The sequence below is a fragment of the Cavia porcellus genome, unplaced genomic scaffold (assembly GCF_034190915.1).
Source record: "Cavia porcellus strain 051 isolate PalLab524CR breed Dunkin Hartley unplaced genomic scaffold, mCavPor4.1 scaffold_5, whole genome shotgun sequence".
Taxonomy (NCBI): Eukaryota; Metazoa; Chordata; class Mammalia; order Rodentia; family Caviidae; genus Cavia; species Cavia porcellus.
Genome location: NW_026947488.1, coordinates 79817771 through 79961949, shown reverse-complemented (window position 1 = coordinate 79961949; position 144179 = coordinate 79817771). Strand labels below are relative to the sequence as shown.

Genomic DNA, 144179 nt, shown 5'->3' with positions numbered 1-144179 from the left:
CAGAATTACCTCATCTATTATGAATGTGAAGGAATGACTGGCCAGAGATCAGATTGCCCAGGAGCACATTTGTTGATCAGTACAGCTAGGCTACCATCCGCTGAGTCTTACTCTGAAGCTATCTCCCACAGTAGCATTACTGCAATTGAGTAATAAATTTACAGCATATCATCAACATATTATAGTACAATGTTATCCTATTGGTGTCTGCAAAGTACTAGTGTAGGATAAATGCCATTTCATATCAAAGAGTCCAGGTATGAACTCTTCTCCATAAAGATCATAATGCACATTATTATATTAAGGCTCAAAGACTTTTTGCTTTCAAGAAATATTTTAACCATTATTTTTAAAAATGTGTATGTATGTGTGTACATTATAATACTTTATGAACTCTTAATACTATCTAAGTTGGAGAAACTACAACACTCAGGTTATCCTACAAATATCAAATTACGTTTATCACTCTCTCCCACTTATCAGCATGCTACATGCATTGATACATAATAGTTTACAAGGAAACTCAAAGTGAGAAAAACATGAAAATTTATTTTTAAACAATGACAGTATAATTTTTCAAATAATATGTCAATATATTTAGGTGATACACTTCTAAAATTAAAGAAATAAGTCTAATGGTTCATTTAGAAGATGATAGTAAGTATAATATTTCTTGGTATTTCCAGACCTTGGGACTATAGTGCTGCTTCATATCAGACTGCTCTAACCTGAGAATTACTGCTTTGAACTAGCTATTCCAGTGAGGAGAAAGACTCCAAGCAGGAAATCTTTAATTATTCTGAGTTACACAAAGACAAACTAGTTTCTTCAGTGCAAAATTCTGCACTCTAAAAGGAAGGGATTTTGTGGAGAATTCCTGAAACTTATTTGACAAGAGAGCCTTTGTATCAAAGAGCATCTCAGGGTCTTAGAATTTCCTGGAAGTCACTTTGAGAATTGCTAACCCAGACTAACAAAAGCAAGTTCTTATGTTATCTTTTAGCATTGTTTTTGTTTGGCTGCATTCATTTTGTCCAACCTTATTTCTCACCGTTCTCCTCAGTAAATCCTGCATTAAAATTATGTTGGGACTCAGGAAATAACAGCCCAAAATATGATGCCATAATAGGCTGAGTACTTTGAACTAAAGAACAGGAGAACTGAGGTCCCTTTGACTGCATTTTGTCCTCCTGACTCTTAACTCCTTACCCTTTCTTGAAGGAAGTTATGAAAGCAGAATGCCTCTTCTCTAAAGTGAAATATCGGATTTAAGTCCCTTTTTCCCTGAAGCAAGCTGCAAAACCTAAAAGTATTACCCTTACCTTCCCCAACATGTCTTTCCAGGAACTACCTATGGAAAGAATCTTGCCCTAGGCTGGACACTGTAGCTGGTAAAAAGCCTTGGAGGCAGAACCAAGGGGCTCCATCTTCCCCACCCCTAGGAATTTACTTGTGGCACGAAATGAATACCAGTGGGCTACCTGTGCATCACTAATGCCCCTTAGGCTCCACCCCAAACCTAAGCTACATGTATGCCCCCACTTTACGTGTCTATCAGAGACATTGCCAGACCCGGAGAGAATGTCAGCCCCCGGGGACTATGCCAGACCCCAGAAGGTCGGAGGGTCTCTCCCTGCATTCTTAAAATAAAGGTCATTTATATTTCATATTGCTTTCCAATTCTATCAGATGGTGCCACGTGACTTGGATCGGCAGGGAAGTGACTTCCAGAATTCCCATTCCGAGTCCCCTGCTGATTCACAAATTGGACTGCATCCTGGATTAATTCCTCACTCCTCAACACTTGGGAGCTGCTAAACTTGTCACTGCTGGTTTGCAAACAACACTGGTCTAATTCATTTACCACAGGTGAGCAACCCCCGGAGATTACTTGGGCCACTGGGCCAGGCCCCACGAGGGTTTTCTCCACCTTCTGGGATCCACGTGATGCTCTCACATCCTTAGACAGCCCAAGGTAGAGTCTTCCTCCATGGGCCGAGCCCCACACTGGAAAACTCTGACGTCCTTTAGAATTTTTTAAGCTCTCACAGGCAGAGCCATTACTGAAATCCACAAGAACTCATGCCTCTGGTGACTGTACTGTCCCCAGGCACCACAGTCCATTGCCTCACCTGACCATGACTCTGTGGGCCAGGCCCCACACCAGATTGGGGGCCACTTCCTGTCCCCACCAAAAAAAACCCACGCCTATTTATAGCTTATCACACTGATGACAAGCTTACAAAACTATCTTTAAGCCTTTAAGAATGTATCCTTCTTCCCCTTTCTTTCCTCCCTGCTTCCCCTCCCCCTCACCGTGTGCTGACCCATTCCCCACCGAGATGGGGGAGGGGCGCCCAAACAGTGTTGGGAGGTATATGCAGGCTGTTCTGGGCTCTCACGCCACACCCCAGCTCCGTGCGCCCTTCCTGCCCTGCCATTGCTGCGTGCCCACCACCCAGCGCACTCTGCTTATACCACTCCCACCCTGCGCACATTTCCAGAGCAGTTCCGGCTCTGCCCCATGCACTGCATGCCCTAGCGCTCGCCCTGCCCACTCTATGTGTGCTGCCCCCACCCTGAGCGCACCCCACCCACCCCCTAAGTTCCATCCCCACCCTAGGCACTGCACATCTCCCAAACAACCCCAGCCCCCACCCACCAAGTGCAAGCGCTGCTCTGAGCACAAACACAGATGACTGGCAGCTCGGCGGCTCAGAGATGCTATTTCTTGGTCCACACCAGCCTTTTTTACATTCTCAAACCATTTAATCAAGGTTTATTTAGGTTAAATAAACTGTGTTAAAAAGACAATAGAAAAGACTTTGGCTGATAAACAGGGAAGTGGCCACCTGGTAATTTTACCAGCCTTGTTTACCAATTAAAGCCTTTAATAATCTCCATAGCCTTATATGAGCTACTTCAACTAAAGTTCATATGACTCAGATAATTCATTGTTGCTGATCTGATAGTGTATTTGTGCTTTCAAATATAAAATTACGATTGTTTCTGCTGCCTTTTTCCTGTGTTACAGCCATGGAAAATGTTTTCTTTCAGATCCAGACATATGCTTAGAGATGTTTCACAAATTTCTTCAGCGTTCAAATGTTAAAATGCTCATGGTTAATAGCCATTTAATGTTTTAATTTTAAGCTTACTGCCTGTATTATACTGCACTGTTATCAATCTTCTAAAAATGCTCATGGTTGATATTAAGCTTACCACTTATATTGTACTGTACTGTTACCAATCTCCTAAATGTTTAACAACTAAAATTAAGAGGTAATTATAAATTCCTGTTGCTGTAAACCACTAGTACATTCTATGTTAAGCTTACTGCCTGTATTATACTGTACTGTTACCAACTTCCTAAATGTTTAGCAACTAAAATTAAGAGATAATTATAAATTCCTTTAGCTGAAAATCACTAGATGTTAAATGACACCATAGCTGATTTCTCTCCTAAATAAAAAGGAAAAATTAATAAAACAGGCCACCCTCCAAAAATCAGATGGCATTAGACATTTTACTAACATAAAGAGATACTTATATATGACATAAATGACATGTCAGTTCCTAAAATTTCCTGGACCTTGTCCTCCTTATGGGAAGCCATTACTAAAATTGTAAATACCCTGTTGATTGTATTTGACTCCTGCATACTTAATTAAATTTTACAGATACCTTCTACTGTAGACCAGATCCCAAAACAAATAGGCAAAACTTGACCCTCAAACCCCATAGAGACCTCCTTAATATGGCTTTTCATGTTTTTAACAAGAGATAACAGTGACACTTGGAGTTCTGAGACAGGTAAACTGACACAACGTGGAACTGTCTGCCCCCCCCCCATGGACCATGCCTCAAATACACCAGAAGGACATTGGGGAAGAGAGTGCCCCATCCTTGCATTCCTTTGAGAACTTACCCCAGGGCTACTGGACTGTCCTAGCCACTAGAGAGTGGGTAAGTTATCCTAACTTCTAGCCCTCCCAGGAAATGCCAACACTGCCAGATTCATTGCTGATGGATCAACTTAAACTTGCTGCTGAAGACTGACGGAGCTCAGGGCCAACAACAGCCCCTTTTTAAGGTGTCTGTCTCGGAATCCTAAGTCCCACTGAAAGTCTCAGGTAAGACATTCTCTATACTTGTGGACATGAAGGCCATATATAGAGAGTTCTTCCTGAGTTTTCAGGCGCTATATTAAGTCCTCAGTCTCTATAGGGGGTATTGATGGTCAACCTATGCCATTTACAAACATGGTCTATTTCATGCAGGTTCCAGACTGCTTCTTCCCAATCCACCCAGTGGTGCCAATCTTCCCTCCACCACTCACTCTACAGTCCTAAATCTTAAAAATGCTTTTTATTCCCTTGTGTTTATACAGACTGACTCAGACAGTGAGGCTTCAACAGCTTACACCTGTTATCACTAGTAAACCTGTCCTCAGTATATAAGACCACCCCCTTCCTTTCCTATTCACCGATTTCTCAGACACAACCCTGGTCAAGATAAATTTTGTCTTCTCACTTTGTTTATACTTTTTCAGGATACATAAAAGCCCTTCCCACACTAAAGTCCTGTTATAGCAAATCATCCCAAGGACTAAAACCAAGTTAAGTTGATCCATACCTGGTCTTCTTGGCAACTTCAACAGTGGTCAAAGTTGCTAGACTGCCATCCTGGTTTCACATCACTCAGGCTAAGTGGTGCCCTTCCAGCCCTAGATCGAACCATCCTTTTGCCCACTCATCTCCATCTCAAAGCCTCACAGCCACAACTCTCAGGCTGTCATGTTTTGCTATCCAATTTGGTTCCTAATTTCTTATCCTTTTTTACAGCAGGACTCTCAACTCTCAGTCTTTCCTAAAGACTCCCACATCATGCATACCAGAGACAAGCCTTACCTACCTACCCTCTTAACTTTTACCCTTTCAGATGGAGAAGTAATCACCTCTCATAACTTCACTCCTCCTAACCCCACATTTTTTTTTTCAGAATTCTACCTTACTGCAGCAATGATTCTACCTCAACATGGTCCTGATAAAATGTCATATCTAAATCAAAGGCACCTTTCCTTCTACCTCACCTGGGTTCTTAAATATGACAGTGCCATGCCTCCTTATAACATCTTGTCTCTTTGTTTTTCCAGTCTAACATATGTACATTCATCAGTGATAAAGTTGTCCTGGCTAAAACACCTGGCACCAGCTTCTACATGGGCATCAACCATCATCCTGTCAAAACTCCTAGACCCCAGTACAGTGCCCCCTTCCAGCAGGAATCAGTAAAAGAAAGAAATCTCCACCCTTTTTCCTAATAATCAAAAGATGGGAATGAAAGAATCTTGCCCTAGGCCAGACACTGTAGCTGGTAAAAAGCCTTGGAGGCAGAACCAAGGGACTCCATCTTCCCCGCCCCTAGGAATTTACCTGTGGCATGAAATGAATACCAATGGGCTACCTGTGCATCACTAATGCCCCTTAGGCTCCACCCCAAACCTAAGCTACATGTATGCCCCCACTCCATGTGTCCATTGGAGAGATTGCCAGACCCCAGAGAGAATGCCAGCCCCCGGGGACTATGCTGGACCCCAGAGGGTCGGGGGGGATCTTTCCCCATATTCTTAAAATAAAGGTCATTTATATTTCATACTTCTTTCCAATTCTATCACCTCTGAAGGAAATCTTTGGCCTATCATGTGAAATAGGATGTAAGACTAATTCTAGAGAAGTTCTGCTCCTGTCCCCAGATGGAAGGCTTACTACACAGAGAAGCAAGAGGAATCTGAACAAACAGGTTTTGCTGGATTCATCTTCATTTTGTTACATTAGATAATGTCAATTTTTGTCTGATCACATTTCTACACTGTTGTCCATTCTTCATTGAGTTTAAAAGTTTTAAAGATGGACTGTTTCCTCTAGGTTTTGAGGGAATCCTCATTCTGAAGGATCCTGTGCCATATAAAACTTTGATCAAATAAATTTGTTTCGTTTTTCTCTTTTTCATCTACCTTTTTCAATAGAAGTGCAAGCAGTGACTTTTTGGAAGATACAGAGAAACATCAAACCTTCCTGATTCTATATCTTCCTCCTTGTATTGCCTCAAATACTCTATGCTGTATAGCTTAGTGGTTGATTCATTCACAAAATGTTTAGTAAAAGCACTTATTATGTTATGCACTACAAATCACAATTCCTGTCTTCAAATGAGAAAGACAGGAAGACAGAATTAGTGCACAATGATGCGAGTTGTTCTAATAGAAGGTGGTGGTGGTTAGAATAAAAGGCATGGGTGTACATCTATCCCAGACTTAAACTGTGAACACATGAGGCATGATCTAAAACTATAGTGAATGCATGAATTTTTAAAAATACATTTCAGTAAAAGGAATATGGCCATAAATCCCCCTGAAAAGACTCCTCAATTTTTGAATATTCTTATTCCATTTTTCTTGCATTTTCTGACTTGTTCTGGGATTCTTTCATGAATGTCTTTAATTTCACTTTTGTGGCTGCTTTGATGCCCTGAATTAATTCAAAACACTTTTCATGATCATTTGACTTTGAGGGAGAGCCAGAAGTTTCAAAGTGCCAGGTCTAGTGAATAAATTAGATAAAGACATACTACATTGTTTTTACCAGACCTCCTTTTCATAGGAAGGTAGCTGGCAATGCTATTCACCATGATTTTTAGCACACCTCATAAAGATACACATGAAAGAAGATTTCCAAAACTGCTTCAGAAAGAGATAAAAACAATAGGCTAAGAGTGCTTCAAGCAAGAGGGAATCTTTTGAGTGGAATTAATGGCAATGTAGCTTTTACTGTAACAACTTTTTTAAATGTAAATTTTCACCATAGATTTCAATAATATGTCCTAGAACTAAGGAAGGAGGAATTGAAAGAGATATTGCCTAAGAGTCAAACCTCACTGATGCTGGATACTTTCAATACAAATAATCTGGGTAGCTACACAAGAGAGAAAGTGGAACCATCAAAGCAGAGTAAACATGTGACTAAAGAAAAAGGGAGATTCAGAGCTTGGATAGGGGAGAATAAGGAAGGAAGCAAAACCCCTGCCTTTGAACCATTTGGAGCACAGATCCTGGAGAGACAAGATGGAAGCAAAGTCCCCACGTGTAACCAGTGGGTGCAGGGGTGGGGGTAAGGAGAACAGCCCCTACTCTCCATGAACACCCAGCTGATTCTGAGGTACAGTATTGGTTGATTGATTTAGCAAGGCTAAAGCCAAGCAACTATTTGGAGGACAACAATATGCAATGTAGTGACTGTAGTGGATTTCCTCTTGCTTTATCGCTGTTTCAATTTCTTTTGTTGCTCTGTTTTATTCCCTTTAAAGTTAATGAGAAATAAACTGAAGGAGTTAGTGGAATCCAAAATCTACAGTAGATATCCTGAAGGTGAAAAGGGAGGAAATGTCTAAAAAAAGGAAGGTGGTAGCTACTGTAAATTTCCTACTACCTTGCTTTGAAGTCCTGTGTCATTTTCATTGTTTGGTTTGGTTTGATTTTACTCCTTTTTGTTTTGTTAGATTCTATTACATCTGATGCTATGGGAAGCTATTTTGAAGATAACAAGATACCTTATGGTAGCTATTATTGATCTCCTATTGTTTTTCAACCCTATATCACTTTCATTGTTTTGTTTAGATTGGTTTTATTCTGTTCCATTTTGCTTGATTTTATTATGTCTTGTGGTATGGACAGCTATTTTAAAAATAGCATGAGGCATTATAGTAGCCACTGTTGATTTTCTTTTATCTTGTTTCGAAGTCCTACATTGCTCTCATTGTTTTGTTTCATTTTATCTTGCTTTCGTTTCATTAAAACAAAATTTTTTAAAAGATGGAAGGCAGGGCCAGAAATGACATCCAGTAAAGTAGAGTGAAATTTACAGACTTTATGGTGCTACAGAGAACTTTCATGGGGAAAAAAACTTATAAACAATCCATATACTTGCACTTGGACAACAGAAATTTGATCCAAGTTCAATATATTGCTTTTCTACATTAATAGGGCAGAATATGGAAAGGATGGCAGACTACTGATCTATAGTTTCCCCTACCCGGTGGACACCATAATGGATTTTTTTTTTTTTTTACTTTTTCATGGGGAGGTTTAAATTTGTAATTTTTAAAAGGGAATAACTTTAAATTTCCTAGCATGAACAAATAAGGGCCTTCCTTCATGCTCACCTAAAATGGCATTGGTCTCTAAAATAAAGCAGAATCTCATTAGCACTGAGGCTTGGCAGCCACAGTTCAATTTAATGCCTAAATAGTATCAGGATCTCTTGAAAGAAATGCAATTAAGAAGCATTAAAAAAAAGCAATCAGTTAGCATTGTAGAAATTATCTGTAAAAAATGGTATCATAAATTAAAGTAATAGAATAAACATTAGCTATCAGTACTTAGACACACTGAGCCCCACCACTCGGTTCAGGTATTTTCATGGTTTTCCTACCAGATCTTTTATGATAAATGTCAGTTTTATTTCCCATCTTAGGGATGCAGAAACTGAGGTAGCCAAAGGCAGATTCACACAGAGCCAGACTAGCCCTTTGTTTCTCACCACCACACAAAATGGCTCACCACTGTGCTGTTCAGGAGTCTGTCAAATCCTGTCCTCTGTAATGATCACTTGTCTAATGTAAGTTTATCACTATCAGTACAAAATGTTTGACATACTCTAACTTTATGTATGAGCAGTCTTACTAAAAGAAGATACATCTAATTAAGTGCATAAACTTTTCAAATATTGATAACTTTTTCTTACAAATTCAGCGTTATTATTACAAGCTATTTTGTTTTTGTAATGCACATGGATCTACATGTTTTTCTGAATGTAACATCTCCATCAATTGCTTTACATAAATCCCTGTGGATGATTATATTCTTGCTTCAAGATATCCATATGTAAATGGCTAAAATACATTATTTTTTAAAGACAATGATCTCTTTAGGAATGTATGCACATTTACTATTTAAATTATCATCAAGAAATGTCTATACTATTAAGTTCTTTTAAAAATTGATACATGTTTGCAATACATAATCGTTACATTCTTTATAAGGAGCTGGTACACATGACACATCTTTATTCTTTTTTATCCCCTTACCATCATCCCATCTTTCCCACTTCCTCCCTTTTTTGGTCTTCTTCTCTTTTTTTATTTTATTTTAAAAAGAATAAAACCAAATGACAAAGAAAACACAACGGGGTCATTCAAAACAAAAGGATGGACATAGCACAAGATTAAAACCACAATATAAGGTGATATACAATGGTTACAATGATGTCTCTTGTTATCTTCAAAAAAATTGTCTATATCACCAGGCAGAGTAAAATTGAACATAGGAGTATATAACAATATAAATAAAAACAAAACATTGGAGATAATATATGACTTCAAAAGCAGTAATAGTCAAACCAGAATGGGTATCCTAGTGAATCCTGTTGTCTTCAGAGTACTTGCTTATACTCTCAGACTTGATACTATCAAACATAGCAGATTCAAATAAAATCAGACAAGACAAGATAGTGATCTAACAAACCAGATTCAAATAATATCAGTCATTAGACAGTGTAAGTAATACAGGGCTTCAGATTAAGTTAGTAGGACATTAAGAATGATTACTATAGTATATCCTGCTATTTTTGGAATAGCTGTCTGTGCCCTCAAATCTAATACAAGTAGACAGACTGGAACAGAATATGATCAAACTAAACAGAGTGATGAGAATTGTGTGGGTTTTAAATCCTGATACACTGTTAATAATGTCCTCTGCCTTCCTTTTTTAGACAATTCCTCCCCTTTCACTTACACAGGGTACATTGTACATGTTGGGTCCCACTAACTCCTTTAGTTTTTGGATTAGGGGGGAAACCTGCTATTTACCTAAGTGATTCTGAACCTTTTTACCCCTGAGCTTGCTCTTAAGTTGTATTACTTTGCTTACAAAAGTCTCAAGGTTTTCCTTCCTTATAGCTGAGTAGGCTTCCACTGCACAAGTGTCATGTCTTTCCAACCTATCTGCAGCTGCTGGATGAGCTGCCCCTATTTCTCTCTGGTTCCCTGTCACATAGAACATTATTTTCTCATCTTTGATTTTCAGTCCATAAGCCCTCTTTCAGGTTGATTATATTTCCTATACAGAATACCTTGATGGACCCTATCTCCTGATCTAATCTGCCTGTGTTTCTTTTTGTTAGTGTATCAAGGCCATCTATGTTAGAGATTATAGCCAACATTCTCTGCCTCATTTCTGCTGTACTATTTTTCTGTCATTGGTTGTCTACTTTTCTCCTTCATTCCACTCTCTGCCCCATTTACTGAGGCTTCTCTGACACTGTTCCTGAAACCCTGTTTTTCTTTCTCTCTCTTTCTAGAATGTCCTTCGATATTTTTTGTAGGGTTGGATTGGTAGTCCCCCAGTTCCTCTTTGTCATGGGAGCATTTTGTTTCTCCATTAATTTTGAGAGGTAGTTTTTCAAGGTACATCAAACTGGTTTAGAAGTTATTTTCTTTCAGGGCTTGGAATACTTTTTTCCAAGCTCTTATTGATGTGATGGTTTGTGTTGAGAAGTCTGTCATGTTTTTGAAGGGTTTTTCTTTGTAGGGGACCCGTTTCTTTTTTCTAACAGCTTTTAATAATCTGTTCTTGTGATGATTTTCTGGGATCTTGATTATTATATATCTGGGTATAAATCTGATTTGGTTGTAGCTGGCTGGAGTTCTGTATGCCTCATGTATCTGAATATCATTTCCTTTTCCTATCCTTGGAAAGTTTTCCTTAATTATTTCTGTGAATAGACTTTGTATTTCATTTGTCTTTTACCCCTGCTTCTTCATTCACATCTTTTATTCTTAAGTTATAGATCTTCTTATCATCTTCTAGCCTTTGTATTGTTACTTCCTGGTTTCTTGTTATTTTTAAGAGATCTTTGTTTTTGTGATCACACATTGCAAACCTATCTTCAAGTTATGAAAAGCTAACTTTAGTTTCTTTTAAGCAATTTTGCCAGCTTTCAATGGGGTTTTTAATTTCCTGGTAATCTCTTTGAATCTGCTTCATGTATTCTAGATTTTTTTTACATTCTTCATCAAAGGTTTCCCTTCTTTTTCTGTGTCCCTCCATTCTTCAGTCTATGTCTGCTCGAGAGGTGCATAGCATTTATTTTATTAATCTTATATCTTGCTTTACTTGTATTTCTGTTTTGAGTTCTTCTATAATATCTCAAAGATATTTCTTTGTGTCAGCTGATGCTTTTTCCAATATTGCATATTTGCTGCCCTCAATCTCTTCTGGTTTTACCTCTCCTGGACCCATATTCCCTGGGTTGGTGGCTTGAGACTTTTTTTTGTTTCTTTCTCTTGTCATGTTTCTGGTTTCATCCAGACAAGTGTATAGTGAAGGTCCCAGGCCCTTTCTGTATTGGTTACAATTGCTCTGAAGCATGCTAGTTAGGGTTTTCTGCTTTCTACAGTTTGCTGTTGATCACTGAGGTACAATCAGGGGCAGTACAGGCTGACTCCTCCCCTCTGAGCCAGTCAATCACAGGGAATCTTTAACACATTAGTGTGTACAGCACAGATGGAACTAGTTTCGAGCACTTGCAGGGGCAACTTTGTCCCTGGGTACTGGGTCCCACCCAGGGGCATGACCCAGTCCAAGCCATTCCTACCAATCTGCTCTGTGCCAGAAGTAGCCAACTGAAGCTGCTACCATTCTGGGTTCAGGACCATCTTTCCCAACTCCAATATGTCACCCAGCTGGTCACCCCTCCCATGGGAGGATCAAATTCTGAGTGTTCACCATGGGCTAGTGCAGATATCCATGCCGGGTCCATTCTTCATTACAATGCATCCTCCTACAGAGGTCCTTGGGCTTGCTAACTCCCAACTTCAGCATGACTGTGAGGTGTTGGACTCCAGGGCACCTAGCACAGTGTGGAACTGGCTCAGTGAGAGCACATCTGGCTCCAGCCTTCCATCCACGTTTTTCTTTTCTCTTTTATTCTTTTTCTTTTTCCTTAGTTTCTTCCTGGGTCATGATAATCTCTCTCTTTTTGTCTAGTCTCCTCCATGATGTTAAATTCTAGCATCTGAGCTGTTTCTCAGAGAGGCTCTTTACCTTGCTACTTATCGATCTGTCATCTTCCCTCTGGATTCTCTGGTCTCCTTCCAGATGATCCTTGCAAAACTTCTATCAACCTCATTCGTATTATCTATGTTGTAGTTGCCTACTTAATTATTTCTGTTTTGAGTTTCACATGTATTAGAAAATATTAGATGTTTAAATTCATGTTTGATTTATTTCATTTAATATTGAAATTCTATATATCTATTTTTATTCATACATCTAGTTTCCAGAAAACAAACAAGTTCAAAATAGTTCAGTGTGTGATTCTTTTTAAATCGCATTCTTTTTATTTAATAGTCAATTGTTCACAATCTGTTTGGTTACTTCCACAAAAATCTAAATGCAGGAGAGATAGAGACCCCTGAAGAATTTTCTTGACAATGGTGTGTATAAAGCATATGGAATATTTTAATAAGGTTTCTGCATTAACTAACTTTTTATTTTAAAGAGAAAAAAACAGAAAAGGAAAGAAAAACAACAGGCATACAACTACAAAAACAACACAAAACAATAGCAATATAGACTTTTGAAACAAGATGATAGGAATTTAACAATGGTTTTAAATTGCATATTGGTATCTTCAAAAGATTTGCTTAGACTGAGACAGATAGAGATAGACAATACTGATCTAATCCTATGAGTATTAACTGTTTTTTAACAAGAACTAATAGAATTAGTTGTATAATCATTTTAGCTATTTTATATGTATATAAACAAATTTATATCTTTTTATTTCTGCCTTCTTTCTTTTTTCGTTTCCTCTATCCCAGTGATTTTTTCCCCTTTGAGTAGTTTTTTACCCTTTCAAAACATCTATTGTAGATTTTGGATCTTACTAACTCTTTCAAGTTCTTCAACCAGGGAAACAATATGGTGTTTACACATGTGAGTCTGATTCACTTCAATTAAGAGCATGGATTTAAGTTGCATTCATTTACCTATTAAAACCTTGATGGTATCCTGCATTAGTTCAGTATCATTAATTCAGTAGTATTCCAGTGTATAAAAATACCATATCTTTTTTTATCCATTTCAAGGTTGATGGGCATTTGGATTATTTCCAAGATTTTGCTGTTATAAATTGTGCAGATATAAACATGGATACACACATACCACCTGATGACTTTTTCAATTTTTCTTGGAAAATGCCCACAGCGAGAATAGCTGGGTTAAAGGGGACCGCTAAACTTAGATTTTTGAGGAACCTCCACTCTGACTTTCACAATGGTTACACCAGCCTACATTCCCACCAGCAGTGCCAGAGAGTTCCTTTTTACCTACTGGCCCTGCAGTATTTGTTACTGATTGATTTCTTGATCTTTGGCCATTCTTTCCGGAGTGAGATGAAAGCTCAGCATCATTTTAATTTGCATTTCTCTAATGACCAATAATGCTGAATATTTTTTCACGTATTTATTTGCCACTTTTATTTCTTCATCTGAGAAGTGTGTATTCATCTCAGATGCACATTTTTGGATTGGGTCTTTTAATTGTGGGTGATTGATTTTTTTTAATTCTTTATAGCTATAGGTAGAAGTTCTTTGTCTGAAGGACAGTTACCTAAGATTCTTTCCCAATTAGTGGGTTTTCTTTTCACTCAGAGATTTCTTTTGACATGCAAAAACTTTTTAATAAGACAAGATCCCGGTTGTTGATTCTGAGAAGTATTTCGCATGCAGTTTGGGTTTTGCTCATTAACTATCTACACCTATGTTTTCAAGATTTCTACCTACTTTGTCTTCCAGCAGATTCAGGGTTTCTGTTTTAATATTTAGATCTTTAATTTTTGGCATATGGAAAGCCAGTTTTTGAGCACTACTTCTTTTTTTTTTTTTTTTTTTGTCTTTTTCCTTTTTTATCTGTACCGGGGATCGAACTCACGACTGCCTGCTTGCAAGGCAGGCACTTATGCCGCTGAGCTAAATCCCCAGCCCCGAGCACTACTTCTTAAAAAGAGGCCATCTTACTTCCAATGAACATATTTGGCCACTTTGTCAAAGATAAGGTGGCTGAGTGTGTTTGTAGTTGTAGTTGCATCTTCTAACCTATTCCACTTATCTTCAGACCTGTTTCTGTTGTAGCACCAGCTGATTTTATCACAGTAGCTTTACAATATAACTTGAAGTCAGGGATTGTGATGCCTCCTGTCTTACCATTGTTGCCAAGAATTGTCTTTGCTACTCTAAGTTTCTGCTGGTTCCAGATGAATTTTAGGAATGATTTCTCTAGATCTGTGAGGTATATTAATGGTATCTTAATTGGAATTCCATTAAATCTGTATAACAATTTTGGGAGAATGCACATTTTCACAATGTTTGTAAAAAAGAAATGTCTTTCCATTTTCTGAGAGTCTCTTTGATTTCTGTTTCTTAGATTATTGTGATTTTCACTGAACAGATGTTTTACTTCATTTGTTAGATTGATTCCTAAGTATTTCATTTTTTAGTATGCTATAGTGAAGGATATGGTTCCCCTTATTTCTGTCTCAGTGACTTTGTTGTTTGTGTACAGGAATACTATTGATTTTTGAGTGTTGACGTTGTATCCAGCTACATTACTGAATTTGGTTATTATTTCTAGAAGGCTTTCAGTTTTTGAGGTTGTCATCATAGAACATCATGTCTTCTGTGAATGATGATAATTTAACTTTTTTTCCTGTCCTTATTCTGTTTATTTCTCTCTCTTGTCTAATTGTTCTGGGTAATGTTTCCACAACTATATTGAATAGGCGTGGTTATGGTGGACATCCTTGTCTTTAGACAAGGATGATTTTAGATTGAAAGCTTTTAGTTTTTGTCCATTTAGTAAGATGTGGATTGTTGGTTTATTGTTTATGGCTTTTATCAGATCAAGGTAAAGACCATCTATTCCAACTTTCTGTAAGGTTTTTATCATGAATGAGTGTTGAAGTTTATCAAAAGCTTCTTCTGCACCTATTAAGATGATCATGTCACTCTGATCTTTGGCTCTATTGACATGGTATATTGCATTTATTGACGTGCATATGTTCAACCATCCCTGCATTCCTGGGGTGAATCCCACTTGGTTATGGTGTATAATCTTCATGATGATTTGCTGCATCCTGTTTGCCAATATTTTATTGAGGATTTTTACATTGGGGAGATTTATCTCTGGTTTTCTTTTATAGTTTTGTCTTTCTCCAGTTTAGGTATCAAGCCAATGAATGCCTCCCAAAATGAATCAGGAAGAAATACTTCTCTTTCAACTTCATTAAAGAGTTTGAGGAATATTGGCATCTAATCATCTCAAAATTTCTTGTAGAATTCATCTGTGAATCCATCAGAAAGTGGGGTTATTTTGTTGGTAAGTTTTTAATTACATTTTCAATTTCATTACCTGATACTGTGTTATACAGAAGTTTTATATCTTGCTGTTCCAACTTTAGTAATTCATTTGTTTCTAGGAATCTGTCCATTTCTTCTATGTTTCTATCTTTTGAAAGTAAAGGTTTTCAAAGTAGATACTGATGAGCTTCTGTATTCCCACAGAGTCTATGGTGATTTCCTACCTTATTGCATGAATTTGAGTTTTTTCTTTCCTTTTTATAATAAGGTTGGCTAAGGGCTTATCAATTTTATTTATCCTTTCAAAGTACCAATTCTTCAATTCATTAATTCTTTGTACTATTTTCTTGGTCTCAATTGCATTAAATTCCACTCTGATCTTTATGATCCCCTTCCTTCTTTTGGGCTTTGGGCTTGACTTGGTTTTCTTTTTTCTAGATGTTTTCTTTTTCCAGATGTGTAGAATCAAGATTATTTATTTGTGTTTGTTATATTTTCCTGATATGAAAATTTACCACAATAAATTTCCTTCTGAGGACTGCTTCCATTGCTTCCCCTTGGTTCCAGAAAGAAGTATTTCATTTCTGTTTGCTTGTAGATACTTTATAATTTCCTCTGTGCCCCACTGATTGGAGGGTATTAGTTAGTGTTAGTTTCCATGTGTTTGGGGAGTTTTGTGATTTCTTTTGTCATTAATTTCTAATTTCATGGCACTAAGATCAAATAATATGAATGTAATTGTCTTACATTTAATTAAGCATTTTCTTTTTTATTTAAAGATAAAAAACAAACCAAAACAGTAAACGGGTGTAAGTCATACAGAATTTCAAAAAAGTAAACAGTGAAAAATCACTAGTTAATAGATTACATATTGTCATCTTAGAAATAGTTGTTCAAGTTACAAAATTAAGGCATAAAAAGTAGACATTCAAATAGTGAGATTGCAAACACTTCTGTTCAATGATCCAACAAAAACTTAGTAATATGGTTTTCTATCTAACACACTTAAATATACATGCAGTTATATATTTTAGAGCACTTTCTTTTCCTCTCTTTTATACAATAACAATTACACATTTGGGGATTTATTAGTCCCACAGCTCTTATTACTTTTTCTTTGAAGAGAATAAAACCAAATGGGACAAACAAAATGGAGTCAGTCAAAACAAAAGGATGGACATTGTACATGATGTGAAAACAGAATAACAGGTGACCAATGTCTTAGTCACTTTATGCTCGTTGCTGAGACAAAATACCTGATGCCCAAGTTGGGAAAGGAAAGGTTTATTTCTTACAGTTTTTGGAGGTTTCAGTCCACACTCAGTTGGCTCCAAGACAGGCGGGCATTACTCGACCGCCGTTCATGGTGGCTGCAAACAGCAAGCTCGAACTAGCAAAGAGCAAGACACACCTTCTTCCTGCCATTATATCACATCCTGGCCCCACCCCTATGTGGGTGGCACACTGACATCATCAATCCAAGCACTAGACAATGAACCATCACAAATACACAATGCAAACTCATGAGGCCTGGGGGACACACACATAAACCATGACAACCAAAAATGATTACCATAATGCCTCTTACTGTCTTAAAAAGAGTTGCCTATATCATCAGGTATAATGAAGTTGAACAAAACAATGTTGAACAAAACCAATAAAACCTAAACATTTGAGACATTACTGGAATTCAAAAGAAGATAATAGTCAAACCAGAATGGGCATCACAGTGAATCATATTGCCTTCAAAGTAGTTGCCTATACCCTCAAACTTGATACTATCAAACAAAACAGAATAGAGTAAAATCAGTCAAAACAAGATGATGAGAGCAATACAGGGATTCAAATCAAGTTAATAGGAAAACAAAAAGTTACTATAATATATCCTGCTATTCTTTCATTTACACTTTCCTTTAATTAAAAAATAATTATAAAAAATTAATTTTAAAAAAAGGGGATATTGAGATAAAAGAGACATGACAACATAACAACCCAGGACAGAACAGAACAATTTAAGCAACAAAGTGTTTCACCACCAGATGACCCAAAATAATAATAGTTACAATAGTGTCTCTTTCCTTGAAATATTTGAGTATAACTTCATATACTATAGCACCAAACATATCAACACAGTGTGAAACCATTCAAGAGAATGAAAGTATTACAGGGTATTTAGAAACAGCTAATAGAAAATGAACAATGGTTTCTATATTATATCTTTGCCTATGAAAAAAGTTTGTTTATAATATCACATATAATAAAATCCAATAAGATACAACATGACAAAATCAATGGAGACAGAAGAACAACAGCTTAATGGGACTTCAAAACAAGATGACATTAAATCAGCACTAGCTATTATGATGTCTTGTTCTCTTCAAAATAGCTGTCAATTATATCACAGACAATAAAATCGAACAACCCAGAATGAAACCATTCTAATTAATGAGTGAAAACATTAGAAGGCTTCAAACCAATATAATGGGGAATCATGATTATCACATACTTTTATGTATCATTATCTTTTCTTACACTAAGGAAACTATTAGGTATTTATACATGTGAGTTTGATTTATTTCACTTATGAGTATGGTCTCCAAGCTGTGCCGATTTATTTAAAATATTTCAATGTGATCCTTCTTTATAGCTGAGTAGTACTCCATTGTATAAAAATACCACAACTTTTTTATCTGTTCCTCAGGTGATGGACACTTAGATTGTTTCCAAGATCTTGCTATTAAAAATTGTGCTGCTATAAACATGGATGCACATATATCACTGTGGTATGATGCTTTCAGTTCTTCTGAGAATATGCCTAGAAGTGGAATAGTTGGAACAAATGGGACTTCCAATCCCAGGTTTTTGAGAAATCTCCAGACTGACCTCCACAATGGTTGCACCAGTCTACCCTCCCATCAACAGTACAGGAGAGTTCCTTTTTCCCCACATTTCCAACATTTGTTGTTGGTGGTTTTCTTGATCCTGGCCATTTTTTCAGGAGTAAGATGAAATCTCAGTGTGGTTTTTATTTGCATTTCTCTAATGAGTAATGATGATGAACATTTTTCATGTATTTATTTGCCATTTGTATTTCTTCATCTGAAAAGTGTGTATTCATCTCAGATGCCCATTATTGGGTTGGATCTTTGAATTTTGGGGGTCTGACTTTTTAATTCTTTATATGTTTTAGACAGAAGTCCTTTGTCTGAGGTACAGCTCACTAAGATTTTTTCCTAGATTGTGGGTTTTCTTTTCACTGTGCTGTAGATTTCTTTTGACATGCAGAAACTTTTTAATAAGAAGTGATTTCAGTTATTGATTCTGAGAAGTATTTCCCATGTGGTTTGATTCCTGTTCAGGAATTCTTTACCTACCCCTATGACTTCAAGGTTTTTATCCAATTTGTCTTTCAATAGATTTAGTATTTCTGTTTTAATATTCAGATCTTTAATCCATTAACCTTTTATTTTAGTACAGGGTGATAGGCATGGGTCTAGTTTTAGTTTTCGGCATATGGAGAGCCAGTTTTTCCAACACCATTTATTAAAGAGACTGTCATTCTTTAAGTGAACCTGTTTGGCCCCTTTATCAAAGATAAGGTGGTTGAGTGTGTTTGTAGTCATGGTTGTATTTTCCAATCTATTCCACTGATCTTTGGCTCTGTTTTGGTTCCAGTACCATGTTGATTTTACTGCAGATGCTTTGTAGTATACCTTCAAGTCAGGGATTGTGATGCCTCCTACATTGCCTTTGCTGCTTAGAATTGTCTTTGCTATTTTAGGTCTCTTCTCGCTCCAGATGAATTTTAGAAGTGATTTCTCGAGACCTATGAGGTATTTTGATGGTATTTTTATTGGGATTGCATTGAATCTGTATAACAGTTTTGGGAGAATGGCCATTTTCACAATATTTATTCTTCCTATCCATGAGCAAGGAATGTCTTTCCATTTTCGGAGATCATCTTCAATTTCTTTTTCCAGTGTATTATAGTTTTCCCTGTGTAGGTCTCTTGTTTCTTTCATGAGAGTAATTCCCAAACATTTCATTTTTTTTTTTGATTGCTAGTGTGAAAGGTGTGACTTCTCTTATTTCTCTGTCAGTGATTTTGTAGGAATGTTATTGATTTTTTTAGTATTGATTTTGTATCCAGCTAATTGCTGAATTTATTTATTATATGTAGGAGACTTTCCATGGATTTTTGGGGGTCTTCTATGTAGAGTATCATGTCATCTGCAAATAATGATAATTTAACTTCTTAATTTCCACTCTTTACTCCTTTTATTTCTCTGTCTTGTTTAACTTCTCTGGCTAGTACTTCCAGTACTATATTAAGTAGGAGTGGTTATAAGGGACATCCTTGTCTTGTACCTGATTTCAAGGTAAAGGTCTTCAGTCTTTGGCCATGTAGCATAATACTGGCTGTTGGTTTGTCATAGATGGCCTTTATTATTATGAGGTAAAGACCATCTATTCCAATATTCTGTAAGGTTCTTATCATAAATGAATGTTGTACCTTATCAAAAGCTTTTTCTGCATCTATAGAAATGATCATGTCATTCTTACTTTTGGCTTTATCAATGTGGTGGATTAGATTTATTGATTTACATATGCTGAACCATCCGTGTATGCCTGGGATGAAGCTCACTTGGTCATGATGCATAATCTTCTTGATGATTTGCTACATCTTATTTGCAAATATTTTATTGAGGATTTTTGCATCTGTGTTCATTAGTGAGATTGGCCTGTAGTCTCTTTTTTAATTGAGTCTTTCTCAGGTTTTGGTACTAGAGTAATATTTGCTTCCAGGAGTGACTTAGGAAGGATTGCTTCCCCTTCAATTTCATTGAAGAGTCTGAGGAGTGTCGACATTAAGTCTTCCTTGTATTTCTTGTAGAATTCTGCAATGAACCCATCTGGGCCTGGGCTCTTCTTTGTAGATAAGGACTTAATTACATTTTCAATTTCATTAATAGAAATTAGGTTATTCAGCAGTTTTACATCTTCTTGACCTAGCTTTGTACTTCATATGCTTCTAGGAATCTGTCTATTTCTTCTGTGTTATCAAACCTTTGAGAGTAGAGGTTTTCGAAATAGGTGTTGATGATCTGTATTTCTATAGAGTCTGTAATGTTTTCACCTTTTAAATTCCTTATTGAATGAATTTTAGTTTTTTCTTCCCTTTTTAAAATAAGGTTGGCTAGAGGCTTATCGATTTTATTTATTCTTTCAAAGAACCAACTCTTTGATTCATTGATTCTTTGGATTGTTTTCTTAGTCTCTATTGCATTGATTTCTGCCCTGATTTTTATAATTTCCTCTCTTCTTTTGGCTTTGGGCTTGATTTTCTCTTCTTTTTCTAGATGTTTGAGGTGTAACATGAGGTTATTTATTTGTATTCATTCTGTTTTCCTGATGTGGGAACTCAGTGCAATAAATTTTCCTCTAAGGACTGCTATTATTGCATCTCACAGATTTTGGTAAGCTGTATTTGTGTTGTTGTTTACTTGTACATATTGTTTAACTTCTTCTTTAATTTCCCCTGTGACTCAGTGATTAGTCAAGAGTATGTCATTCAGTTTCCATGTATTTGTGGGATTTTTGCTGTATCTTTTATCATTAATTTCTAACTTCATAGTGCTATTATCTGATAACATGCAAGGGATGATTTCAACTCTTTTGCATTTGTTTAAATATGTTCTGTGAGTTAATATATGGTCTATTTTAGAGAATGACCAATGTAATGCTGAGTAGAATGTGTATTCTGTTGTTTTTGGATGGAGCACTCTGTATATGTCTATCAAGTCCATTTGTTTAGAGGTGTGATTCAGTTCTGTTATTTCTTTGCTGATTTTCGGTCTGGTTGATCTGTCCCTTGGTGTCAATGGTGTGTTAAGATCTACTGTTAGAATTGTGTTACTGCTAATTTGGTTTTTCATTTCTGCTATTACTTTCTTTATATAACTGGGTTCTCTAGAATTCGGTGCATATATATTTAAGATAGTTATCTCTTCCTCTTGAAGTTTTCCCCTAACCAGTAGGTTATGACCTTCTTTATGTCTTCTGATCATTATTGGTTTTAAGTTCACATTGTCTGCAAACAGAATAGCTACCCCTGCTTCTTTGGGGGCGGGGGGGGTTCCTGTTGCATGAAACATTGTTTTCCATCCTTTTACTTTCAGTCTGTGAGTATCCTTTTGGGTTAGATGGGTTTCCTGTAGACACCATATAGTTGGATTTTGTTCCTTCATCCATTCTGCCAGTCTGTTTCTTTTAATTGGTGCATTGAGACCATTTACTATAGTAGTGTTAACTGTTATATGTTGGTTTATTGTTCACATGTTATCTTTCTGCTGTTGCTTCATCTTTCTGTTCTGTTTAATTGTCTGCTTTGTTTAGTGGTTTTTTCCTAAGTGCATCTAAATTGTCTTTCCGTATTCTTTGCAAGGTTGGCTTGGTGATCATGAAGTTTTTCAGCTGTTCTTTGTAATGGAAGTAACTTATTTTGCCATTGATTTTGAAGGACACTTTTGCAGGGTACATCACTCTAGGTTGGAAATCATTTTCCTTTAGGATCTGAAATACTTCACACCATGGTCTTCTTGACTTTATTGTTTGTGCTGAAGAAGTCTGCTGTGATTTTGATAGGTTTTCCTTTATAGGTGATCTGTCTTTTCTCTCCAACAGCTTTTAATATTCTATTCTTTTGTTGGATATCTGCCATGGTGATTATTATATGTCTCAGTATAGTTTCATTTTGGTTATGGCTATTTGGAGTTTTATATGCTTCACTGATCCTGATATCAGTTTCCAATCTCATGTTTGGGAAATTTTGAGCTATTACTTCTCTAAATATCCTCTTGACATCTTTTATGTTGTCCCCTTCTTTTTCATTTATCCCTATCAATCTTATGTTGTTTTTCTTTGCATCATCTTGCAGTTGTTGAATTGTTATTTCCTGATTCCTCGTTATTTTTAAAAGATCTTCCCTTTTATGTTCACTGGCTGTGATCTTGTCTTTGAGGTCTGAAATTCTATCTTCATTTCATTGACGCAGTTTTTACAACTTTCAATGGAATTTTTGATTTCCTGTATATCTCTTTACATCTGCTTTATGTATTTTGTTTGTTTCTTACATTGTTGAGCCAGGGTTCTCTCAGGTAGACCTAAAGCCTCCTCAAGCTGCACAGCTCCCCCCTCTGACAGCAAAGCTTCCCTGATGGGAAGAATGCCATTGGTCCAGGCTGGGCCAAATCCCACTAAGCCCAATCTAGTGTGGCTACAAGCCCAGCGAGTCCCCAATCCCCTACAGCAAGGATCTCATACTCCCAGGGATCAGATGTTGTATAACCATCCACCTCCTTGTATGGCAAATCTCCCTGAGCTGACAGAAGGTCACCCCTATGGCCTAGGTAGGCCTCAAACGTCCTCAGCAGGGCTGCTCCCTCCTCCAGGTGGTGGCAGTAGTGCTGGTGCTCTCCGGGCCAAAAGAAGGTCACAGGCAAGGCTGGAGCAGGTTCCCGTGGCTTGGCTCCGCTCCCTCCTCCAGGAAGGGCACCTGCTGCAGTGTGCCCTTTGAGCGGAGAGTAGGCAGTCAGCAAGGCCAGAGCAGGTTCCTGTGGCTTGGCCCAGCTCCCTCCTCCAGGTGGGGCAGCTGTGGTGTCTAAATAAGCATTTTCTATGGACTAGTATATGATCTGTTTTAGAGAACATTGCAAGTGCAGCTGGGAAGAATGTATATTCTGATGTTGGGTAGAATACTCTGTACACATCTACTAAGTCAATTTGTTCTTTGTAGATAAGGACTTAATTACATTTTCAATTTCATTAATAGAAATTAGGTTATTCAGCAGTTTGATTCAGTTCTATTATTTGTTTGCTGATTTTTTGTCTAGTTGATCAGTCTGTTTGTGATAAGGGAATGTAAAGTTCGCCCATCATGATTGTATTATTGTTTATTTGATTTTTTATGTCTATTAATATTTGTCTTACATAGCTGAGTGCTCCCATATTTAGTGCATATATTTATGATTGCTATGTCTTTCTCCTGACATTTTCTCCTAACAAGTATGTAACCTGGGAACTGTACCCAGCAACCTTCAGTCATCTGTGAACCCTCAGTGAAGGCCACAGGGATTGGATATTTGTGTCCAGCAACCTAGAACCAACAGCAACCTGCAGTGAAGCTTGCTGCCAGACAGCCCAATAGAAAGGGAAGCAACTGGGGCTTGGCATCTGGCTGATTCAGAGGAACACAGGAAAATGCCAAAACAAAGAATAAAATGTAATCTCAAATATCCAACCCATCCAGATCAAGTCCAGAAGACACAACATGGATTAATTTGGAAATTACATACCTAAAACCTCTGAACTGATACCAAGGAAGTAAAGAAACAACTCCAGGAACCTGTAAAAGAAATCATATCAAAATGATTGCATTCAGGTAAAAACAGAAATGACAAACATAATGAAAGAATTGATGAGTATATCCAAAGAAGACATAGATAAAAAATGGAGGGACATAGCAAGCAAAGTCATGGAAATCTAGAATGAACAATACAGGAAACAACTAGAATACATGAAACAGATTGAAAGAGATACTCAGGAAATCAAAAATTCCATTAAAAGCTGGAAAAATCACATGAGTGAAACTGAAGATAGACACTCAGACCTCAAAGACCTGATTGCAAGTAGTGATCATGAAAGGACTCAGTTCTTTTAAATAACAAGGAATCAAGAAATAACAATTCAAGAGCCACATGATGATGCAAACGGAAACAATATAATGATGATAGATGTCAATGAATAAGGAGACAACACAAAAATGGCATAAAGACCATTGCAAATGTAATAGCAAACATGGGAAATAACTGAGATACAGATAAGTGAGGCATATAATACTCCTTCTAGCTATAATCATAATAAATCTACACCTTACCATATAAGAATCAGGGTCATAGAAATTCAGCATAAGAATAAAATATTAAAAGTTACTAGAGAAACAAAACAGATCATCTACAAAGGAAAGCCTATCAGAATCAAGACAGACTTCTCAACACAAACCATCATCAAAAAGAACATGGAGTGAAGTATTTTACATACCAAAAGAACTGTGAAAAACTATCTTTCAAAATCAATGGGGAAATAAGATACTCCATGACAAAGAGCAACTGAAGAACTTCATGACAACTCAAGGACTGAGGACTGAAAAAGACTGAAAAATATTTTAGAAAGAGGACTGAAAATATTCTAGAAAGAGAAATGACCACAATTCTAAGAGCAGCATCAGAAAAGACAAATAATCAACAAGTAGGACAAGCAATTAAACAGACGGGTAAAATAAGTAACCAATAACACAAAGATAACATAACAAAGATAAGCCAACACATATTAGTTACGACTATTAGTGTAAATGGTCTTAATTTGCCAATAGAAAGCCATTGGCAGAGTGGATTAAGAAACAAATCCAACAATATGCTGTATTTAAGAAACACACTTAACTTGAAAGGAAAATCATAGACTGAAAGTCAAATTATGGGAAACAATACTTCATGTAACAGAAACCCAGAAAAAAGCAAGGGTAGCTATTCTGTTTGCAAGTAATATGAACTTCAAACCAAGAATGATCAAAAGAGATAAAGAAGGTCACCACAAGGGCTGGGGATTTAGCTCAGCAGGCTAAGCGCCTGCCTTGCATGGTCATGAGTTTGATCCCTGGTACCAGTTTAAAAAAGAAGGTCACCACATATTAGTGAGGGCAAAACATCAAGAGGAAGAGATAATAATCTTAAATAGCTATGCACCAAATTTGAGATCTCCCAGCTAAATCAATAACACAGTAATAACAGGAGACCTGAACATGCCATTGAAACAAAGGAGTAGATCAACTAAACAGAAAATCAGCAAAGAAATATTGAATCACACCCATGAACAAATGAACTTGGTGGATGTACACAGAGTGTTCCACCCAATAACATCAGAATATACATTCTTCTCAGCAGCACATTGGACATTCTCTAAAATAGACCTTCTGTCAGGCCACAGAACATGATTAAGTAAACACAAAAGAATTGAAATTATCCCATGCATGTTACTGAATCATAGCACCATGAAACTAGAAATTAATGACAAAAGAAACTGCAAAAACCCCCCACAAACACATGGAAATTGAATAATTTACTCTTGAGCATCAGTGGGTCACAGAGGAAATTAAAGAAGAAATTAAATATATATACATGTAAATGATAATACAAATACAACTTACCAGAACTTGTAGGATGAAATAAAAGCAGTCTTCAGAGGAAAAATATTCTTGTAGTGAATTCCCACATCAGGAAAACAGAACAAACACAAATAAACAACCTGATGCTACAACTCAAACATCTAGTAAAAGAAGAGCAAGTCAAGATCAAAGCCAAAAGAAGGGAGGAAATTATAAAGATCAGAGCAGAAAACAATGCAATAGAGACTAGAAAAACCAAAGAATCAATGAATCAAAGAGTTGGTTCTTTGAAAGAATAAATAAAATTGATAAGTCCCTAGCCAACCTTATTAAAAAGAAAAGAAAAAACTCTAATTCATGCATTAAGGAATGAAAAGGGTTAAATCACTACTGACCCTGCAGAAACACAGAAGATCATCAATACAAATTTCAAAAACCTCTACTCTCATAGGCTTGACAACCCACACAAAAAAATGGACAGATTCCTAGAAACATATGAATTACCAAAGCTTGATGAAGATGTAAAACTGCTGAATAACCCAACTTAATTGAATCAAATTAAAATGTAATTAAATCCTTTGCAAAAAAGAAAAGCCCAGGTCCAGATGAATTCACTGCGAATTCTACAAGAAATTCAAAGAAGACATCATACCGACACTCCTCAAATTCTTCAATGAAATTGAAAGGGAAGCAATTCTCCCTAACTCACCCTGGAAGCAAATTTTACTCTAATATCAAAACCATAGAATGACCCAACCAAAAAAAGAGAACTACAGGCCAATCTCCCTAAAGAAGATGGATGCAAAAATTCTCAATAAAATATTGGCAAACAATGCAGCAAATCATCAAGAAGATTATACACCACGACCAAGTGGGATTCATCCCAGGCATGCAGGGATGGTTCAACATATCCAAGTCAATAAATGCAATCCACCATATCAATAGAGCCAAAAATTAGAATCATGTGATCATTTCTACAGATGAAGAAAAGCTTTTGATAAGGTCCAGCACTTATTCATGATAAGAACCTTACAGAAAATTCAGAATGAATGGTCTTTACCTTTATATGATAAAAGCCATCTACCACAAACCAACAGCTAGTATCATATTAAATGGCCAAAAACTGAAAGCATTTATCCTGAAATCAGGAACAAGACAATGATGTCCACTATCACTTCTATTCAATATAGTGCTGGAAATACTAGCCACAGCAATTAAACAAGAGAAAGAAATAAAAGGAGTAAGAATAGGAAAATAAAAAGTTAAATTATTGTTATTTGCAGATGATGTGATACTGTGTCCCTCAAAATTCCATTGAAAGACTCCTAAGTATAATAAATAAATTCAGTAATGTAGCTGGATACAAAGGTAACCCTCAAAAATCAATAGCATTCCTACACACAAACAACAAACTCACTGAGAGAATAGGAGAAGCAATACCCTTCACAATAGCATCCAAATAAATGAAATACTTAGGAATCAATCTAACAAAAGAAGTAAAAGATCTATTCAGGGAAAACTATAATACCCTGAGAAAAGAAATCAAAAAGGACCTCAGAAATTAGAAAGACATCTCTTGTTCATGGATAAGAAGAACAAATATTGTGAAAATGAACATTGTCCCAAAACTGTTATACAGACTCAATGCAATCCCAATAAAAATACTAGCATACCTCACAGATCTAGAGAAATCATTCCTAAAATTCATCTGGAACTAGAGGAGACCTAGCATAGCAAAAGCAATTCTGAGCAACAAAGGCATGGCAAGAGACATGACAATCCCTGACTTGAAGTTATATTATAAAGCTACTGTAATAAAATCAGCATGATACTGGCAAAATGACAGACCTGAAGATCAATGAAATATATTGGAAGATAAAACTACAACTGCAAACACATTCAGCCATCTTATCTTTAACAAAGTTGCCAAACACATTCATTGGAAGAAAGATAGTCTCTTTAATAAATGGTATGGGAAAAATTGGCTCTCCATATGCCAAAAACTAAAATTAGATCCATGCTAAAATTAGACACCATGTACTAACTAAAGTCAAAATGGATCAAAGATCTAAATATAAAAACAGAAACATCAAATCTGCTGGAAGACATAGTAGGTGGAAACCTTGAAGACATAGAGGTAGGTAGAGAATGCAAGAACAAGAAACAAACCATACACAAAATACTTTCCAGAATCAATAACTGGAATCATGTCTTATTAAAAATTTTTTGCATGTCAAAAATATCCAAAATAGTGAAAAGAAAAACCACAAATTTGGAAAAAATCTTAGTCAATTATCCCTCAGACAAAGGACTTCTGTCTAAAACATATAAAATTTTTTTAAAAATAAGACTCCAGTTGACACCAAGGGACAGATCAACCAGACAGAAAATGAGCAAAGAAATAACAGAACTGAATCACACCTCTAAACAAATGGACTTGATAGACATATACAGAATGTTCCACCCAAAAACATCAGAATACACATTCTTCTCAGCAGTAAATGGGTCATTCTCTACAATAGACCATATATTAGCTCACATAACATATTTAAACAAATGCAAAAGAGTTGAAATCATCCCTTGCATGTTATCAGATCATAGCGCTTTGAAATTAGAAATTAATGATAAAAGATACTGCAAAAATTCCACAAACACATGCAAACTGAATAACACACTCTTGTGTAATCAGTGGGTCACAAAGGAAATTAAAGGAGAAATTAAACAATACCTAAAAGAAAATGAAAATACAGATACAACATACCAGAATCTGTGAGATGCAATGAAAGCCGTCCTCAGAGGAAAATTTATTGCACTGAGTTCCCACATCAGGAAAACAGAATGAATACAAATAAATAACCTGATGCTACACCTCAAACAGATAGAAAAAGAAGAGCAAGTCAAGCCCAAAGACAAAATAAGGGAGGAAATTATAAAAATCAGAGCAGAAATCAACACAATAGAGATAAGAAAATAATCCAAAGAATCAATGAATCAAAGAGTTGGTTCTTTGAAAGAATAACTAAAATCCATAAGCCCCTAGCCAACCTTATTTTAAAAAAGGAAGAAAAAGCTCAAGTTCATGCAATAAGAAATGAAAAATGTGAAATCATTACAGACTCTACAGAAATACAGAAGATCATCAACATCTATTTCGAAAACCTCTACTCTCAAAGGTTGAAAACACAGAAGAAAAGACAGATTCCTAGAAACATATGAAGTACAAAAGCTAGATCAAGAGGATGTAAAAATGCTGAATAACCTAATTTCTATTAATGAAATTGAAAATGTAATTAAGTCCTTATCTACAAAGAAGAGCCCAGGCCCAGATGGATTCACTGCAGAATTCTACAAGAAATACAAAGAAGACCTAATGCCGACACTCCTCAAACTCTTCAATGAAATTGAAAGGGAAGCAATCCTTCCTAAGTCATTCCTGGAAGCAAATATTACTCTAGTACCAAAACCTGAGAAAGACTCAACTAAAAAAGAGAACTATAGACCAATCTCCCTAATGAACACAGATGCAAAAATCCTCAATAAAATATTGGCAAATAGGATGCAGCAAATCATCAAGAAGATTATACACCATGACCAAGTGGGATTCATCCCAGGAATGCAGGGATGGTTCAACATATGTAAATCAATAAATGTAATCCACCATATCAATAAAGCCAAAAGTAAGAATCACATGATCATTTCTATAGATGCAGAAAAAGCCTTCGATAAGGTCCAATATTCATTCATGATAAGAACTTTACAGAAAATTGGAATAGATGGTCTTTACCTCAATATAATAAAGGCCATTTATGACAGTCCAACAGCCAGCATCATACTAAATGGTCAAAAATTGAAAGAATTTATTTTAAAATCATACCCAAGACAAGGATGTCCTCTATCACCACTCCTATTTAATACAGTACTGGAAGTACTAGCCAGAGCAATTAGACAAGAGAGAGAAATAAAAGGGGTAAAGATAAGAAAAGAAGAAGTTAAATTATAATTGTTTGCAGATGACATGACACTCTACATAGAAGACCCCCTAAACTCCATTGAAAGACACTTAGATATAATAAATAAATTCAGTAATGTATCTGGATACAAAATCAATACTCAAAAATCAATAACATTCCTATACACTAACAACAAAATCACAGAGAGGGAAATAAGAGAAACCACACTCTTCACACAAGTAAGCAAAAAAATTAAATTTAGGAATTACTCTTATGAAAGAAGTGAAAGACCTATACAGGGAAAATTATAATACACTGAAAAAAGAAATTGAAGATGATCTCAGAAAATGGAAAGACATCCCTTGCTCATGGATAGGAAGAACAAACATTGTGAAAATGGCCATTCTCCCAAAACTCTTATACAGATTCAATGCAATCCCAACAAAAATACCATCAACATACCTTATAAATCTAGAGAAATCACTCCTAAAATTCATCAGGAACCAGAATAGACCTAGAATAGCAAAGGCAATCCTAAACAGCAAAGGCAAGGCAGGAGGCATTACAATCTCTGACTTGAAGGTATACTACAAAGCAACAGTAGTAAAATGAACATGGTACTGGAATCAAAACAGAGATGAAGATGAATGGAATAGATTAGAAGATACAACCACAACTACAAACACACTCAACCACCTTATCTTTGATAAGGGAACCAAGCAGGTTCACTGGAAGAACGACAGTCTCTTTAATAAATGGTGCTGGAAAAACTGGCTCTCCGTTCGCCGAAACTAAAGCTAGACCCATGCCTATCATCATGTACTAACTTAAAATCTAAATGGATCAAAGATCTGAATATTAAAACAGAAACACGAAATCTATTGACGACAAACTGGGTAGAAACCTTGAAGACATAGGGGTAGGTAGAGAATCCATGAACAGGACTCAAACCACACAGGAAATACTTCCCAGAATCAACCACTGGACTACCTCTTATTAAAAAGTTTCTGCATGTCAAAAGAAATCTCCAACATAGTGAAAAGAAAACCCACAAACTGGGAAAAGATCTTAGTGAACTCCCCCTCAGACAAGGGACTTTGGCCTAAAACATATAAAGAATTTTAAAAACCTCAGACCCCCAAAATTCAAAGATCCAATCCAAAAATGGGCATCTGAGATGAATACACACTTCTCAGATGAAGAAAAACAAATGGCAAATAAATACATGAAAAAATGTTCATCATCATTACTCATTAGAGAAATGCAAATTAAAACCACACTGAGATTCCATCTCACTCCTGAAAGAATGGCCAGGATCAAGAAAACCAACAACAACAAAGCCTGGAGAAGCTATGGGGGAAAAGGAACTCTCCTGCACTGTTGGTGGGAGTGTAGACTGGTACAACCTTTGTGGAGGTCAGTCTGGAGATTTCTCAAAAACCTGGGATTGGAAGTCCCATTTGTTCCAGCTATTCCACTTCTAGGCATATTCCCAGAAGAACTGAAAGCATCATACCACAGTGATAAATGTGCACCTATGTTTATAGCAGCACAATTTACGCCAGATCTTGGAAACAACCCAAGTGTCCATCAACTGAGGAATGGATAAAAAAGTTGAGGTGTTTCTATACAATGGAGTACTACTCAGCTATAAAGAAGGATCACATTGAGATATTTATCAATAAATGGGTGCAGCTTGAGACCATACTCATAAGTGAAATAAATCAATCTCACATGTGTGAATACTGAATAGTTTCCTTAATGTAAGTAATGATTCAAATATATAAAAGTATGTGGTAATTGTGATTCCCCATTATGTGGCCTTGAAGCCTTATAAAGTTTTCACTTATTAATTGGAATGGCTTCATTCTTGACCGCTTGATATTATTGCCTGTGATGAAATGAACAGCCATTTTGAAGAAAATAAGTCATCATAATAGCTAGTGCTGATTTACTATCATCTTGTTTTGAAGCCCCACCAAACTACGGCTCTTCTGTCTTCATTGGTTTTATCATGATGTATCTTGCTGAATTTTTTTTGGTTTCAGATGCCCACAGCAGCAACATTTTCCTTAGTAACTTCTTTTTTTTTTATTTATGGAGAAAAAGAAAAAAAAAACAGAAAAGAGTACAAGTTATACAGAATTTCAGAACAAATAAACAGTAGGAAATCACTAGTTAATAGATTACATATTGTTATTTTACAAATAGTTGTTCAAGTTACAAAATTAAAGCATATAAAGTGGACTTTCAAACAGTGAGGCTGTAAACAGTTTTGTTCAATGATCCAACATAACTCAGTAATATGGTTATCTATCTTATACACTTAAATATATATGCAGTTATATTCTTTAGAGCACTTTCTTTTCCTTTCTTTTATACAATGACAATTACACATTTTGGGTTTTATTACTCCCACAGTTCTTATTACTTTTTTTCGAAGAGAGAAAAACCAAATGTGACATAACAGAACAGAGTCAGTCAAATCAAAAGGATGGACATAATAGATAATGTAAAAACAAAATACTAGGTGATCAACAATGGTTACCATACTGCTCCTTGCTATCTTAAAAAGAATTGCCTATATCATCAGTTATAATAAAATTGAACAAAACAGTAAAGAATAAAACCAAAACATTGGAGACATTACAGGACTTTAAAAGAAGATAATGGTCAACCGGAATGGGCATCATAATGAATCTTATTGTCTTTACAGTTTTGCCTATACTTTTGAACTTGGTACTATCAAGCTAAGCAGAATAGAGGAAAATCAGTCAAAGCAAGAAGGTGAGGTCTATACAGGGCTTCAAACCAAGTTAATAGGAAATCAAAGTGGGTTACTATAATATATCCTGCTATTTTTTATTTTTCCCTTAGTTAAAAAGATAAAAATAAAAAAGTAAATAATTTTTAAAAAGGAGACTGAGATAAAAGAGGGCATAACAACAAAACAGCACAGGTCAAAGCATAACCATTTAAGCAAAATAATGTTTCACCACAAGATATCCTGACCTAAAATTAGTTACCATAGTGTCTCTTTCCTTGAAATATTTGAGTATAACTTCATATACTGTAGCACCAAACATATCAAGACAATGTAAGGGAATGACATTATTACAGGGTATCTAGAACCAACTATCAGAAAATGAACAATGGTTTCTGTATAATCTCCTTGTCTATAAAAGTTTTTGCTCATATTATCACATATAACAAAATACAATAGGATACAACCTGTTGAGACTGATGGAGACAGAAGAATAAAAGCTTGATGGGACTTCAAAACAAGATGATACTAAATAAGCACTAGCTATTATGATGTCTTGTTTTCTCCAAAATAGCTGTTCCTACCATGCAACTTTTTCTGCCTCATTTCTGTTGAGCTCTTTTTCTGTCATTTTTTGTCCATTTGTCTTCTTCATTTCGCTTTATGCTCCATTCATTTTGGCCTCTCTGCCACTTTCTGAAGTCTTGGTGTTTTCCTTTTTTAGAATATCCTGCAGTATTCTCTGTAGAGTTGAATTGGTGGTTGCAAATTTCCCTAGTTCCTCTTTATCCTGGAAGCACCTTGTTTTTCCATCAATTTCTAGGGACAGTTGTGCAGGATATATCAATCTTTGCTGGAGGTTGTTATCTTTCAAAGCTTGAATTATTTCCCCCCATGCTCTTCGTGATTTGATGGTTTGTGCTGAGAAGTCTGCTGTAATTCTGATGGGTGTTCCCTTGTAAGTGACCTGTTTCTTGTCTCTGACAGCTTTTGGTATTCTGTTCTTATATTGGATTTCTGGAATTTTGATTATTATATGCCTGGGTATAGCTCTGTTTGAGTTGTAAGTGGCTGGGGTCCTGTACACTTCATACATCTGAGTATCTTTACCTTTTGCTAAATTAGGGAAATTCTCTTGGATTATTTCCGTGAATAGCTTTTGTAGCCCATTTGTTTGTGTCCCTACTTCTTCTTTTATGTTAATTCTTAAGTTATAGATCTTTTTACCATCTTCTAGCCTTTGTATTATTACTGTTTGTTTTCTTGTTATTTTTAAGAAGTTTTTCATTTCATGCTCCCATATTACAAATCTGCCCTCCAATTCAGATAATCTATCCTTAGTTTCTTTCAAGCTGTTATACCAGTTTTTGATAGAGTTTTTAGTTTCCTAGTAATCTCTTTGAACATGCTTCACATATTATATGTTTTCTCTATTTTCTCCATCAAACAATTTTCCCCTTTTTTTCTGTTCTTCCATTCCATCATCTGTTTTTTTTTGGGGGGGGGCGGTGCTTAGCATTTCTCTAACTATTCTGCTTATATCTTGCTTTATTTTGTTAAATACTTCATTTTTTTAAATCTTATTTAAGAGGAAAAAGAGAAAAAACAAAACAAAACAAAGCAGTGTAAGGGTACAAGTAATACAGAACCACAAAAAAAAAAAACCAGTAAGAAATCACCAGTTAATAGATTAGACATTATCATCTTAGAGATAGTTGCTCCAGTCACAGTATCAAAGCATACAAAGTGGACATTAAAACAGCAAGACTGCAAACAGTTGTGTTCAATGATCCAACCAAAAACATTAATATGGTCATCTGTTTAACACCCCTAAACACACTTGCAGTTGTATCCTTTAGAGCACATTTTTTTCTCTCTTTTTTTACAACACAGTTTACACATTTTGGGTTTTATTACTCCTTAGTTCTTATTACTTTTTTTGGAGGGGGAGAGAATAAAGTCAAATATGGCAAAACAAAGCTGTCGGTCAAAACCAAGGATAGACATAGCACATGATGTAAAAACAGAGTACAAGGTTATCAACAATGGTTACCATAATGCCTCTTGCTTCCTTAAAAAGAATTTTCTGTCTCATTAGGTATTATAAAATTAATACCTGTTCTGGCAAGTCTGTCTGGTCCCAGTATGTCCTTTGCTGGAGCCTCCTACTCTATGAAAGGGTCCCCTTTCCGCTCACTCACCGCAAGTCAATGTAAGGCTCCCTGCTAATCCTGCTCTCAACTCTGTTCGCAGATTTCTGCTCTCAGAGCTTTCGCGCATCTCTCTCCCTGCCTTGCAGATTTGTACACAGCAGTGGCAGCAGGAAGTTCTAATCACAGCTTCCAGTGGTGCAGGTTCTAGCTTCCATGCTAAGATTTTATCTGTTCTGTCATAGCACCAGGATTAGATTTCCAGTTGGTTTCTCTTAGCTTAGTTCATTCCTGGGTAGGCAGCGTGTATCTCCCCTTTCTTAGGACTCTTCATACGGCACCATTCCTGGATTTTAAGCTGGGTATCTCAGAGAGGCACCATAGCTGCTGCTATCTATCCCTATGTTCTTCCAAAAGTCCCTCTGGATTTTATTATATGTGATAGTATAAACAAAAATTGTTATAGGCAAAGAGATATAGAAACCATTGTTCATTTTCTGTTAGCTCGTTCTAAATACCCTACAATGCTTTCATCCATTTGAATGGTTTTACACTGACTTGATATGTTTGAAGCTATAGTATATGAAGTTATATTCAAATATTTCAAGGAAAAAGACCCTATGGTAACTACTATTAAGTCGGATTATTTGGTGGTGAAGCACTAGGTTGCTGAAACAGTCATGCTTTGACCTGTATTATTATGTTGTTATGTCCTCTTTTACCTCAATGTCTCTCTTATTCATTAAAAAATTATTTAGTTATTTTTTATGATTTTTTTAATTAAGGGGAAAAATAAAAAAAAATAGCAGGATATATTATAGTAACTTTTTTGATTTCCTATTAACTTGATTTGAAGTCCTGTAATACTCCCACTATCTTATTTTGACTGATTAGGCTCTGTTCCATTCTGTATGATAGTATCAAGTTTGAGGGTATAGGCAACTACTTTGAAGGCAATAAGATTCACTATGATGCCCATTCTGGTTTGACTATTGTCTTCTTTGGAAGTCCTGTAATGTTTACAAGGTTTAGGTTTTGTTGGTCTTGTTCTCTACTGTTTTGTTCAATTTTATAATACCTAATGAGATGGACAATTCTTTTTAAGGAAGCAAGAGGCATTATGGTAACCATTGTTGATAACCTTGTACTCTATTTTTACATCATGTGCTATGTCTATCCTTGGTTTTGACTGACAGCTTTGTTTTGCCATATTTGGCTTTATTCTCGACCAAAAAAAAAAAACTAATAAGAACTAAGGAATAATAAAACCCAAAATGTGTAAATTTTGTTGTAAAAAAGAGAGGGAAAAAAATGTGCTCTAAAGGATACAACTGCAAGTGTGTTTGGGGGTGTTAAATAGATGACCATATTAATGTTTTTGGTTGGATCATTGAACACAACTGTTTGCAGTCTTGCTGTTTTAATGTCCACTTTGTATGCTTTGATACTGTGACTGGAACAACTATCTCTAAGATGATAATGTGTAATCTATTAACTGGTGATTTCCCACTGTGTGTGTGTTTTTGTTTTTTTGGTTTTTTTTGGGTTTTTTTTTTTTTTTGTGGTTCTGTATTACTTGTACCCTTACACTGCTTTGTTTTGTTTTGTTTTTTCTCTTTTTCCTCTTAAATAAAATTTTTAAAAATAAAAATAAAAAAAATTTTTAAAAAGTTGGCTACAGCTTTCTGAGACATGAACAAAGGAGGAACTAAATAGTACCCAGCCTCAAATTGCCTTTTAGTTTTCTCATCTGTAATACTGTGCTTAAAATAAGGATGAACTTCCTGCAAAACAAATGAATTGAGTTGTTTGAACTACTTGAAACAATGAATCTTAAGTTATCCATCATTTTATAATGAAGTACCTCAAGTTTGGCAACTGACACTATTTCAAAGTTCCTGGGGTAGGAATTTAGATGCAGTTTATGTGTGTTCTCTGGCTCACTGTCTCCCATCCTTGCATGGAGGTGTTGGCTGGGGCTGCAGGCACCTTTTTTCAAAAAATTCCTTTGTATTATTGTTGGATGGGTTTAGTTTCTCTCAAATTGTGCTGAGGACCCCATTCAGTGCTGGTTATTGCTAAAGGTCATCCATAGTTTCTTGTCACGTGGATCTCTCTCCAAAGAGTGCCTCACATCATGGCAGTTTACTTCAATAGAGCAAGTGAGAGAGTGTGGCCAAGGAAGAAGCACATTTTGTAACCTACTCTCAGGAATGATATTCAGTTATATTTGTTGGATTCATTTATTGAAAGCAGGTCACTAAGTTCAAGCCACAATCAATGGAAGGAATTATGCAAAAGTATGACTACCAAGAGGCAGAGATCATTGAAAATCGTCTTTGAAAGTTTTCTCAAATAAGTGACACAGTAGGTATCAATAAATGTCAAGCATTATTACTATTTTGAGATGCATGAACAGTTGGTTGAATAGGAAAATAATCAAAAAAGCATGATGTCTTTGAAATTAGACCAATGGAGACTTTCAAGAATAGAGGAACCAAAAGTGCCATGTTATATACAAAGAGACGAAATAAGAGTGACAGCATAGAATGTAGATGATCAAAATAAATTCACTTTAGGAGGTAAGAGGAAAAAGACCAACTAGCAGTTAATACCAAATATCAGTGACATCTATCAAATAATGTTCTATGTAGTTCCCACGTATACACAATGAGCTTAGCCAAGTCAAGCAATGCACCAAATACCATAATTAATACAACGTTTGATCCCAAAGCTTTCAGATTCCAAAAAACAAAGCTTGGATAAAATTGGTACAATTAGTTGAACGGTGACCTCCAAAAATATATTTCTGTGTTCCAAACCACAGAACCCGTGGTTATGACATTATTTGGAAAAGGGGTTTTTATACATGTAATTAGATAAAAATCTCAAAATGAGATCACCCTAGATTGTCCAGATGGGCTTTAATTCCAATGGCAACTATCCTCATACTAGACACACAGAGGGCTGACACACATAAAGAAAGAAAAGGTCACATGAAATTGAAGGCAAATACCAGAATGGTGTGGCTACAATCATTCAGTGGGACAGTCTGAAGGTTGAAAGGTAAGGAAGAACTTTTCCCTAGAGCCTTCAAAGATAAATCAACCCAGTCTATGCTTTCATTTTAATGCAAAATAAAATAAATAGGGCTAGGAGATGAAGTTAGAACATGAGAAATAAGTACATTTTTATCCACTTAAAAGAAATTTCAAGGTAGTACATCTTAACGGAAAGGCTTTGAACTCAAGCAGACATGATTTTTAATTTCAGCTCCTCTGCTCACAGGCTTGGTAATACAGCACACAGTAATAAACTTTTCAGATTTTATTATCATTTAAATAATGAGAGACTACCTACTTTTCTGGGCCATTGAGATAGTTAAATACAATGAGTAAATAACACATCTAATAGTGACTGACAGTAAATAACTATTACATAATTAATGATGTTTTTTAGTATGTTTTTAAGATGTGAAGTATTTGAAGGAAAATTGCATGATTTGAGTCTTCTTTTTTTAATAATAATTAATAATACTGGTACATTTAGGTTCCCAAAGGAATAAGGCAGAAAGATGAAAAGTTGATGCAGGTCATCAGTTCTACAAATAGGGCTAAATATATATATGAAGAGGGTGGCTGAAAAGATGGCCCTAAAAAAGTCCCTAGTAGGAAGACGCAGGGGTATCCTTTGACATTATCTATGGACATGAATGGAGACATTCAAGGTTCAAATCAGTCCAGGAATACAAGAAATAGAGTTCATCAGATGTCAACAATTTATATCTCAAAATTTGATTTAAAAGAGAATTTTAATTCTGTTTTTCTTCAAATATTCTTTGACCACTTGTTTTGCAGGATCGTCAACTAAGTGACTTTCATAAGTCACTTCAAGCCAACATGGAAGTTTGTCTTCACGAAGAAATAATTCACTGCCAGGTCGGAAGCCGAAAATATACAAGATGGGCCTAGACAGTGACGGCGAACCTTCTAGAGCTTTCGATAATACAAACAGCCTGTTGTCGCACCACCACTGACCTAGGATATCACTTCATATCATACAAAAACGTAAAAATTTATAAAATATTTCTGTGGTTGTACTAAAAGGATCTAGGTGTCATCTTTCAGAGATTCTTACTAGCCAAAGATACAAAATTTGAGTATTAAAAGACCCTGAAACTTATGGAAAAACATTAATACATTTATAAGATCAGTTAAAATATTTTAGAATCTTCTAATCTGTAGTCAGATGCATGATCCATTGTGCTTAAAATCCTTTAAAGCTAATACAATTGGCCACCTTCAGAGAATCTTAGAGAATTAAGTCAATTTTAGAACTGTTGATCAGAAAGAATCAAAAATATATTTTGTTGTTTCACGATGTATTGGACTTCATGGTAGCTAAATAGCTGGCGAAGAAGTTTCTTTCTTTATATAATTGCCCTAAGAAAAATGAAATATCAGAATATGTCCGTTTTTCAACTTTTAATCAATTAATGGATTTGGGCAATGACCATCTGTGGTTACTGGCATTACCAGAAGCATGCTTCCTGATAGAACTTATTTACTATCAACTTACAAAATCTGTGTGAATATGATTGAGCCTCCAAATGTAACTCCCAACTCACAGAAGACAGAGAAACTTATTAATTGACACCACAGGGAAGCAGTCTGCAGAACTGTGGAGAGGCTCTGCAGAACATGCAATGAATTTCTTTAAGAACTGAATTTCAAGAAGAAAGATTGAAAGGCAATTAAGAGATATTTAAAAGAAATAACAACTACTTTAAAAATATGTTATCTGAATCCTGATGAAGCAATCTGTGAAAAAGAAAGGAAGAAAAGAAAGATGAGAAAGTAATTAGAGATATATAAATCCAGTCTAGATATTCAATGTCAAAAGGATTTATCAATATTTTTAGAAATAAAGAGATTATGTTTTTAAAAGGCAACTTTTATCTATGACAAATACATATTGACATATTTCCAAATAAAAAGACATTGTATGAAGAATTTAAGAGCTAAAATACTCCAAAATACTCTCAAGTGTATTTTGAAAAGCCAAAATGAAGTCTTCCTAGCAATATGGTTGAAATGACAAAAGCTTCACTCTTCATCCACTGTTTTCTCCTTAACTCGTAAAATTTGGGGACCTGTACTGAGAGATTACTCTGTGTCCATATGATTTTAAATACCAGTTATTAATCTGATTCCTCAGACAAACCCTATGAGGCTAAAACAACTACAATCTTCTTTCTATAAAGCTGAACAAATTTAAGAACTGCTAACAAATACATTGTAGGTAAATAGCTTGCATTCTCAATATTGGGTTACACTGCCTCTGTTATGTAAATACAACTGAAGAAACTATAATGTAGCTAATCAAAGTAAAAAAATTACATTATGCATAATTGGGGTGTTTTCTCATCAAAAAAGATAAGTAGAAGAAACACACTAGACTGCATTAGACTCCTGTGTGGCATCTGACAGTCAATTACTCCTATTTACAATGCCCATGATTGGTTTAAAAATAAACCTAAAAAGCAGTTTTCACCAATAACAGATGAGAGTAAACTTAGCGGTGAGATTTTTACAAAGCTATTCTTTGATCTTATAGAGGAAACTTTATCTTTCTACATGGCAGTGATTTTTAGACCATGAGGTAGACTTGGCTTCACACTGGTAATATCGGAGCTCAAAACAGGGAAGGCTTTAGATTGTGGAAGGTACGTTGTGCTCCTGATTTACCAGCAATGGGCATTTCCATTTAAATGAGCAGTCCTCAATGGTTTTGTCATTTGTTTTGTATCACTCAGGTTTCAGAATCCCATCAGGGAGCAGCCAGTGGGTTTTGCTTGAGTCCCAGGCTCACCTGCTGAGTAACAGAGGAGGCATCAGAGGTGCTTACACTATCATCACTGCACATCGTAAAGAAGAACTAATTATCAAAAGGGAAAAGGAGAATCAGGGTACTTTACCACATGTAGGAGAGCACATGCTGGCTAACACCACCAACAACAAAAAAAATCACCCTATACAGTTGGCTCTAAAGAAAACTAAAAGCTTTTTTTTTCAACCCAGTATATGACTGTATATAAAGTATGGATTCAGTTTTGACAGGGTAGCATAGATCTTTAATAATTTTTTTACATTCTAAACTAAATTTCTCTGCAAAGATTTAGATAATACATATTAATTTTATGACTCATGATGATTTATTAAGGTCTCCAACGGAATTCCTAAAAACATGCGTCTTTATTTTACTCCAATTTCAATTTGAGAATGTATCAGCTCTTTGCAATTTATAAAAATTTCACCATTAAAATTACAAGGTAATGTTTAGATGGCTTGCCAGTTATTATCACATTTAAGTCCCATTAATGTAAATCCACAATATACTCCCTTCTGAACTTGCAGAATGCATATGTGATTAAGGAAAACAAAGCCTAAATACTTTAAATTATGTTCATATAATGGTTTGCAGACAAAGCAGGGGACACAGAGTTGATTATGTTGAAAATGCACATCAGATATTAAGTGTGTGTCTATCGGACTCTTCCCTCTTCCAAATACAAGAAAAACTTGTGGTACTTGTATATAATGATCAGTAAACTAAAATACTCTCTTTCATATAGTCCACAGTGCAGAATGGAAGACCTACATGTATCTAAATAATCACTATAATAAATTCTATACCAGAGATAGACACTGAGTTCTGTACAAGAACTGTGCTAATATTTTCTTTGAGTGAGGGTTTAAAAAAATGAGCCACAATTAGGCAGGACATAAGATAAATACTAGAAATACAGTTTGACTACAAAAGAGAGCTGTGGAGTTCACACTTCAAATTAATAATTCAAACATGGTTACCAATAATACATAATTTTAGAAAGAGTATTCTTATATCAAGTAGAAGTGAACTGGAGTGGAGATAAGACTGAAAACAAGAACAAGAGACAAAGACATTTCAAGAGGATGCAATTAGTATAGAATGAAAGACAGAAGAGAGGTTCATATGGTGATATTTGGAAGGCAAGATTCAGAAGACTCTGGGCAACCAAGAATCAGGGAGTGAAGTAGGGAGAGGGTGAAGAGATGAAGCCAGTGCTTCTTAAAATAGGGTTCCTAGAACAGCAGCAGCAGCATCACCTGGGTACTTGTTAAAAAATATAGCACTCAGCACTGTTTCCCATTCTCATTCAGGTCATCTGAATCTGAAATTCAGGAGATGAGGTACAGTAATCCACGTTTAACAATCTCTGCCTAAAATTCTCACTTACAGATTTGAGTAGCACTTGAAGCTAGTAGCTTTCAAATGTAGCTGCACATTGGAAATAACTCAGAAGCTTAGAAAAGAAAAATACCCAGCCCAGCATTTCTGACTTAATAGGGCTACAATAGGCTGCAGGCACCAGGAGTTGTAAATGTTTCCTCAGGCAAATTCAATGTATGTCCAAGCAAAAATCACAGTAGATACTGGCTGGCTCTGGCTGAGGATGCTTGGTAGACAGTGCTAATACTCACCACAAAAAGGAGTCAGATTTTAGAAAAAGTCTGTTGCCATTTACCAAACAGCTATTTTCTGTTGAATCCCCTTTTTATTACTAAAATTGGAATTCATCAGTTGGCCTTCCTCACTTGTCCGCATCTCTGACCAGAAGTAAGCACCAAGCTTCCTGGGGAGAAGGCTTCCAGAGTTTAAATCTTAGCATCACCAATGTTGGTTTTGTGGGCTTAGGCAGTTTACTTCTCAGTGCCTTAGTTTCCTCGTTGTGAAAATAGGGTTGGGGGTTTAGCTCAGCAACACAAGTGCCTTCCTGGCAAGCATGAGGTAATGAGTTCAATCCCCGGTACCAAACAAATAAATAAATAAGTAAAATAAAGTGAAAATAATAAGAGTACTTCTTAGGGTTAGCTGAGAATTGAATTTGGTGAAATGTGTAAAGTTCATGGAAAATATTTGCTAATAGTAATAGCATGCAAGCATTTGGCAAATCTAAATTGTGGGGGAAACAAGTAGGATAGAACATTTAGTGTAAACTAAGAGGCCATTCAAGAGTTTTCTAGTTGGGAGGCAGAAATTTTCATCAGCAGAGCCTAACCTAGTACATCCATTTGACAGATACAGCAAAATAACCCTGTACATTGACTGCCACATGCTTAAGGACACCTGTGTAGCTTGTGTCTCTGTGTTCCACTTGTTATTCATCAATCATAATTGCTTTATAACCATCAGTTACATAAGTGAATTCATGCTGGATTTTCAATTCATGTGATATTTTCAAGAGGTTATCAACAGTTTGGGGCTAGTGATTTAAGGCAAGGTACCCCCAAATAGAGACAGAACATAACCAGGACTGCACTGCACACTGTTGCCTCAGTCAGAAGTTGCCAGAAAATCAGGGGACTCTAAATCATGCAGGACGATATATCAGCAATGCAGTAGGAGGCAGAGACACAGATGAGGTTGGGAATGACATCGGTTGGGAGCAGAGGGGAAAGACATAAAGCATCAGGAAGTTATTTCCCATAGCCTTTTGTTAGTGTTGCAGGAAGACTGAGAAACTGTAATATCAAAAATGCTGCCAAGAAATTAAAGCATTATCTAAAGCTTGATGGACTTGGAATCACAGCCAGCTCTGCCATTAGCTGGCTCATAATTTTGTGTGAGTCACCTTAGCCTCTCTGAGCCTCAGTTTCCTTTTCTAAAAAATATAACATTTGGCAAATGATTCCAAAGACCCTTTGAGCTCAGAAGCTTGAGAATTTAAAATCTTCCGAAAAGAGACTGATTTCTTGATTGATTGAGCTAATAGAGAGACCCTATGTCTCACTTTTTGCACAATAATACTGTCCATTCTTAAAATTCATTCTGTTTTAAACTTGATCTAGGGTCTAGATCATGAATGACCCCCCCAGATTCTCCTGGCTCAGAGACAGGATTTTGGGAATGTGGTTGTATCGTGGGAGTGCTGTAGCTGAATATGTTAAAAGGCGGGAGCTGTTAGAAGCAGCAGGTCATGGGAGGCATAGTACAGAACAGTATATCTCCCGACCAGCACCACCATTCCCTCTTCTCATTCTGCCTCCTGGCCATGACAATATAAGCAACTTTCTCCACCATATCTTTCCTGATTTGGAGTCAGTCAACTGTGCACTGAAATGTCTGATATTACGAGTTGAAATAAACCTCTCCCCCTTAAATTGCAGGTGTTGGCTACTGAGTCTCAGAAAAAAGGAAAGAAAGTAAGACTTTTATTCATAATGATATAAACAGAAATCAGTTCAAGAAAATTACCAAAAATTATAGCTAATATAATGTAGATCTAATTTACTTTTAAATTTTGACCTACTCACTGCAGTTCTGTAACAGCAAGAGAATGTGAATATTCTAATGAATCTTTGTAAAAACCGGCTTGAAACTATTATAAATGCCTATCTAGTGAACAACTTATGAGTATGTTAAAAGCCTGCCTCTGTTATCTAGTCATTGTTGCTCTCCCAACGTACCAAACACAAAACTCAGTCACTAACTGTGAACTGACAAAGGCTCAAAACTGTGACTTTAATGTTTAGAAGAAAATTGTGTATATACATCTAAGAATTTGTCTCAAGCTTTGATTTAAACGGGGAAACATTTATCTATATTTACTTGATTCAGAAGGATTCAGTGCTTCAATCAAATGTTTTGCAAAGCATATCATTTACGTGAGGGTTTTAATATAAAACCTGTCACCAGCTACTGTGAATTCTTTGTCATATGTATGATAGGAAGCAGACATCGGTTAGTTTTTGAGCCTGCTGACTATTGTTAAAATTGTCAATCCTCTGCTTTAAGGTACTTCAATGAAGGGTCCTAGCTTCCAAAATGTTACCAATCAATTGAGAATTCTTGCTCAATTCTAACAGAAACCATGCATTGGCAAGTATAGCTCACCCGCTGTTAAGACTCCAGGACCTGAGTGTCAGTTTTGTTGCTGTTGGTGTTACAGCTCTTAGTATTTTAGCTTGTGGCAGCTTCTAGCTGCCCCACTCAACAGCCAAACTTGTAGTTCCATTAACGCCTTTCTAAAGGATTTAGAAGCTTGCAGCACCTCTCTGGGACTCTCCCAAGAGACTCTGTCGATCTCCAAAGTTTCTTGCACTCTCTGGAGTTCTTCAGCAGCCCTCCGGTGGCCAGTCACCCTCAAGCCTAATATCCCTGAGTGTTACCAGATCCTTTGTGCACCCACTCAATTCACTCTACCTGAGATAAAAATCATGAGTAAGTAGTAAGATCACTGGAGTGAGACGATATTGTGGCCTCTACGGAAGATAATGCATTAGAGGTAGTCCTGGACTGACCCAGAATGTGAGGGAATGCTGCTTGTATAGAGAAGGAGCAAATCCACATGCATAGTGTCTTGCATTTCATGGACCTCTTTTAGAACTTTTAAATAGTGGCAGAGAGGGTGGACTCATCTGGAAAGCTCACAAAGCAGAGCCATCTGAAGTTGCTCCAAGGCAGAGGGATTTGGGGTTGGTCTATGTCTAAAGGCTGCTTCAGCCAAGGATAATATCTTTCAGGGTGATTGTGAAATGCCTATGACAGTTTCAGCTGTCATAGTGACAGCTTTTTGGAACTTTGGGAGAAGCTGCTGTTTGACTCACAGTAATTGCTATTTTCATGGAAATTGAAGGGCTGAAATTGCCACTACCATTCATGGCCCAGTAGTGTTTGAGGACTTTGGGGATGATGATGGTAAATTCTGCTCCATACTAGATTCTTGCCTTGTCTGGTTTGATCTCCATTTGTTCCTCAGAAAGGCAGCAGTAGTGCCTTAGCAACCCAGAGTAGGAAAGGGGAATTATGATTGTCCACAGTTACCAACGGAGATGGCAGGAAGACAGCAAGCTATTCTCTCAGCTCATCGTCAGTGCAGCTAGAGGAAAGGATCTAATGGCTGCTAGTGGTACCCATACCCTCTGGAAACTGAAGGAAAAAAAAAAAAGTTGCAACTCACTGCTCTGCCTGCAAGGTGCTTTCTCTGATTATTGTTACACAAAGTACCTATTCACACAAAAAGTTCACCATATTAAGGCTCATGATACCTTTAGGGAAACACTTTATTAAACTTGAGTCATCCTTCCAAAACAAAGGTAAACCCCCCAGTCTCCTTTAACAATGACTCACAGCCAGCTACTCCTGGGGTCATAAAAGGCACAGGCTCCAAACCACAGAATTAATGCACAAGCCAGTTTTTTCATTCTGCAGACTCCACAAGGAATATTTTTCATGTTGCCAAGACTTCTAAAGCCATATAAAATATCATATTCCTGTCAATATCAACTTTAGATAAGGATTCTAAAGATGAAATAAGTTCTCAGCAACTGAAAGGTACTTTTCTTTGGCTTACAGTTGGAGCTTGTTGCCCCCAATGTAACATTTATCGTGTTGATACTTCCAAGAAGCACAGAAGTTTTCTGCCAAATACGAATTTGGTCAGTAATTTTGCCTAAATTTTACAAAGCTAGTTTTACTTAGCAGTGAGATGTTTAGCCAATGATGGATCTAGCTTACCACACAAAATCTCAGTCTCTACACTTTTGTTATCATCATATGCAATTACCCTGAAATTATAAAACATTGTTATTTATTAAAAATGGCATCTAAAATGAGTTAAGTGCTCATGGTAATTAGTTCAAGGCAAGGACTCATAAGCTTGCTTTAAAATAATTGTTTCTGATCAAAACTTTATTGGATGGTATCTGTCATAGGAAATTATTGTATTATTTACAGCAAAAGTTTTAGAGTATAGCTATTACAAATACTGGTGTTCTATAATGAATGTTATGAAAGTTTTGTTAAACTGTAACGAGTAAAGAAGATCACAACTAAATTGCTTAGTAAAGTATAAATCACAAAAATACTAATAGCTATGTAGTCTGAAATATTAAGACACATCAACATTCACGAGTGCTGGCAGTGCAGTAAAAGATAAAGACCACTTTTGTATTCCTCTTGAAAAGTTCTAGTTAAGTTTTCCCTCTATGCCATTCATGTTCTCACAGGTTTCCAGAAGAGAATGCTGTGTTTGGAAAAAGACAGTGGAAGGGCTGGGGGAGGCTAACAGGTATTTTGTGCTTTCATATTGTGCTCAGTCATCTTTTAAGCAAACTGACTGGAGTTATACGTTAGTTATCAGTTATGTCAATAGTGGAGTAAAACTCTCTTCTGAGCATGTGTTTTAGAGAAAGGTATGCAGTGTTTTGTTTTGTTTTGTTTTGTTTAGAAAATATTAACTAACCTGAAATTTTCTTATTTTAATGTTAGTCAAAATCTTGTGGAATAAGTTTAAATCTGGCAATAATTTGCACATTTCATAACCAGGAGCCTATATTTTAATTTCTAAAGGTACATTATTTTAATGACATCCAAGAAATATATTTTGGTATTTTAGATGTTTTAAAATACCAAATTAAAATAAGTTGTCTTTATCACCCAGTCTAATCTTAACTGAAGTCATTAACTATCCTTAAAATATCTCAAGCCAATGGGAATTCAGGTACTCTAGAAACACTTTCCATGACGGGAAATCTCAATGCTAGGAAAATTTCATTTGCATTTTCAAGAGTTTTGGTGGCTTCTTAAATTGGTGTATTCACTTTAAATCTGTCTCTTTCTAATTTCCACAATTTAGTCCTAAATTCCCCCTCTGGAAAATCGAAGAGTAAATCTAATCCCACTCTACGTAAAGAACCTTATAAATGTTCGCAACTGTTCTCATAAGTAAAGCGCTTGATAGATATTCTTACATAATAACTACTAAATAAATGCAAGTTATCATTATTGTCATCAAGTTTTTTCAACCTTAGATATTCAGTCCGAAGTTTTTCTTCCTCGGACATTCCATGCTGTTTCTTTAAGATTCCCCTATTTAGAATGTTTTGAAGACCCAGCTCTATCTCAATTTTAAGCTTTCTTTAGGATGCTCAAATTCTTTACAGCATGTTTGAAATCCTGAACTAGGTAATAAGATATTATAGGTCTAACTTCGTATTCATTTTTTAGGCTACTGGTTTTATAAAGTTAACTTGAATCAATTCAATAAAGCAAATAGTTATCAATTGCCTACTGTATGCATGGCAAGATCCAATCTGGTCTTCCTCAGTGACTCAGAGAAAAGTGAAAATTATCTTGTAAGTTTCCCTTTGCTTCTTCACAATTAGTATTTATAGGACTTATTATTCCTCACCAATATATATCAAAAGTCATTTTCATGCTTAATATTAATCTTTTATCATACCAAATAATATCATTTGCTGGCTTTAAGAAAATGACTATAATGCATATTTTAATTATTAGTATTTATAAAATACAATTGCCCATTTCTATATAGGTCAAATACTACTGTGACAGCTTCACTTAGGTGTCAACTTGACTGAATTAAGAGATTGCTGGAGAGGCGATTGAGTCATAGGAGCGCTATACTGATTAATCCACTGGCATTCATGGGTCAGTGTGCAGTTGGGAGGTTAAGGCCAGCTGGAGTGGGTCTTGGGGAATGGGGCTGTGGAGGATAAATCGTTGCCAGATGCTCTCCTGTCTTTTGCTCCCTGGCCATCATAAAGAGAGCAATTTTGTTTCCCCATACCCTCTGACATGCTGTTCCTGTCTTGAAGCCTAGCAATATGAAAACCAGGCTGACATATGAATAAACGTAAAAATTTTCTTTATATTGTATATGTTGAGTATTTGGTCCCAATAGCAAAAAATCCTCAGAGTTTTAACCTAAGCTTCATTATCATTATTACCTTAGTATCATACTTTTAAATGTTTAGGGAGAGAATACTAATCATAGACAGCTTAAAAAGAACTTTCTACTTGACTCTCCTCTACAAAGCAAATCAGTCCTCCCACAAAAAAGAAATCTAAAAGTATATACAAAAACTCCACCTTCAATGAAGTGTTTAGCAAAATGAGTGACAAGAGCAAACACATGTCTCTGTAGTTGTCCAAGGACAAAGTTATCAAAAAAATCAGTGTCCAATGCTGTTCCTTAAAACAGATAATATAACTTGTTTTCAGGTGCTCTTAAACCCCCCCCACCAAAAAAAAAAAAAAAAAAAAAACAGGTATTGTCATTGTACAAAAGAAAGGAAAAGAAAGTTCTCTAAAAGATATAACTGCATATATATTTAAGTGTATAAGATAGATAACCATATTACTGAGTTTCGTTGGATCATTGAACAAAACTGTTTGCAGTCTCACTGTTTGAAAGTCCCCGCTATATGCTTTAATTTTGTAACTTGAACAACTATTTCTAAGATGACAATATGTAATTAACTAGTGATTTCCTACTGTTTATTTTTTCTGAAATTCTGTAAAACTTGTACCCTTTTTCTGTTTTTTTTTTCATTTTTCTACTTAAATAAAATTTTAAAAAAAATTTAGAAATCATGTGAGCCATTTTTCTCATCTAATAAAATAAAACAAAAAATTATATTAAAGTATTCTTCAACCTGTAAATACAAATGAAAACTTTCAGATAATTTCCAGTCCACATGTAGAACAGTTAAGTTGCATACAATTTTACAAACTGTGATAATGAAAGCAACGACACTTATACTTTCCTGTTCATCCGCTTCCCCATGTCACCCATTCTATGCATGTCTCCTGCATGTTTTATGAAGAGAAATCTAAAGAGACTACTGTTCCCCACATCCAGGGAAAAGCCTGAGGAAATAGTGAAAACCAAAAACAGAAAGTTATTCATTGTCAAGTAGCAAACAAATCCCACTGTGAATGTTAGGATTTGTCATTTTGAATAAGATTTTAACTTGATGGTCAGCCATTCAGTGAAAAAAGCACTTCTACCCAGTAGGAAATGGAAAATACAAAATTAATTTGAATTCAAAAAAAGATGCTATTTTATTCAAAAAACTATTTTTCTAGAGACAAAAATATATTCAAAATCAGAAAATATCATCTGTTTTCAGTGCATACAGATTAACATTTCTGTTCTCATTTATAGATTCAAAATCCATAGGGTTCAGCTATAAAGAAATAAATTACCAATACTAAACAAGATCAAATGAGATTATTTGGTTAAAAGTTTTAAAAATTAATATAATAAATTGAAGACAAATTGAAATGGTAAATAAATCCAAAAGCTTCTGCCTTAAATAAAGCAATAAAACGCACACTACTATTTAACCCAGAAGAAAGTGCCAAAGCACAAATATTCAAAAGGGAATTGAAAAAACAAAAATATTCAAAGCACATAAAAATTTTAAGAACTGAGATAATGATTTGCTGAATTCTCTGCCAACATATTTGAGAGCTCAGATGAAATGGATAATTTATCTTTTCTTTCTTCATTTCTGTACTCCATTCTTATTTCTCTTACTCAGGCATCCTATCTATTGTGTAGCATTTAAACCATTTTTGTTCATGTACCTAGAAAATGTGAGTTAGTATTCAACGTGCATGTACTGCTCACATACGTAAGTAATACTATGCCATGCATTTCTAGCTGTTTTGTTAAATGTCAGAGTTCTTAAAATTCTTCCATATCATTCTGTGTACAAGTCAATGCTTTTTCCTGTTTGCATATTATCTTCTACATTTTACTTACATCTTCTTTGATTACTTTCAGTTTACCACAATCACCTAAAGCTATAATGAACATGCTATTAAATGTCCACAATGAAACAATGACAATGAAAAGTGTCATACAGCTAGCACATAATAGGTATGAAGTTGGAGAATTCATTGCGTTGGCTTCCCCCAGACAACTTTCTCAGACTGCTTGACAATTTATACTCCCAGTAGCAACAAGAATAGATTCTTACGTTTCCATATCCTTGCTAAATCTTGACACTATTTAGTTTTCTTATGTTTGCCCATCTGAAAAGTAAATAACCGTAGCTCATCATGATTTCAATTCACTTTTCTCTATTATTGACATTCATGTACTTGGGTTTTAGGATTATCCTCTTTGATAAATTGCCTGTTCATGCACTTTGTCCATTTCTACTATTGGGATGGCTCCTCCAGATGTTGATTTGGAACAATTTGTTTTAGGAATACATTCACCATACTTTTTTGGCTCTAGAATTGCAAAAAAAAATATTATATACTTTTGTTGTCTCTCCAAAAATTTTCTGTGGTTCATTTTTTAGAAGTGCTTAATTTTCATGTCAAAACCTCAATATTTCTGCCTTGTTCTTTAGGCTACAAGTTGTAATTAGAATGAACTTGACTAATATAGCTTATAAAGAAACTTTAGAGGTTTTTATACTTAAGACTTTAATCTGTCTAAAGCACCCTTATATGTCATAGAAGGGTAAGATTTTTTTATAGCTCTCCATAAAATCAGTCAGTTTCCCATCATTGCCCACCCTAAAACCAGGCTTTGTGAAGTGACATTTCTGATACAACATATTGTATCTGCACAGTCCAATCTGAGCTCTCTGTTGCATTGGTAGTCCATGTGTTCGTGTATGAGTATTGTGTTACCTTTGTAATGATGGCTTTGTTGTAATGTGAATATTATTTCTTTATTATGAAACTGATTAGCTCTTTATAAACTGCAATTTTTCCAAATGAATTTTAAGTTTATTCAATTCTTCAAGAAATTCAACTAGAATTTTACTGAGATTTTAAGTATATATATATATATATATATATATATATATATATATATGGATAAATTTAGACAGGTCATTTTCATAATATTGTTTTTTGGAATCATGGAAGATCTCTTCACTTAGATCATTTCCTATGCTCCTTTATTAAAGCTTTCATAGGTTTTGAGTGTTCCTGGTTAAATTAATTTCTCAGATGCCTTGCAACTTCTAATACTTCAAAGAATAAAATTATAAAAATAAGTATTTATTAGGTTTTCCAGTTTGTTGTTTATACTAGTGAGTGTTTAAAGTTGAACCTGTATGCAAAAGTTAAATTTCCTCTTTGTAGTAGTAATTTGTGTGTAGATTATTTTAGCATTTATATTTATGATCACCTTATATATACATTAGGGTAATTTTCTTCCTTTATTTTCTTCTCTTTCAAGTCCCTGTTTCTATTTTTCTTGAAAGTGCTAGGTAAGACCTTTAGGCATACATAAAATGGTAATAATAACTGTGTGCATCCTATTCCTTCGCCTGGGAGGAGAGAAATTCTCCATGTTTCTGTGTATCTTGTGAAAAAAAGACACTGAGGCCTTTATTTTCTTTTCATTGTTCTTTGCACGTAAAATGGCTTTAAAAAATAAAAAAAAACTATCTCTTCCCAAAGTAGAAAGCAGGTTTGCTTTCAATTTTGCAAGAAATTGTCTCCCTTCAGAGTTAAGGAGAGAAGTGTTTAGTGCTCCTTGGAAATTATTTGCACTCTCTGACTCTCTGTATGAGTCCTGTGGGAATTTGGGCTAGAGAAATTGACAAAACAATATGATGCTCTGGCTACTCTACTGCAGTCCTTTTTTCTGAAGCAGAAATCCTATGTCTTCTGTCAAGAAAAGTATTACATTGTAAACAGGGTAAAATTGACAAACACTTGTTTATAGTGACTCCAAATGAGCAGCAACATAAAATGCTCATTTGCAGTGGTATTGATAAAAATGCTTAAATGCTATTAAAATGTAATATTGTACAACAATGAGAAAGAATAAAACACTATGCCCAAAATCATGCATGGTTGAGTTTCACAGATATGAATTTGAACAAATTAAACTAGACATTAAAGAGTAAGCTTTGTCTTTTCAAAGAAACCCAATATAGTGATAACATATTAGAAAATGATGTAGTAGTTGAGGATGAAGGAGATAATAATAATGTGAATATATTTAATACAAATGAACTGTGTATGTAAAAATGATTAAAGCAGTAATTGCAGTATGAGATTCTTATACGAGTATTTTTTAAAAAATTAAGTGATAAAATGTCTAACTGTGTTGAACAGAAGTAGTGAAATCAAAAATTCTTATATTGTTCCCAATATTAGAATAAAGGTTTTAAGTCTTTCACTATGGGATATTATATTTGCTTAGGATTTTTGTATCTTGTTTTCTGATGTTAAGATCTTTCTAATTACTAGTTCACTGGATTCTTTTAATTATGAAATGAAACTGAATTTTGTCAAATATTTTTTCTGCATCAATTGCAATGACCAGGTGTTTTCCCACTTCATTTTATCAATGTTGGACACTACATTAAATGATATTCACATGTTGAACCATTATTATATCTCAGGAATATGACCCATTTTGTCATGGTGTTTAATCCTCTTAATATACTAATGAATTCAAGTTGCTAACATTTTATTCAAGATTTGTGCATTGAAGATCTTAGAGATTATTGGTCCATAGTTTTTTGTTTTGTTTTGTTTATTTTTCCTTGTAGTGTCTTAGTGTGTCTTTTCAACTAGGGTAATGCTAACTTCATAATGAGTTAGGATGTATCTTCTCTTCAATATTTTCTGAAAATTTGGGTAGCAATGGTATTAGTTATTCTTTATATGTTTGGTAGTATTCACCAGTGAAGCCATCAGGGACAGAGCATTTCTTAGTTGGAAGATTTCTGGTTACTGATTTAATCTCCTTAATGTTTATTCATAATCATTATTTCTTATTATTTAGTCTTCATAGGGTTTGTGTTTCTAGAAATTTGTCTAATATTCAGATAGCCATCAGTACTCTCTTTTGGTTACTATTTATGTAAAATATCTTTCTCCATATTTTCAATTTGAATATATTTGTATCTTAGATCTAAAGAGAGGCCCTTGTAGACAGATACAAATTGTGTGCTGAATAATCAACAATGTGCCACATATATCAAAATAACCCCCTAAGATTATAAAATAGTTTTAAGAATTCCTGTTGCCTAGTGACACTATAGTCATTGTAATGTCACAGCATGACACATGACTCACAAGTTTGTAGGTAAACAAATATACTGTGCTGCCGATATGAAAGCATAGCACACATAATTGTGTAATACTTGACAATAATAATAAACATGTTACCAACCTCCCATCTTTATTTTGAAGTGAACTCCTTTATGAGCACTTTGTAATTTTCCACAATTGCAGTTGCTTTTAAATGTCTTAGTCATTTATGTTTCACTTCCACAAGGAGAAAAGAGAGAAAAAAGACAAGAATAAGGCTGGGAGATGGCCTTTAACTCACCTCAATTTAATCAAAGAAGGAGGAGTTTTAGACAATGGGAGAGATGCTACACTATGGCTTTCCTCCTTTTGTCTGCAGTTATGTGCTAAGAAGCACTAATCAGAGCAGAAACCCCTGCATCTGTGTGCAAGCTGCCAGAGAAACGTGTGCATCGACGCCTGTCACAGGGCTGAGGGGTGGATGATGGATAGCTGCTATGATGCCAAGAGCCGAACTTGACTGAAGCTAACAAAAATTTTTTGTCTAAGGTTTCTGCTGGAAATTTCAAGTCTTTGGTAGGCCCTAGAGTTACAAAATAGTTGCATTACAAGGATTGTGCCTATGCAATTGCTGTCTAGATAGGGAGACAGATTCCTCTGACATCTCCTCAGAATCCCCTAAATCAGTATTCTTTTAATTTAGCAGATTGATTCCCAGATTTTTTTTTTAATTTTTACAATGCTTAGTACCACTGAGATTGTGGGAGACATGAGCACTATTAATATACCTAATTTTATGTTATTTATATTGGTGCGATTTGTTAGACATATGAAATCCAACCTGTCAAAATTTGAATCAACTTTGACCCAACAGTTCCAATGCAAACAATTTATCTGGTGTACGCACTTGCAAAAAGATAATTCCGTGTGTGTACAATGTCCACTCAGTAGTGTTTTATAAAACAAAAAAGAAAGGGAGGAGAATGTGTTCTTCAACAAGGAAAGATGAAAAATATAAAAACCCTACTGTGTTGCTAGTAATCTGAAAATATAGCACATACATTTATGTATCATAGATCATATTTGCTAATGATAATGGGTGACTATGTTACTGATTGATGTCTATCCATACAATCAAGTACAAAATGCAGTGAAAAGAAAGAAATGCTCATATGGAGTGATCTCCAAGAAAATATGATCCAAGAAAAAAATCTTAAGACATGTTTGAATATGATTATATGACTATATCATTCCATTTGTGAGTATACATGAAACTAATATAAAATCTGCAAAGGAAAAATATAGTTTTCTTTTACACTCCTGTTGTTCACCATTCCTTTATTGCTATATTTAACCCATCTGCAAGTTGATTTAATGATCTTCATCTCTAATAATTTCTGACACGAAATATAAAGTATGGAATCTGTCTCTCATTTTATGTACAGCCTTAACTCCTGATATTGTTTTTCTAGCCATATCGTCGCCAACCTTGATGCCTACACACTAGCACCCCAATGTATCCCCCCAAGCACCTCAAATCTGCTGTATCTTCTGTATCTCTCCCTCTCCCCACTTCCTGGTGTTCACCGCATGGCTTATTAATCAGAGTATCAGATGGAAAATGGGGAAGTGTGTACAATGACCTTGTGACTATGATTGGTGTCAAAGTGCCAAGAAAGGAAGTAGTAGATACATCACAGCTCTTTCTTTTCTTACTGTCATCTAAAAATAGAGAACTCAAAATTTATAGCAGTGAACTATGACACTTAACAGGAAACAACCAGTTATGGTTGCAAGTATACCAAAATCTCATCAGTAATTATTCTAAGACATGATGATATTATTATAAAAACCTTGAAGTTTTCCGGATAGGTATTATTATTCTGCCTACAAAGACAGAACTAAGCCACAGGTGAGACTAAGTGGCTTGTTGAAGGATTCAAAACAGTCAGAGTGAGAATGACAAGTAATAGTCAGGTTGTCAGATTCCAGCTTGTCCAGCACAGTGACTAGAAAATCAATAGCACTTTTCACCTCTGCAGGATTGTTATTTCTAAGACCTTAACAAACTTTTCTTTCTTCTAAGATTTTAAACATCCTTCATAAATAAATAATCTTTTCACTTTCAATATGCCCAATGCTTTGGGGTGTTTGTTACCACATAGCCCAGAGACATGTATGCCCTTGTGAGCAGATAAGGAGTGAGAAATGGAAGGAGGTAGATTTAATTTCCACTTCAGTTGCTGAACTGCAGTCTCATCCTGAACAAGTGATTTTGTTTGCACACTCTAACGTCTCAGCTGTAAAGTACGGAAGAAATCTTACTTCTCCCTAGGGAAGTCAGAGCCACTGGCATGATTTTTATAAAGCCTTTGGAGCACTATGATACTACATGAAAAGAAAAATCAGGAGGCCATCTGCATCTTTCTATGACTGATTTAGATTGTAAGAAATATGTGTTGTCTAAAGAAGTTCTCTTCCCCGGAACTTCCTCTGATTTATCAAGGCTGACGGGAAGTTTGCAAAGGCAAGAAATCTAGAGAACAGAACAAGAAAATAAAGTACATATGGTACTGCCTCTCCAAAGCAGGTCTCTGGACACAACTAGGTTCAAACAGTGGCAAAGCTGGCACTAGGAATCCACCCCAGGTGGTACATTTTGGGGTAGTATTATTGGCCAAAAGGAAAATTATTTTGTGACAATTTACTCAATTCAGATATTTTGGAGGGCAGCAAACTGAAGGATTACCAAGAAAGGCATCAACTCTAGCTACAGCACCGGATTCAAATCCTAACCCTTCACATTCTTGCAGTATGCACTGAGATAGACTATTTAAACTGTCTTGGTTTGTTTGTCTAAAAAATGAGGCAAAATCTGATATTCATATAGCAAGGTTGTCAAATTAAATAATTAATATATATAAATTCTTTGTAAGAATATGCAGCATATTAAAACCTAAATAAATGTCAGCTGTGGGAATTGTTTTGCTTATTGATGTTATTATTAATACTTATAATTTACGTAGAAATATAATACATAATTATACTTATGCAGCTAGTGTATTAGGATAGGGAGATTATAAAAATGTCTAAATCTCACAAGTGACCCAAACATTCAGACATAAATTTGCATGGAAATTTTCCTATTTGAAATAAGCTGAAAATTAACATTTTTCCTTCAAGAAGTGTCTTTTACAACAGAGTTCAATTTAGAAGGCAGGCATTGAAGGATATAAATGAATGGATGGGCTGTTTTCCCTTAAAATTTTATTTACAAAAACAGGATGTGGCTTGCTAATTCCTAAAATAAAATGAGGAAATCTTTCAAAGTTATTTTTACCATATGGGAGGAGCCTAGGACCTCTATATAAAAAATTAATCTTCCTGCCAAAAGACATAAGATAAAATATATTTCTGGGTACTCTGGTCCTTTAAGACAAGATGATGACACTCAAATAAGGCCCAGGATGCTCCAGTTAGAAAACAAAGCCACTCACTGAGCACAGAGGTAAAAGCTGCATTCAGGGCAATGAGTAGTATTCATTCTGCAAAGAATTAGAAGAGCAGCAATATTTGGGAACACAGTTGATGACATTTCAGTACTTAAAGCTAATTGAACAATTACAGATCCAGAGACTGAAATATTTCTGAAAATGCTAAAAGACTGAAAGACTGTTTTAAAGAAATATCCCAGCACAGTCAAGTATGGGTCAGGAACAGTGAGAGGGAGCAAAACATAATAATCAAAAACACAGGCTATGCAAAATGGTGAGAAAGCTGACGCAGATCAGAACCAAAACCTATTCTCATAGCTAGCAAAGAGTTTTCACCGGCTTCCTAATGAAAAAAACCCACAAAATTAGTATCAGAACTCTTATGTACATCATTTATAGTGATAATAATGTTCACAATAGTATTCTATCCCTGAGGTACCAGACTGAAATAATTTCTTTGAAATTTTTCAGTTCAAATGGACTTCAAAACAATAAAGTACAGGGCCCTCTTCAGCATTATCTCATTACTAATTTAAGGGTTGGTCAATTTGATGTGTATCAGAACATTCTGGTCCCAGGCACTAAATATTTATTGTATTGAATCCCTTGGGATGAAACTTTTCTCAAAGGGGGGAAATTTTTTTAAAAAGTTAAAAAATTATTCAACAATGTTCACAAGGTCATTAATTATTATATTCTGTTTAATGTAGACTTCTGAATTTTAGAGACTCAACTAGATGTTCAGTAAATAAATGTTTGTGGTATGTTATTTATATTTTATTGTATGGTATGAATTCAGTCACTTTGAATCTATTCAATAGCTTCATACAGCTCTCTATAACAACTATTTGTTATATTGCACAACTTCTACAGTCATGATCTATGTATAGAATGAATGAGTAAAATTGAATAAGCAGTGATCATTTATGATAAGCCTTTTTCCTCTTGTTGTTCAACATTACACATATGCACACTTATATGTGTCTCAGTGCACATACATTCCTACTTCCAACTACGTCGATGGAGTATGCTAAAAAATACAGAATTTTTTAATTGAGAAAACAATACTCACAAACACTTAGGGCTACCTTTGGGCTTACAGTGCATTTATCAAGACTCTGAAGATTATATTCAAAAGTTAGTCTCTCTGACTTGGATCTAAATTGAATTCTGTCCTTTTTCATAATGATGTGATAATAGTAGGAAATTATACAGTATGGGGCAATTTAGCAAAACTGTCTTAAAAATGTTTTTGTAATAGAGGACCTAGATACGTGGTAGCTCATGAAGTTTTTTATGATGTAAATCCTAGTGATTGTGTTGAAAATCAGCTGAAATAGAGTATGTGTGTATATTATATTGCTCATGCATAATACAATTACATATAGTATATACTATATGCAGTTATACATACTGAATATACTTGTACATATAAAATTATACATGTTATGAATTTGTTTATTACATTTGTAAAATTTGAACTATATGTTGGATGTATGTATACATATGATAATTTGTGAGATAATTCAATTTGAAAATAAGTAAAAGTCTTAAATTGGGACAGAATTCAAAAATGTTTTGGTTACATAGTACTATGGTTTTAAAATAGAGAAGTGTTATAATTTTGTTATTAACATTCAACATTTATTTTTATATATGCATATGTATACATATGTATATAACAAATATTTAATGGGCTTATATAATGCACGATGAAATATACATGCTATATATAATGTATTATAAAGCATAAAATTATGTTTTAATAATGCATAATACATATATAATGCAAAAAAGAAATACCCATTTTCTATTATTTACATATATAATCTATTATAAATCTTAAAGACTAGTGAGACATTACAATTTAAAAATTTGGAAAATGAGACCTTTCCAACATGGTTTATAAAAATGAAAGCAGAATTAAAGTCTTATGACAATCAACATCCATTTGAAGTGTATCTAAGCATGGGACACCTAAGAAAAAGTTACTAAAAAATGTGTGCCAATTAAAAATACAGACTCCAACTACAATTTTAAATTTTATCTCCACCACTTACTAATGTGAAGCCTGGATCAAATCATTTAACCTCTCTGAGCCTCTGCTGTCCCATCTACAAAACAGGTGAAAAGTTTTCCTAAAACCATATTTAAATGAATTAGGATGCCATTCAATAACAACCTCTAAATATAATGGGCTGATTTACACAACAAATATTGCTTATCACAATATAAAGCTTTCCATAGGTTCACAGATTGTCCAGGACAGCTCAGCATTCTAGACTGCTTGAGTCTTCAGACCATTTTCATAATGACAAGAAGCTGCAACCTATCATAGCAGAGAAAGATTGAAAATAACGAGAACTCAAGCGTTACTCTTAATAACTTTTACCTCATAGATGACTATGTTGATTAGCTTGAGGTATGCAAACAAATAAAATTAAGATAAAATTAAACTGAATTTTAAAAACAATATGATCCAGTTTAGAACTGGAAAGTTCTCTAAATAGAATCCAATCAGGGAGCTGTGGATTTAGCTCAGTGGCACAGTGCCTACCTGTCAAGCATGAGGTCATGAGTTTGATTCTTGGAACCAAACAACAATAATAATAATAATACTCCAATCAAATCATTTATTTTTCAGAGCAAAGTCAATGCTTGCTAGGCAAGCATTCTCCTACTGAACTACATCTGCATCCACAAAACCCTTTATGAAACAAAACAAACACTCAGAGAAAACATAAGAAGTTTTATTGAAGAAGCTGAGTATGATTAATTCAAGCAGTCTGAGAGACTGAGGCAGAAAGATCACACATGGAAGCCCAACTTGGATAATTTAGTGACGTAGAAAGATACTGTCTCAAAACTTAAAAGCAAAAAGTATTCGGGATGTAGCTCAGTGAAAATATCTAGGGTTTAATTCTCAATACAGGAAGAACTTAAAATATTCACCCAGAAATATCAGAATCTGAAGTCAAATTCAGATTTATCTTTTAATTTCCTTCTGACTACAACTTTACTACCAAGTTTTGCTACTGTGCTAAAATAAACATTCTTGCTTCTATAATATCCTGGAGGCCAAGGCAACATAGTAGTTGTGTCACTTTCTAAATCTATATTTAATAGGAAATCCATAAATGACAATAATAATAAAAGGAGTCCTCCATGGCCTGAAATTTTATTTCAGCAACCATTATTAATTGCCATTTATTCTATTTTAATTATGACAGATATTGTTCAACCCAACTGAAAATCCAAGATTAAATACCATAATGAAGAATAGTATTTTTTCTATGACACAAAAAAGTATGGCCTGTGAAAAGAAGCAAAACAACATATCTGAGAACTTTGGAAACATTTTTTTTAAAAAAAGTAACGCCTGTTTATCATTGTGATTTCTGAATCATTTCAAAATTAAAATCCCCCCAACTCTTTGGACTCACAGTGCCCCAGGCTGCATTTCTACCAGTAGGGGGCGGAAGAAGGCTAAACTAAACGCCTGGTGTGGATTTTTGTTTCTTTCCATTTTGCTGATTGAAAGGAAAAATCAACCAACATATCAAGCAAGATAAGCAAACTGCCCCCTATGTTGATTGGAAGGTATAGCTGGCAATGGGTTCAGATTTAAAATATAGCTACAGATATTCCAAAAATTAAAGGCATAATCAGAGTTCTAGTACCACTTTCTTTCATTTAAGTTATTGCTACACCAACTTTCCTTTCTCCCTTCCCATTTCCGTTCAGGAAATGCAGCCATCATACTGAGGCTGAGCGAGGACAAATGCTATCCTAAAGCATCCTGAGAAAAAATGCCCACGTGAACTAATGCTGTCAGTTACCTCTTTGCTAAACCATTCATTTTCTAAAATTTACTATTCAGGGTTGCAACTATTGTATATAATATCATAAATAATGTGGTTTAAACTATTTGTGAGGTAGACTTCCTCTCGGACTCTATGTATGACGTTATCACCTCTCATAAACACTAGAAGCACCATTTATTGAAATGACACCCTCTTTACTTGATCATAACAGAATTTAATGCAAAGCTAGTATGACCCCACCCAGAGATCCTGCATAATCTTGCTTCATATAATAAAGACTGTCTAACATTCTTAAATACAATTTTTCACTTTGACTGATGCATAATATTTGCATATATTTATAGGGTTCACTATAATTCAGTATATGTATAAAATGGAGCAATGATCAAACCAGGGTAATTAGCATTTCTAACTTCTCAGATGATTATTTCTGTGTTTGGGAAAACTTCAAATGCTTCTCTTCTGCTCATTTTAATGTCTATAAAAGCTTGTTTTAGGCTGTAGTTACTCTTCTGTAGTATAGAACACTAGTAGCAGCTGCTTCTAACTATATCTTGACCCATCTCATTATCCAACCTCTGTGCCCCTGCCCCTACCCTTTCTAACCTCTAGTAAGCACTATTCTACTCTATTTCTATGTGATCAATTTTTTTAGCTTCCACAAATAAGAATATGTGATACTAGCTTTTTGACACAATCTGTTTATTAAAAACTTCTGGCACATCTCATTCTTACACATGGCACTGAAGATATTTTTTTCTTCAATGGATTATGAAATGTGGAAGTTCAGATAAGAATAAAAGGAGGAGTTATGAGAGTAACTCAGATCTCTCAAAGGTGATATTTGTAGTTCACAAGAGCAAATCTTTGGTCTGGTTTTGTAGGTCAAAACCAAAGGGGAAGGCTTTTCGAGGACTCTTGGTTAGAATGAGGCAGGCTGAGGAGATATACATCATTTCGTTCGTACTCTGACTGAGCTCCCCTCCCTTTTCTCCATTTCTCTCCTGCTTGCTGACTCCTCCTTCCTGCAGCTCTGAGGATCACAGGCTGACTGAAGAACACAAAGGTTCGGGTGGGAGCCTTGCTCTCTGGCTCCCTCTGACTGACTCTCTCTCTCTCTCTCTCTCTCTCTCTCTCTCTCTCTCTCTCTTTCCCTCTCCCTCTCCCACCCTCCCTCCTTCTCTTCCTTTTCCTTTCCTTTTTCTTCTCTCTATCTCCCTCTCCCCACTTCTACCTCTCCCTCTTCTCCTGCCATCAGAGTTGAAACCTAACTGATAATCTCTCTGCCTTTGAATTTAGCTCCTCCGGAACCAAATGCATTTTATTGCTCTTAGAAGTGAATAGAGTTTTGATAAGCTGGGAGCTGCTTGCTCCAGAGGACCCAAAAAGATCCAGCCATCATTGTTTTTTAATCTATCCGAGAAGTTTTGCCTTCCTGACCTGAAATTTGGTGGAAGGGATTTTTGGGCTTGATTGTTTTTCATTGGAATATTGAAAACTTTTATTGATGCCTGAATTGGAACCCAGTTTTTACACACGGGTTGAGTCAGATCTAAAGGACATTTGCCTGACTGCTTTCCACAGGACTGACCAGGGAAACATCTAAAGAGAAATTTGGTGGGAGAAATGACATCTATTTGCAGCAGCCATGCTTTCTTTTGAGAGAATCAGACTCACTGAGAAGGGAAATTAATATTGGTAAAGTACAATGTCTTTTAGTAACTCTAGCCTGTGGGGAAACAACCATAATTCTACGGACCTTTCCAATTCTCCAGGAACTCTAAATATCTGTCTTTTTTGCTTGACATGTGCAATGACTCTTGCAGCTCTGACAGGCAGCATTTTTTCACTAGTTTCTCTGCTGAAATTGCAGAGGAGGACTGTTGTGTCCATGCTTGTGGCGTCCTGGTCTGTGGATGATCTCATGAGCGTTCTCTCTGTGACTATCTTCATGTATTTGCAGTGGCCAAAAGAGGCCCCTGGCTACTTCCAGTCTCTGTGCACCACCTCTGCCTTACTGTATTTATGCCAGGGCCTCTCGAGCAACTTGAAGGCGACTCTTCTAGTCTCCTATAACTTTTACACAATGCACAGGGCTGCGGAAAGTCAGGCAGCATCCAAACGCTCCGGCCAGGTGCTCGGAGCAGCGCTGATGGTGTGGGCAGCCAGCCTGGTGCTCTCCGCGCTCCCTCTCTGTGGTTGGGGCGCCTTCGTGCGCACGCCCTGGGGCTGTCTGGTGGACTGCTCCAGCTCCTACGTGTTGCTCCTCTTCGCCGTGTATGCTTCGGCCTTCGGACTCCTGGCTGGCCTCTCGGTCCCGCTCATTCATCAGTTGCTGTGTTCCGAGGAGCCGCAGAGACTCCACGCCTACTACCAGGAAATCTCCCGCAGAGCCTCCACTCCGGGGACCCCTCCTACTGTAGGGACAGCGCTGTCCCTGTCCCCGGAGGATGCTGCAGGGCCCGCTCCGCCCGGCCCTAAGGCGTGCTTCCCGAGCTCAGACTCCGGTTTTGGGCCGGATCTGGCGGCTGCCGCCGGGACCAGGACCGGGACCGGAGCCTGCATGCGTGGACAGCCAGGCACCAGGAGCTTCGCCAGGAGCACAGCGCAGAAGCGCTTCGCTTTGATCCTAGCGTTGACAAAAGTCGTTCTCTGGCTGCCCTTGATGGTAAAAGTGCCTGCCGTTGCTCCTGACGCGGGTGTGTGTGTGTGTGCGGGCGGTGTGGGTGTGTGGAGCCCAGTGGGTTGGCCGGGAGGGCACCCCGAGGTGCGCAGCTCGGTCCTCTTCGCGTGGCAGCGACGCACTTTGAAGGGAGGCAGCTCCGGGGTCGCGCTGGTCACCGGGGAGCCTTTGCATTTCCGGCTACCTCTTCAGAACCGAGGGGTAGAGGAGCACTCTGGGTCTCCAGCCACTTAAGTTTTCTGTCGTGGTCAAGCGTGTTCTCGTGCTTCACAGCAAAATCTAGGACTATTCAAAAAAGGAGCGAGGGTTTTAAAAAAAAAAAAAACAGGTTTTTCCTTTTGCCCTTTGCGTCCCTTGCTGCCCCATTTCCGCTCGTGAGGACGCATCCGATCCCCAGCAGGGAGAGGAAGAGGTGTGAGAGCCGGAGCGGAGCGAGTAGAGCCTCGGGGAGGAGCCCGGCTGAGGAGCGGCGGAGGCGTCCTGCAGGCACTGGAGCGCCAGGGTGCAGCCGCGGGCTCCTGCGGTGGCCAAGGCCTTTGAGGTGCAGCCACGGCCCCCCCGGACCCCTGCCTGTTTCCCTGGGTAGCAGCTTCATGCTGTGCTTCACGCCATGAGTTTTTAATTCGCAGCGGGTGCAGACCCACTCAGGAGCAAAAAGTACCAGTACCCCGGGGACTGGCGAGGCCAGGTGCGTCCTGTCCATTCCCGATGGCCCATCCCTGAGTTCCACAGCTCCGGCCCAGGACGACACTTCCAGCCCTGTCCCGGGAAAGGGGACTGTAGAAGAGGACTGGGGCTGTGTGTTTGCAGGCGAGGCTTGGGAAGTGGAAAATGAGCTAGTGAGCGAGGTCTGAAGTTCTTTGGCCTTTCCAGATCCATATGGTGGTCAAGCACGTGGCGGGAGTTCAGTGCCTTCCCTTCGAGTCCCTCGGCTTTCTGCTCACCCTGCTGGCTGCCACTGTGACCCCAGTGTTTGTCTTGTCCAAACGCTGGACCCACTTGCCCTGTGGCTGCATCATCAACTGCAGGCAGGACACTTACCCCGAGGCATCTGATAGGAAAAAAAGTAAGTCCTCCACGGTGGGGTGATTCTGAGCAATACACATGCCATCAAAGAGAGAAGGGCTCTGCTGGATAAGTACCTGAGCAGAGGAGGAAGAGCACAGGGACAGATCTAACCGGTGAACAGTGAAGAAGAGTTGATGAATTCTCAGCCTGGTGTCGTGGTGGGTTGTAAAGGAAGTCATGCTTCAAACAACTCCAGAAAGTATTTGCACTGCTGGTTATTTTGGGTAAGAGAGAAAGAGACGAAATTATTCAGTGCAACATGGGATAAACAAAGGAAACCAGAGAGTGTATCTAGTATATTGTAGACCAGAATAAATAGTAAATGTCCTCCTCAATTTATGGAAAAATGACTTTGCTAAGAAACCTGCATCTAAAAAGAGATTTTTCATGTCCTGAAAGGAATTAAAAACTTATCGTTAATTTTTTTTAATACCTGAATCGAAATCACAATCGAGCTGCCCAGGCAGGCTCTGTGCTACTGAGCTATATCCCGGGCAAAACTTATTGGTATAATCCATTATTTTCCAATGCAACAGGAAGAAAAATGGTTTCATTAATTTGTTCCTTGTTTTACTTAAGGATTCTGGAAAGTTTTTAAAGTAGTAAGAGTGCCTGCAAATAGTCCCCAAATTATTTTTTGTTATTACCAAAGCACAAAATCCCTTAATTCCAAGGAATAAAAGGAATACAAATGGTGGAATCTGACATTGGGTGTTCATGTATGAATTTAACCATAGCTATATATTCATCTATACCACACTGCATATATAGTATTGTATATAACATATATAATATATATGTTATATATATGCAGTGTGTATGTATCTATATGTGTGTGTGCACGTGTGTGTGTTGAAGAATTCACCAATAATGGCACTGGGAGACAGGGCTAATTATCAAACTCTACTACATAATTTTTCCCACATTTTAAAGAAAAAGTTGAGGGATGAGCTGCATATTGGAAAAGGATACTATGTTGTTGTTCCAGGCAAAAGACAGAATATTCTGCCATCTAATAAATTTAAGAATGTATTAATATATGCTGAATTAACTGTTCTACTAATTGTCATTTGCTCAGAATAAACAAATTCTTTGACAGGGAAGAAAGGTATTTTTAAGGTTGTGAAAATTGGAGTGTAATCAAGTACATTCCACTATCAATTCCACAACAAAGCTATTTTATAAATATTAGTCACAGACGGGCCATTTTGTGTATTCATTAACATTTAAAAGGTAAAATAACTAGACATTTTTCAAGTAAAAAGTATTTTTAAGGATGTTATAAAAAAGTTTGTAAAAAGGATACTAAATTCATTTGTCTTTAAAGTAATGGTAGAACTTATAATGATATGCTCCTAAAGATTAATGTACAGAGAAATAACGCAGGGAAAATTAAAAATAAAAGTACTTATGACAATCATGTAACAATCAGGGGTTTAGCACAGTGGCACAAGAGACTGCTTGGCAAGCATGAGGTCATGAGTTCTATCAAAAGAAAATCCATGTAACAGTAAGGAATTATTTACAAATTTGATTCAACAGTCTAACAAAGATTAGTATTTTGCCACTAAACTATTGAATCATCCTTGTTGTAAAACTGTAAAGGTTATGAAGAAGATAATAATCTGCATGCCAGGTAAATGACAAGTATTAAGTAAGTGTTTTTGGACAGGCATTTTTAAAAACTGAGGCATGCCCTATCAGAACAGAAAACAAAACAAAGTAATATCATTGCAGATGTCTCAGTCAATTGTATATCATCCGCACTGCACAAGATAAAAGAGACTACAATCAAGCTAGCAGAACCCTTGCTAACCTTTTTAAATTAAGAGCACATCTTTTAAGATCAAATTATTGTTATTGTTATTCCTCTAAAATCTACATTACTTTTAATTTATTTTAAAATTCCAGAGGAGGACTTAAAATACAAAGTTTTGTCTTAGAAGATGTAGCACTTTAAAAATAAAACATGGTAAGAAATACAGGTTAAGATGTTTATAGTTCAAATGTCTCTAGTTCCTCTTATCCAAGCAAGGCAATAGGGAAATTCTGGGAGTTAAAAATGGATTTTCACTGTATAATAAGCCTCTGTAAATGTCCTATTGCTAGGTTGACACAACAGAGTTCTAAGGTCCCACAGGTGACCCAGCAGATAGGCTAATTGTTTGATTGGCACCACAGATTTCATTCTTCAGGAGTTCTATGCTTAAACCTTTTCTCCTAACCAAACCAATATATCCTTCTCTACAATACTTACCTGTGTGTTACAGAAGAAAGGAAAGGAAATATCTTTTCTAGCTCATATTTGCAGTAGATTCAAATGGCAGGTGTAAATACATATAATTCTACATTTCAGCTTCAGTGAGTGAGAACTGAGATACATGCAAACAGAAATTGAATTTCAGCACTAAAAGGTAGTTTGCAGAAATAAGAATGAATTCTCTTGTGCCCAACAATAATCTATGTTAATCATATCTCCAAACGGGTGTTTTTAAAATTTAATATTTTTATTTGTATTAGTACACATTTGCAGTACACAATTATTACACCCATTGTGAGGAATTAGTACAAATACATAACACATTTTACATCTTTTTATTTTCCTTTCCCTTCTTCTTTATCCCCTCTACCCCTATCTTTCATTCTCCTTCCCATTTCAGTGATTTTTTTAACACAGAGGTCTCTCACAGTAGACATATGGGCTGGGTAGGGTTTTCAAACTCGGTTGGTTTCCCTGGCAAGATGTTTTATTTTTTTCAAGTTATAAGAACAGCTAAAACTCATATAAAAATCAAATTTTTACCTTTCCTCTTTTCACAAAATCGAAGTGTCTAGTGATATCACTCTGCAAAAGTACTCATTTTTATAATATGATGTGAGTATGTCCAAAGTGGTAATTGACAAAACATAATTAAAAACAAAAGACTAGAGTTAATTCATGTTTTATCTAAAGTTGGAAACAGTGAAGCTCTTGCTTTGCATAACAAACGCAGCATTATATTTATTTTTCAGAAGCATCATGTAAACTTCAAAATATATTAGACTTTAAATTTCTTGAAAGGGATTAGTTAATGAAAGATCTCCACACAAAAGTTTTAAAGCTAATTAAATTAGGGTTATTTGCTTTGTGAGCATTAAAGCAAAAGTCAGAAATCCCAGTGCTATCAAGGTTTGTATCCTATAAATAAATAAAAATTTATATATATATTTTTAGAAATCATATTCTATTCAGCTACAATCACTGGGTGATTCTCCCTATTATGCCAAGCATGATTCCTGCTGGTCACTTTGCTTCTTCTCTCACGCCCTCATTGTACAAATACTTATTTGAGGAATTGTCACTTTGCATCTAGCGCTATACTGCATTTTTAGTAAAAAACAAAAGTTCCCAATTCATGATCTTTGAGCTGAATTTCATGTATTTTTTAAACTCACATGAAATTAGCTTAAGACGTGGCTTTTAAATAAGTGTTGAGTTACTTTTAACCAACCTTAATTATGGGCCAAAATTTTAAGATAAGAATATTTCACATCAAAAATCTATGCAAGCTTGGCATGGTGCTGCACACCTGTAATTCCAGCACTCAGGAGGCAGAAGCAGGAAGATTGTTGCAAGTTCAAGACCAGCCTGGGCTACAAAATGAGTTCAAGGCCAACCCAAACTGCATAGCAAGACCCTGTCTCAAACACACACACACACACACACACACAACCTATGCATCTGATTTCTTTTAAAAAATCAGAATAGCTGTCAAAACAGCCTCCATCTCCATCTGCCACAACAATTAGCTGGATCTTTAAAGAGAGGGAGTGGTATTAAAGGTGAATAATATACTAGCATTTGCCTTTGTTATTACTTACTTGGTCCCTATTGACATTTGAGTTTTTTTCCTTCTTGTTATTAATAATTTTAATAAAGTCCTCTGGCCGGTGGTTCATGCCTGTACTCTCAGCTACTAAAAGATTGAACCAGGAGATCACAAATTTCATTAAGTTTGGTAACTTAATGAAACCCTGTCACAAAAAAAATGAATTTTTTTAAAGGACTGGTGAGGTAGCTCAGTGATAGAGTGCTTGCTTAGAATGTACAAGGTCTAGGGTTCAATTTCCTAGTACTTGCAAAATTTATTTAAATGTCTTTGCCTTGAGGAGCCTAAAGATACTTAGTCTTTACTATGATTATACATTAGCATAGCTTTAAACTGTCATTTTTAACATATTTTTCTAAGAGTAAAATACACACACACACACACACACACACACACACATCAACCTGTAGTTAAAATTCTCAGTTCTGTAATAGTTATAACCTATTATCCCCATTAGTTACCTCAGTCAGAACTTACCCTTTTGTGTTTAGAAAAATAATTAATGAAAATGTTTTCATTGCTTATATTTTATAATTGATATATTTCTGACCCAAAAATGACCCATCTTGATCATTCCACTTCTAGTAACAGGTTTTTTTCCCTAAATTTGCTTAGCAGTAAGCAATTTCATATAAAGGGTAATTTACTCAAATCCTGGTCTTAGCTTAAATTTCAAATCATTTTACCAGATAGATAGATAGTCTTAGCTTATTAACTTTAGTATTCTCAACTATGAAATAGGACCAATAAACTTTTTGGATTACTGATATGTTAAAGGATATATTCTATATAGGCTTAGAATATTTATCACTTCATAGTCTCAATCACAATCCGACTTTGTTTTCATAGTTTATCTGTGACTGCCTCTTGCATCTTGTCACATGGAGACATGTTCTCCGCTAACATACACTCTTAAGAAAATGTTACTTGGGGCTGGGGATTTAGCTCAGCAGCATAAGCACCTGCCTTGCAAGCAGGCAGTTGTGAGTTTGATCCCCGGTATGGATAAAAAAGAAAAAAAAGAAAATGTTACTCATTTATACTTCATACATTTCAGATTTATGCACAACTAATAAAATATATAGTCACAGACATCAATTTTATCAACTATTAATCATAAAATTGAGACTATGACATTTTTGTTTCCTCAATGGTCTTGAGTTGCCAACATGTCACATATATCTTTTTAGGAGTAAAGGGAACCCCATCCATAATTAAATCATTCTTCTAATGTCTTTACTTTTCAGATTCTTAAACTAGGTTAAAATTCTAAGTTAATTTTACCAGGCTACATAACTTGTAAATGTAACACAAATATAAATGAGACAAGATACAAAATATGATCATCTGTTCTTTCTTCTCCATTCTATTTGAATAGAAATTTTTCTTGTATTCTAGTTCAAACAATAACAAACGACACTGACAAATTCTATTTTTCAGTCAAGAAAATTAGTTTGTAAGTCTTCCATCCTGGGAACATTTCAGCGTTAATAGAATCATGTAATAGCACTAGGTTATGTTGTGGAGTGAATCAAATTTTACATATTATTCCCATACAAACTTTACAGCTTTTCATAATATATTTTGCCAAAGATAGTATCTGACTATAAAACACATAACTACCAAAGTTTAAAATTTCTTTAAAAAAAGCTAGATTTTAAAAAAATGAAAACCAGAACATTAAATTGTATTTGGTTTCCACTTTGCTCTAAATTCATTCTTAATATATAAAGATTAGCGATTCACACAAAAATATTATTTTCTACCACATTCTTACTGTTATTCTGACTTTGCATCAGATCCACCAATGATACTATATCTAGAATAGTAGTGTATTTATGTTTCATACATTCCTGCTAACCTCATCTTATAATTAATCACTCTCATAGACAATGCAAAATGCTTCAGTTCAGAAATATACACTCATTCGTGTTTTACAAATTTGCTCCAAATTCGTTTTACCAGAATGCACATTTATTTTGGAAAAGTTTAAAAGTTGTATAGCAACGTGGTCTAATATTTAATGTATGAGTTTATAAACATGCAAATACCAGAAGTAGTATATATGTAGGGATTAAAGCAGTTATATTTGTTGGTGGAATTCTTAGCTGAATAATTTATAATCTTCAAGTCACTTACTAATAATTGCTAGAAAGTAAAATTTATAAACCATATCCCAAGATAAATGTAGAATTGACAAAATAAAAATCTAAAACTGAAAAAACCTGAATTTTCTAACCTGTAATGACGTTCTGATGGTGCACACCTGTAATTCCAACACTGGTGGCCAAGGCAGAAGGATTTCTGTGAGTTTGAGGCTGGCATGGGCTACATAGTGAGGTCAAGTTACCCTGATCTACTTAGCAAGACTCTATCTCAAAAAATCAAAAACAAAAAGTTAAAGATGGAGACTGGAAAGGTTCTGGTTCTTTCTGATTGTATGTATTTCAAGCCCATCATTGTGCAAATGAGAAAAATTAGGCTCAGATAGAATGATGATTTGATCTTGAAAGGTGTAATTGTTCTGTATAATTGACAAGAAGTAATTGAAGGTAACTTTAACTCATAATAATTAAGTTGAATGTACTTTCTATTTATATTCACTGTATATATTTATTTTTGCTTACATCTGCTTTACTAATAGTGAAATTTTGTTATTGTTTTCACTTAGCCAATAGAAAAGGCTTTGAATTCAATCTGTCATTCCAACGAAGTTATGGAGTTTATAAAATAGCACATGAAGATTATTATGATGATGATGAAAACTCTATATCCTACCACAACCTGATGAATTATGAATGTGAAACTACAAAAGATTCTCAGAGAGACAATTGTAATATCTTCAACACCATAAAAGTAGAAATCAGCACCACACCCTCTCTGGACAGCTCCACACTAAAAGGCATTAACAAATGCACAAATACTGATGTTATAGAGGCTAAGCAAGTTCCTGATGAAGAAAAGTGTGCATTTTCAGACAAAACAGGAAGTAATATTAACTACGAAGAAGCCACCTTTTACGAAGGTCCAGAAAGAAGACTATCGCATGAAGAGAGTCAGAAACCAGACCTTTCAGATTGGGAATGGTGTAGGAGTAAATCAGAAAGAACACCTCGTCAGGTACAGTAAAGGTTGTTTGTTTTGTCAAATCAAAAATGAAACTGAATATGTTAGACATAAAAGGTTATCAGTTGCTTCTTTCATTTAATGAAAGCTAAGGGTAATTTTGCTTTCTGGGTTAATTTTATTTCAAGGTGGCTTTTGAAAGGATTTTAAATTTTTAAATTATTTTTTAATTTTTACTCAAATCATATGCATTTGAGAATCAATTAAGTCAAATGAGCTCTTTCAAAGGATTAGACATTTTGTTTTAACCTCTGCTTGAATTCAGACTAGATTCTTGGAACTCATACTTCTGAGTTAAGCTTAGTTTACTTGTGCCTTTTATTTGTTTCTCCTTTATCTTCCAAATCCTCAAGACAAGTTGTTATTTTATTTTATTTTATTTTATTTTATTTTTGAACTCAAGACTTTATGCTTGCCAGGCAGGTGCTTGTGCTGCTGAGCTATATCGCAAGGCTCTTCTTTTATTTAAAGGCCAAAAAAAAAAAAAAAAAAAAAAAAAAAAACTAGCAATGGGAAGGGTTGACCTTCCAACTATAACTAGACAGCCTGCCTATCTGTCTTGTTAACACTAGGCCTTCAGAACCTAGCAAAGAAAAAAATATTTCAGAATATATTCTGATGAGCCAAATGTCCCATCTCCTTAAATATGAAAAAAAATGGTTTGATGTTTTATGAAACAAACTTTTATATCAATTTTATTTCTTTCACTTGTGTACTCTAGCCTGCTGAAAATGGTAATGTGTTTTTTTCATTCTATTCAAAATAGAATATGAAATTGAGATTGTTCTCTCCTCCAGACTTTGGTAATTAAAGTTGTTCTTGTTTTCTACACTATTGATTTACTAAAAAGGAGAGGGTTTTTTCCCCGCATGATTTAGTGAATATCCGAGTCCACTTTCACCTAGTCTCTGTAAAAAGAAAAAATAATTCCAGAAATATTCCTCTAGGAATAATGCATTCATTGATGAAAAATATGACCACAAGTCACCAATACAAATATGAGCAGGATAATTTGAGATTTTCTTTTTCTTATTAACTAAATAAAACTAGTATTATCACTCTATCATTGTTTAAGATAAAATAAAATAGTGAAACAAACACATAAAACGTTATTAGAAAAGATGGTTTGACATATTGTGTGGCAATTAGGAATTCCAGAAAACAAATCACTTAATAGTTACTATTAGTTAAATAACACAATGAAAAGTGAAGTCAAAATACACAATGTTCTAAAGTTTTAAAATAATGTTTTCCCAACTAAAAGAGGAATTCTTATACATCCACTATGAATTTGTTCCTAAATAATCTAAATCTTCTCATTTTCTCTCACTTAAAAATTAAATAATATTCATAATGAGGCATATATGTATGTATATGCATTCATTTATCCCATTAATTTACCGCTAAATTGTGTATTAAAATCCATCCTCATGTTTTCGCCATAGTGAGGTTATAGCAATCGTAGATCTTGCCAATATTTTTGTTATATATACAAATATATATATATAGATATATAGCAATATGTAATAAAAATATTGGCAAGATATACATATTATATATTATATATTATGTATATGATCACAATGTATTGCGTAGTTTTGCTAACTTTGAGCTTTCTAAAGATGACATTGTACTGTATATTATGTTTGGGTACTTATTCCATTCAAAATTACTTTAACTCCATTTTAAAATATATATATATATTTATTATCAGGATATTGAGAATTATTATCTCAAGTATCACAAATTATAACTCTAATTTTAAAAATTTGAGTTATGGTCTGGAAAGTACAGTTATCTACATATACCTAGCAAAACATAAAAGCATCAGACTGTTTACAAATAACTCTAGTGTCCTATGAGAATGATAAAGCACAGCTTTCCCAATATCCTTTTTAAATCAAAATGTAAAATGCTACATGGAAAATTTTTTAAAAATCAGTCTAAGTATCTTCCAACTGTAAAGATATGCTCATTAAATATTAAAAACTTAACATCTGCTATAGGCAAATAATTCAGGAAATTTATCCAAAATGAGGGCTGTAAAAAATATGCCTAATACCTTGGTCAAGGGAATTAGGTAAAATTATGTAGAACTAGTTGAAATCAAGTGAAATATTACCATAAACTTTTTAAATAATAGTAAGAAATCTTTAAACCATAGACTAATGTTATTAGTATGATCTTGCCTTAGTAAAATTGCCCATGATCTTTAAGTTAGCATTAAGTAAAATTATAAAGTGATAGATTAAAAATATTTACAAATTTAACATCTTTGTAATTAAAGTGTTAACAAAATACACTTAGGGTTGAAAAGTTTATGAGAAACTGTCCTAAGATTAAAAACCAGGTTTTACCCAAACCAATTGTGGAGATGAGGATTCCTGTTTGTCTTTTTGTTTTTGTTTTGTCTTTTGCCTGTCCTGGTAGTCCTATGGGTTATGCAGTTCAAGTTCAGTATTCTTTATGATGCAAATTATTTCTTCCTCAATGGTGTTGGCCTTTGGGACAGTGGATGTTGCAAAAACCAAGAACTCTTGATCTCTTTGAACATGATAAGCTGCTGGTAGATGATGTCAGCCTTCTGTTTTTCAGCTCAACCTTTAATGAAGTGGATTGATAACCACATTGGTCAGCCTGTTTAGTAGGCAGACTCACATTATTTTCAGGGAAAGTAAGGCTGTATGATTTGGTTAGTTTCATTACCAGGATGTGTTAGGTGGAAACACAAATATCTGTAATCATTTAACTCTACTTACATTATCTCTGGTAACGTTATAATGCTATGATCTTCAGGTAATGTTCCCCAGGAACACACGCAGGCTTGGTGTTTTGTGAGCCTGCCCAACCGTGGCAGGTTTTATGTGGTACTGCAACACTTACCATGAGAAGGCTCAAGATTCATAAACTTTTCTTATTGAACTATACCTAAGTTGATACCAAAAATAAGTGGCAAATGTATTTTAATAGCAGATAAAGCAATTAGTCTTACTGTGAATTTTCTGCTGCTCATCTTACTTCAAGACATAGCAAGAGAAGCATAAGTTTTTGTTTCTGTTTTTTGTTTCTGACACAAGGTTTCACTATGCAGTTCAGGCTGGCCTTGAGCTCACTTTGTAGAGCAGGCTGGTCTCAAACTTGCACTGATCCTTCTGCCTCAGCCTCCCAAGAGTTGGGATTAAAGGTCTGCACCACCACACCTGACTATAAGTTTTGTTTTTAAGATTTTTAAACTGCAATTTTAAACTGTAGTGGGCATTTGCGTCATTTCATTTCTGAAGAGGCAAAGGAGCTAGAATTGGCTTTACAGAAATGCTTTTTTTCAATGTTGTGGGTGAGGCAGTACACATTTTATTTTATTTTAGCATTCTCTTAACCTTCTCTAAATGAGCAGATGTGGGGTTCACTAGGATTCAGTGCCTGACTTTTTTTCTGGGAAAGAGTGGGAGTGAATGTATTGACAATGGGAGGAAAGCAAGAGGAGCAAAAGGCTCGTGAGAAAGTGCATGTGTTGGAAATTCACCATAGCTTCCACCTATGTCTCACAAGGGATGGTACTCTATGTATTTTTCTCATAACTGTAATATGGATGCAATTTTTCCCTACTTTAAACTAATACCAAAATGATTCATCAAATCACCTTGCTCAGTTGGCTCAGGGTTGTATTTCTTTTGCTTATTCTTTGCCCTTTGGGTTTATAGTATTTCAGTAATTGTGTAATAAGTATATAGGGATACATTAGACTTTAGAAGATATTGCATGTAATCTATGAAAACTCTGCCCACTTATTCTCTATGGTTATATTTTCAGTTAGGCTCAATTCATCAGCTTGTAGCTAATGGTATTACATGTCATGTTGCATGTTTATTAAAATTCTGAAAAGCAGGTTTCATTTTAAATACATTTCATGAGCTTATGTTTTAAATACAATTTGCTTAATTTTTATCTTAACATTTACATTAGTAAATAAATTCTCAGTATCTCCTCTGGTAGGAGTAAGATTTCAGATCAGAGTTCTGTGTAAAAATAATGCCAGTAGAATAGCTTTAGTAGAGTTAAATATGAGCCAATAAAATTTTTGAGTTGAAAGTGTTTGCAAAACTAAAATTCAGTGTTAAATCTGAACACACAGTCCTTTCTTTTTTGAACTGCATTAGATATAACCCTATACAGTTAAGATGTTCAGAAGGAAGGTAAAAGTGTTCGAGTTCTTCAGTTAAAAAGCTTTTAATGTGATAGTCATGGAATGACTTTGCTTCGAAATGAAATGATGGTTTTTCTAGAACCTAAAATTGTGGCATGTATGAATAAAGAAAAATTGAATTTGTAATACAATTAAGGACTTTGAGTGAAATCATTCTATTTTTGCTATTTTAGTACTCATAAAATTATCCATGGATTCCCTTTTTTGAAAAATACCTGTTGTAGAGTTCTGTAAACTCCCTTGTTTATTATTATAAATCTGAAGCAAAGGTGTATTGTCCCTATGCTACTCAGTCATTTGAAATGTTATTAGAAAAGAGAAGGATATTCCATTCTACCAGTAGAATATGAAAAAAGATTCTAAAAATAATCTTTCTTAAAGAGACATAAACCAGAAGAATTGATTGTGTTTGAATTTGCCATGTGATCACCTACCAGATGAATACAGTCAATAAGAATAAAATTGAAAATTACCTGACAATCAAGGAAATTTTTACCTTTTTTTTTGTGGTCTTTCTGAGACAAGGTTTCACTGTGCAGTTCAGACTGAACTTGGGCTCACTTTATAGCCCAGGCTAGTCTCAAACAAAATAATAGAAGGGTAACAATAGTTAATACATTGCATATTGTTATATTTAAATTGGATACTCAAATCAGCATGTAATTGTCCAATAATATTAGCACAAACCTTTCTTTTCAATGAACTGAGAAATAAATAGTATAGCTATCTTAACTATCTTTTATATTTTTTCTTTTCCCTTCCTTCTTTTCTCCATTCTCCCATCCCAGAAAGAAATACTTTTTAAGAAATTTAAAATAGTTTTTACAAAGCAAAATCATGTTTTGTCACTTGTTAATGGAGTTCAATGCTGACTCTGGTTTTTATACTCTTTTAAAAGTACTATTGTTCATTTTTATTAAGTACTTTCCATAGGAAATGAAAGAAACCAAAATCACCTAGACTATTTTGCATTCTTTAGATGAGTTTGTCAGGTTTGAATGTGGGCATGATCCAAATGGAAATCTTTATTACAAGTTAGATTGCTGACTGGGTAGGTCTGAGATACAACACAAGATTCTGCATTGCTAATAAGCTTCCAGAGGATTCCTGTACAAAATCAATTTACACCCCAGACCGGAATCAAAATTCCCAAGTTGGTTCAAATGCATGATATTTAAGAAGACTGCTTTAGACTCTAATCACTAAACAATGGATTTACATCATATTAAAGAGCAGACAATTAATTCATTTCATTTAATATATGCCCCATAAAATAAAAGAAAATCTCCCAGTATACATATCTTTTCCTCCACCCCAAAATTAAAAAATCACAAGATAGTAGTGTCTCCTATGACAGTATTAGTTTGATCTTGTCTCCAAGAAATTACTGACATTTTTCACTTAAAATGACCATAGTAGGAGAAATCCACTTATCATTTCAGACTTGTAGCCATAACACATCCTAATGACTGTTGAGAGTAAAGATATTTTAATTCACCTCTACTTGTTTGAGATCGTACATTATTCACCATTCAAAGACCTGAAAAAAGTGACAATTTTCTATTAAAAGTTTTTGTAATCTTAATTAAAACAACTAAGGTTATTATAATAAAACATTATTATAAAAATAAAACAGGTATTGTGGGAAATTTGGAAGTTACTAAGCAAAGAAATACTTCCAACCCCTCAGACTTAATCACTATTTATATTGGTCCTATAAAACACTAAGCTTTATTCTAGTACTTTTACTTTTGCCAAAAATGGGATCATGGAGAATGTACCATTTTATAATCTACTTTTCTTTGCTCCATGGTGTAATTTCCAATTTTAAATTGTTCAAGCCTTTTGAATCATTATGTAGAATATTTAAGAGTGGCTATTTGGAGTGTGGATGAAAACTCAGCAATAGTTGTAAATTTATTCTCAAATATTTAAAGTCATGAAAATTTAAAAAAAGGAATTTTATTCTACTAATTGAGATATCCCAGAACATATTTTTTAATCCTCACACTATGTATCATTTACTGCAATGAGCTAACTTGAATTTTCTAAAACTTCAAAAGGATTGTCATTGGATCAAAGTTTGCATAGGATCATCTTATAAAACACCTTTTAAACTCAGAGTCCTGTTATTCTTTAGGAAGTCATGTGACTTGTTTTGTACTAAAATCATTCACTATGCTTGAATTTCTTCTGCAACATCCTAGTAAGTGTTATCCCCTTTTTTAATTCAAGTGACTAGCAACTCACTATATTTAAAACGCTTTTTAACTGTGAACTAATTTTAGGTTTACAAAAGAGTTATAAAAATAGTACTGAGAGTTTGCATGTATTTTCATCCAATGTCTACTACCATTAACATGTTATAAAATAATAGTGCAACTATCAGTATATAGGCCTGATTTCAATTTTGCCTATTTTCCTAATGATATCAATTTTGGGTTCAGGATCTCATATTTCATTTGTTTTTATGTCTGTTTAGTCTCATCTATTTTGGAATAACATTTGAGTCTTCTTTTGTCTTGTATCACTTTGACACTTGAAAACTACTGGCCATATAAAGTTACTATTTTTTTCCTTTGTAATTTATACATATCTTGTAGAGGGAAATTTTGAAACTGCATAAGTATTCTATTTCATATCACATCTAACCAATGATTTTAATTATTATTTATGGATTCTACCTACAGTGATTTTTGTAACAACAATTATCTGTTTCTATCATTCCTTCTGTGTTGATTATTGGGATTCTATCATAAGAAAAAGCTATCTTGCATACTTCACTTACTTGTTTATTGCACTATAGATTCTTAGCTTAGGTATTTATTTTAATAGATAGGTGATCATCCATACTATTATCATTTACTTCGCTATTCCTCTTATCTTAGATTTAGCCAAGAGGAGCTCTTTCATGTTGGTTCTTACATCTATTCAGTAAACCATCACTATCTGTTTAGTATTTCTTTACGAAAGGTAAGCTTCATCTTGTTTTTCATTTTTTGACTCAATTCTTGATTTAAACATTTTCCAAGCAGCTTTGGCTTTTGTTAGAAAATGATACTTGAGAAAACAAGATCTAGATTATAGGTTTGTCCATTGTCACAGGAGTGTCTTGCTTCCACCTAAACCCTACCATTAGACAACAGAAATACATGTAAACATATTCATGTACACAACTGTACCCTGTATCAACCTGTTTATACAAATAATTTGAAATTATGACACCTCTAATTCATTTAACAGTAGTCATTGAAGTCCTTCCATTTTTTAAATTTGTGATTTATTTTTTAACAGTGAATAAATTGGCTATTACCCACAAAAGACTAGTTTTCTACCTAATCTTCATATCCATAGAAATCCAAATAGTCTGAAACATTTAGAAATAACATACAACAGTAAACCATATCACTGTCAAAAAATCTTAACTGAAATAGCCAGGAGAGACCACTGGCCACCCACAAGAATAGCTAAAATTAAATATCTTAATTTTAGAGACGATGAAAATATAGAAAAAGTACTTTGGAAAAGTTCGTCAATATTTCCAAATGTTAAATACAAAGAAGTCTTAGGTTCAGTAATTCCAATCTGTTTAGTACGACAGCTACTAGTCACATAGTGTTGGTTATATCTAAATTGACCTTAAACATTTTTAAATTTGGTATCATTTCCTCAGTTACACTAGTCACAGTTCGAATACCTAATATCCAAACATGGCCAGTAGAACCATGTTGAACAACACAAATACAGAATACTTCATCACTGCAGTTATAATGGACTACCATAGAATCTGCTACCATGGAATCTATTTCTTATAGCTCTACTTTTAATCTTCCCCAAATTTAGAAATACAAAATTAGACAGGGCAAATTATTAATTTTTTGCAATAAAGTGCCACACACAGAAATGTAGTTCCCATGAAGCAAATGGAAGTAAAATTGTAGTCCTCTTCTTTGCTGTGATCCTCTAAGACTGATCAGAGCTCTAGCCATATATTCACATGAGCATGTGTATTTATAAAATTAACAACAAAAGAGATTTCTTTATTCTTTTTCTAGAACAATGCAAGTCAGATAGGTTTCAAGTTTAGATTTTCTCCTAGACTAAAAAACAATGAAACTAGAAAAACAAAAGCTGTGCAAAACATAAATGAATTTTGCAAATGTAATTTAAAAAGATATATTAGAAATAGAACACACACTCTATATGTAATAAAACTTGAAAGCAGACACAATTAAGTTAAATGGCATTGGGAGAGATGTAAAAGTGACAAAAGCATGAAGAGCTGGTAGGAAGTTGTCACAACAATCTGAGTGGCATTTACCTTTATAAATGCGGGAGTGGAAAGTAAACAGGAGATCTTAGAGGTCCTGACAATATTCTCTTTCTCAGGTTAGGGAATGATTACACTCCACCTGTTCACGATTAGTGTGCTTTTGAGTGTGTATTGTTTTTCACAATTTAAAAATAAGTCAAATAATTGGACTAGATGAATCTAACGAGCCTCCAAGTGTCTCAAACATGTCATCGCGTCCTGCCTGTTCCTCTTGACCCAGCTAGCACCACTCTGATACCTCTCCTGCTTACTGTCAAGTTCATGGAAAATGGCTTCTCAATTCCACACAATGGTGTCTTTTCACATCTCTGCTAACTATATATTGTGACTTTCCTCAACTCTCTTTATGATAAATTTGCTTAAATTTACAGCCTTTTGGCTTATGTGAAACTCAGAGACAAGTAAGATACTCAAAGGTCTTTCTTCCTTGAGTAAATTCAAATATAACTCTATAAGCTAACCCTCCAGGAATACATCTTGAGACCAATTTCGTTTATTTGTTAGTGGTATTACACTACCAGTTCTTAGTATGTTTAACATCAGCAAACATTCTCAAGCCCTCATTGCTAATGCTGCTCCTTAGCCTCAGAGGCTTTTTCACATTTGTACATTTTGTACATTTGTACATTTGCAGTTGACTGTTTAAACTCAGTTATATTTCACTTCTGTTGAATTTCAGATTATGCCATTTATCTCACACTTTAGTTACTCTTAATAATGTAATCATATTATATTAATACATTTGTAGTATAATCATATTTAATTACTACATTTGCAGTAGTAATGCTTACATTCATAATCATGTACTTATACATAACACATCTCACTTTATTTTTATTACTTCCCCTCTCTCCATTTCCCCCATCTCTTATCCCTCTCCCAATAATGGAAGATCAGTCTCCTTGTTTCTTATTATCTTTTATTTTACTCTTTAAATAATTTCTACTTTGGGTTTCTCATATATGAGAAATCGTATGATATTAAGCTTGCGTGTCTGATTTACTTCACGTACCATTGTCTAAAAGTGCATTCATTCTTCACAATTTAAATTTATTCTTCTTTGTGACAGACACTTTATGACAAGTGGTGTTATACAAAAATACTATATTTTTTTATCTATTCATCTGTTGATGGAAATATAAACCACTATCAAGACTTAGCTATTGTAAGTTGTGGTACTATGAACAAAATGGAATTTCTATTTTTAGTTTTTTAAGGACTCGCCATACTGATTTCCATAATGGTTTTACTGGCTTATATGCTCATCAGTGATGCAGAAGTATTTGTTTTTGACACTATGGTAACTACTATTAAGTCGGGTTATTTGGTGGTGAAGCACTAGGTTGCTGAAACAGTCATGCTTTGACCTGTATTGTTATGTTGTTATGTCCTCTTTTATCTCAATCTCTCCCTTATTCATTAAAAATTATTTAGTTATTTTTTATGTTTTTTAATTAAGGGGAAAAATTTTTTAAATTAGCAGGATATATTATAGTAACTTTTTTAAATTTCCTATTAACTTGTTTTGAAGTCCTGTAATACTCCCACTATCTTGTTTTGACTGATTAGACTCTGTTCCATTCTGTATGATAGTATCAAGTTTGAGGGTATATGCAACTACTTTGAAGGCAATAAGATTCACTAAGATGCCCATTCTGGTTTGACTATTATCTTCTTTGGAAGTCCTGTAATGTTTATAATGTTTAAGTTTTATTGGTCTTGTTCCTTACCATTTTGTTCAACTTTATAATGCCTAATGAGATAGATAATTTTTTTTAAGGAAGCAAGAGGCATTATGGTAACCACTGTTGATAACCTTGTACTCTGTTTTTACATCATGTGCTATGTCTATCCTTGGTTTTGACTGACAGCTTTGTTTTGCCATATTTGACTTTATTTTCTTCCAAAAAAAAAAGTAATAAGAACTAAGGAGTAATAAAACCCAAAATGTGTAAATTTTGTTGTAAAAAAGAGAGGGAAAAAAAGTGCTCTAAAGGATACAACTGCAAGTGTGTTTAGGGGTGTTAAATAGCTGACCATATTAATGTTTTTGGTTGGGTCATTGAACACAACTGTTTGCAGTCTCTCTGTTTGAATGTTCACTTTGTATGCTTTGATACTGTGACTTGAGCAAATATCTCTAGGATGATAATGTGTAATCTTTTAACTGGTGATTTCTTACTGGTTTGTGTGTGTGGTTTTTTTTTTGTTTGTTTGTTTGTTTGTTTTTTTTTGTAGTTCTGTATTACTTGTACCCTTACACTGCTTTGTTTTGTTTTGTTTTTTCTCTTTTTCCTTTTAAATAAAAATTTAAAAAAAGAATTGTTTGTTTTCCCACATGTTTATTTTCTCCAGCATTTGCTATTATTTTTTTAATTTTTTAAAATTTTATTTAAGAAGAAAAAGAAAAAAGCAGAAAAAGAGTACAAGTTATACAGAATCTCAGAAAAAAATAAACAGAAGTCACTAGTTAATAGATTACATATTGTCATCTTAGAAATATTTGTTCAAGTTACAAAATTAAAGCATATAAAGTGGACACTCAAATAGTGAGACTGCAAACAGTTCTGTTCAATGATCCAACAAAACTCAGTAATATGGTTATCTATCTTATACACTTAAATATACATGCAGTTATACCATTTTCTTTTCCTTTCTTTTCTCTCTTTTGTACAATAATAATTACACATTTTGGGTTTTATTATTCCCACAGTTCTTATTACTTTTTTTTTTGAAGAGTAAAACCAAATGTGACATAACAGAATAGAGTCAGTCACATCAAAAGGATGGACTTAATATGTAATGTAAAAACATAATACAAGGTGTTCAACAATGGTTACCATACTGCCTCTTGCTATCTTAAAAAGAATTGCCTATTTCATCAGTTATAAAAAAATTGAACAAAACAATAAAGAACAAAACCAATAAAACCAAAACATTAGAGACATTACAGGTCTTCAAAAGAAGATAATAGTCAACCAGAATGGGCATCATAATGACTCTTATTGTCTTCACAGTTGTTGCCTTTACTTTCAAACCTGGTACTATCCAGCAAAACAGAATAGAGGAAAATCAGTCAAAACAAGATGGTGAGAGCAATGCAGGGTTTCAAATCAAGTTAATAGGAAATCAAAGTGGGTTACTATAATATAACCTGCTATTTTTAATTTACTTTTCCCTTAATTAAAAGGATAAAAATATAAAAGTAAATAATAAAATGGAGATTAAGATAAAAGTGGGCATAACAAGAAAACAACGTAGGTCAAAACATAACCATTTAAGCAAAATAGTGTTTAACCACAAGATTATCCCGACATAAAAGTAGTTACCATAGTGTCTCTTTCCTTGAAATCTTTGAGTATAACTTCGTATGCTGTAGCATCAAACATATCAAAGCATTTGCTATTATTTCTATAGACGCTCTTTCTGGAATGAGATGAACTCTCAGTATTATTGCCTATTTCCAATGGCCAGATATGTTGAACATTTTTTCATGCATTTATTAGACATTTGTACCTCTGAGAATTGTCTATTCATTTCAGTTGCCCATTTTTGATTATTTCTTTAATTTTGAGGAAGCCTAATATTTTTAGTTTTTAAATATTCTAGATATTGGTATTCTGTCCCAGGAGTAACTGGCAAAATGTTTTCCTACTCTGTAGGTTGACTCTTCACTCTGTTGGTTATTTCATTTGCTGTGCAGAAGATTTTTAATTTGAAGTAATTTTATTTGTTGATTCTTGATATTATTTCTTGTGTAATTTTCTGTTCATAAAATCCTTGCCTGTGCCTATATCATCAAGAGTTTATTTTATCCTCCAGAAGATTGTTTCTGCTTAACTATTTATGTCTTTCATTTGTTTTGGTTTTATTTTAGTATATGGTGAATATTCTGTATGTTTATAAGCAGTTTTTTCCTCCAACCTGTATTTTTGGCCCCTTTATCTATGTGCTTCTCTGTCCACAATTCCATCTGTGGCCACCATCTACGCTAAAGTATCCCTGATTCTATTGGCAGACAAAAGTGAACAGACTCCTGATTTCAATGCTGCACATAGACAGTGAGAGAGGTGTAAGGGAGAGGGTTAAGCATCCATTAGCCTTAATGTCAGCAGTTTCAGAACTATCACCCTCTGAAAACCACATATGACCAACTTGGCTTCTCACTATGAATTGCAGGAACCCTGAGTCCTTCCCAGCCTGAGTTTAAACTTCTCAGAGGGTCTATTTCAGCCTTCACTCCATCCATGATTGTCTCTTCAAGCCATCTACCAACCAGTGACTATGGTAGGGTGACCCCAGAAACACTGAAGTATATTTGTGTTGCACTTGTCCTTAGTTCAATGTTAAACAACTAACTTCTTTCCCTGAATGGCTCCTGATTAAATACTCTCAAATGATTTCTTCATCTCTAGAGTTCTTTATCTCTAGCTTGCCATACAAAAGGAATTATTTTCAGAGTAGACTCCAGGGTTTTTTTGGGGCGGAGGGGTGTTTTTTGGTTTTTTGCAGTTGACAGTGATCATGGACCTTTGTTGGGGCCAGTGCTGCTGGCCTCATTCTATTGTTTTTCCTCAAAACTGTTGATTCTCTGAGCATACCTTGTGTTAATGAGGGCAGATTTCCCTCTCCAAGATCCAAGGTTACCATTTTGGACTGATTTGTACATTTTTCTGCTTGTGTTCAGTTTCACCATATTCTGTATAGTTTCTAGTTTTCTTCTGTCTTGATTGTTGGAGATCTACTTATGTTTATCTTCAATAAGCTGTTTTCTATTTTTTTTTTTTTTTTTTTTGTCTTTTTCGTTTTTACTGGTACCAGGGATCGAATTCACGACTGCTTGCTTGTAAGGCAGGCACTTATGCCGCTGAGTTAAATCCCCAGCCCCAATAAGCTGTTTTCCAAGCATCTTTACTGCAGGTCCCAGAGAGGCGTTATTCCACCATTTTTATCTCTCTTTTTCATTATTTTTGATAGCATTTTCTAACATTATGGAAAATGCTTACAGGTGCTGATACTAAAATGTGATTTCCATACTATCAACTTAATATTTTTGTACCAGGCATGAAAATTAGGACCTTGCACTTACCAGGCAAGGGTGTGAACCACTAAGCTAAATCCCCAGCCCATCAGCTTCAATTATGTCTCCCATGTAGTTAATAATTTACTCTTTATATTTGATATAAACTGTAAATTAAAAATTGGAATAATAGAATTACACTGATACATCCATAAATAAATTAAGACAAACCAATAGAATGTACCCAAAGATTTAAACTACAGGCAAGGAAGTACAGTGTGGAGGAGGATACAGAAAGACCAGATAATAAATACCAAAAACAAGTGTTTAGAATAAGTCCTAGTGTTCTGAAGCACGATAGGTTACTGTAGTTAACAACAGTTTACTACATATTTTATAAGGAACTGGAAGGAAAGATTTTGAAGGTTTTCAAAAATGAAATGATCAATGTTTAAGGAGTCAGTGAAATCATTTTGATTTGGACTGAATTATCATACTGTATGTACACCATAAATATGTGCAACTAAAAAATGTGGAGTAAGGCAAACTTAGAGACCCGAAGCACACTGAAACACATCTTTTTGCTCACTTTAGATTATTTTAAAAAACCCCAAGGATGGTCAATAGTTATTAATCTCTTTGTTGCCCTTGCAATCACTATATTTTTCTTCTCTCCTGCTCCCAAGGATATCCTTACAGTAATACATAATTTTATAATGCATTTCCTTTATCTGCCATAAATTTGACTGCTTTTTCAATAAGCATTTTTCATAAAAACACTGTGCTTATAAAAACATAGGTTCCCTGGCTTCAAATTGCCTACAGTAAGTATGAGAATTAGATTTTAGAGCTGGGTGTGGTAGTGTATGCCTGTAATCCCAGCACTCAGGAGGCTGAGGCAGGAGAATCATTGTGTGTTTGAAATCAGACTAGGCTAAAAGTGAGCTCAAGACCAGATTGAATTGCATAGTGAGACACTGTCTCAAAAAGACAGAGATAAAAGGAGAGAGAGAGAGAGAATTAAACTTTCAAGCAAGTAATTATAGCTCAAGGAAAGTGTACAGAACAACAGCGCAGTTTCAAAGCACAGGGGCAGGTGGGTGAGTCCAGGAACCTTGAGAAAGACAAGAATTTATCAGCAGAGACCTGGTCACAGTGAACTCACACTGTCATAGTCTTACAGTTCCTTTCTGACAACCTCATAAACTGTCCTTTTTTGGTAGATCTTAGAAACTTTCCAGAAATTAATGTTATCACATATCTCATTTGTCAAATTCATCTGTCCCACATAAAAATAGTTGAAAATATTTGCACATTTTCAACATTCAATTTCCCACTTACTTAAAGTCATCAACATCTGGGTTTACACAACTTATCTTGATAACTTCTAAGTGTGATTCCTTTGAGGAAAAAAATCGTACTCCCACGAGACAATAAAGTTCTTCATTGTGATTTTGTTTGTTTTAAATTGGAAGTTACTGTTCTCACAAACATTTTCTCAATGTTTTAATGTGTTCTTTTGTTTCCTTGTTTGTTTTTTGTTTTACCAAGGACATAGAAAATAGCAGCTTTTTCCATGCCATTTCTAGACTAATGGCACCAGCTTCAAGTAGTGAAACTGACACAGGGAAATGACACTCCTGACCTGCTATAAGTCCAGTATGAGTTCGTGTTCTCTAAAAATCAAAGAATGAATTTTAGGAACAACAGAGGTTAAGAGTGCAATATATTTATTGAGAGAAAAAGAGCTTCTGTCTGAGAGACAGAAGGGGTCCCAAGTGGGTTGCCAAAGACTCTGTCTTTTCTAGGGACTTTTATAGAGTAAAACCATGAAGCTAGATGGCTCTAAGGTGAGGAAAATGGGAACTCACAATGTGGGCATCAGGCGGCACAGACTATGTTCAACCAATAAGATTAATTGCTCAGGTAAAATTGATTAAATTAGGAACAAATGGGGAAGCAAGTCACTTAGAAAGAGGGCATCCTTATGGAGTAATGACCCTTCTTGTAGGGGTTGTGAAACTGACTTCTGACTTCCTCTGGGTGATAGAGAATCATTTGGACTATCAATCCTTAGGATGTGGTTGTATTTGCTCTGCCTTTTGTCCTGAGATCTGGCCCACAGCAGGAGGTGTTTGTCTTTTCCAAGGCTGCAAGGAATCTGAACTTCTCTGGCTCCTTTGAGGGCTCAGCCCTGTCTGACTGCCTATAATATTTCTAACTCAGCTGCCTGTAACAATACCAGCTTCTACACTGCATCAACCATCATCTGATCAACTCCCTAAATCCCAACATGTCACTTCCACCCAGCAGGAAGTAGTAAGAGAGACTCTTCACCCTTCCCTAAAAACAGGAAAATGAGAATGAAAGAATTTTGCCCTAGTATAAATTACTGTACAATTATGGCAGTGGTCTAACATGGCAGAAGGCCAAAGCAGGAATGTTTATCACTTCCTTCTTCTTCAGCCCTAATTGCAACTCCCTTTCCTGTTTGCATACAAAGAATATTCCAATTAGTTCCTCATATGTCATCAGTGCCCTCCCCAAGTGCTGCTTTGGATCAGAGGTCATAAAATCTCCCTCCATGTTTGCCTCTGGCAAAGGAGATGCCCAACTGCCATGAGTTATGTGGAATAAGCACATTCTTTTCTTTTTTTACTTTTGCTTCTGTGTTGTGCCAGAGAACTCTAACAGAGAGTACAAGAGGTAAGGGAATCACTTTCTTAAACTATTATCCTGACCAATAAGAAGGAAAATTGAAAAGGAATTGGATATTGAATGAGAACTTTTAGGGACCAGCATGAATTGCAAATTAACATAGTGTGTCCTAGGCTCTCCTTACCCTGCCTGCCTTACAGGCTGATTTGGGGATGTGGAAATTACCTCCCTCTTTCAGTCACTGAGAGTTGCACCCAGGTGTAAGGGTAGATCTTGGCTTGTTTGCTTTATGATGCTGTATTTGCCCATTCTCCCACAGTCTCTCTGCTGTTCCAAGAAAAGTACCCTACCATCTCTCCTGCACTGGCTAATAAATAGTGGCTAGTGTGGAGTGTTTTTGTCTCTGCTCATTGTAAGGCATTGACCTCCGAGGCCCCCATCATGTATTACTAAATTTGTCTGTCTCTTAGTTTATAATTTTGCTGTACCTCTCATACAAACAGTTGGGGATGTTGGCCAGGTCCCCACTAGAGAACCATGCTTATTCTTAGAATACGATATCTAGAGGGGACATAAAAAGCTAGATATCTTTAAAATTTCAGAAGCCAAATTCAAGAGGAGAAAGAACACACTCTACATCTTAACTATAAGTGTGAAGATCACAGTTCTGGCTGTTTGTCGTAAGTGATCGAGTGAATGGATAAAGGAAGATTAAAATTTCTATGCAGTTCAGCTCAAGCTTAAGAAGGAAATGATGAAAAACATTAATCATAGCTAAAGATGAGAAGATTGCTGTTAAGTCTAAATGAAAAAAATGATTTGAAAAAATACTAATGGCAATAAAAAAGGGATTTTGGAACACATGAGAAGGTTCATCTCAGTCAAAGAAAGAGACAATTTTGTTACAAGCAGCTGAATTAGAACAAATTGTTTATTGTTGGGACAGAAAACTCTAACAGAGAGTATAAGAGGTAAGGGAATCACTTTCTTAAACTATTATCCTGACCAATAAGGAGGAAAATTGAAAAGGAATTGGTTATTGAATGAGAACTTTTGGGGACCAACATGAATTTCAAATTAACACAGTGTGGGACATATGTCCCAGACTACGGGATTGACAAGGGAAGAAAGGAGAGGAGGGGTGGCTTTGCAGTGCATTGTGATGGTGTTTGGAGAATAAAAGCTGTTGGGAAGGAAAAGGTAAAGGAAAAGTTAAGAGCCAGGACAAAGAGTTTATTGTTGATGAATGCTTATTTCCTAGATTGGAGAAATAAAAAGACAAGATACTATGAGGAGGCAAGTCACTATCATAATTAAAGGACCCAGGAGAAGTAGAAAGAAAGGTGCCCATGATCTGAATGTGTTGTTCCATCAGGGCCATGGTGAGGAAGAGTCTGAAAAATAAACATGGAGCTGGGAAGGTTGAAGTTACCAGAGGTGATTATTTCCCCATCTGAAAGGGTAAAAGTAAAAGTGTAGGTAGGACTTGTTTTTGGTCTAGGGGTTGAATTGGAGAGACTAGGGAGCATGAGAAATATAAGGCCTGGTAGTTGAATAATTTGGGGGAAATTATACACTAGGGGTAGGGAGGGCTGTGGCTCTATCATTATAAGTGAGATGACAGCCCAGAGCCTGAAGAGTCTCATGTTTAACTAAACAGCTGAGGGCAGAGAGAACTAAGATCATTGTTATGTATGTATAATGTGGGAGTCTTTAGGAAAGACTGCCCAGAGTCTCACAGCAAAAAGAATAACTAATAGAATGTAAGGTGTCAGGAACCAAATAGGATAACAAAATATGACTTAGTCTGAAAATTCTGACTGTGGGCCTTTAGGATGGGGACAGGTGGGAGAAAAGAGATGTGATGACCACTCAGGATGTTTAGATTCAGAGGAGTTAAGACCAGGAAGGCATCACTTACCTTGAGTGTCGTAGAACCAGGAGGGCAATCCAGTGACCTTGACCACCATAGGAGTTGCAAGGACGACCCAAGTAGGAACTACTCCAATTTGGTTGTAATCCTGTAGATTTAGAAGATTTAAGATAAATTAGGTCTCCTGGGGATATGGGAGAATCTGTTTGGTCCCATCAGAGGGTTGGGAAAGACATACATCAACATATTGTTTTAACAAGTGTCAGAGGAAGGATAGATTTGGGATGTAGTCAGCAAGAGGAGGAAGACTTTGGGAAGTAGGAATATTGTGGAGTAGGAATGGTCAGCCATACATGAGCTTAAAAGGACTTAGAAAAGTAGGAGCCCAGGGAAGTGCCCTGAGCTTGGTTTTTAATAAGGAGCTTTTTGAAGTTTTGTAGAGCAGTTGGGATAGAGCTATATCTATTGGAAAAGCTATTTGGGCTTTATCAGGGGAAACCCTGTACCCACAATTGAAGAGAAAATTGAGACTGGCTGTATGTTTCATGACTAAAGTATGGGATGGAGAACACAGGAGGTCATCAATGTATTGAAGGAGAGTGCTGGGTTTGAGGTCAAGAGCTGTAAGATCAGCAGCAAGAGCTTGGTTAAAGGAACCAAACAGGATAACATTTAGGGAGCATTGTCCAGGTAAGTTGTTAGGACAATAGAGTGTCCGGGCCAATGCAAGTAAAAACAAGAAATCCTGACAATCAGGATGTAGGAGTGTCTTAGTTACTTTTTACTCATTGCTGAGACAAAATATTTGATGCCCAAAGTTGGGAAAGGAAAGGTTTATTTCTTACAGTTTTAGGAGGTTTTAGTCTGTACTCAGTTGGCTCCAAGGCAGGGTGGCATGGTGGGGCTGCAGTTTATGGTGGCTGCAAATAACAAGGCAGAAACTGGCAAGAGAGAGAGAGAGACACCGTCTTCTTGCCATTATATCACATCCTGCCTCCACCCCTAGGCTGGTATAACACTCACACCCCCAATCCAAGCTCTAGACAATGAACCAATTACAAATGCATAACGCAAAAGCATGAGGCTTGGGGGCCACCAACATAAACCATGACATTCCACCCCTGGTCCCTAAAGACTCACGCACATCCTTTATATAAAAGACATTTAGTCTATCTCTAAGAGCTGTCAAAGTCTTAACATTTTTAACATTGCTGAGAAGTCTAAGTCTCAAGTCTCCTTTAAGATTTGTAACAAACTCTGAACTATAACCCCCAGTACAAATGAAATGAAACAAGGTTAAACAGTTTTGAAATGCAAAGGCACAAGATTAACATTACCATGTTAAAAGTTACAAACAGGGGAATATAAAGCTTTGGAAACAAAGCAAGTCTAACATCTAGCAGGATAAACATTAAATCCGAGAGTTTTATGCTCAGCATCTGAAGCAATCTGGTTGCAAATGCCAAAAGGCTTGGGTGATTTTTACCCCCATGTCACTTTTAGGGATTTTAGCTCTCACAGCTTTTTTTTTTTAACTGTCTCTGTTCACTTTTTGTAGCTTTTCTTGGATGATTTATGTTTTGGATTTTTTAAACTTTTGGGACCTCTATTGAACCTTTGGCTTTACCCTTATATCTTTATAAATTGCTCTCTCAGGGGCACACTGGTTGGCCTCCCAGGCCCTTTGAAATTGAGGTGGAAGCTGTCTTACCCTCAGAATTTGTATATTACTTTTTGTACCTAAAATCAGCACCATGTAAATGCCACCAAGGTTTGCTGTCATCTGGAGCAGTAGCCAGGCTTTTATTGAGGAGGTGTGCTGTAAGGTTTGATTATCTGGATCACTGGGCTCTGTGAACCTGATTGTGAAAAAAAGCTTTTTTTTATGTTGCCACCATTTTGGAACCTCATATTGCCTCTGCTGCCATTTTTGAGCATGATGCTCTGCAGCTTTTTTCTCTGAGCAAATTTTTCACTTTTGCAGTTTTGAGCCTGTAAAGGGTGCAGACACACTGCTTCCTGGGATGCCCCTAGCCATCTTTTTTTTTTTATCTCTTTGGTTTTTTTGTTTGTTTGTTTGTTTGTTTTGTTTTGTTTTGGTTTTTTGGCAATCAAAGTCACAACTCTATCTTTACAATCAATAGCTTCACTGGAATTTTCCTTTTGGCCAAACTCACAGCATTGTAAGTTATCCTGCTGGGCTCTTTGCTCTTGATTTGTAACATACAGCTGGCTAAAAGTCCCCAACAATAGCCACACCACAGCCTCAATATTTGAATGCCTTGAAATTTTCTTTGCCAGATTAATCACTCTATTGCCCTAAATCTCAGTCTCAGTCTCAGGCATAATCTCTGGGCATGAGCAAAATACAGAAAAACTTTCTGCCAAGATAACACATATTGTGGGGAGTCTAACAACCAATACAGTCTTTTTTCCAGTAGAAACCTCCCAAGCCTGGTCTTTATCATCAGGCTTTCTATCAGCCTTTTGGTCTCTTGAGCTCTGACCAGAATTTACTCTGTAGAATGGCCTAAGCTGCTCCAGCTCTGTGCATTCAGGTGACATGTCTGAACCTTTTTAAACTCTGCCCACAAGCATTTTTAAAGCCTCTTGAAAACATGGTCAGGTATAGTCACAGCAATGACCCCACTCTCGGTACCAAATTTTGTCTTAGTTACGTTTTACTCATTGCTCAGACAAAATATCTGATGCCCAAAATTGGGAAAGGAAAGGCTTATTTCTTACAGTTTTAGGAGGTTTTAGTCTATACTCAGTTGGCTGCAAGGCAGGGTGGCATGGTGGGGCTGCAGTTTATGGTGGCTGCAAATAACAAGGCAGAAACTGGCAAGTTATACCAGCCTTCCTGCCATTATATCACATCCTGGCTCCATCCCTAGGCTGGTATAATACTCACACCCCCAATCCAAACACTAGACAATAACCAGTCACAAATGCATAATGCAAAGGCATGAGGCTTGGGGGCCACCAACATAAACCATGACAAGGGAGATGATTTTTTTTTTAAAAAGCATCTTTAAGGTCTAGAACTATGAAGTCAGTGGTGGAGGAAGGGATATGATAAAGCATATATTATAAGGGTTTGGCACCACTTGGTGAACTGGGGTAACAGCATCATTGATTATCCTAAGATCTTGTACCAGATGATAGGACCCATTACACTTGAGTACCAGGAGAATGGGAGTACTGTAGAGTGAGTAGATAGGTTTGAGAAAACCATTGTCTAAAAGATGCTTGATTATAGGTCTAAGTCCCCATAGATGTTTGGGTGCTATAAGGTATTGGGTAATGTAAGGAAAGATTCAAGGATCTCTGAGACAAATTAAAACAGGTGTAGCACGGGTAACACACATGGTATTGGAGGGAAGAATGGAAAGGAGGGATGGCTTTGCAATGCATTGTGGTGGTGTTTGGAGAATGAAAGTGTTGGGAGGGAAAAGGTAAAGGAAAAGTTAGGCTTTTGGAGGAGATCTCTACCTAAAAGGAGTGTGGGACATGTTGGTATTACCAGAAAGCTATGGGTGAAAAAGAGAGTTTGGAACCTGTATAGAATGGGCCCTGTTTGAAGAGGCTATCTAGGTTGGCTGTCAACACTCACTATAGAGACTGAGGATTGAATATAAGGCCTGAAAACTCAGGAAGAACACTATATGTGGTGTCCATGTCTACAAGTACAGAGAGTGTCTTACCTGAGCCCACCAGTGAGACTCAGGGCTCCAAGAAGGATACCTTAATGGAGGCTGTAGGTCCCAAACTCCATCAGCCTTCAGCAGTAAATCCAAGTAGATCAATCAGTGACAAATCCAGTGATGACAAGTTCTCCTCTGAGCACAAAGAGTTACAGGATGGTTTACCCACTCTCTAGTGGCTAAGACAGTCAGTCACTCTTCCAAAGGGCCTTGAAATTACAGAAGGGCAGGGCCCCAGAGAGGGTCCTGGGTTGGGGCATTCTCTTGCCCAGTGTCCTTCTTCATCACATTTGAAGCATGGTCTAGGGGTGCTCAGGCAGCTCTGCCTTGTTTTGGTTTACCTGTCTTAGGAGCTCAAAGTGTCATTGCTAAAAGATCAGATAGATATTTAGCAAGTTTTTTCTTTTTTTTTTTCTTTTGAGTTTTATCTGTTGTTGAAAATATGAAAAGCCATATTAAGGATGTCTCCCTATGGGATTTGAGGGCCAAGTTTTGTCTTGGAATATGGACCACAACAGGAGGTATCTGTCTCATCCAAGATCACAAGACATCTGGTCCTCTGTAATGGCTCTTTTGAGGCCCTAGCTCTGTCTGACTGCCTGTAATATTTTTAACTGACTCAGATGCCTGTAACATTTTTCCCTCTGAAGAAATAACCCGAACTTCCATGAGGGGCAATGGGTGATGACTGATCTAGCTTCTTCGGGTTTAAGGAGGTTGTAATTGTTGAATGGCACTCAAGCATACTCTGCAGAGCTTTTAACTAATGGCCTTCAGTAGACACTAGGCATTATTATGTTGGTTAGGCATACAACTTTAAGTCTAGAGAAGACAAAGGCAAAGAATCAATTAAGTATGTATGGGCCAAATAATAGAATCAACAGAATAATTATGAGTACAATTCTAGTAATGGCTTCCCTTATGGAGAATAAGGATAAAGTCCATGGAATTTTAGAAACTGACATGTCATTGTTTTGTCATATACATGTTTAGTTTTTACAATTGCATAGGTACCTCCTGTGCTGTTAGAATGTCTAATGCCATCTAATTTTGGGGAATGGGCTGTTTTATTAATTTTACTTTTTTATTTAGGTGAGAGATCAGTTGCAGTGTCATTTAAGGCCAGTTGAGTATAGTTAATTATGGCTCCAATACACATCATATAACCTTTTTCTGGACAAGATCTGGTTGATCCCAGTAAAAGGAATCTAAAGGAATTTAGTATATTTGCTATTGTTTTCATCTGTATGAAGCCTTGGAGTTTGGCACCTTCTAAGAAAGAGCAAACTTTAATCAAAGCACATAAAATCAAGGTATTTATACAAACCATGTATAATCAAAGCATAAGAAGTAGGGCTGACAGTTAAGTTTAGAGATTGTTTCTAAATTATGGCAATTATAAACCAGTAGTTCTTAGGTTCTTTTGTTGATGGAAAGTACATAAATTTTTGTTTAAAAATCATCATTTGACTGGTGACCTCACGTTGGTTTGACTTGAATCTTCTGGCTGGAGCACAAGAAAAAGGCAGATGTCTGGATCTGAAAGAAAATGTTTATCATCATAAACAATCTCAATTGTATACTTGGAGGCATGAATATACCATAAGATCAGTGATAATGAATCATATTAACCACATGAACTTTAGTTGGGGTGTTTCCCATAAGACTATAGAGATTATTGGGGCCTTCAATCAATGACTAAGGACTGGCCAATGTTACTGGGTGGCTCTTTTCTTATCCATCAATTGAGGTCTTATTAAATCTCTCAAAAGGGATTTTGTTTAACCAATTTTAGCATCATTTTGACCAGCTAGCAACCCAGGTGGAAGCATGCTTTTTAAATCTATAACCCAAATAAACCTTGATTAAATAACCTGAAAATGACAAAGAAAAAAGAAGAGAAGAGATTGCTGACCTCAAGTAAGAAGGAATAGCTGTTTATGGATGTTACATTCAAAGAAACATATATAGATGATCTATACAGATTAGACATAGAAACACAAACAGTTTAACAGACAAATAATTTAAAAAGAGCACTCAAATATATTTGGCCAATTTGAATTATAATACACAGACTAGTGAGAACTTTTTTATAAGCCAATTAACAGAGATCTCTTGAAATAAGAATAACAGACTCAAGGTATTTTCAGCAGTATTTGTTTTATATCTATGATCAGCTTCTTCTCAAGCTGCTTGCCAAATATGAGCCTGATCTCATAGCTCAGGATAGTGTTTAGAATCACATAAACATCCTTGAAGTGTAAATCATAACAATTAGTTATAAATTTAAACCCTCTAGTATAATTTTATGGGTCAACAAGGAACCCAATTTATAGTTAATCTAAGATAGGTAATTTAAGGAAAAAAGAATATGAATATGAACCAGTCCCTTGGGATCAGTCTGTTCTTGAAGGAGAAATAAAAATTGAGGCTAAAAAGGCTGTAGAGTGGGAGGTGTAGATGGCCACTGAGCAGCCAACTACCCAGTAGGCACTGTGGGCAATAAGGGTGATTGACCATAAAATGGCTACTTATCACCATGTGACATGGAAATACAAGATGGCAACTGGTCATCATGAGACTCACAACAAGATGGCTGCTGCCAGTTACATGATAAGGGAATACAAGATGGCAACTGGTCATCATGTAACCTGCAACAAGATGGCTGCTGCTGATCCCATGATGAGGGACTGCAAGATGGTGGCCATTTACCCTGTGACCTATCACAAGATGGTGGTGTACTGTCACATGGTGGAGGACTGCAAAATGATGGCTGTCCTCCATATGAGCTGCAAAAAGATGGCTGCTGAAGACCATGTGACATTGGATGATGGTTGAACACCATGCAGTCTGCTAGGTGGTTGAAAGACATATGACAGTATGGTGAACCAGCAGAGAGAATGGCAACACAGGAGCAGAGAGGAAAGAAGAAGAGGGTCTGTCTGATGGGATAAATGGCTCAAGTTGAGGAGCTTGAGCAGTCTAAGGTTGGGGAGAGGAAGGAATGGAAGAGTTAGTGGCTTCTGGGGGTTAGGAAAGGAAAGAGAATGAACCAAGGGGCTCAGGAACCTCTGGTTGAGAAGGCTGAGGGGTTTGGGCTTGGGGATATTGGGGAGGAGCAGTAAAGACAGTAGGCACATGATCTGTGGGTCTGGTGAGGAGAAAGGGGAGAGATACTAGTGAAGCACAGTGAGCCAGATGTATTTGGGCTACCGTACATGACTGAACGAGGGAAGAACACATCGGCAAAGTGAAAAAGGCCTGTATATAAGGGAGTTTTGCCAACTTGCCTCCATTGTGACAAAAGTTATATAAATTTTGAAGGATAGAGAGAGGTCAAATGTCCTCCTCTTAGGCCATGGGCTGCTGTCAAACTGGTAGGTCAGCCAAACCACCTGGCAGTAAAAGGTCAGTTTTTTTGATTTTTCATAGAATTCTTGAGGCCAAGAGCACTAAGGTTGAGAACCATGCAGCACAGACGTGTTTTTGAGGGGACAGGAAATGGTATTCTTCCTAGTGACTGAATTAAAAGTGAGTCAAGAGAACAACTTTGCCTCGTGAAGTAAGAGGTTTAGCTCCCCACCAAAGACATGAAAGCTGTCCTGGGTCACACTTATCAAAAGAAGTCATCACCTGTTTTGAAAGTGTGACAAGGAAGGAAGGCCCCAACACCTGTTCTCATAGGCAGTCACTAAGAGTGTGGGGTGGGGTCCCAGAGAACAAGACGGTAACAGTTTTGCCTTGGGACGTGCTGCCCAAAGAATGTGAAAATTTCTATCTTTAAATAGGGATGGCAAAGGATAGGTTTTCTGATGTAAGCTTACAAATTCCTAAGGCTGAAAATAGTTTTGTCTCGGTTATCCAAGGAATATGAAAACTGTTTCCCTCTGAGAAATTGAAACCGAAAACCTCAAAATGGTAGCTCACCTGTAACAACTGAGATGAATCAGTGTTTGATGCAGGCTAGGAGTGGCAAATAAGCAAGTCCTGGAGGAAGGAAAGCGGTTCATTAGGCAAGGGAGCTCAAGAGCAGAGGTAACCTCCAGGAGCTCACAAACACTGCCAATCCAAGTTGCAAGGCACCCAGATGTTAGTTTTCTGGTGCAATAGAGAAGCAAAAAATTAAAAAAAAAAAAAAAAAAAGAGCATGCTTATTAGGACGTAGAGAGGAGTACACAACCCATGGTGGTTGGGCTATCTCCTTCACCAGAGACAAACACGGTAGGAGGTTTTATGACCTCTGACCTGAAGCAGCGCTTGAGGTGGGCAATGATGGCAAGTAAAGAACTGATTGGAATGTTCTTTGTGTGCCAACGGAAAAGGGAGTTGCAATTAGGGCCAAAGAAGGAGGAAGTGGTAAGCATTCCTGTTTTGGCCTTCTGCCATGTTAGACCACTGTATAGTACTTTATACTAGGGCAAATTCTTTGACTCTCTGTGAAATGAAACTACAAGGCAAAAATATGCCAGCTGATCTGTTTTATAATTGAGTGCACCCTCAAACTGAATCACAGGAAACACTGCCTGCTTCTGGGCAAGCATAGATTTCCTCTACTTTCAAAAATATATCTCTAGCATTCAAGAGATATAGGCATCCTTAATATACTGTAAGCTATAATTTAGTAATCTAAATCTAGTTCAGAAGCACTTTTGAAAGGGGGCAAAACAACCATCAATACCAATAATTATTGTTAACTTATGATATTCAATAATTTAGTTATAGGATTTCAAAGAGGAAAAACCTTAAGAATTAAAAAAACTATTTGTATTTTATTCTTAAATAAAAATAATCATTAAATCAGTTCTCTCTCATGGATCATACAACTGAAAGTGATAATACTAATAGTCAAACACATTTGTCATCTTGCAAGACAATAAAAAGTCTATAGTATTATAATGTAAAAGACCATTATATGACTTAAACTTAGATTAGATAAATGGCACTTAATATATTTTTCTTAAATCGCCGACCATGATGTGTTTTCTTTACAGTAATGACTAGACTATTATGGAATGTTGCCAGAGGAGCACAGGCTGAGGAACTAGAAGACCTGAACTCAGGCTTGGCTTATCTCCTAATCACTCCATAATTCTGTAGAAATTATAGGGCTGATATAATTAAGATTAAACAAGATAATGTGGGTCAAAGATTTTAGCATATGATGTGTAACAATAAATACACCATGTTTATTATTTATTGATTCATTTATTTGCTAATCAGCTATTCATTGACTCTATACCAAGTGTCAAGTGCTACTCTGGTTCCAGTGTTAAGGAAATTAACAAAGCAAACATCCTTTCTGCCATCCTGGGGTTAATTTGTAACATAAAAGGGAAAAGTGATATTAAAAAATGCGTCACTCGGCAGGCTTTGCAGCATTCAAAGCATTTAATACGAAACTGAAAGATAAGTAGAATTTAGGGAAAACATATCCTAAAGGATATCAAACTCCAAAACTCATTTTCTTGATATACGTTCTTCATCTCTGTAATAGTATAATAAAGAAAGGAAGAAAATAGATATCCCATTACGTTTTCTCAAAATCTAGAGAGTTGCTTTAAATTTTCCTCAAATATTTCAAGGTTGCGTATACAGAACTCATTAGCTGCATATAATCTATAACCTTCAGAAGGTTGTTGTGTACTTTCTGATTCATTGCAGTAAGGATGAGGCAGAAATCACAGAGGAATGTTGTCATCTAACTTAACAGAATAGAGTATTGAGCCACCAGGAAGAATTATGAAAAGAAAGAACAGTCAAAATAGATAAATGAATGCAACCTGAACACATTATGTTAGTATTTAAATATCACACAGTTCATCTTACAGTGAAAAAGATATATCTATGTGTCTCATTTGTATTACAATACTAGTTAATCTTAGCCCATTAAAAGAAAGCTTTGTATTATTACCTTGTTTGTTTCTTATTTGGAAGAATCTTTTTGATCTATATCTTGAACTCTGAGTAACTACTTTGAACATAATGACACCCAGTGTATTGGCGAACGTTATTCTCCTATTTTGTTACAAAATTTTGTTTTATCTTATCAGAAAATAAAATAAACTTTTAAAAGTGACAATCTTTTAAAAATAATGTGTAGAGGTCTTGCCTTGTAGTGGTTCGTACAAAAGATTCAGGTTTCCTTTGAACAGCAAGTTTATGAGAGCATCAGTGAACTACAGTGGTACCTCAGTTCATAAATGCTTTCATCTGTGAACAATTTGGTTTACACATGTGAACACAAACATGGGCTATTTTCCAAGAATCATGGAAAGAATTAAGTTCGTAAATCAAGGTACCGCTATATATTGAAGAGAGGACTAAGATTCTCCCCTAAACTGTCCATTGGCATTATTACTGTGTATTATATAAATTTCATTTATGCAAGTAAAGTAACTACTCTAATGAGTAATAAGTTCATAGGACTGCTATAAAGATTCAATATTATAGTACTAATTGATTTCAAATGCATGCAACCATTGACATATATAGATATATGACCATAAAAATAAATAATAAAAGCATCAGATGGGGAAATCTTTGTGTCTGTATATATGTCACATAACTAGGACTCCCTAATATGTCATTGAATGAATATCTGTTGATGAAATCAGGATGGAGTATGGAAGTAACTCAAGTGTAAATAATTGAATTATTTTTCTACTTTCTGGTAAAGAAATTCAGGGTATTAAATATTGTACTCAGGACTTCCTAATAAGAGTGTCACACTAATATCTCAGGCCATTTCTTCAAATATTTGTAACAATCTAAGTGAGTAAACGGACTATCAATCCATGCAGCTGAGGAAAGTTACTAGCGGCCCTGAAAACATGGGGAGTTTTGGTTCCAATGTGGAGACTGAAGTTCTAGGAACACTTTAGTTTTAAAATAAAATCTAGAATGATTAGAAAGAAGGATGGTGCCGGTCTGTCTAAAGATGAAGGTGATATATTATTTTTTCAGTTGATAATCAATAATTTTCAAATATCTGGGGAAATATAGGGTATATATTGCTATTTTTACTTTCAAAGTCTCTTGTAAAATTGAATTAAGCTTAACTTGTTTAAAATTTATTTAAGCTTAACTTTCATATGAGAATTTGGTTTTTTCTTTTACAAAGTTGGTGAAAAAAATGATTGTCTTTGGTAAGATTTTCGCAGTGTGCATAACAGCTCTGACATATCTTTAATGAGCCTGATCTCTGGAGAAGTACCTCCTAAAGGAAGCATCCTACACCCAGACAGTGATTCTCTTCTCCATTTGTACACTAATATTAGGTTAGGTGCCTTTAAAAAAAAAAAACAAACAAAAAAACCACGGATATCAGGGCCCATTTTGGACTAACCCAGTGAGAATCCAAGCAGGCTGGCTCTGGTCTTTGATATCATTAAAACCAATGATTCCCAGAGCAGTTTAGGTTGAGTAGCTGCTAATGAGAAAAAGTGCCCCAGTTCTCATTAAATCTCTTCCTTCTTCACTGATTTTTATTGAAGTCACAGTTAGCTCTGGAAGTGGGTGAGACATCATTTCCTACTTCAAGCAAAAAATGGTGACAACTCAACAAGGCTGACTTCATCCAGTCTTTCTATAGTCTGCCGCATCAGTTGAGTGGTAATACTCCATAGCATACATGAATGGCATTGCTTCCTCAGAGTCAGATTCCACATTGACAGAATGAATCATGGCCACTTTCATGTTCAAATTTAGGGTCCAAGAGTACACATGAAACTCGTTGAACTTTTGAACTATTTTTGCCAAATTTCAGTTCTAATAGCTATGCTATTTGCCTCATCTCTACAATACGAGGCAGTGGTTTCTCTCATTCTTTTAAAATTATATTCAAAACTTCCTGTTCTCAGCTGTATATTTTTAAAGCTCATATAAATTTCATTCTGATACAAACAGAAATAACCATTCTTAATTATCTGTTTCATAGCATAAGAAAAAAGACCATCATTGTAAACAAGAAAAATGAGAGAGATAATGAAATTTGAACAACTTCATCATTTCCATAAAGCAACTTTCATTCCTAGGGAATCTTTATTTTAAAGAGTTAATATTCTTTTCTTTAAAGTATTAGAAAAGTCTGGACTGCGCTGGGGATTTAGCTCAGCGGCATAAGCACCTGCCTTGCATGCACACAGTCGTGCAGTCGTGTGTTCGATCCCTGTTACCAATTTTAAAAAAAAAAAGAAGCAAAAAAAAAAAAAAAAAAAGAATAGAAAAGTCTGGACCAGAAAAAATAAGTTTCTTTAATTTTTCTTAATCATTAACTTAATTGTACTTAAATATGTAGGAAAAAACCTTCACATGCTTTATTTTACCTTTTTCCTAGCTTAATCATTTTTCTTCTCTTTAAAAGTACATTGAACTAAGAGTAATAATTTTGTGGTCTGTTGGCAAATATATTTAACAATTAGTTCTGTGAAATAAAAATATAAATATAAATATATTTAACAATTAGTTTTATGGGGTAAATTCATTTGCATTTCTATATAAAATTTATGTTTATTATATTTACTGATACAACTGATGCATAACATGTAAATTATAAATAATATCAAAATAGATATTGTTCTTTATTATAAATTCTGTATATTCACATAATTCACAGAATACTTTGGTTGATTTTTACCAAAACCCTATAGCTATCACCAATCACTTTTGTAATAGACAATATAAATGATGGTTAACATTTTTATACACTGATAAGTGGATTTAAACAAAAATATATGCTGATGTATTTTTTCAATGATATAAGTTGATTCTTTATTCAATCATAATATTTTTCAAACTCAACTTTGTATGCTGTTAACCATGTATTCGTTGCAAACAGGATAAATTTTTTATTTTAGTCTGTATCATTAACATTTTCCATTACTTTATGTCCAGAAAATCAATAAAACAATAAATCAAGCACTGATTTATAAGATTTGCTGATTTTCTTGGTGCAAAACTTTCACAGTACCAATGCAAACTCAGTGAATGAGATGCACAATAGCACATTATATGTAGCATTTCCTATGTACAAACATGATAGAGTAAATACCTCAAGATCACAGACAATAACATAAAAACATAAAATAAATTGGAAATGAATTTTGTTTTTTACTGCTGCTGCTCCTAACATAATCTATTGATATATAATTTAATATACTTCGTAGTTTATTGTGGTCTTACAATTTCATTTTTAATAATTGACTCACAGGATTTCTTAAACTTTCATGAACCAGAATATGCAGGTCCAGCATACTTCTTTAAGAAGATCCAGCATAAAATATATAGAGCAATATCAGTGTTATAACACATGAGCTGTAGTCCCTCCAGACTGATTGAGCTGAATCCTATTCTGCTTGACCTTTCCTTGGATGATCTTTTGTGACATCATCTCTTCTTAGAAAGTCATTTTTAGCCAGGTGTAGTGGGGCACACTCATAATTCCAGCACTCAGGCTGAGGCAGGAGGATGCCTACAAGTTTGAAGCCAGCCTGGAGTGAAAAACTGAGTTGAGGACCAGCCTGAACTGTCTAGTTAAACTCTGTCTCAAAAAAGACAAAAAAAAAAAAAGAAAGAAAGAAAGAAACTGTTTCTCTGATTCAGTTAGCTGACTTTCATTTTTACTATTACCTAGCTTATGAATTGGAATAGTTATATTGGTGCCACAGTAAGCAAATATTCCCTAAAAAAAGATGTTTTCTCTGATAAAAATTTTGACTATAATTTATAAGCTGAAGCTCATCTGGCAGCATTTAACAAAAAAACTTTGAATAATGTATCCCCACGAGAATCTTTCAGAATTTAAACAACCTTAGTACCATGTATTTTGGTTCAAAACTAGACAAACATTAGCATATTTATAACTCTACATAGCTGTTGCCCTATCTGAGCCTAAAGAATTTTGGAAAGTATTAAATAATCAAGAAATATATAACATTCAAACTCGTGCTTTCTTGTCTTCCCAAACTTTTTTTCCTTTTTGGTCATATACATCAAAGTTAGAACACATTATCTTGACTTATCAGAGTGTGTGCTTTTCAGAGTATTGATGCAGTAGTCTTGCTGTAGAAATTCCTTAAATCCTAATTTTAAAGATATTTTCCCATCTAACTTTCCATTCACATGTGAAGACTTAAGTCAGTTCTTGTTAGGTGTGTTATTCATTGCAGTTTTAGATTGGTGTCTTCATCTTCAGGCCTGTTTGGGTTTCCTATCAGGTTAGTATTCTTGCATTCAATCTTCCTTGTAAAATGTTCTAATTTTTACAAATCTTTCCTCATTATAGTTTTTCACCTATATGAATTATGGATTTTATCATCTAATGCAATATATCTCAGTCTTGCCGTATATGAGAGGATGTTTTTTTCACAAAGCAAGAAGGGAGAGTCAATTTTACTAATAAGTAGTAGACAGACACTACTAAAAATTGGAATGCTTCTTAGCAGACAATTATCACTAAGCCTCCCCTGCTTATTTACATCATACAACTTTTTAAAAACATTTAGATTTGAACTAAAGTCTCATAGTGTTTAATACTTCCAATTTAATTCGTACTGTAAATGATAGCTATTAATTTAGTTAAAGTCAACTGGTCCTTTTCTCTCAGCCTTTCATATTCTGAAGACACTCTACCTAAAAATATAGCCTTAGCCAATGTGGCTTTTTAAATTTAATAAAATTAAATAAAATTTAAAGTGAGATTTATGATCTTGCTAGCTTCACTTCAAGTGCTTAGTAGCTACCTGTGTCTGGTGGCTACCTCACCAGACAATGAAGAGATGGAACATTTCCATCACCACAAGAAGTTCTAATGAAAAGAGCTCCTCAACAGTTTCTTTACTTAAACCTCATTTAAATAGCTAACGTCCGGTGGGGCTTTTTTTTTTAAGTTATTTTTCTTCTTATCTGTTACTGCCCAAAGTGGATATAAAGAAGAAATCAGAGAAACTCAGGATTCAAATCCCATGCCATACATGCCAACGCAAGCTTAGTGCCACCACAGACCTGAGAGTCTGTAGACTGCATAAAGCTTCTACAAAACTGTACCTTTTACATATAATGATTCCAGCAGATCCTTGTTTATCCATGATCTGAAAAAACTCATAAAAGGTAAGGTCATTACCAAAACTGGTTTGTACGTATTTCTCTAGTGGCTTCAGTAAGTTTAGACCCAGTCTATCCCCCAGCAAATGTGATTGCTTTTTCTTCTGTAGTTTTTTCAAATTGAATATTTTTGTCATAGGTTGGCTAACCATGTATGTATGGATTTATTTCCTGGCTTTCTATTCTTTTCCTTTAGTCTACATATCCACCATAATTCCAATATCACATAGATTAGGATAGCTTTTAGTGTGTTTTGAAATTAGAAATTGTGATATTTATAGCTCTGTTCCTTCTCCTTAAGTTTGTTTTGGCTATTCAGGGTGCTTCATGGATTCCATATGAATTTTAGAACTGGTTTTACTAGTCCTGCAAAAATAATCATTTGAATTTTGGTAAAGATTACATTGAATCTGTTACACTGCTGTCAGTAACACAGACATTAAAAATATGAAGTCTTCCAACCCATAAAAATAGAATATCTTCCTATTTGTATACTCTTTAATTACTTTCACCAGAGTTTTTGGTAGTATTTAGTAGACAAATTTTTCACCTCAGATAAATTTAGTCCTTTTTTTTTTTTTGGATACTACTGTGAATAGAATGATTTTCCTAATTTCCTTTACAGTAGTTCATTATTAATGTACAGAAACAACAGATTTTTGTGTGTTGATTTTATATCCTGGAATATTCGCAAAGTCATTTCTTAATTCTAATATTTGGGTGAAATTTTTAAGATTTTCTGTGTACAAGATTATGTCATATTTAAATAGGAACAATTTTACATTTTCCTTTCTAACCTGGATCCCTTTCCTTTCTTTTATCCCTACTCTGGCCAGAACATCCAATAAGAAGTTGACTAGTAGTGAAAATTCTTGACTTGTTCCTACTCTTAGAGAAAAAACTTTTAAAGTTGGTTCACTGTGATTTATGATGATAGCTATAAGACCTTCATGTATGACTTGTTTTGTGTTGAGACCATTTTTTCCCTTAATTTGTTGCAAGTTCCTACCACTAACTGGTGCTAAATTTTAGCAACATTTATTGCATATTCTGAGATCATCATGTGGTTTTTATCTTTCACTCTCACTTTCACTGCTTTAATTGAACTTTGTGGGTTGAACCATGCCTTTCCCCGGGATTAAATCACATTGGATCACTGTTAGTCAACTTTTGTCATTGTGACCAAACACATGAGAAAACAACTTACAGGAGGAAAAATTTATTTTGACTCATGGTTTCATGATCTTGAGTCTACAGTCATTTGGCTCTGTGGTTTCTGGGTCTGAGGTGAGGCAGAACACCACAGAGGAGAGTGTTTGTTGGGGAAAGACAGCTCACCTCCTGGTGGATGAGAAGCAGAGAGATGGAGAAAGGCACCTGCGAGATGATGTGCCCTTCTGGGGTTCACGCCAGTGATCTACTTCTAACTAGACCCACAGTTTCCAGTCCCTCTCAATAGTTCCTTCAGTTATGATTCCACTACTGGATCTACCAGTAAAGTTAGAACTTTCATGATCCACTCGCTTCTGACTACTGTTGCAATAGGAGTAAAGCCTTCAACAAATGAGCCTCTTGGAGGACTTGTAGATGATACTAGTTTCTTGTTGCCGGGACAAAATACTAACATCCACAATTAAAAGAGCAAAGCTTTATTTTCATTCACACTCTGTAGAAGTTTCAGTCTGTAGTTGGCTGTCTCCAAGGTAGGGTGATGTGGTAGAGAGGCGTGGCAGAGGAGAATCACCTTGTGACATGGCAGGCAGGAAGCAGAGCCATCAAGAAAGGAGTGACACCTACATATACCCTTCCAGGCCAGGCTACAGTGAACCACATTTTTGTACCAGGCTTCATTTCCTAACATCACACCCAGCTATATAAACCCATCAGTGGACTAATTCAGTATCATACATCATAACTCAGTCTCACACCTATGATTCAGTCACCTCCCAAAAAGCACATGGGGCTTTGGGAAGACATCTAAATGCAAGCTATAACATAAATGAAAACCAAAATAGTTATAATGTATGATGCTCTTAGTAAGCTGATGGATACTTGACTGAGAATTTTTACATGTTGATTATGAATATTGTGCCATAAGTTTCTTTTTTGTGTCCAAGTTTTCTATCAAGATAATGCTGACCTCATAAAAATTAATCTGGAAGGGCTCCATCCTCTTCATTTCAAAACAATAAGAAGAAATTATCTTAGTCACTCTTGAAATGTTTGGTAAAACTCTTTAGAGAAGTTGTGTGGCCTCAGGTTCTTCTTTACTGGGAGATTTTTCATTATTGCTTCAATCTTTACACTGATTATAAGACTGTTCGGGTCTTCTATATATATCTTCATAACAGTCTGGGTAAATAGTGTATTTTGGGGAATTTATCCATTTCTCCTATATCATCTAACTTATTTGTATATAGTTGCTCATAGTAGCTTCTTATGATGCTTTTTATTCTGTCATCTACATTTTCTTAATCTATTTAATAGTTTATCCATTTTGCTTATCTTTTCAAAAGTCTAAATCAATGTTTATCATGTTTTGTATTTATATTGTTTCATTCATTTCTGCTCATCTTTTTCTTTTCTTCTAACATTCTTTGTTTTTCTCAGTTCCTTGAGGTATGAAATCAGATTATTTAGAGCATCCTTCGTTTTTAAAATACACTCATACCACACTTGTTATTTCTTCATCTTCACTTGTCTCTAGATTTTATTTTATTTTTTGTCTTTTTCCTTTTTATCGGTACCAGGGTTTGAACTCACGACTGCCTGCTTGCAAGGCAGGCGCTTATGCCACTGAGCTAAATCCCCAGCCCCGATTTTTTTATTTTAAAGACAAAAAAAAAAAATAAAAACAATGATCCAGACTTTCAAAACAAGATAATAGACAGTTAATAGTGGCTAATATATTGCATATTTCTATCTTCAAAGTTGCTGCTCAGATTATAAGATATAAGAATTAAAAATTGATCCAAAATATAAGCACAAACCATTCTTTTCAATGGACTCATAAATTAATAGTATAATTATTTTAGCTATCATATATATGTATGTATACATACACACACATATATTTTTCTTTTCCTTTCCTTCTTTCTCTTTGTCACCTGTCCCAGATGTTCTTTCCTTTTGAGCAGTTTCTTCTACTTTCACAATATTTATTGTGCATTTTGAATCTTATTTACTCTAGTTTCTGACACCAGGGAGACTGCTATGTTTAACATGCAAGTATAATTTATTTCACTTATGAGTGTAGTTTAAAGTTACATCCATTTACCTATGAAGGCCTCATTTATCCTTCCTCATAGCTGAGTAGTACTCCATTTTATAAAATACCACATCTTTTTTTATTCATTCCTCAGTGGATAGGTGTTTCAGTTGTTTCCAAGGTTAACTATTACAAATTGTGCTGCTATAAACACGATTGCATATATATTGCTGTGGTAGGATGTTATTTATTCTTCAAGGAAAATATCCAGAAGGGGAATATCTGGGTCAAATGGAACCTCTACTCCTAGGTTTTATTTTTCGGGGTGTGCGTGTGTGTGTGTGTGTTTGTACCGGGGATCAGACTCATGACCTTGCACTTGCCAGACAGGCGCTGTGCCACTGAGCTAAATCCTCGGCCAGTCCTAATTTTGGAGAAAGACTCCACACTGATTTCCACAGTGATTGTTCCAGTCTACACTCCAACCAACAGTGGATCCTTTTTCCCCACATCCTCTCTAGCATTTACTATTGGTTGATTTCTTGATGACAGTCATTATTTCTGGGGTGAGATGGAATCTCAGTGTTGTTTGCATTTGTATTTCTCAAATGATCAAAGATCATTTGAGATGATCAAACATTTTCATATATTTATTTGTCTTTCATGTTGTCTCATTTGAGAAGTGCATATACATCTCAGATGTCCATTTTTAGATTGGGTCCTTAAATTTAAGGAACCTGATTTTTTTCAATATATTATATGCTCTAGATAGAAATCCTTTGTCTGAGTGGCGGTTAGCTAAAAGTTTTTTTCCCATTCTATGGGTTGTCTTTCCACTATTGGTGATTTCTTTTGATGTGTAAAAGCTTTTTAATAAGAAAAGGTCCCAGTTGTTGACCCTTTGAAGTACTTATGTAGTTTGTGTTTTGTTGATGAAGTCTCTGCCTATCCCTATATCTTCAAAGTTTCTACCTATTTTCTCTTCCAATAGATTTAGCATTTCTGTTTAAATTATTAGATCTTTCATCCACTTGAGTTTAGTGCATAGTGACAGACATATGTCTAGTTGTAGTCTTCAGCATATGGAAAGCCAATTTTTCTAGCATCACTTATTAAAATAAGAGGCTGTCTTCCTTCCAATGAATATGTTTGGCCCTTTGTCAAAGATAAGGTGACTGTGTTTGTAATTGTGTCTGCGTCTTCCAGTCTGTTCCACTGATCCTCAGGTCTGGTTGTGTTTTGTTGTTTGTTTTACCAGTATCATGATAATTTTATCCTACTAGCTTTGTAATACAATTTCAAGTCAGGGACTGTGATGCTTGCTACCTTGCCTTTGTTGTCCAAGATTGCCATTGCTATTCTAGATCTCTTTTGTTCCCAAATGAGTTTTAGGAGTGTTTTCTCTAGATCTGTGAAGTATGCCAATGGTTTTTTGGTTGGGATTGCATTAAATCTGTGTAAGTTTTGAGAGTACGGCCATTCTCACAATGTCAGTCTTTCCTATCTATCAGCAAGGGACATCTTTCCATTTTCTGACATCCTCTCTTTTTCAGAGTATTGTACTTTACTTTAAAACATTTTTATTTTAAAGAGAATAAAATCCAACAAAACAGAACAAAATAAAGCAAATCAAAACAAAGCAGTGAAAGTAGTATAGAACTCTGAAGCAGGATAATAGGAAACTAACAATGACTACCATAATATATCTTGCCATATTCACAATAGTTGTCCATTCCATCAGACATAGTAAAATCAAAGAAAACAAAACAATCAAAACAATCAAAACAGAGCATTGACTAAAACAAAACAATAAGTCAGAACAAAACAAAACAGTGAGAATGATATTAGATTTCAAAAACAAAAAGACAGACGATGAAATCCCACATATTTGCTATACTGTGTAATGCCATCCTCCTAGTAGATGCTCAGACTACTGGCCTTAGATCTACAAAGTCCGCCAAAGAATATAAGCATTTAGCTGTTTTTGTACCTCAGTAGCTGTCAACTCAGCCTGTCCTCGAAACCAGCTGATTGCTTATGAGGGATGGAGGGGGCAGTTTCTGATTACCAGTCAGCTTGCAACTCACAGAGAGGGTGATCTGGCTTCTCTCCTCCTGAATGATTTGCATGGCTATCTGGAAGAGCCCACTGGCTTCTTGATTTGCTACTCCCAGACTCAGCATGACTTCTGCTGATTCAAAGGAAGGTTGATCTGGCTCTTCCTTGGCCCCACATGGATTGCACAGCTTACTGGAAAGGCCACCTGGCTTCTTGATGTGCTCTTCCTATACTCAGCATGTAATTTTCAATGTAAAGATCTTTTGCTTCCTTTGTTACATTGATTTCTAAGTATTTCATGTATTGGATGCTACCATTAGGGGTGCGGTTTCTCTAATTTCTCTCTCAATGAATTTGTTGTTTGTGTACAAGAATGCTATTGATTTTTAAGTGTTGACTTTGTATCCAGCTAAACCACTGAATTTTCTTATTAAATCTAGAAGTCTTTTGGTGGAGTTTTTGGAGCCTTTTATGTAAAGTATCATGTCATCTGCAAGTAGTGATAATCTCACTTTATTCTTTCCTATGCTTATTACTTTTATTTCTCACTCATCTAATTGCTCTGATTAATGTTTCCAGAACTATATTGAATAAGAGTGGTGATAGTGGACATCTTTGTCTTGTTCCTGATTTTAAAGTGAAAGTTTTTAGTGTTTGGCCACTTAGAATGATGTTGGATGTTGGTTTGTCACAGATGGCTTTTATCTAATTTAGGCAATGACCACCTATTTTGATTTTCTGTGGGATTTTTATCATGAATGAGTGTTCGACTTTATCAAAAGTTTTTTATGCATCCATTGAGATGATCATTTTATTTTTGTCTATGGCTCTGTTAATATGGTGTATTATATTTGTTGATTTACATATGTTAAATCACTCTGTATTCCTGGATTGAAACCCACATGTTCATGGTGTATAGTTTCTTGATGATTTGCTGTATTCTGTTTGCTAATATTTTATTGAGAATTTTTGTGTCTATGTTCACTAAAGAGACTGGCCTGTAGTTCTCTTATTTGGTTGAGTCTTTCTCTAGTTTTGTTATCAGGATAATGCTAGTCTCCAGGAATGAGTTCAGGAAGATCACTTCCCTTCAATTTCACTAAATCTTGAGAAGGCAACTGCCATCCTAATGCACTTTCCTCTATAAGTGATTTGGTTTTTTTTTCTTGTAACTTTTAATTATCTGGGTTTTTTGATGAACTTCTAACATCTTGATTATATATCCAGGTGTAGATTTAGTTTGGCCATGCATAATTGGAATTCTATATGCTTCACTTATGTATATGTCAGATTTCGTTCCTATGCTTGGGAAATTTTCAGCTGTTACTTCTACAAATCATGTTTTTATGTCATTTGTGTTGACTCCTGTCTTCTCATTCACACCTATCAGTATTACATTTTTTTTCCTTGCATCATCTTGCAGTTATTGAATTACTATTTCCTGGTTCTTGGCTATTTTTAAGAAATCTTTACTTTCACAATCATTAGCTGAAATCATGTATTCATGGTATGAAAGTCTGTCTTCAGTTTCATTCGAGAGGTTTTTCCAGGTTTCAGAGTAATTTTTAATTTCCTGGATATCTCTTTGATGATCTGTTTCATGCACTCTATTTGTTTCCTATGTTGTTCATTCAAGGTTTGCATAATTTTCTTCTGCTCCTCTATTGTTTTTAATCTGTCTTCTCTTGTTATCCTGAGCAGTTCCTTCATTAGGTTGTCATTTGTTGTTTTACCTGAGAGATTATTTCTGATCTGATTTCCTCTATAGCCTCATTTTTTATTTCTTTACTTCAGCTACTTCTCTTTTAGAAATTTCAGGCATGTATCTTCCAATTTACTCTTTGTCAGTATCCCTTGGACTTGTTCTGGATGGGCTGGTGGTCTGAGATTAAAGTTTGCCTCTTTGTCTTGTAATTTTATTTCAAAAAGTTTTTGTTTTCTGTGATGATTTCTGTGAGTTTTTGTAGTATATCGTATGTATCAATATCACTAGTATCAAGACCTCTCTAGAAATTGTCTGTTCTTTTGGGATATCTTCTCTGTGTAGTTTGTGGTTGTCCCAAGATCCTACCTTCCCAATTAATTAAGAGTGGGATGTTAATATCTGTTTGACGAGTCCTCAGTCCTTTGGTGTTGGCCTGTAATGAGATTATTAACCCATAACTTCCCAGGATTGTTACAGAAGGAAAAGCAACTGGTTACAACAGGTATGACATCCTAAACAATAAGTGTTATAATTATCTATTATTTTTACACTAAATGATGCCTTAAATAAAATAATACATTTTATTTCTATGATCCACATATATAAGTAATTTAATCTCCTCATGTAATATATAAATAATGTAGAAGCTGTTCCGTCGCAAAATAGTTTTGTCTCCTTCCTGTTTACTAAATTTTACATTGTTCCCAACTTTGTGTTAAATGACTGTGACAACAGAGGCAGTTTGAGGAGATGGATATGTATTTAAATGGTATAGAGAAACTTTCAACCAGAGGAATAATGTCACAGTTAATGATTTGGGATTTTGTAATGCAATGAAATGCATGCAGTTATCTTATTTCATTCAGTAGCAGCATAAAAGTTTAGCTCCATAAAAAACTGCACACGGTCGATATTTGCAAGTAAACCCAACACACACGCACACACACATAGAATTATATCAGAGGTGTTGGTGAACAAGAACGAATGAATACAAACTCTTTACTGAAACAAAAAATATTGATACTCACTATGTGTGCTTTGATTTGCTAGAAAATACAAGAGGTTTGGGAGTCATTTTTTCTGGAGGTTTTTGGTGGGGATGTTGCTTATTTCTGTTTGTTCAACCAAAAGGAAGAATAACACAGTTGTAGCACTTAAACTATATCAGTCTCAAACTTACAATAAAAACACAGTAATCAAGACTGTCAGGACTGGTATAGATAGATGGACTGATAGATACTCAGACTGACAGATTTCTTATAGAAATTGATTCCCATTATTGTGGGAAATCAAAACATCCTGTGTTATACTATCTAGATGGGAAGAGCTCTGAAAGCCTATCATGTAATCCAGTCCAGGTCCAAAAAAACCTGAGAGTCGAAAGAGCCAATGCTGTCTTAGTTTTGGTCCAAAGGCCTGAGAACTGGACTGATGGTGTAGGGTTCCCGCTTAAATGGAAAGAAGCAGGAATACGAATGTCTGAGGGCAAAAGAAAGTGGACATACTAGTAAAACTAAGAAATAAATTTGCCTTCTCTTAGCTTTTTTGTTCTCTTCAGATAGTTAGTGAATTGGAGGATGCCTGCTGGTTTTGGTGAAGACAATACTCTTTACTCAGTCTGCTGACTCAAATGCTAACCTCCCCAAAGACACACTTACAGACATAGCCATAAATAATGTACAGCTATCTGGACATTCCCTAGTTCAGCCAGGTTGTCACATATAATTAGCCATAAATTTTTCACAGCCAAGGGCATGAATATATATTCATTTTCAGCATAATTTGTCCAAGAAAGGTTTTGTTAATCCTGGCTACTGCTAAGAAATATGAGTTATGGTAAAATATAATTTAATTTATAATAACATTTAGTATTATGATTAGTTCATCAGGTTAAAAGATAATATTCTGGTACATGTAATTCTCTGGTGAAAATGGTGTTCTAGTTTCCAATTAACAAAATTGGTCTGGAAAGCACAAAATTGGTACTTTGGGCTAGAATTTACACAGATTTACTACTGACAGTAATGCCCTGTGGTTAGCAGTGATAATGGCATTGAAGGAAGTTCAATAGGAAGAAAAAATCTCTTGTAAAAAAAGATACTCACAAGATGTAATGTATTAGAATGGGACTATTCAAGACTAAGTAGTCTCAAATCATTTGTTAAATGTTTTAATGTCATGCCTCCTACTTAACCCGAATAAAATTGCATATTAACACAGATAGTGCACCTTACAGGGAAAAGGAAAGGAAACAAACAATATTAAAAGTGGCTCTTAGGTGAACATTTGAATTAAATTTTATACTAAATATTTCCCAAGGAGCATATAACATTTGAATTTCAGAGAACAAATCTCTGTCAAAAGCTGCTAATGCAGCTAGTTTCAAATATTTATTTTTGCTCAATTGTACTAGTCATACAGCTTGGAAGGCTAGCTGGAGAAACAAAGTTACTAACACTAAAGCAACACCCGAGTGTTAGGAAGGATGCATAGATTGTTGGACATGCCAGGAACTTGCAGAGCCAACTCCAAATGCTTTTCTGAGGAACAAAGTCTGCCTTTCTAATGACAGTATCACGGCCAGCTGCTTTTTGATCTTCCCTTCATCAGCTTTTACAAGGATATTCCCTCTGAAAATATTCCATTTGGGCCAAAAATACTAAGCCAAATAAATTTGACATGCAGCATTCTTCTTCCTTGCAATTAAAATCTGTTCATTTTCCTACATTTTGATCACCTGGATTTCTACAGATCACAGCATTCCTCTAGAACTATGTTCTCATCTTAGACCATTATCATCTGGGTATTCTAGTAATGTTAAGATTTTATGGGTTTGTGGATCACTTGAAATATATGATCAATCTCACAGAACTTTTTGTTTTGTGTTTTTTGTTGTTGAAGCTTTGGGAGTTGAACCCAGAGCCTACACACTGAACTACATCTTACAGCCCTTTTTTATTTTGAGACAGGATCTCACTAAATTGCTAAGTCATACAGGATGGACTCAAATCTGTGATCCTCCTGCCTCATCCTCCCAGAGTTCTGAAATTACAGATGTGTGTCACTACATCTAGCTTCATAATATTTAAAAAAGTTATCAGGCAAACAACTCTAAGCACCTAAACGATATTTTCTGCAGTCATTTTACTCCATTCTTTTTATTAAATATAAAGATTAAATTTTTTTCCGTTTCCTTTCATCAATAAGTTGGATAACTATTTCTTAAGAACTTACCTTTTTTTTTTTGCACTGAGGATACAGTCATGAATAATCATCTACTCTTTATGGAACTTCATCTTTACATAAAATTTCATACACTGGACTGATAGAGAAGAGTTGAGGTGGAGATACTGGAATGCAGGGCTCCTGAGAGAGGTATAAAAGAATACAGAATTCTGGATATCATCCATATATGCCCCTATCTGGGTTTACCCAAAAGCAAAAAGCAGGACAAGCTGTGTGTCTTTCTGTCGTGTCTGTTGCTAAAGCATTCAATAACCATATTTCCTCGAACAACAGTCACAACTGGAAGTGTAATAGCCAGTTCTCACTCATATTGCAAGAAAGGGTTTTATTTCACTGAACTGTCACTTAAAACCTAGGATGTTTTATCAAAGAACTTGGCAATTAGTGATGAATACTGTGCTTTTTCAGAAACCTCCCGGAGGTGTCTCAAGCCATCCCTGAAAGAAAGAAGCGTATGTGTTTATTACATCAAATCCCTTGTAACACCCTAACTCCTCATCATGTATTTCCTACTTCTCAAGGTATTAGTGAATTTTTTGGTGCTACCCCACTTGATTTCTCAATAGCATTTGACCCTGTTCTCTTTCCTTGTGTTCCATGACATCGCACACCAGATGTTTCTCTTTCCTCTTTGGTGTATGCCTCAAGCTTCTTTGTGGTCTCACTTATCTTTTCTCATCCTTTAAATGTCTCTGTTTCCTTGGGACCCTGTTCTCATTTTACACACATTTCGGATTCAGTTTCATTTCAAATATATACCCAAAAGTATTTACCCAAATATTCCAAGCCAAATATCTCCTAAGCCACTGGCTTCAATATCCAGCTTCCTGCTGACTTTATCAAAAGGCCATCTCACTTCATTTCTCCATCACTTGAACTTGTCATCTCCTCCTGACCTGACTACTGTATGTCTTCCTTCAAACTTGCCTTTCCTCTAAGCTCCTTCTGTTGGGAAATAATGCCATCACCCAGCCTGCTACCTAAGCTAGATATTTACTCAACACTTTTTCTCCTGTGTGTGTTGCAACTCACATCAAATCAATCACCAAGTCCTATTCTGTAAATAGATCTTTATATGTGTGCCAGTGTCTCATTGAGCTATTATCTGTCCCCAACTCTAATCAACATCATCTCTCAGTGAATCTTTATTAGTTCTCCTGCCTCTTGGTTTGAATCCTTCTAATCTGTGTTATTCATCACAAGCAAAAAAGAAACAGCAAAATTTTAATTTTTATTTTGTCAACCTCTGCTGAGAACACTTCAGTAGTTCTCTACTTTTTTAAGACACAGGTGAAATTCCTTAACGTGGCTTCAGAAGTTGGTCTCTGTGGCTTTGCTTGCCCTCAATCTCCTCTTGAACTTTCTGCACCAGACTTTCTATTCATTTTCTTTCCTTGAATATATCATGCTTCTTGTTCAACAAATTCTTTGTACCTTTTATCTTCTTAGAGAATTCTTCATGCGTTATCTGATAATTTGTGTTATTTAGTGACTGCATATGTAATGCTTCTGCAGTGGAATGTCTCTAAGTAGGCGTTAGGATCCTGCTTTGATTTCTTAATGTGTGTATACAAATTATGTACAACTTGATATTATACCTTTTCAGGAGAAAAAAAGGAGTAGAAATCATAAATACAAAGTTAGGTATCTAAAAGAATATTTATTTAGAAAAAGAAAGAATCACAATGAATGCATTGCCTTGGAGATTCAGGCACAGTTCTACCATCTCCTTAAGGAATTTATCAGATATGCTTACAAGGGATGCTCTCTCATTGCAGATCCTCTTCCCCTACCCACTCAAGATACTACTACTTCCATTAGTAATCAAACAGTGCAGTACTTGTGAGTAGCTTCAGCCTTAAACTTCATGAGAAGTTTGTCTCCTCCCTTAAGTTTTATATTTTTAATAGTTTTAAGTGCTCCAGCTAACACAATGTCAACTGGCTTCCTTAGTGGTAGTTGGGAAATAGGGCAAATAAGCCTGTTACGGGGTATTTCTCAATATGCCTCCCTGGACTGCTGCATCTAGAAAGTCACTTACTCTGTGCCACACCACAGCTCTCTCCTCGTTGTCTTGGGTCATCTAAGTTGATTCCCAAGTTCAGCTTCATATCAGAATCATCTGCGGAGTTCTTTATAAATATGAATTTTTGGTCTTAATTCTCAACCTATATTAGAAACTTCCAAAATAACTACTGTAAAACTATATTTTATCCAAGTCTGCTGGTGACTCATGTGTCAGTTTAACACCAAGCCAAGGTTGATATTTGAAAAGCAACTGCTTAAAGACTTGATGACCATCTTAAGCCTGGATATTTGAAGAATAAATATGGGTTTTAAAACCTCATATCGCAGTGTGCTTAATCTTTTCAAATACATTTATAACATGCAAATCATTGTTTTTAGAAGCTAGATACCTGATTTTAGAGTTCAACTCCCTCATTATAACAGTTAATTTACAGTGAAACCCTGATAATGCCTGATAAGGAAGAGGAAAACTACCATGAATTAGTTCAAATAAAAAAATATTTCAAAAAAACAAAAAGCCCAGGCTTTGGAACATCCATAGTTTTCACTCCATGGAATTAAAATATCCATTTTTGCATATGGTTGTCCTGTCTACTAGGCAAATAACTAATGTGAATTGAAAAAAAAAGTTACAGAAATTTTTAATGTTCTTATCTTAGTAATTCCATGAATTAAAAATAAAACACTAAGTCCTGTGTGGTGGCACATGTCCATAATTCCATCCCTTAGGAGGCTGAGGTAGGAAGATCATTGCAACTTTAAAGCCAGCCTGTGCTACAAAGTGAGCTCAAGGCCAGCCTGAACTGCATAGCAATACCCTGTCTCAAAAAGACAAAAATAAACAAATAAATACATAAAACACGAGCAGGTATGTTACAAAGAAATATGTCGACTTTACTTTTAGGTCAAGGAGTTTTATCTATTTCTAATGTTGTTATAAGTCATATGCTATTCTCTCCCAAAAATAAAAAGAATCCAGTAGTTTCCTCTTCTCTGTAAAATTTCTTTCAACAGTTTTAGTTACTTGTAGTCAGCCATTGTCTTAAAGAATTAAATGGAAAATTCAGGAAAAATGAATAAATATAAAAATTTAGTAATGATAAAATATTGTGCAGTCCCCCTGTATTTCATTATGCTACCCTCACTTTCACAGGATTAATTTCCTCCAAAGGTAACTGGATATTTTCTGAAGAGTCTAAGTGAGGTGATGTTTTATGTATAACCTCATCATTAGCATTCTCTTTTGAAATCCAATAATGGCAACATGATTGTTAATTTTTTCTAAATAATCTTTATCTTAAAAAACTTAATGTCTATAACCTTCTGAGTAAAATGAAAAGATTTTGGAACCATTGTCTTTTAAATTAGTTTTAGAAAACAGTTTTCTACACATCGTGTTCTATTGCTATGTAAGTAGTGGGAGGAAATAAAATTGAAGAATGAGGAGAAGGCAGCAGGCTTTTCATATGCTTTGAATTTAAGACCTGAACTTTTACTTTGAACTTTTACTTTGCATTTTCTTCAAAAGCAAAATGAGTTACATTCAGTTTTGTCTTAAAACAATCACCTTATTGTTTTCATAAAAATAGTATCCCCACATCACTTTTTAAAAATAAAGCAGTGCAAAGAGGTATTAAAAGATAGGTAACTAAACTAAAATCATAACCAGAAGAAAGATAGATTTTTCTGTACATATAGAAACAATGATGGATGCACAGATAGATAATTATTTTGTGCCTTTGGTCCCTAAAATGGTTGCTGGGCTCACCTTAGGTAATTAATTAAAAATATATTGAGTAGATAAATCAAAGTTACTGTTTGTCCTTTAAAATCCAACTTTTACTGCTTACTGTCTGACCTTGTAGAAGTATCTCAATGTCCTCATCTGTAAAGTAGGGAAAATAATATTCCCTATTATCAAAGACATTCTTAAGTATAATTCTTGGTTTAGTTTTTATTCTCCAAGAGTAGTGACAAAACAAAGAATGATTCCTAGTAGATTTTGGTGTCAGTGCCTTGATTTATGCTGAAGTGCTAGCAGTTTTACAAACTATTACATTTGCACCATCCAAAAAAATATCAGCACAGTGAAATAGCAAAGAAAGCCTTAGTAGTATTATAAAAATAATTTTGACACTACAGATTCCTGGACCGTTTGTAAACCAGGGTCTACAGACCTCATTTTGAGAATTTAAACACTGCAATTCATCTCTTTCCAAAATGGAGATTGTAACCAGAGTTCTCAGGAATTTTTGGTCACCTCTTCTTGCATACTTATCTATGGATATGGAGGAATCTTCTATTTTTTTCTGTGATCACTACTTTTATACGTTTATGTATGAGACTGAACTGTTTTCTTACTTGGTTGTGCTAATGAATCTATGATTATTATTTCTTTCTTTGTTTCTTCCTTTCTTTCTTTCATTTTACCACATAATGGGTTTTGAGACAGATTCTATGACTAGACTATGTTTCACTACCTTTCTCCATTATTATAGCTTGATTTTTAAATTAATTAAAAATCATCACTTTTTTACTATTATATTTTGATGTTCTTTCTTTTTAAATAAGACCTTTTATTAGGGTCTTGTGGAAGCAAAAGCACTATAAGAAATGTAGGATAAGAGATTTAATTTAGAGTTCTGAGGAAAACTGGGGACATTAAAATTTTAAAGAGAAATTGTAGGTTCAGAGATGTAGTTACAGTGTTTGTTACGGTTTGTGTCTAGGTGTCCCCCCAAACCTCAGGCAGTCTGTCATGAAGGAAGCTGAATCTAGCATTAGTGATTGGCTTATTGTCTAGCACTGGGATTGGTGGTGGAGTGCTGCACTCATGCAGGGGTGGAGCCAGCATACATATAAGGGAGAGAAGGAGGAGTGCTTCTTCCTCTGTTGCCCTTTTTGATCTTGCTGTTTGCAGTCACCATGAACGGTTGCCCCTCAGCCAAGCCACTCTGCCTTGAAGCCACCTGAATATGGACTGAAACCTCAAAAAAAAAAAAGTGGGAGCTAAATAAACCTTCCCTTCCTTAATTTTGAGCACCAAGTATTTTGTCTCAACAAGGAGAAAAAAGTAGCCAAAGCAGTTGTTGAATTTCAGAAGTCAAGTATGTCTAGCCACTAGAATAGTATTATGAAGAACAAATTTACAGAGATATCTTTGAAAAGCTGTTGTCTCTGAATAACCACAACCTTTGTGTGCCCATAGGCAAGCTTCTGGGTAGATCTGAGGCCACTTTCGTTCAGCAATGCCAGTAGTCAAGAAAAAAGCTGTGCATGGAGCAGAAGAGTGATAAAAGCTGGCATCTCCCAGATCTTTTTTCCTGTTTCTGACTGCCTGTGAAAAAATTTCACATGGTGTGGCTACTACGTTGTTTTCACTTTCCAAATACCATTTAAGTTCTTCTCTTGACCAACTCTAATGTGGAAGCATCTGAAGAACAGAACTGTGGAAAAGTTTTCTTCTAGTTTAGCTACACTAAGTATGAACCACAGGATACCAAATGGTGTCCCTTTGGTAGAATATATATTAAACTTATCAAGTGGTTTCCTAATAATTGTGAAAGAATTTTCTAGAGATTTTTCTCCTTATTTTGTGAAAAACTGCAGAAGTGAGAAGAAAATATAATTTATTTAGGTCATTCATTGGTTTATAGACTTTATAGAAATGAATCTTTTTTTCATAAGGTTTAAAATGTTTAATATTAGTGGAGACATACATAAACATCAGTAAACCTTTCTTACAGAACTCTGTTTAGATTCACCAAGCCTGTGAAACATATAAATACTGAAGTATAATCCTGTACTTTCTTTCTTATGCTGTCTTATCACAGATAGTTTCACTGGATTCATCTACTCTAACTCCTTCACTGAAAATGACACTAGATGTATAATGAGTATATTAGTGAGTAGATCTATAATGAGTAGTATTATGGGATTTTATTTTTCTTTTTGCTACCAGAAATCAAATCTAGGACTTCGTGCTTGCCAGGCAGGCACTGTGCCACTGAGCTATACACTTGGATCAATGAGTAGTATTACAAAGGAATTTGTAGAGATATTTGTGAAAATACTTGTCCAGAATCTTATAGTTATTTAGAAGCAGAATAAGTACCATTTACCAGGGTATCCTGAAAGTCAGTAAAATGATCTTGCTAAAGAAAACTTCAGCAAAGTGTATCTTACATAATATTAATTTACCCATTCCCAACATACATTGCAAAGATTTCTGGTAAATTTATCAAGTTGCAGCCATCATAATGAATTATTCTGGAACGTTTTCATCATATCAATAATTTCTACTGTGCCCATTTAACTTTTAATCCCTATTGCCATTTCCATCCCAAAACACTCCTCCTCTATTGTCTCTATAGATTTTTGTTTTAGCTTAATGCTCTTCTTTATGGTTTATATCTAGCTGTACTCCCAAAGTCTCACATTTTTAGAAGTGGAGTAGAAACTGGATCTTGGAGGCATGATACTCATCAATAAGATTGATTCAGTAATAAGTTTATAGTAAATGTGATGTTGGAAAGTGAAGCCTTGTTGAAAGAGGTGGATAGCTGAGCACAGTGTCTGGAAGGGCTACTCTTCCATCTCTGCTTGATCTCTCATTCTGTTTCTTGCATGCTATTCCATAAACTGATTCTCCTCTACCATTCTTCTCTGCCATGTTGCTCCCCTTTGAAGCCATTTGACTATACACTGAAGCCTCTACAAACTGTGGGGCAAACTACCGCATTCCTATGTACATTATGGTGTTGTCTCTGTGACAAGAAAATAACTAAGATATTACCTAACAATGTGGTTCACAAGCCTTTGGAATTGGCTTTTGGGAAGAGTTTGGAAAAGTTGGGAAGATACAGTAGTGCCTTTGTTCACCAACATAATCTGTGATGCAGTTTTGGGAAAGATGACCACATTTGTGTACATGTGAGAAAGATAGCTGAAGTTGTGTTTGTCACCTAATGTGGATTTTGTACACACCAAAATTTTGTTTAGTTTAAACAGTTTTCAAACAGAAACATTCATAACTGAGGTATTACAGTACCAGTTGGAGAAGTAGCCTTACAGTGCTGTGAGCTGAGCGTGGTTGCACATTTTGGTCAGAGCTCAGAAGACCAGAATGTTAACAATTAATGCAGCAAGGAAAGGCCAGAGTCAATAAGTTGCAGTGGGAAGAGGGATTCCATTGGCAGATTCTAGGCCATGTATGTTATGCTCTGGCATAAAAAATTTTGTCTGCATTTGATTATATCTAAATAGTTTACAGGAGATACTTTGAAGAATACTTTAAGAGATTCAAATTGACTAATCTAGCAGAGGAAATTGCAAGGCAAGGCAGATGTTTAGGCTGTGGCATGGTAGTGCTATGGGTTTTTAGCCAACCCTCTATTGTGAATCAAGAACAAACCACTCAACAGAATGATTTTTAAAATTTTTGAATTTGGAACAGAAGGAAAACTCCAGTAAAATTGAAGTCTGTAAAGATGGAGCAGAGAATTTGGTTGCTGAAAATATTAACATTAAAAGAAGCCAAATACATTAGATCTGGACAGTGCAAAGGAGGCCTTGAGGGAATGAGAAGAATCCAAAAATCCCTACCCTTCCCAGACCCAAGGGTGGAAAAGTAAAAGACTGTTTTGAGAAGAGTGCCTCAGGGTACCATGCTCCAGAATAGTGGTTGCCCAGGGAAGGTGAACTGATTCCCCAGGATTCAGTTCACTATGCTCAGCTATTCAGGCACTCAGAGGCCTCTACAGCCACAAAAGGGCTCATCTACTGTTCACTCTGGTTCCATATTTTGGCATCATCCACCTGCTATAGTTAAATGCATGCAGAATGCAACTGCTGTGAAGTTAGATAGGCTTCCACCCAGATTTCAGAAGAAGGCCCAGAGGGTCCCATAGTTTGCCCCTGAGAGGGCACTGAGGAAAGCTGTGAGGATGAAAAGTACAGTGGAGAGGTTGAAATTCTGGAAAAGCCAGGAACGTGAAGCATCTGAAGAAAACCTTAAGGAATGAGAAAAACCAGGCAAAGGGGGAGGCTCTGAAGGCTACAGTCACTAGCAATGCCATATGAGCAAAGCCACCCAAGCCTTCCTATCTTGCATCAAATTGCCCCTGGTGCTGAACATGAAAGCATGGGATTTAACGTGGCCCTATTGGATTTTGAAGTTGCCTTGTTCCATTCCTTTCTACCTTCTTAGTTTTCCCTTTTAGAATGGAAATGTTTACCCTGTGCCTTTTTATGTTGGTAGCTGAACTTCCTTTTAATTTCTGTAAGGATTCACAGTTGGAAATTTGTCTTAAATCTCAGAGACGATGGACTTGGAATTTACAATAGTACTAAAACTGTTAAGACCGGCAACTTTAGCGCTGAAAGCATTTTATGTAAAGGAATGAGTCTTTGGGAGCCTGGAGCAGAGTATTATTTTTGTATCTAAATGCCCTCCCAAATCCTCGTGGACTCATAGGTGGGAATTTTGGAAGATGATTGATCATAGACATGGGGGGGCATAAGAGTTTATAATATGATGTTGGGAGATGAAGCTTGATCAAAGGAGGTGAGTCACTGCTTGCATGGCCTGAAAGAGTATATCTGCTCTCCTCCCTCCTTGATCTCTCACTCTACTTCCTATCCTCCATGCTGTTAGCTGTTTTGATTCTTCCATGCTGCCCTGCCTTGGGACTCAAATCAGATCTATGATTTGAAACCTCTATAACCTGGGAGCCAAGGTAAATCTTTTCTCTTTAAGTTGTGTAAGCTATTGTACCTCAGCAATTAAAAATTAACATATTCTTTTTGCTACAGTATGTTATCTGATCACTGTATTCTTCTGTACCTTTCACAAATACCAACAATGTGAACTTTAACACCTTTCCTAAAGCATACCAATCTTATAAAAATCATTGTATTTATCCTTTGGAGTGTCTTAAATGTGAAAATACACTGTCATTATTTACCTTATTCTGGTCAATGACATAAGACAAAATGTTTTCTTACAACCATTCTAAAAGGATATCCCCAACTGAAAGAACACACTGCTGCATGAGCATTTACTATGTATTAATTTATGAAGTATTATTTCATTTCTTAGGATTCATTTATTTCTGAAAAAATATTTTCTCTAAATATAATCATACGTTTCAAGTTAGTTTATTTGCTTTTGACAAGAAAGCAAAAAACATTAGCAGTGCATGGAAGCTTGGATACATAACCCATCTGATTTGAAATATCACAAATTTGTTGTTACTAGGCCATAAAATAGAAACAACTGCCTAATAATCACAAGAGCAACATAATATTTAAATTTAAATTTCCTATTGAATTTCTTAAAGTTTGTGATGATTGTGCTTATAGTCCAAAGTTAAAGATTTTGAAGATGAGAATACTAATTTCCATTAAAAAATTGAGATGACATCATTTCAAGAGCTTATATTTTAACTGTAAAAATAGAGTAACATAAGGTTTCACACTTAAATTTGATAATTTTTTATCGGAATTGCTTATCCTTTGCAATATGAGACATTTGAATTATACTTTAGAAAATATTGAAACGTTAAAGGATAAGATTTTGGGTTTTTTGTTCTCTTCAGCAGTAAAGTTGACTTTTGGAGAGGTTCTAATGTTCCTTCAATTAAATATATTTTGATAAGTTTACTTTTCTAAATTGTTGATATTATAAAATAACAAAATTTATATACCCATGAAATTGTATAATTTTATAACTATAGAGAGTCAAATAGGTTTTCTGCTTCTTGCTTCTCAGAGTATAGTTTCCATGATCTAGCAACCCTAACATCATCTAAGAGGTTTTGGTAAGGGCAGAATCTCATGTCCCACCATAGGATTTTGGAATCATATTATGTATTTTTATAGAGCAAAACTTTTTAATTTTGATGAGATATAATTTAACAATTTTTTTCTTATGAAACATGCTTTTGGTGTCGTCTAATAATGCTTCACTCAGTCTTAAACTTCAAAGATTTCCTCCAACATTTTAAAAAACATTTGTAGTTATACAGTATATTTAAGTCTGTAATCAACTTCAAGGTCATTTTTAAATAAAATATGAGACATTTCTAGGTTGATTTGTTTGCCTACAGATATCAAATTGATCCAGTATTGTTCTTGTTGAAAAGCTATTTTTCCTCCATTGAAGAGTTTTTGCATCTTCTTAAAAGAAAATTCAACTGGGCATGTTCATGTGAATCTATATTTAGGTTTTTATTCTATCCTATTGATCTATGTGGCTAACTATCAACAACACAGTCTTGATATAGTAGCTATGCTGAATTCAGTAGGCGATTCCTCCCATCATATTGACTTTTTCAAAATCACTCTAGCTATTCTAGTTAATTTCCCTTTCTATATAAATTTTAAAGCAACATTGTATGCTTGTGCAAAATATAGTGTTTTAGGGGCAATTAATAGCAATGTGTCTTTCACTGTAATTATTTTTAAAAATTTAAAAATTCATCATATATGTTAATCTCTCCTCTTAGAAGCAAGGAAGGAAAAATTAAGAGTCATTGTCTAAGAGCCAAACCAGAATCCTGTGAGATATGGTGGATGAGGTGGATAAGGACACGCCATAATGTTATTTGATAGAAATTGCCATAGCCAAAGAGATGCGCAACATGAGCATTATCATGATAGAGGATGAAACCATTTGACCATTGGGCTGTTTTCTATGCATACCATTTCTTAAAGGCATTAGTAAGCTCTTATAATTTGAGGAGTTCACCATAGTATCCTGAGTACAAACTCAGTTCCTAAAATTCCATCAAGATTAATACACACACACACACACACACACACACACACACACACACGGTTAACATTACCCCCTCCCCCATGTTAGATCTTGATTGACATTTTTGTTCTTGTTGCAAGAGGAGAACTGGGTGATTTCCATTGAGAACTCAGGGAAGGATCTCAGAATCATAACCATAAACCCAATTTTCATTTTCTGTGATGAAATCTTTCAAAAAGCTAGAAATTGAAGCAGCAGGATTATGCCCCTCCAATAAATGCATTGTTCATGATCCATGACTTACAGCATCTCTTTCATTCATAGCTCACAAATGACTAATCAGTCATTTGAAACAGAACCAGAACAGAACAGAACAAATCAAAATTTACCTTACACTATTTCTGAGGTCCCATGTGCTGCCTCTAGTATTTAAGATTCTTATATTTTCATTGGATGGCACACAGTAGAAGCATTCATTGTATTTTGTTGGCACATCTTGTATCTTTTTGTAAGACCTATATGAAATTATTCAACTTTTTGTAGTTGAATTTTTATGCATATATAATATATGCATATATAATATATGATATATAATACAGCAACAATCTGTGCATTATTCTTATATCCTATTACTTTTTTGGATCAATCATTAATTCTACAAGTTTTCTGTAGATACTTTTGGACTTTCTACACAGAATAATCAAACTTCCAGTTTCATTTGTGCTTCCATTTGCTGACTTTTCGTACTGGTTGGAACTTCCAGAACTGTACTGAATGATCATGATGAGCACTGACATCCTTCCCTTGCTCAATACTAAATGTAACTTAACCATTAAATGCAATGTCAGCTGTAGAATTTTTATAGACATTTCATCAGAATTAAGAACTATTCTTTTATTCTTTCCTTCCTGAGTTCACTTTTTACCATAAATGGATATTAAATTTTGTGCAGTATTTTCTGCATCAATTGATCATATAAAATTTTTCTATTTCACCTGTTAATATGGTAGATGACAACAATCAGATTTTGAATATTGAAACAGCCCTAAATTATGGAGTAAACCTTACCTTGTAATGATGCATTATTCTTATAGGTCACTGCATTTCTCTTAATAGAATTTGGTAAAGATGTATTGTAGGTTATCACAGTAGTGATTTTTATGTGCTATTGTAGGTTATCACAATAGTGATTTTTATGTGCTATTTCTTTTTGGCATTTTAAAATTATGGTTTCAAATTGCCTTAATAGTTATTGTCACAGTAGATGTATTGTAGCAGTTTTTGTGTTCTTCTAGGAATTGATCTATTTAACTTAGGCTTTCACATATAAATGTGTAATGTTTGTAGTAGTTCCATATTGTCTTTTCAATGTCTGCACAGTCTACAGTGATATTATCTGCTTTACTCTTAATACTGTTAATCTGACTTTTCTTTTTTAACTTGTCAATAGTCGTAGAAACTTACCAATTTTATTGATGTTAAAATCCAATTCTTTTTTCATTGCTTTTCTCTTTTTTTTTTTTTCTACTTTCCATTGATTTCTCTCTGAGCTTTATATTCACTTTGGTTGATTTTGTTCTTTTTCATCTAAAATATATAAAAGAAAATAAGACTATTATTTTGAGACTATTTCTATTTTCTAATACATAAGTTCACCGTTTTAAGTTTCCACATGAACTTCTTTAACACAAATGTGTATACATTGTATTTATTTTAATTCAGTGTTTTTTTGTTGAATTAAAACTTTATGTTCAATAGACTTAAGACTTTGTGTTTAACTCATGGATTATTCAGAAATGTTTTGTTTAGTTTCTTTTTTGCTTTGTTTTTGAGACAGGATATCACTATGGAGTTCCGGCTGGCCTTGAACTCACTTTGTATCCAACGCTGGCCTCAAACTCAAAGCATTAGCTTCCCAAGTGCTGGGATTACAGATGTGTGCCACCATGCCCAACAATGTTCAGTTTTAAGAGTTTGGAAATTTTCCTATTATCTTCAGTCATATGTTGCTATCCTGATTCCATCATGTAAAGAAAAAATAATCCACATAATTTTATTTTTCCTAAATTTATTTGAGTTTGTTGTATGGCTCAGATATTGATATGTATTGGTATACATTTCATAGCTACTTGAAAATAATGTGCATTCTGTGATTGAATGGATTTTCTATATAGTTTTCTCACTATATAATTTTATGTCACTCTTACTTATACCATTCTGACTGATGATGTTACCTTATAGTTTACTTTTTTTCTAGTTATTCTGTTAATTTTTTTTTTTTTTTGCTAAGTCACTTAGTTGCCCAGGCCAGGTTTGAACTTTGGATTCACCTGTTTCAGGCTTCCAGGGTGCTAGAATTCCAGGCATATGTAACAATATCTAGTAATTGTTGATAGGAAATGTTGAAGTCACCAACTGTAATTGTAAATTTCTGTACTTGTTTTCTGTTCTATCAGGTTGGCTTTATGTATGTCAGAACTATGTCACTCATATACACACTGAAGATTTTTATGTCTTCTTGGTAGACTCATCCTTTTACTATCATGTAATAGTCTTCCCTATCAGTAATTTTCTTTTCTCTGAAGACTATTTTATGTTAAATTTTTTATTTGACATATCAATATTTTTGCATAATGTATCTTTTTCTATCCTTTTGAATTTCACTTATTCCTATAATTACATTTGAACTTTACTTTTGTAGATAATGCGGCCACATTTTTAATCAACTCTGCCAGCCTTGGAATTTTAATTAATTTATTTAAATCATAAGAATTGAGAGAAGCTGGGAAAATGGAAGATCAACAAGTAGCAAAGTAAACAGACTCTCTGGAAGAAACAGCTCAGAAACTGGAATTTGACAACATGGAGAGGATCAGACAAAAGGAGATAGATCCTCACAGCCTGGGGAGACACTAAAGTGGAGAAGAAGAAAGAAGAAAATAGACAATGAAAATAAAAAAGGAAAGGAGAGGCATAGATGGAAGGCTGTAGCCAGATGCACTCTCACAGGAGCTGATCCTACTGCATGCAAGGCACTACTGGAATCCAAAGGACATGTGGTCCCAGCAAAGTTGACAATTGGCAAGCCCAAGGGCCTTGGTAGGAGGACATAGTTGTGGAGGGAAGTGGAGCCAGCATGGAGATCTGCAATGGCCTACAGTGAGTGCACAGAACTTAGTCCTTCCACAGGAGTGGGTGATTGGCTAGGTGACATTTTGGAGTTGGGCAGGACAATCCTGGATCCAAAACTGCAGCGACTTCAGTTAGCCACTCCTGAGCAGAGCAGATTGGTGAGAATTTCTGGGACTGAACCCCACCTCTGTGCAATATCCAAAGACAAAGATTACCCTGAAGCTATCCCAAACCGGTTCCTTCCATGTGGCACACACTAACGTGGTGAAGACTCACAGTGGTTGACCAGCTCAGAAGGGAGAGGCCAGCCTGCACTGCTTGTACCTCACTGGTTAAAAGCAGACCAGGAAGGTAGCAATCCCTAGCCAGCATGCTTCAGAGTAATCATAGCCAATACAGAAAGTGCCTGTGACTTCTACTACACACTTGTCTGGAAGAATCCAGAAACAAGAGAAAGAAACAAAAAAAAAATCTCCAACCACCAACCCAAACAATATGAGTCCAGGAGAGGTAACATAAAAGACATTGAGGGTAGCAAACCTGCAGTATTGGAAGCAACATCATCTAACATCAAGAAATATCTTCATGACATTATAGAAGAACTCAAAACAGAAATACTAATACAAGAAAAGGAAGATATAAGAAGATTAATTTAAAAAATGCTAAGCACCTGTCAAGAAGATACAGATGGAAGAATGGAGCAGCAGAGAAAAAGGAGGAAAACCTTTGATAAAGAATATAAAAAAAATCTAGAATACATGAAACAGATTCAAAGAAAATACCAGGAAATTAAAAATTCCATTGAAAGCTGGCAAAACTGCTTGAAAGAAACTAAAGAAAGACTATCAAAACTTGAAGACAGGTTTGCAACATGTGATTGTGAAAGGAAAGATATCTTAAAAATAATAAGGAATCAGAAAGTAACAATACAAAAGCTAGAAGATGACAAGAGGATCTATAACTTAAGAATAAAAAATGTGAGTGAAGAAGCAGGGGTAAACACAAAGGAAATACAAAGGCTTTTCACAGAAATAATTAAGGAAAATTTCCCAAGCATAGGAAAAAGAAATGATATTCAGATATATGAGGCATACAGAACTCCAGCCAGCTAAAACCAAAATAGATTTACATGCAGACATATGATAATCAAGATCCCAGAAAATCATCACAAGAACAGAATATTAAAAGCTGTCAGAGAAAAGAAACAGATCGCCTATACAGGAAAACCCATCAGAATCTCGACACAAATCATCAAATCGAGAAGAACTTGAAGTGAAGCATTCCAAGCCCTGAAAGAAAATAACCTTCAACCCACATTGATACACCCTGAAAAACTGTCTCTCAAATTTAATGGAGAAACAAGATGCTTCCATGAAAAAGAGGAACTGGGGGAGTTTGTGACCACCAACCCAACCCTACAAAAAATACTGAAGGACATTCTAGAGAGAGAGGGGAAAAAAAAACAGGGTTTCAGAAACAATGACAGAGCAGGCTTACTGAATGGGTCAGACAGTGGAATGAAGGAGAAAAGTAGACAACCAACAGCAGAAAAATAGTATGGCAGAGAAGGTTGGCTATAATCACTAACATAGATGGTCTCAATACACTAACAAAACAGAAACACAGGCAGAGTAGATCAGGAGAAAGAATCCATCATGATGCTCTATATAAGAAATATAATTAACCTGAAAGAGGGTTTATGGACTGAAAGTCAAAGATGAGAAAATAAAACTCTATATGACAGATAACCTGAAAAAAATGGGAGTAGCTTGCCCAGGAGCTTCAGATAGCTTGGAAAGATATAACACTTTTATACAATGGAGAATTACTCAGCTATAAGGAAGGAAAACCTTGAGGGTCTTGTCAGTAAAGGAATACAATTTGAGATCAAGCTCAGGGGTAAAAACCACTTAGGTAAATAGCTGGCTGCCTCCCTAATCTAAAATTAAAGGAGTTAGTGGGGTACAAAATGTAGTGTACCCTGTGAAAGTAAAAGTGGAGGACTGTCTAAAAAAGGAAGGCAGAAGACATTGTTAATCTTGTACCATGATCTGAAGCCCACATTGTTCTCATTGCTCTGTTTAGTTTGTTAGATTCTGTTCCATTTGGTCTACTTGTACTAGATTTGAGGGCACAGACAGCTGTTCCAAGAACAATAGGATATACTTAATTTCCTATTAACTTAATCTGAAGCTCTGTATTACTTACACTGTCTCATTATGACTGAATTTATTTGAATCTGTTTTGTTAGATCGCTGTCTTGTCTTGACCGATTTTATTTGAATCTGTTATGTTTGACCCCAGAAAGAATGACTATCATCATGAAAACAACCAGTAACAAACACTTAGGGCTGTGGGGAAAAAGGAACCCTTCTCCACTGTTGGTGGGAATGCAGGCTGATGCAACCACTGTGGTAATCAGTGCCAAGATTTCTGTAAAAACTAGAATTATAGGTCCCCTTTGAGCTATTTGCCTTCTGGGTGTCTTCCTAAAAGAACTGGAAATATAACACATTGAAAATGTGCATCCATGATTATAGCAGCATTTTTTGAAATAGCTACATTTTGGAAACAACACAAATGCCCCTCAACCAAAGAACAGATAAAATAAAGAGGTAGTTTAATATAATGGAGTACTATTCAGATGTAAAGATAAACTGGAGACTTTTATAGATAAATGGATGCAACTTAAGACCCTGCTCATAAGTGAAATAAATCAGTACCATATGTGTACACATCGTATCATCTCATTATTATGAGAAATATAACAAGTAAATAAGATCCAAAATGTACAACAGATATTGTGAACTTGAAAAAAAAAACTGTTCAAAAGAAAAGAGAAACTAAGATGGAGGAAAGAGGAAAGGTAGAAAGGGAAAAAGAAAAAAATAGTATACAGAAGACAGTTAAGATAGTTATACAGCTAGTGTCTCTTAGTTCATTGAAAAGGAAGTTTTGTGCTAGTATTGTTTGACAAGCTCGCATGCCTGTATCTTGTACTCTGAATAACTACTATGAAGACAACAATATGAAATGTATTAATTATTGTAACTGTCCTCTTAGCCTGTTTTGAAAATGCTTCATTGTTATTTTTGTCTTTTTTCTCTTTAAAATAAATAAATATTAAAAAGTTTAAAGATTTCCTAATTGCTGTTGCTGACACCATATTCTTTTCTCTCTAATCAATCGTAAGACCTTCAATTATATTCTTAGACTTTAAATGGCATAGTAAAAATGATTCTGAAACTGAGTTTAGATCAGAGTACAAACCTCACCCTTCTGTGTAACCTAAGAAAGTTATTTTTAAGGTTTAAATCTAGAATATCCCCCAAAGGCTCATGTGTTAAGAGATGAAACTTTTAGAAAGATATCGGGCCGTTTGGGCTTTCTTATTTTTCTTACTGCTGAAACAGAATATCTGATGCCCAAAATTAAGGAAGAAAAGGTTTATTTAGCTCACAACTTGTAAATGCTTCAGTCCATAAGTAGCTGGCTCCAAAGCAGGGTAGCATGGCAGAGCAAAAAATCATGGTGGCAAAAGACAGCACAAGCAACCACAGCAAAAAATAAGGGAGAGCAAGCCTCTTTTCCTCCTTATATTGTAACCAAGCTAGCCACCCTAATGCGGGTGTAGCACTCACACTCTCTCTGTGCCCTCTTGCACAAGTTGAAACTGTGTAAAAAGTGATGACCTTTGGCCCCATGCTGAGTTGCTTAGATAAGCTTCTAAACTTCTCAGGTTGACACGATGTACCAACAATTAGAGGGGCATTATACTCATCAGCAGACTAAATCGTTAATGAATCCATAGCTGAGTGTACAGAAAAGGCTGTTCACCGGGTACGTGACATTCACTCGCTGCTTCCTGACCCCCATGATACAAACAGCTTTTCGGCTACCCTGTCCATCTGCCATGTCATTTCTCCCCTGGAGCCTGCTGACCATGGGCTCTAACCATGACCCTAAATAAACCTCTTCTCCTTTAAATTGTGGATATCAGGTATATTGTCCCAGCAAAGAGAAAGTGACAAAGAGAGGTACTTACCCTTTCCATGTATGGACTTACTTGTCTTATAAAACAAAAATGATTTTACCACCCTCACAATTACACAGTGATACTTTGGTTGCCTAAAGGCTGCAAGCTCCAAATTTCCCTACTTGAACAGCAAAGTTCCAAAATGGCTGCTTGGTGTTAGGTGTTAACTTTGCTTGATGGTCAATCAAAAATCTGACCTGAAAAATATTTGTAAGGGTCAAGAGTGAATCACACATCACATCTCACCCAGCACACAGAGGGCTGATGCTTCAGGTCTAAGCACTACCCTCATCCAGTCAACTTCTAGTGCTTGAGTTTAAATATTAACCATGTGCTTTTTTGTACTTTATTTGCATAAAATATCATAACCATAGGGCCAAAGAAAGTTAGTGATACCAGCTGGAAAGCTAAGAGGAAAACCGAGAATCATGATAAAGAAAGAAGTCATAGTGAAATGTGTTAGTACTAAAAATGAATCAGTAAGTATAATGGTTGGGTCTCAGAACTCAAAGAATGGTTTTCCATTATTTCTTTTATGAAAAATTCTGTTCTCAGACTTTTCAGTGTTTGAATATGAATTTGAGACAAAAAATGTTTTTTGACAACTGAGGCATCACTGTATTTAAACTCGATTTCATGTGTGAAGTACCTGCCTGGATCAGACACTCCATGTATCTTCATTTCTTTCTCTCTGATAACTGTAGAAAACATCAGAGATTTCTCCTTCCCTGTGGGAGACATTAGCTTGGTATTCAGGGCTCTCAGCCCTTAATCTTAAACTCAGTTTCTAGGTCTTTTGTTTTTTTACATATTTTACCTAAAATTTCTTTACCTTTCTTTTTGCCATCATGGAACACACTTTCTCCCCTCTTTTGGCTACTGAAATTATCTTTTAAAAATCTTACTTTGAAACTATTTGCTTTCTTCTCTAAATACTTCATATATTAATCTGAATAAATCCTTTCTCCATCCTTGTTTCAAAAAACATTGAAGTAATCTAGAGGAATCAGAAGAATAAAATGCGATTGCTCTTTCCACTCCACCTTAAAATGGCAAGATGGTTAAGGACCATCTGAGCAGATTTGAGCCCTTGAGAGGGTCTGAAACTGATAAACTTGAATTTGTATTTTACTCTGCCATGCGCTGACTTGTATTCCCTCTCATAAATCAATTATGACATCTATAAACTGGGGATAATTAATGTCTCTACTTTGTAAGATTAATGTGAATATTAAATATAAAAATGAAAGTGCGTAGCAAGTATTTAGTTAGAACAGTAAAAAATTTTTATGATGATTTCCATCTTAAAGAACTTGCTAGTCTTTTGTTACTAAAGGTAAAAGGCTTAATGTAGACACATAAGGTCTGGGAGGTTTAGATGTCAAATGTATTAAAATACTCAACTTTTTATGCCACATAGTATGCCTTCCATTAATGCCCTCCCTTATTTTGTTCCCTCCTTTTTCACTTCTCTTGACTAATTCTTATGTCTTATTAAGTTTACTAAATATTTAAATGGAGATTAAAGGATGACACAGGAAATATTTGGGAGTTGAATAAACTATAGTAACCATGCAGCTTATATATTGAATAAAATTCTGAAAAGTAAATTATTAAAAATCTATTGGTTTTCTTACAAAGTTATTGCTTTCCTTGTTTTTTATATTTTCTTTTGAGGTGTCTGTTTTTTCTTTCCCAAAACAACTGCTTCACTTAAATACTTGGGTGTACTTTTTTTTAAGAGACCAAACTTCACTTAAATCACCTAATGTTTATTTGTGTAAGTTCTCTCTATGTTTAAACCACCAGTGACCTGGATTATTCATGAGTTAATGATATAGTTCTAATATGTGGAGCAAACAAACCTGTGACAAATTCTGTGGTCTTTGATAATGGCTGTGATTCTACATATTGCAATGTCTTTCTTAAATTGAGTGATTCAGATAATCAACAGAATACTTCACCTTGTTAGGAGACACATTTAGAGCAACTCTTTTCATATTATAATTTCACCTTGAATTCACCTACAGGCTTACAGTTAAGAAATAAAAAACATTCAAAGTATCCAAGGTCAGTAAATTTGAATCAATTATCACAGCATATTATTTGCGCTAATGTGTTTACATGGCATGCGCTCTCCTCCTGAAGTTATCTGTGAGGGTTAGAGACTGCTTTTCATTTCAAAATTAAAAAGCTCCCATCCACCCACACTCAAGAGTACAGCAGTAATGGATTATTATTATTCATGACAGCAAATGCTAATTCATTGACTTTTAAATGGAAAGAAAACAGACTATGAAATGAATAGTTTTATATTCTCTGAATCTATCATTCTTTGTCGTGTAATAAACTTTCAACTAAGTCCCATATATTTTATTTTTATAAGAAGTATATTCTAGCAAAACTTTCTGACACATTTATAATGATCAGCTCTTAGCTGTTAAAATACAAAAATAAATTGTGAAGAGCAATATTTTTAGAGATTCTACCTTTATGTTTTAGAAAGTTAAAATTTGGACTCTTGAAAATCTCAACTATCATTTGTTCATGCACAGTGTTATTCATTCAACAAATATTTTATGAGGGCGTGCCATGCACTGGACAGTGTTATAAGTGGTAGAGAAAATATAGATCAACAGGAAATGTCTCTTCCCTAAAAAAGATTATATTTTCTGTTTTTAGGGGGGTTTTTGTGTGTGTTTTTTAAGTTCAATGACCTTATTTTGAAGTGCTACTTTCATAATATACTACACTTGATTTCTTCTCTATTGTTTTTCACAGATATATCAAGTCTTACTAATAACACCCTATATAGATTACATTTGGAAATGTACCTCATTAGTCTGTTTCTAGTATTTTGGTTACACAGCATTTGTGACTGCGAATAAATCTCTTGTGGAAGCTTTCAAGTTCCAATATAAAATTCTACTAGAATTTTTCTTAAAATTGTCTTACTTTATAAGAAATAAACATTATATTTACAATACAGCTTTCCAATGCAAGACATTATTTTTTTGTCTTTTTTATTTGTGTATTTCCTATTCAATTTTTATTAGTATGTTTGCCATACATAATGATCACCTTCATCACGAGGAATCTGTATCTACACATAATATACCTTGATTCATTTTTTACCATCCCCTCCTTTTAACCTTCTTATCCCCTCCTTTTACAAAAGATACACAAGATTAAATATCATGTTTCCCTTGTGTAAGAAATCCAAAGGATAAATAAGGAGGAACATGGAGAAGAGATCAGGGAAGTAGGAAGACCTTGCTCAAATAGGATTGGGAATGGGGAGGGGAGAAGAAAGGAAAGGAAAGGAAAGGAAAAGAAAAGAGATTTTAAAGAAAAAGAGTGAAAGAAAAAAACTGAAAATATGTCTTCTTTGGTCTACTTATTCACAATTATTTGTTGATACAGTGTTTTCCTCATAACATTTCACACATTTTATTATTTAGAATTGGACCTTTTAAAATACATTTTTCATCAGCCGTAGCTATTGTTTTCTTAATATTTACCTAGAATTTAGTATGTTACTAAATTTTTAAATAGTTTTCATCTTTGTTCTCTAAATTTTTTAGAAATACTTTTAACGTGCAAATTATGATGTTCTTGTTTCTTCTTAGGCAGTAGTTGTGTTTCTTACTTATTTTTCTTGATTTTTGCTCATCTAAGACTTCTGGAACGATGCTAGTAAAGAATATTTCATATCAAGTATTTCTACTCATACTCACCTCTAAAAATTAAGCTCTGATCTAGAAAGATTCTTAGACTTTCTTTTGCTTACCCTACTAGGTTAAGTATCCTTTATCTGTGTTTTCATAATAGCCAGCCTAGGTCTATTGTAGGATAAATCACATGGAATGCAATGGTTTATTAACTCTGTAATCAATCCACATTTCAGCTATTGCAAACCCTGCCATGAGTACTGATCCACGAACATCCATTCCTTCAAGATCCTGTTTTGAATTGAATTTTAATCAGAAGTGGAATTGTTGCATCATATGATAATTGTTTTCAGTTTTAAGGAACTATACTGTTTTTCATCAAGACCAACAGTGTACAAATATTCCAACGTCTATACAACCTTCTCAACATTTACTATTTTGCTTCTTTATAGGAGTAATCTAAAGGGCCTGAAGTAGTATCTCATCATAGTTTTTATTTGTGTTACCATAATTATGATGCTGAACATTTTTTGTGTATTTGTGTCAGTTGCACATGTTTTTTAGAGAAATGTCTATTCAAAAGTCTTTGGTACATTAGTGATCAGGGTTTTTTTTACATTATCTGTGTTTTTGTTCCCACAATTCTCAAAGAGAAGCTACCCATTTGAATATGAATGTTTTAGAGAATGGCTTTAGTTATTGAGGACTTTCTGTGGTATTTCAGAAAAATCATACTTCTTACTTAGCTAACACTGACACTATGCAATTCTCAAATGCCAGTTTTAATGAGTTGTTATTTGATGACTTGGTAAAGGTTTTTTTGTTCATTTGAAGATAAGGTTAGCATGGGTGAGTTGTTAAAATCTTTATTATGTGAACTGTGTAAAATCAGGTACAGAAAAATTTATTATCTCATTTGCTTACATAGTAACTGCTCATCAGTGGTGCAAGGTGGTGAACATAAAGATATGACTTTTATAGATGTTCTACTGAAGGTTGTTTTTAAAAAGAACTGTCTGTACTTCTGGGGAGAGATAGTTCAGCTTTTTCATTATGTTTTTAAATTAGTATATGCCGTAGCACATTGTTTAATCAGTGTACCATGTCAGGGAATAAAAGGATTTTGGAAGGATTGAGGTGGGACTTGTTTTTTCTCATAATGAAGTATAATGTTGAGAGAGTTCAACTTTCAGATTAACCAACTCTCAGAACAAAGACTATTTATAATACATACTAATTGAATAAATGTTTCAAGAAATTTTTATCTTAAAAATAAATAGAAGCTTCTGTCTTTGAAAAAAACTATTTCCTCTGGATGAGGCTTTAGGGCCCTTTAACTCATGATTTGGCACTCACAAAGCAAAGCTCTGAAGTCTGTTACCAAGGATGATGGCAAGATAATGATACTGGGCAGGGGATTTAGCTCAGTGGCATAAGCGCCTGCCTTGCAAGTGCAGGGTTGTGAGTTTGATCCCCGGGACCAAAAAAAAAAAAAAAAAAAAAAAAGATAATGATACTATTTAAAAAGATGGATTCCTGGTTTAATAATGCAATCTGTATTATAAGCCAGATATACATCATGCATGTGAAAGAGTTAAAATGGCTTAATACTTAATACATTTTATATTAGAAAGATAAAAAGGGAAGAAGGAGAAAAGGAAGAGCATTCTCCTTTCAAAAACTGAAACTTCAGAACTGAAATATCCTTTGCACCTCATATGAGTCCTAGTTTCACAGTTACCATTTTCTCTTGCATACTAATTAAGAGAAGTGCATGTTTCTAATAGTTGACATTTCTTTCAACTGAAAATGTAGCAAAAACATATAAGCAGTTCCAAATTACAAATATACAATCAATTTCATGTCCCTATGGCTTGTTCTCAGTATAGAAATTTTGTTTTCAAATGTGGAAAAAAGCCCCTTATCTTCAAAGAAACGTTCCTCATTATGCTTATTTAGACTTTGTATTTGACCTAGGAAAAAAAGTGAGCTTGATGCCTGGGGGACAGACTTTAAACCCTAAATACTATATGCAATCAGTTTCCAAGGACATGGCTCTGAAAAAAACAAAACAAAAAAACTTTATCATCCTGATGCATGAAATGCACTTATAAATGTCCCACTCGTTGGAACTACTTTTCAATAACAACCACTTTGTTTTTATCCTCAGCGGTCCTGTGGTGGGCTTGCCATTCCCCTGTGTGCATTCCAAGGCACTGTGTCTCTCCACGCGCCTACAGGGAAAACCCTCTCTCTTTCTACCTATGAAGTGAGTGCTGAAGGTCAAAAAATAACTCCGGCCTCTAAGAAAATAGAAGTCTACCGATCTAAAAGTGTCGGCCATGAACCGAATCCAGAGGATTCTCCCTCAACGTTTGCAGACACTAATGTGAAGATACACCTGGAGGTCCTCGAAATTTGTGATAATGAAGAGGCCTTGGACACTGTTTCGATTATTAGCAACATCAGCCAGTCGTCCACGCAAGTCAGATCTCCTTCACTACGCTACTCGAGGAAAGAAAACAGATTTGTCTCGTGTGATTTAGGGGAAACAGCTTCGTATTCTCTCTTTTTACCTACAAGTGATCCTGATGGTGATATCAACATCTCCATTCCAGACACTGTCGAAGCACACAGGCAGAACAGTAAGAGGCAACGCCAAGAGAAGGATGGCTACCAGGAAGAAATCCAGATGTTAAACAAAGCTTACAGGAAACGGGAGGAGGAAAGCAAGAGTAACTAGTGATCAGTGGGCCTGTGAGAAGCAAAAATGGCTCTGCAACTTCAAAGCGTGAATTCACGACTTTGAGACTGATTTTCTTTTATTTCTTGGTTTATGTAAGCTTTACTAATTTACTAGTTAATTATTTTTAGTATACAGAGCAGGAACTACTGTAGACACTAAGTGCATTTATATGTGCTGCCTAAAGATCACACACTGTGGTGACTGTAATATTTTGTGTCTTATCCAGTTTCTACAAAGATTTTTGTAAATTGCATCTTGGCCTAATTTCCTGTCTTTGCCTATGTTTGTCAGATGAATACACTGCTTCCATCACGTGTTTCTATACTTAATGTTGGCTTTTGCTGAAAGGGAAAAAGAAGACATTTTCAAAATGGAAGAAATGTAGCTAAACTCCCAAGTTGTATTTGTAGACATTTGTCTAAATGTTGCTAGCAATATAAGCTTGTTCCAATTACTGCTTCAGGTTTATATTGGTGTCTAGAAAATATATTTTTGTGCAAAATGACAAATTAGATATTAACTTGCAAATATGCATGCCTCTAACCTATAAATAGTTGTTTCCTTAATTTCTATAAAGTATAAACAGTTTAATAGGTGGTTCTTTCCTTGCTTTCTCTTAAATCTCCCTTTAGCCTTTTAAGTATATCAAGATAGCCTTTAAAACAAATATGTTGTATGTTACAGGTGGAATTAGAAGTAGTCTTTAACTCAAATATTATTGGAAAAGTTTGTGTTAGCTTTCCCTCACTATAACAAATACTTGAGATTATCGGCTCATAAAGAGAAAAGTTTTACTTAGCCCACAGTGTTAAAGTTTGCAATCCACGACTGATTTGCTCCATTGATTTTGGGGCTATGGCAAGGCAGCAGATCATGGTAGGAGCTCATAGTAGAGCAAAACCACTCAGCTCACGGTGATCCAGGGAGCAAACAAACTAGAAGGGACCCAAGTCTCACAAACATCTTTGAAGACGTGTGCCCAAAGACCACCATGCTCTGCTTCTAAAAGCTCCGTGGTCCCCCCAATAGACTTTCCTGGCCACCAAGCCTCCATCATAGCAGTCTTTAAGTTGAATCTACAGCAATGTTTTAATTTATACTTGTTCCTAGAATTGTTTTGTTTATTTGAATAGAAATTGAAAGAAAATATTGCCAGATTACATCCTGAGATGTGGATTTTACAACAATAACAAGCTTCTGGATAAAGCAAAGGAAAAATCCTCTAATCTTAAAAGAAAAGTGTCTATTCTTAAAGCTTCAGATTCAAAACTTTTCTTAGCTATTCTTGCAGCATATGAACTTGTGCTTCAAATATTAGGTTTAAATGCTTATTTCTTTTCCAAAGACATGTGTTATTTCAAGGGAAATACATATTTTGTCAAGTGATTGGAAGGTATACATATTGATTGGTTTTTAAATATATTATGTTGCAAAATTACATAAATAATATTGTTAAAATATTAGGAATGCATATTTGTAAAGTTATGAAGTGATTTTTTTCAAATTGATTTATTCTAATCTTTCTGTAAACATGCATTAAATGCATTATATAAATGTTTACTTTTGAAAATTACTGAACTGATTATATAATCTTAGACTTTGCATCTCCTTACCTCACACATATATATTTATAGATTGAATTATTTTTCAGAATCATTGATTTTGTTTATTTCCTTATACTGAATCAAAATTCTCTCTAAATTATTGCACATGAGCTTTCAGAGTGTTTCACCCTTAGAGAACATTTTTTAGCCACCAAGAAAAGTTATTTTCAAAATAGTTATATCATTTTTTCATGTGACATTATCTAAATTTTGCAAGCAAATGTAATGTCCTTAGTAATGTTTATAAAGCAAATTTCAAATAATCATAGCATATAAATTCAAATTCAATTATATTCTCACCTTAAATACTGTTTTGTTTTCAATACTTTGCATCTTCAAAATTGATGACTTTTAACACAAGTGGACAAATCATCCTGGTATATAAATCTTTAACATTGAATATCTTTACAAAGGAAAAAATGAATTGGATATACTAATAATGCCTTTTAAAGGACAGTTTCTGACATATTTATATGTATAATTTTCTGAAGGATAAAGATAATATTGCTACTTTCAAATGCAATTTTTAATAACATTAAAATCATAATGCAACTAAATAGTAGAGATTTAAATGTAAACAAATATTTTTAACGTCAGCATTTTGAATGAGAAGATGATGAAAGTCAAGGTTTAAAGAGTATATCGTGAGGAGACAATAATAGCCATTTTCCTTCCTGTTTTCCTTTTTCTTTTCACGAGACATGGAACTAGGCTGGAGGAAATGAAACAAAACAAAACAAAAGCAAGCAAACTAAGGTATTTCTGTTTAATTTCTCTTGGTTATTGCACTGTGTATACCATAGACATACTTTTAAATTTTTCCTACATTGAAACAATACCATGATCATTTAGCCTGAAGACGTATTTGAGAGATGAGTGAGGAACAGATTACTAATCTATAACATTTCAAATTCCAAGCCAACAGTAGATCAGTCTACAAGAAAAATCTACTTGGGCTGTACATAAGTGTTAAAGGATCCTCCAAATTCTTATAAAGAGAGGATGTTAAGTTTCACAAGTCTTACTTAAATTTACTTACTGTTTAGTGACTCTGATGATAAAAATGGTGTTTCTAGTGTAGAAAATACCCTTTTAGCTATCCTGTGCTATGTCCAAATATCTTACCCTTGAAAGATAGTTATATACTTAGCATTAATAAATACTGTATTTTATATACTGTATCTCTTTCCTTTCTAAATTTTATGTGGAAATAAAAACTTTACCTAATAAAACTGTCACCATCTGGTGGTGACTCCTACACACTGCAGACACATAATCATAATTCCCTAATTATATATGTATATATATATGTATATATTTGCACACACACACATAATGTCTAAAGTTCCTACTAGTTGTTATTGACAGAAGCAATTCATTTTGAAAGCAGCAAAAATTTTATATTTCTCAAAATAAAATAAAAAGAGAATTTGATTATGTATTATTTGAAAGCTTCTATAATATTAGATTTCATAAATAGATTATCTCATATTTTTAGCTATGCTTATTCATTTATTTATTATAGTATTTAGTAAATGACTGTTACCTGCTAGAAATTTTTCTAGGTACTTGCATTTATAACTAGGAACACAAACAAAATAAATACATAAATATACATGTTGTGAGAGTTTGAGCTGATGGTCAGTGTACAGACATACACAAAACTGCCTCAATCCTGATACCAACTTCAAGCTGACAGTTTTCTGCAAACTGCAAGTTTCTACTGTTCACTAGATAGACTCACATAACTCAGGGAAACCCATAGATTCAAAATTATGGTTTACTCCAGGAAACAAAGACACAGAACTAAAATCAACTAAGGAAAGAAGTGCATAAAGTAAAGTCCAGGAACAGTCCTCGATGTGTACTTTTTGTTTTTCTTTTCACATGGAGTCATACACAACATGACTTTCCAGGCATCGCTGTTAGAACCTGAACAGGTATTGCCATCCATGAAGCTTATATGAACCTTGGGTTAGAGTCTCTATTGATATTCATTCAAAAGTGTAAGTAAGCAGGACTGATTGCTTACATGACTAATAATTGTTTCCACTCATCAAAAGGTCAAGGTAATATTAAATGTTTCAAAGGCTTCAAAATAAATCACAATATTACTGTCTTGCTGGCCCAAACCCCTTGAAAAAAAGATAATTTTTCAGGTATGACATTCCAGGAATTTAGAGATTACTTCCCCTGAAGCTGAGAGAAAATATCAGGCTCCCCTTTGGATAATGATAAATTCTTTACTACACATTTACATTATACAGATGGTCCCCAATTTATAATGGTTAAACGTACCATTTTTCAGATATAGGAAAAGTTTGCACAAATAACACATATTCAGTAAAAGCAATATTTTGAATTTACAATTATAATCTATTCCTACACAGGTAATGTATGGTGGGATTATCTTTTCAAGCTGGGCAGCAACAGAATGCTGCAGTTTCCAGCCCAGCACCAGGTGATGAGAGAAAGCAACTGTAGTTCTTTGTTGCTAAGTGACAGCACTAGGTAAGTTAGGGATACTGAATTCATCTTCAACTAATAAAATTTAATTTTATGATGGAACATAACCCTATTACAAGTAGAGAATATGTGTGTGCACGTATTTCAAGAGCCAAGTATATTGATATAAAATAGGGATCAGAGGGAATAAACACCAAGGAGAAACATAAGAAAAAAGGGAAAATAATGGAAAGAATTGATTTTTCAGTAATTCAGTCAGAAAAGGCTAACTAATAAAGTAACATTTCATCAGAGACTCAAAGTGAGGAAACGTAGTATTTGATTATCTAGGGTAATCTCAATCTAGCAAAAGGAACTGTAAATTTCCAGAAGTTAGAGAGTAGCTTTGTAAGTTTTGAACCTACCATAGAAGTCAGTATGAATGCAGGTGAGTGAGACAGAGAGAAAGTGGTTGGAGACAAAGACAAATAAGACTAGGGACACCAGGTCACTGTGTCATATTCTAAAGGTAGTTTTGAGAGGCAATAATTGTCTCAGCCAGGAAAATACAGAAGTTATACTATATGATTTGAAATTAATAAAAATATCATATACTGCCAACATGCTCTTTGACACTTGCTCTTAGAACCTAGATGTCATTCTGTGAGAGGGCTCAAACTAGGCCATAGCTAGAAACCCAGTGAACGGGTTGTGTATAAGCATTCCATGTTATAGCCAACCAATGTCAAATGAACATTCATTTTCCAATGAAAATGCCTCAAAATTATTCCAAATTTTAACTAGCAAAAATTTCTAGGGAGATCTTGTCTATCCTGGATGAAGGAAAAATCATCCTACCTGGTCCATGTCCAAATTCCCATGGAATATGTAAGCATAGTGGTTATTTATATCATTGAGTTTTCAGGTGATTTGTTATATAGTCATAATAATTGTAGTAGTATTTCAGAACTTTCATCAGCTTTTATGTAGTTGAGAAAGAATACAGAAGCTGCCATTTATTGCAAAATACATCCAAAGGTACCTAGCAATGCTAGCTAGCAATCTAGACAGAGCAATTGCTGAAGTGGAGAAAGTAACTTTATGGTTAAAGCTTTTAAATGAATTGTCTTCCAGTAAAACAACTAGCAGTGACAGCCAA

General features: G+C 35.2%; 1 protein-coding gene across 1 annotated transcript; it reads left to right on the top strand.

Annotated features, from left to right (window-relative positions):
* Positions 1-61794: 61794 nt before the first annotated feature.
* Positions 61795-142004, top strand: Gpr149 (G protein-coupled receptor 149). The gene is made up of 4 exons (XM_003476567.4): positions 61795-63410; positions 64299-64491; positions 71034-71482; positions 138396-142004. Exons 1-4 carry the CDS (start codon positions 62451-62453, stop codon positions 138966-138968), a joined length of 2175 nt encoding a protein of 724 aa, XP_003476615.1. The 5' UTR covers positions 61795-62450; the 3' UTR covers positions 138969-142004.
* Positions 142005-144179: the final 2175 nt, after the last annotated feature.

Coding starts and splice junctions, on each gene's coding strand:
- Gpr149 (XM_003476567.4), top strand. CDS start 62,451: ATGTCTTTTAGTAACTCTAGCCTGTGGGGAAACAACCATAATTCTACG. Junction 64,492..71,033: donor GGCATCTGATAGGAAAAAAA/GTAAGTCCTCCA, acceptor GTTTTCACTTAG/CCAATAGAAAAGGCTTTGAA. Junction 71,483..138,395: donor CAGAAAGAACACCTCGTCAG/GTACAGTAAAGG, acceptor TTTTATCCTCAG/CGGTCCTGTGGTGGGCTTGC.